The sequence below is a fragment of the Arvicanthis niloticus genome, chromosome 21 (assembly GCF_011762505.2).
Source record: "Arvicanthis niloticus isolate mArvNil1 chromosome 21, mArvNil1.pat.X, whole genome shotgun sequence".
Taxonomy (NCBI): Eukaryota; Metazoa; Chordata; class Mammalia; order Rodentia; family Muridae; genus Arvicanthis; species Arvicanthis niloticus.
In genome coordinates, this window is record NC_047678.1 from 258,845 (window position 1) to 402,136 (window position 143,292).

The window sequence follows — 143,292 nt, forward strand, 5'->3', positions numbered from 1 at the left end:
TATATCCTATAGTCTCATAAATTAGGTATCATACCTCTATATTTTGGGACTTTAAAATTACTTACTTTTTAAACTGAAAAAACATCATGTTTTGTCTTGTAAGTATTGTATAATATAATGCTTCAAGATGTATAAAATACTTATATTTCATAAATAGTGAGTGATGGAACCTTAGACAAAAGATGCATAATAACAGTAGAGAGAAGAAATAAATTTTAAGTGACACTTATAAAGTACATTGTCTACAGATAACAGCAAGGTAGGTTTTGTTCTTGGAAAATTCTTGGAATGAATAACTACATGAGCTACCCCACTTGTTTATTAGCCAGTTTAACCATTTCACAATGTATATGTCTGTATTTCTTGAGGACATTCTTAAATATACAAGGAGTTATTCTATTAAAATTTCCAAAATTTCCTCTAGATCACTACTTCACTACTTCACTACTTCACTACTGATAATACTTTACCTTTGTCCTGATCTTGGATGACCTTTCTATACCATGCTTCTCCAACTCCTGTGTCCACATATTCTTTGCTCTTTCCTCCCTAAGTTGGTGGCTTATAGAGGGTTGTAAGTAGTAATCTTCAGACTTTATTTAAATAGAGATAATTTTATGATTCCATTATCTTTAGCAGTTATACACACAATGAATGCTGCATAGTTTTTCCTCAACACTTGGAGATATTGATCCATGGTTTTCTAATCAACTGTGCATTCCCTTGGAATTTTCTGACTTTGTATTGGATGCACTGCTGTTCCACGCCACAACTAGGATGGATTTTTAAAGCTCCTGTTGTCTCCTCATGCTTTTATTTTCTGAGTGTTCTTGATTTTATTTAGTTCTGTAAGAGTTCTATGAATGTCTATAATTCATATTGCTTTTCTTTAACTCTTTAATATTTTTTCTTAAAATTAAATTATGCTTATGTATTTATTCATTTATTTATAGACAAACTACTATTACATAGCCCAACTTAGCCTTGGACTCAGAATCCTCCTGTCTCTGCCTTCAGAGTACTAAGATTTTAAGCATGTATCACTACACATGACTGTAAATTTTCTCATTCGTGTGTGTGTGTGTGTGTGTGTGTAACAAAACATAAATATTTGACCATAATTAACCTACCATATCTTCTCCCACCCTCCACCCCCTACAAACAGCCAAAAGACTTGTTGCCTAAGTAATTCCAGGTCCTGTCAAGCTGAGAGTAATCAAAACTAGGTGAATATGGGGCTGTTATGTAGCCAAGAGTAACCTTAAATTTTGATGTTTAAGCCTCCACCTCCCAAGTGCTCCGGTTAAAGGACTTCATACATGCTAGGCAAGCACTCCGGTAACTGGTCTGTAGCTTTCCGCTTCCCTCTTGCTTTGGCTAATATGCTATCTGATGCCCTCCCCACTCCAGTATCAGCATATGTCTATGTGCTTGTTTTGAAAGAAAATTTTGAAATAGGCCCAAACTAATAAAATAACAGGGCCCTGTGATTGTTTTTCCTAACCTAAATAATTAAAAATACCTGTCAGCAGGTTTGGGCCCAGTTAATTAGCCACAGAAAATGTGAAGTTACAAGACAAAGGCCTATTAAATCATCCAAAGAAACTGACTGACCTTAGAAGAACAGAGACATGTCCAAATACATAATGGGCCATCTGGTGTTCCTCCAAACCCTTTCCCCCTCCCCTTAAGGTTTTCTCAAGGCCCAAGAAACTGTAATTTAAGTTTAACTAGATACTATGCTAACGTAGACTGGTACAGTCTGCTGATGTAAAACAACCAATCATGTGTACCCACGTAAAAATCTCCCAATTCCCCCACCCCTTGGCTATAAAAGTCCTAATTCTTAGAGCCTCCAGGTCAGTCCCTCTATCCCCTATGTGAGATATGGAGTTATGGACTGGCCCAGAGCTCTGATATTACACTGCCTCATGTGTTTACAGCAAGCTGGTCTCTTCGTGAGTTTTTTGGGTGGGCACCATCCTGAGACTTGAGTGAGAATCACCCTCTGAGTTTTTTCAGTTTCAGTGAAGAAATAATCCACTTGACAGTTCTTTTTTTGTAAGTGTATACAAAACTAATGATTTGCAAGAATACCCATTTTTTTCTGCCATCATGGTTACTTCTGTACTGTTTACGGTGTAGCTTAAATACTGGCACAGTTTCATTGCCTCACATACGGGGGTGCTCAGGTCTGTATCTGTGTATTTTATTCAGTGGTTCTCTCTTAACTACAGTTTTATTCTATGGTGGGTGGAAGGTCAGAATTTTAAAGTCATCTTCAGCACCCTGTGCATGGGTGTATGTGAAATTCATTTTTCTTTTCTTCAAAGTGATAAATGCTATCATATATATACATACACACATACACACACACACATATATAGAATGTATATGTGTATGTATATATGTTCTTTTGACAAAGCTGTTACAAAAATGTTATGTAAAATTTCCACTCTGCTACCTAATATAAAATAGTCGGGAAATAAACTGTGGTGATCAAATTCTGATTCTGGGATCAAATTAGATTCAAAGTGAATCGCCCACAGTTTTCCTATATCTTGAAGCCCTCAAGGGCTCAGGTTCACTTATTTCTTTCCCCTTTGTCGGCATTAATGCACAGACCCCCTTCTTTTGTTATTACACATCAAACAATGGTACTCTTTCTCAACACATGAAGCAGGGGAAATGGGGAGGGGATAATGAATTTACCTACATTGAGAAGCCTACCAAGCATTTTATTATAGATAATCATCTTGATCTTGTTGTGTAATAAGTTATCAGGCATGCTTATAAATAAAGTACAAATTGTAAGAACTTATATTACTGTAAGCCAATCAAAAAAATGTTTGCTGGACAAGTTCTCAATCCAAATATGAGAATTGATAAGTAAGGAGTAATGATTTTTGTACAGCTGGAGCATATGTGTAATAAATTTTGATCTTATATTAATATTTACCTATAACATACAGCTTTAATTTTTTTCATCCATGGTTCAAGGAGATTTCTAAGCTTACCTTGATCATCCAAGCTACTAGGTAGGAATTTTTAATTAAGTTTTTCAGACACAGTATTTAATTAGTTTGTATGATCATATCTAATTACAAATCTGATTTTCTTTGCATTGTATGTTTCTTTTATATTGTTTTTATAGATAAAATTTTGAATGTTATATTTAAACATATTTTCTGTTTATTTGTAGTGAGAAGCTTATCCATATTAGTAAAAATTGGGCCAAATTGTAAAACTGAGCAATTTTTAACCACAACACTGGCTTGTGTTCAACAATTCCATACCAAGGACTAGTTCTACAGAAATAATTAAGTAGTAGTGGTGTCTCAAAAGGCAGAAAACACTTCTGTTTGAAAAATTGCTTGGTAAATGATAAATTCATATGAATTAAAAATACCCTGTTGTTGGGAGGCAGAGGCAGGCAGATTTCTGAGTTCGAGGCCAGCCTGGTCTACAGAGTGAGCTCCAGGACAGCCAGGGCTACACAGAGAAACCCTGTCTCGAAAAACAAAAACAAACAAACAAAAAAAAAGAACTAAATTTTCACAGCATATGATACTTCATACCATACTCCAGACAGGAGCCTAGTAATCCACAGTGTGTACAGACAAAGCTAATCATTAAGTAAATCATGAGAATGAGAAATGGCAATGAACAGTCTTTTGTCTTAAAAAGCCCAGTTCTTTATGCATTAGAACACAACATTATCATGTGACTTGATGTTCAAAGACTTCTTTCTTCAGCCAACTGCTAAAGCAGATGGAAGATAAGATCAGAAATCATCTTGGAAGATGTGCAATTGAAGAACCAATTTGCCTTTGATGATAGTTCTCCCTTTTGCTTTGTTTTTTGTTTACTTTGATTCTCCCAGGCAGACAGCGACCCAGCAGGTGGGCTTTTAAGCCAAAACAGTTAATTATCTCGTCTAACCCAGAGAAGCCCTGAAATATAAATGCAGAGAGAGGGGGAGGGCAGCTTGGCTCCAGCTGTACTCCATGCCAGTTGGGGAAGAGAGACACCTTCTCAGTCCTCTGGGGGCAGGGTGGAGCTCAGAGATTCATCTCATGGATGGAGCAACTCCTGCAGCCCTCTTTAAGACAAACAAACAATGAATAAATGTGTGTGTGTGTGTGTGTGTGTGTGTGTGTGTGTGTGTGTGTCCATGTGAGAAAATGCCACAGGGGTGCAGGTTCCCTTGAAGGACAAGAAAAGAGAACTGGAATGACAGATGCTTATCAGCTGGCTCTAGAAGGGCACCAAGAACACTGAACCCTGGAGCCATCACTCCAGCATTCCCATCCCACCCTCCCCTCTCCTTTGAGTAGTCCTTCTATGTAGATCAGAGTGCTCTTAAACTAAAAATCTTCTTGCATTGGCTACAGGAGTGATGGGGTTCCAGGTAGACACCACCATGCCAACCTAAGACATCTGCCTTTTTATTTATCTTAAGATACACCTCGAAAGGGGTTGTGGTGATGAACATCTTTAATCCTAGCACTCAGCACTAAGGAGGCCAGCCTGCTGTCTTCTGCAGGAGATGAGTAAGAGCAGAGACAGAGCACAGGCTGCAAGGGAAGCCCTGCAGCAGCAGAGCAGAGCCCACCTGGCCAAGATCAGATGAGCCACAGGGCAAAGGTCTACCTTGGACATGAATCTCCATGTGCATGGAATGGCTGCCTACTACAGGTGTTTCTGGGCAGCTCTCACCTGGGTATCTTGCTCTGGGTTTCTCCATGGTCTTGGATGGGCCTAGGAGGAGAGCCTTAGCTTACAGGTTAAGGACATGGGCTCAGCATAAAATGTTTCCTGTAGCCTCATAACGCCCAATTCACCATGCCAAAGTCTACCTTCATGGTAGTTGGCAAAGATCTGTAGGGAATTTGGTACTCTATTCTGGTGTCTATGGGTCATAAGTTCACCTGTGGTGCACACACATACATGAAGGCAAAACACTTGTACACAATGAAAAAGGTGGAGGATGGGAGCTGTGTGACATCAGTAGCAGAAGCAGCAGTGTAGGTAACTCGAGTGTGAGGTATGCTCCCCGATGTGCCTGCAGGCGTGTATGTAAAAAGGATGAAAGCTTAAGAAAACTCGGAGCACTATATACTTTTATTTTTTTGCTTTGGACAAGGCGTTGTGTCAAGTGGATAGAGGGGACAGAGACAACTTCTCTTTCTTTTCCTGGTTGTTATTCCCTCTCTCAGCTGTTCAGCTTCGTGTTTGCCTCTTGTGTGAGCAGAGTATTTCTGGAAGAGAAAGACAGCTGTAAGTGTGTCTCCTCACCTGCAGAGGGATGGGGGCCCGTCTTTTCAGCACCGTGGACAGGGCCTCCTCCCCTCCTGGTTGCCCAGGGTCAACTTGGGTGCCCCATTTGTAAGGAAAGAAGGTACCCCAGGGATGGATGGGGTCTGCATAACCACTCTGGGTTAAGACCCAAATGTCTAAATATTCAGTCCAAGGCCCTAGAACTGTTTTTCCTATACTGGATGTAACTGTATAGAACCATATAGAAAGCCTTAGGGCTTTCCTTCAACCTGACCACCTCTCTTCACATGCTGGGGAAGGGGAGGTGCAACACTTGACACCCACCCCCACCACACAAACACACACACACACACACACACACACACACACACACACTCTTCCGCATAGTCCTGCCCTTTGGTCCACGTCCTGGGCATGGCTGTTCTCCGCCCCACCCACCCACCCCTTTCCAGGCTGGGTTCTTCACCTTCAAGACACAGCCTTCAGGACTCACCCCTTCTCTTCTGCAGTTGACTTCATCTGTGGCTTTGATTCCTGTGGGTCCCAAGGGCTGCAGAAGACGTCTCATTTACAGCTGCAGCCTCTGTACACGTGAGGCCCTGGTGGGGGCTGGGTGTAACTGGAAGGACAAAGACATTAGTGTTGCTGGAAAAAAAAGGGCACAGAAAAGACGTGGGCATCCGGGTCTCTCTGCCTGCCTACTCGCAAGCCTGCGAATGCACTTTTAACCTACCTTTGTTTCCTGCAGGTCCGGGTAGCTTCTGGCCAGCACCCACCCTGGACCGCTGGAGCCTGAAGCAGTGCTGTCCTCAGGCTCAGATCAAGGTGGGCAGGCGGGCCCCCTGTCGGCCCTAAGGCTAACTGCAGCTTGTGCAACCTTCCAGATCTGCTGCCCCTGGAGCAAATGCAGACTCTCTGACTTGAACTTGGACCTGACCCTAGCTCTAGCTGGACTTCAGGGTTGGGACAGGACAGGGCGGAGGGGAGGGGGAATTGCTGGGTTTGTATTTTTCTTTAATCTCAGCCTTGGTACGTGCCGGGATCTTCCTCTTTCTTCAGCTCTACTCCTTACCTAGTATTTTGCCCTCAGTCCAAACAGCAAGACAGAGGAACTTACCCCATCTCAACTCCTGTTCACCTGCCCTGGGGAAAGATACTGTGAACTAGAAGCACAAGTACTGGGTTCCAGCTACAGCACCATAACTGACATCCTGTGTGACATCAGGCAGTCTTTGCTCTCTCCAGGTCTCAGTTTCCCCAACTCAAATAATTAAAATAATCCCTTAGTCAATGATGCTTCTAGCACTCTCGTTCAACTTTAAATTCCCTGGGCTATGCTGCAGATATGGAAACTAAGGCCCAGAGATGTAGGGTGTAAGATTTTAGCAGAGCCAGGCTTTGAATCCTGTGTACTCTAGTTTGAGACTGTGCAATCCAGTATCTGGCCTCTGGACTTGGTTTACAAGCCCTTATCTAACGGGTATTCCCACACACTCACATGTCACCACCACTACGCACCAGCTCCACTCTTCAAGCAATATACCAGTTCATTCTCTAGGGAACCAGACAGACGGAGCCTAAAGCCTTGAGTTTGGATTGACCCACAGGAAGCCTTTGTAGACTAAAGTCTGCTCATCTTTGGCAAACTTTTAAACCTCATCCTCCAGGAAAGTTGGACCACCACTCCTCCACCAGAACCCATAAGCCTAGGTCCCCATCCCATGATCCCATCCCCCCCAAGCAATCCCACTAACCCTCAGTTCTTCACTTATTTCACTATTGTGATCTCTGAGGGGAAGAAGATGGTGTTCAGAAGCAAGCCTGAGGATATGAAGGGGCAGAATAAGGGTGGGCAACTATGGTCAGGAGGACCAGAACACCACCTTTCCTGAGGACAAGCAGAGAGGAGGGCTCTTCTTCATCTTCTTCTTCCACAGATGCCCTGAGGACCCCTTGTTGTCCTCAGTAGTGCTCGGTGAGTTATGTACAGAGAGGACAGACATCAGTGCCTCCAATCTGTGAAGCTGAAGCATTAGGAAGGGCAGCTAAGAAGCAGAGGGACCTAGCAGGGAGCTTGTGCAGTGGAGACACTTCACACCACACTGTGGTGAGCACATCACCCTCCAGGTTTTCCTGAGCTAGAGTGGCAAGCTCATTCCACTATTCCAACCAGTATGCCACACAAGACAGCCAGGCCCAGGAGCTCCTCTGGCAATCACAGGTCCCTGGGTGTGAGCCAAATCAGACGAGAACAAGTTTCCTTTTTGCCAGGCTACCTCTTGCCACGGGGCCAGTAATTCTGGACACAGGCAGCATCAGAAGAGGATGGCATAAACAGATAAGTCCAGTATTTCTCCATGCCAATTTTATGGTGCAAAAGGATGTTCTACAAAAATTGACTTTATAGAAAACCTCCATGAACCTCAGGATCTTTTCAAATGCAGGGTCTATGGGTTAAATGCAGAAGGGCTAGGTAGTGTACCTCTCTAGGCCCATTTTACCTCCTCTGGTGAAGTGGAAGGCTGGCCATCATGAAGGAAAGTTAGTGTCTGGCTCCTTCTGACTTCCATAGTCCTACAAGAGTGCTCTGTATAGTTGGCCTGCCTCATGGCCTCATGCCTCAAGTCCTTAGTGCTCATAGTAGGGTGTGTTTATTGTCACTTGCATAGAACCCGTAGACTCTGGCTTTTACTCTGTGTGTGTGTGTGTGTGTGTGTGTGTGTGTGTGTGTGTGTGTCTGTGTAGGAGGGTCATTACATAAGAGAAGTTTCTTATAATCAGACAATAAATTTGAAAAGAGAGATGAGCCAGAATAGCAGACAGCACACGAGTTAGTGTCCGCCAGACAGAGCACTCTACATGTTGCTTTCTTCTTTCTTCAGGTACAGGAGCAGAGCAGATGGAGACACACTATGCCTCCAGGACCCCTACTTCTACACTCCTTCTGTCTCCAGACCCCAAGCCACCTGGTCACAGGGCCACTGCCACTCTTCTGTACAAATTCCACACCATGCAGAAGAATTGGGGGGGGGGGAGGGTGACCTGGTGGACCAGGCATACTGCGGGGCGCTGTGGGGCAGCTGGGCTGACAGCAAGGCACTGGCAGGAGCAGTGGAGGGAAGGCACAGAGCAAGGGGAGGGGGCAGAGCTGTCTTTTCCCATCAGCTGGCAACATGCGCAGGCCCTGCATCGTTTCTGTGTCACAGAGTTTTGCTGTCGCCATGACCCATGGGAGGAGGGGGTGTCTGGCTCTGCGCAGAGCTGCCAAGAGTGACCAGCATGACTGGCCACGTCATCACCACCTGGCCAGGTCACTGCTTTGCTGTCTTCTCCGAGGGCTCCCAGGGATGAGGGAGGACACTGGCTTCTTCCAGTGTCTCCTCTCCACACCCCTTGGGGAAGGTCGATGGGAAAGAAACATTTCCCATACCGAGGGAAGGAGCCAAAATCAGCACCCTGGCCTTCCTTAGTTTCTTCTGTTTGGAACTGGGGGAGGGGTCTTTCGTAGTCCTGGCTGAGGACATTCTAGTTCCTTGAAAAGTAGAGAAAGGTGTGGCTGGGGAATGAACTGTTCCAGGGTGACAGGTCCTCAAAAGAGACACAGAGGAACTTATCCAGTCCCAGCTTACCCCAAAGTCTGTTCAAATTGGACTGGAAGGCACCTGGAGGCCGAGGTGGTGTGTCTATGCAAATTAGACAGTAATGAAGTCGTGGGTGGCCAATTTCAGGAGCTGAGTTGAAGGGTGGAGGAGGGGCGGCAGAAAGGGTGGGGCGAGCTCCTGTCCTCTTTCCCCCAACCCAATGGTCCCATCTGAAGTCTACCAGCTCCATCTTCAGCACTTAATGATTTTGATGGGCCCTACCCGTGCACCATTGGGCTTTTGAGTCTGCCAGACCCACCCATCAGTAACCTGGAGTTCCAGTTGTTCCCAGACTACGGAGCAACCTCACCTGCCACCACTACAAACTCTTGGGAGCTGACTTTTAGCAGAAAGCGGCTAGATTATCTTTGCAGCCATCTGGAACCATATACCCTGATAAGAGATTTGGTTTTCAATAGCCTACAACAGCTGAAGCACACTCTGATATCCCACATATTTTGTTTTGCTGTTTATTGCCCCCAGCTGCAAGGCGCACGTGGCAGCCACGCCTGCAAGGCATGCAGTTCATGTGCTGTCCACGTGCTATCCAGGCCATACATGCCTGTAAGGTGCACGTGGTATCCAAGCCTGCACCACCACCGCCCGGCTTAGCCAACATTTTTATCTGTATCAGAAGCACATGATTGCAAATAAATCAGGCACATACATACAGATCTACCTGCCTCTGCCTCCTGGGTGCCGGCATTAAAGGTGAGTGCCACTAGGTCTTGCGTCAACTTATTAATAATTTTAAACAATATCACAGTTATAATTTTTCTGCTGAAATTTTCATATAGTCTTTGCTAAAAAATAAGATTTCCATATTATGTATATGCACATTTATTTTGCTATAACCATATTAGCTTTAGTCAAATCATTTTTCTGGCTAAACAAAACCATGTAAGCTTATATATGAGGAAGACCAAGAAAATATACTATTCATATGTGTGTGTACACGCATATATATATGTAGATATATATTATATGAACATATATATATGAATAAATATAGACACATTTAATAGATATGTATACATACACACACATATTCATACATACAAATATACACACATACTATTGATAATAGCCCTTGTAGAGATCTCACAAATTTGAATAATAATTTCTATTTTTCAAAATGTCACTGAGGGGACTGGAGAGATGTCTCAGTGGTTAAGAGCACTGACTGCTCTTACAGAGGTCCTGAGTTCAATTCCCAGCAACCTCATAGTGGCTCACAACCATTTTTTATAGAATCTGATACCCTCTTCTTGTGTGTCTGAAGAAAGTTACAGTGTACTCACACAAAAATAAAATAAATAAATCTTTAAAGAGTCACTGAAGAAAGATATTATGTACCAAAGTGATTAATGCTTCAGCTGCTCTTTTTAAAAAATTATTGATTTTGATTTTATGTATATTGGTGTTCTGCCTGCTTGTGTGTGTATATGACATTTTTATATGCCCTGGAATTGGAGATACAGACAGTTTTGAGTTGCCATGTGGGTGCTGATAATTGAACCTGGGTCCTTTGAGCCAGTGCTCTCTGAGCCAATTCTCCAGCACCCTCGGCTGTTAATTCTTAAGTCACCCTGCCCTTATTTGATTGTAGAGATTTCTAAAAATTGCCAATATAGTTTAATTTGAACAACTTCAAAGTAATCTTTTGCAAGAACACTTCTGTGTGTTGTCTTCTGGAGCTTAGGCCTGTACAAGCAGAAGATCTGTAGAACTATTAGAAAGATGGGAACCAGGATCTTCTGCTCATTAAGTTGGTTGGAACCAGAATGTTCAAACTTAAATTGGACAAATGTTCTTCACCTTGGAAATTTGCCCTCAAAGAGAGATGATGTTACAGAGTATACAGGTTAAATACAACATGACTTCACCAAACACCTCTGCAGAGTGAAATAATGCAGACATCAGTAGTGCACCTCAGCAATCCCAATGCTCAAGGCTGAGGTCAGATGACTGCAACCTGAAGGCTAGTGTGGAACACACAGAGAGATCCTGTGTTGGGGGTGGGGGGAGAAAAACCAAGGCAGGCATAATGGTGAATGCCTTTAATCCTAGTACTCGGGAGGCAAATGTGGTGGACAAGCAGATCTCTGTGTGTTCCAGGACAATCTGGTCTACACAGTGAGATCAGGACAGCCAGAGCTACATAGTGAGATCCTGTCTGCTAAACAAAAAACAAGAAAGCCAACAAAACAAACAAAGAAAACACATGGACATCTGTTGTCCTAGAAAGCATGTGCTTGGCCAAGTGTGGTAGCATATGTCTGTAATTGCATTATGCATGATGTGGAGGCGAGAAGATTAGGAGGTCAAAGATAGTCTTGGCTTCATCATAAGTACAAGGCCAGCCAGGACTGTATACACTTCTGTCTCAAAAACCCAAAAGTTTGTCTGGAGAGAGAGTGCAGCAGTTAAGAGCACTTACTGCTCCTCCTAAGGACCTGATTTCATATCAAGTAGCTTACAGCCGCATTTAACTCGAGTTCTAGGGTCTTGAGCTCTTTTCTGTCCTCTCTGGGCACACTAATATGTGATATATATACATATAGACACACAATTTCTAAAACATAATTGTAAACAAGTTAAAAACAAAATAATTTTATATACTAACTTAATTACTATATCAAATGATTAATTATATCCAAAGTCTAATTTGCCCATTTATTCATTATTTATTGCAGTACTTGTGATTGAACCCAAAATTGTATACATGCTAGACAAGCAGAATACACTGAGTTAGGTCTGTCAGTTACTTAAATATTATGACATATCATAGTATCCTAGATTTTCCATCATTTTGGTGACATAGTTTCTCAAACTCATGACTCTAAGTTTCTGTACTGCCAACAGGTGTCACCCAAGGAATCGCTAACTTTTCATTATACTGGCGAGTGTCTTTTGTTTGTTGGGTTGGATGTCTTGATCCATAAGTCTAATATATGCTTCTTTCTTATTTTCACACATCTTGATAACATACATCCTGTGTAGATTCATATGAAAAAGTTCATAAAGCATAGAAATTTTAAGAATTCCAAACCAGGATTGTGGAAACAGTCTTTAAAAAGTTTGCACTCATCTTCTCAGTTGCCTTACTTTCCTTCTAAATACCTTCTCTCTTTAAAAAAAAATATGTTATATGCATACTTTCTATGAGGGTAAGACTCTGCATATACGTGGAAGTTTGAAGACAACTTTTAGGAGTCAGTTCTCTCTTTCTGAGAACAAGTCAAGCCTTGGGTGGTACCACATATGGTTTTCTTTTTATGTATCTTGCCAGAAAGTTTCATCATTACATAGTACAGTGCATTTTCTGTAATAAAGGTACTTATTCACACATTCTTCACAAATCATTGAAATATAAATGCCCAAGTTTTACTGTGTTTATGCAAAAATCAAAACAACATATCATAACAGAAACATCACCTGCGAGATGCATTCAGTGTTTTCTTCTTTCTAATAGTTGTCTTTTAACAACTGAACAATGTATGGTTTTCTTTTTTAGTATCTTGCCAGAAAGTTTCATCATTACATAGTACAGTGCATTTCAGCTGTAATAAGAGTGTTACATGAACACCAAAAGAATGTTTCTTAAAAGTAATGGTCCCTCTTCTTCCTGTAACTGAGCCGGCTTGAGTGTACCTGCATTCTGAGTGACTCTGCTGGGTGCTCTGAGGGGCGCTCGGCAAGCTCAGAACTCCAGACATGGATGTAGTGACCTATGATGACGTGCATGTGAACTTCACTCCAGAAGAGTGGGCTTTGCTGGATCCTTCTCAGAAGAGGCTCTACAAAGATGTGATGTTGGAGACTTATAGGAATCTCACAGCTATAGGCTACATTTGGGAAGAGCATACTATTGGTGAACATTTTCCAAGTTCTAGAAGACATGGAAGGCATGAAAGTAGTTGTACTGGAGAGCAGCCCTCTGAGATTACTCAAAAAGCTTTTGCATATTAGAGTCATAATCAAAGGCATGAAACAACTCATAATGGAGAGAAACTCTATAAATGTAACCACTGTGGTAAAGCCTTTGCAGGAAGGAGTAAACTCCAAATACATAAGCGAACACATACAGGAGAGAAACCCTATGAATGTAACCAATGTGGTAAAGCCTTTATAGTAAGCAGTGGTCTCAAATATCATAAAAGAAAACATACTGGAGAGAAACTCTATGAGTGTAACCAATGTGGTAAAGCCTTTCCCCAAAGCAGTAGTCTCGAATATCATAAAAGAACACATACAGGAGAGAAACCCTATGAATATAACCAATGTGGTAAAGCCTTTGCACATAGCAGTGTTCTACAAGGTCATAAAAGAACACATATAGGGGAGAAACCATATTAATGTAACCAATCTGGTAGAACTTTTTCACAAATCAATATTCTTAATATATATAAAAAAACACTTATTTGAGTGAAACCCTTTGAGTGTCGCTAATGTGGTAAAGCTTTATCACAAAGCAGTTGTCAGCACAATCATAAAAGAACACAGACATGAGAGCAATTGAATGTGAGCAATGTGGTTTTAAACCCTTTCCACAAAGCAGTGTCCCCCAAATATATAAAGGACCATATACTGGAAAAAACCTATGAATATCATCAATGTTCTGAAGCTCTTTTATGTCCCAATTATCTTCAAATACATAGAAGGACATGTACTGGAGAGAAGTCCTCTGAATGTAACTAATGTGGTACAGCCTTTGCACTAAAGAGTCATCTCCTAGTACATCAAAGGATACACACTGAAGAGAAACACTATGAATATAAGCAATGTGGTAAACCTTTTGCAAGTCACAGTACTCTCCAAGTAAATAAAAGAAGACACACTCAAGAGAAACCCTGTGAATGTCATCAACAGGATAAAGCCTTTGTACACTGCAATCCTCTTCAAATACATAAAAGAAGACATACAGGTGAGAACCTCTATGAATGTAAGCAATGTGGTAAAGCCTTCATATGTCAGTCATATTCAAAGACACAAAAGAAACCATAATGTAGAGAAATCCTGTGAGTGTATTTAATATGATGAAGCCTTTGCACACTTCTATAGTCTTCATCAGCATGAAACAATCCATACTGCGTAGAAATTTATGAATACATTTAATATTGTGAAGCCTTTTCAAATTTCCCAAGTTTTCATCAGCATGAAAGAGAAACCCTATGAATGCATTCAATATGGGGAAGCCTTTGTACATTTTTACAGATTTCATCATCATAAAAGTACCCATAATGGAGAGAAAGTCTATGAGTGTAAACGATGTGGTAGAGCCTCTCAGATCCAACACCACTCAGTCTCAGGTGATGCAAGTGACAGGAGTTTATGATAACAAAGCTGCTGCTGGTTCATGACATACTCGGAACATAATGTGTGACTTGTAACACACACATTTCCCCAAGTGAGCCAGAGTGTTATAGAGCTGGCATCCTGCAGTCAAAAACGTCAACCCACAGTTATTAATGTCTGAAAGAACTGCAGTAACAAAACTGGAGAAAACCCTGAGCAAAAGGAGGTCCAGTGACATGCCCAAATTGAGATACATCTCAATGGGTGGCCCCAAGGTCTGACACTATTACTGATGCTATAGTATGCTTACAAACAGGCCTATCATGACTGACTTCCAAGAAGCCCCATAAACAGGTGAAAGAGTCAGATGCCCAATCAGTGGACAGAAACTGGTGACCCATGAGGTTGAATTACGGAAAAGCTGGAAGAAGTTGAGGAGGAGAGCAAGTATATAGGAAGTCAAGCAGTACGAACTAGAGCCTGTACCCCTGGGATCTCTCAGACACTGAGCCATCAACCAGGTAGTATAAACCACCTGATACACAATAGAGGACTACTGGGTCTGGACTCAGAGAAGATCCAAGTGAGCCTCCAGAAACTTGGGTCCCCAGGGAGTGGGGAGGTCTGGTGGGTAGAGGCTGTGCATGGGGACATCTTGGAGACGAGGGGAGGAGGATGAGGAAGAGTTGGAGGGTGGACCAGGAGGGGTATAAAATCTGGATTGTAAAAAAAAGGTAGAACAATAAACGAAAAGAATAAGAAAAAAAAAAGTAATGTTCCCTATAACACATTTGTCACCTATAACGCCTTCCGTGCCCTCTGCTTATTATAATTGCTTTCTTTTAATGTGGGTACATTGTCAGTGTGTCTTTTCTTATTTCTTCCTTACATTGTACAGTGCATTTCAGCTGAAGTAAACATAAATAGAGGCGTACCTCTACTCAAGTACGCCTCATACATGCCCAGGCGGTATTCATTCTGCTAATAACTAGAAAAGTGTTAGTTTTAAATAACTCAAGAAATCTTAGCTTTACATGTCTAAGGCAGTAAAAAAGTGTATGCCCGAACACCAAAAGAATGTTTCTTACAAGGTATATCACCTATAATGAATAAGTCACTCATAACGCATTCAGTACATTCTGCTTATTACAATTGCTTTCTTTTAATGCGGGTACCCTCTCAGGTAGTATTCATTTGCTAATAACTAGAAAATTTATGGTGCCTCACAACCATTTGTAATGGGAATTGATGCCCTCTTCAGATGTCCCTGAAAAGAGTGACAGTGTACTCACAAATATATAATAAATATGTTTTTTTAAAAAACAATAAAAACGAACAAACAAAACCAAAAAAGTAGAGCTATTTAAGCAGATATCTAACCCGTCCCGAGGGTTCTAGTTATCCGTGGGTCTCAAGGGGGATCTCATCTGAAAAGGAACATGGGCGAGAGAAAGGACGAGACCAAGGGAATACAAACTCGTCAAGGTCTCATTTAATGTGGGAGCAACTCTCAACTTATACAGGAAAATGGGGAGGGAGTTACAATACGAGGAAGAAGAGCAGTCCATATCGAAGTCAGCCATCTGGGGAGACATCCTGATGGGACATCCTTGTGGTCCTTCTCATATCGAAGTCAGTCACCGGAGGGACGTCCTGTGGTTTTATCTCGTTCCTGTACTCTGCTGTTCTGATATCAGGAGCAGACAAGCTGCACTTCCTCAAGCTTAGGCAAATCATGGGAAGAAGATTTCAACTGGTCTCCAGCAGATATCAGTGTTAACCTCTGGCCTCTCCTACAAGTCTCCATGCGTATGTGTCATGTGCACAGGACATATACTTATGCTCTCATGCATAAATTATGTTACATTATAAAGCTCACATAACCTGACATCCGCAAATGGATAATAAGGGAAGCTAGCAGAGACCTACTAAATGTCAAATGCGTTCATTTCTTTGGACTATCACAACAAAAAAAAAAAAAACCCACACAGCTTAAGCAGCAGAAATTAATCTCTAATTACAGAGTTACAAGTCCAAAACCAGAGTTGTCCGTGACTGTTCTGGTGTCTGGTACTACTTAGGTCATCTTCCCTGTGACCATGCGTTTGTTCACATTTTCTTTTCTTAGGAGTACTATGTGTTCATAGGTGTAGTGATATAATTTTATATTCATTGCATTACTTTTCCCCACTGAGAAGTGTGCTCGTATCTGCTGAGCCATACCACTCCAACCCCTTTTATCACATTTCGAAAGGCTCTGGGGCTGGAGCAATGGCTCAGTGTTTAAGAGCACTGACTGTTCTTCTAGAGATCCTGAGTTCAATTCCCAGCAACCACATCGTGGCTCACAATCATTTGTAATGGGAATTGATGCCTTCTTCTGGTGTCTCTGAAGAGAGTGACAGTTTTTTAATCACATATATATATAATAAATAAGACTTTTTAGAAAGAAAGAAAGAAAGAAAGAAAGAAAGAAAGAAAGAAAGAAAGAACGAGGCCTGTGTCTTAAAAAACAAAAGGTTCTGGAACCTTGGCTTGGTGATTAAGAGCACTCATTGCTCTTCCTAGGACTCAACTTTGATTCCTAACACCCACATAGAAGCTAACAATTGCCTGTGACACAAGTTGCAGAGGAATCTGATGTTCTCATCTGCCTTCTGCAGGCACCAAGAATGCATGCGGTACACAGACATACATAGATCCAGGCAAAATACCCACACACATTAAAATAAATAAAATAAAACAGAAAATTATCTGAAAATATACTACTCATAGTCTGTGGTCCTCAGTTTGAGGCCTTAAGTATAAGCTAATAAAGACAAATTCTGGTAGAAATACAGAACTTTGTTCAGAAGTTACTAAAAATTTTTAAGTTTTATGCACAAATCTATTCATAAGTCTGCTAATAATGCTTAATCAATCTGCTTAATAAGGTATTGACTTTTTTAGTAAAATTCACACCAGAAAAAAAAGTATAACAAATTTCTGTGAGAAAACAGGAGCTCAGGTGCCAGGAAAACAGAAAGCATAGTAACAGCTTAACAACATTCAATAGAAATGCACATAGGCTAAAACTGTGAGAAGAGCAGGAAGGCACTGCTAACGATGGGTTACTATTTGTTACATAAACCTGCACAGATTAATTAAATCTATCTTTATGTTTAGCAAGCTCAAATCCAAGTAGCATGGGCTTGAGAGTTTAAAGCCAGGACAGAAATGAATAAAGTTGAAAACAAGCTGATGTTCAATTAAAAAGACCTGTGTGTGTGTGTGTGTGTGTGTGTGTGTGTGTGTGTGTGTGTGTGTGTAAATCATCTGTAAAGAGTAAAGAATTAGGAATTAGAACACCTTATTTTTTTTTTGTCAAAGGATAAAACAAAACAAAAAACAGAGAAGGCCCACAACCAACCAACCAACCACAACTTTGTCTAACTCCACAGAGTTCATGCACTATATTTTATTTTACTTTAGAAATTTTTTTAGATATGTTATTTATTTACATTTCAAATGTTATCCTCTTTCCTGGTTTCCTGTCTGGAAATGCCCTATCTCAACCTACCTCCCCTGGTTCTATGAGGGTGCTCCCTCACTCACCCACCCACACACTTCTGCCTTCCCGCCCTGGCATTCCCCTTCACTGGGACATCAAGCCTTCACAGGACCAAGGGGCTCTCCTCCCATTGATATTTTGTAAAAACTTTTTTAGATATTATGAGTACACTATAGCTGTCTCCAGGCACCAGAAGAGGACATCAGATCTCCTTATAGATGGTGGTGAGCCACCATGTGTTGCTGGGAATTGAACTCAGGGCCTCTGGAAGAGCAGTCAGTGCTGTTAACCACTGAGCCATCTCTCTAGCTCCGATATTTTACTTTTTGAGACCAAATCTTACTATGTGTAGCTCTGGCTAGCCTGGAACTTGCTATATAGACCAGGCTGGGCTTGAACTCTCAGAGATCTGCCTTTGCCTCAAGAGAACTTGAGGGGTTATGGGCATACCTTATACACCTATATATGTGTGTATACCTTATACACCTTCTGAACCAAGAATTTCACTTCCAGAAAGTGATAGAGCAAGTAGGCATAGAGCTACACTCTGAACATCAGTGTCACAGGAAAGGAAGACAGCATGTGCCACAAAGAACACCTATGCTCAAACCCATAATGTGATCACAGAGAGCTACAACCTGGGGTTTATACTTCAACTTCTAGACACGGCCTGACAGGCCCAGGATCTGTTCTTGGCAGCTCAGCTGGCCATCTTTCTACCCCACCCCCCAGCCCCAGCAGGTGCTTACTGTTTCTGTAACCCTAGGGAAGGGGTTGTGGAGCCTTCCAAGGTTCCACTTTCCTAGACACTGGAAATTTGTGTCCCTCCAGAGTCTTACCACTCTCAAGAGAATGTGGCATTTTGGAAGAAAATGCTAGAAAACAAGGGGTGCTGGGGAGGGGGATCAAGGGTGGGGTGTCAGCCCACTAAAAGTACATAACCTGGGTTTTTTTTGTGTGATGTATGACATCAAAGAAGGTATACCTCATGATTGGGAAACGCCCTGAGCCACACACACCTGAAAGGGCCTACCAAGTTAAAGGGCAGCTGCAATTGATTCCCCAAATGGGTGTTATCCCGAGCATGTTAGAGACGCAAGTATATCCTCTCTGGGAGAATCACTGGAGAAGGGGACCAGGACGTTGTTCTGAGGCACTTCCAAAGTGAATTCTCCTCTCCAGCCCCCTTATTGAGACAGGGGTTCTCTGTAATTCCTGCTGGCCTTGAATTCAAGAGATCCACCTGCCTCTGCATCCCGTGCTGGGATTAAAGGCATGACACCCCTATTGCCCACTCCCAGGTGAATTCTTGCACACCTTAAATCAATGATTCCCAAACTCTCTAATACTTTGACCCTTTAATATGTCATGTTGTGTTGATTTCCAATCATAAATTTCTTTGCTACTTCATAAGTTGGCCACTGTTCTGAATTGTAATGTAAATATCTGATATACAGGCTGATATTCTGACCCCGGGGTTGGGACCATTGCCTTAAAGTAGGTTAAAAAGTACAAAAAGGTAGCCAGACATGGTAGAGCACACCTTTACCACAGAACTTGGGAGGCAGAAGCAGGTAGATCTGAGTTCAAGGCCAGCCTTGTCTAAATAGGAAGCTCCAGGATAGCCAGGGCTACATAGATATCCTGCTTCAATAAGGAAAGACAAAGGGATCAAGAGTTGGCATTTTAATGATGCCCTTTTCCCACTACTGGGTAACTTAAAGCAAAATAATTTGCTTGACACAGGAGTTAGTGCTCAGCCCAGCAAACATATTACCACCATCCTAAACATTTATAAGTCAACTGTGCCATTCTTGAGGCCCAGACTGAAGTGTCAAAAACTGTGGGAATACAACCTACACAGTCCCCCTACGACAACCGAATAGTCAATGTTTATAAATTTTACTGTCTATGAGGAAACCAACAGCATGCCAAAAAAAAAAAATGTTTTTATATTGAATAGTTCTACAAATTGCTATTCGCAAAGAAAAATAAACAGAAGGCGCTCAGGAAGGCAGGTTAGAAAACAAATGTAGTGATTTAAGAATCCATCCATGTTTCTCTTCACTCCAGCAGAAGCAGGCTGCCAGGCAGCTTGAGCTCAGTTTGCCCTTTGACACTTGAGTTGCTTATGATGGAGGAGGCAGGAGTTTTCAATAACTCTTCAACTTGTTTTATCTTCTTAGCTGGAAAAGAATCAACACCAACAGTCAAGTGGGAGGGGAGCACAGTTTTAAAGAAAAGGGCTCTGGACCTGGAATCTGGGCAGACTGGTGACGGCTGAGCTGAAGGGGTTAATGGGCCTTGGGTGTGTCTTTCTTTCCCTTTCTTTCTGTCATTTAAGAGCTCTGGAAAGGGGTACCTACGAACAATATAGTTTCCTGGTGTTTGGAAACTTCAAGAAATCATGAAAAGCTGAGACTCTCCCGTGGCTTCCTCCCCAGATGGGTCTTCAAAGTCCCTTACCTCTTCGGGCTTCCGTTTCTTTTTGCCAGGCCTCCATGTGCAAGAGAATATTTTTCATTCGAGTCTGTGCACTGGGTCGTCCACAGATGGTGATTTCAGCTAGGTTCCCAGAGTTGTCCGGGTCCACACTTATTAAGGCCTGGGTCATCCACTCTATTTCTGACATTTCGGCTTGATCTTGGCCTAAACAGGTGAGGAAGAGACTCTAAGTAGTAGAATGGCTTCAGATGTGAAGACGCGGGCTTTGAAGAGCAGGCTGAACCGAGGGATATGGGGAACGGACTTGCTGCCCCTAGCAGAGTACAGAGAACTAACCCAGACCTTTGCTGCCCCTAAAAGAATACAGAGAACTAACCCAGACCTTTGCTGCCCCTGAAAGAATACAGAGAACTGACCCAGACCCCTGTGGTGAGAAGCTCACCAATGATCCTTTCTGCCACCGAGGCTTCCATGTTGAACACCATAGGATTGCTGAGTTCCTCAATTGGGAACCACCAGGGCCGCGTGCGAAGTCGCGGGGACATAGGCAGGGCGCTGAGCAGCTTCTGTGAGTAAGGGTCTGGCTCGGTGTGAGCATCAGCTGTGTGGGATCCCATGCTGGAACCCTCAAGAGTACAATCACGAGGAGGTGCACTGCTTGGCAGCCTGTCTGCTTTTCAATGCGGCCCAGCCCGGCCCCGCCCCTTCTGTGCCGCCCTGCCACCTCCCCACCCCCACCACCACCACCCCCCCCCCCCCGCCGCCGCCTACGCTTTCCCCGCCCTACTCTCCCACCCACACCATCCCCCCCAACCCTCCTCCACCACCACCCTGCCAGAGTGCACAGCACAAGTGAGTGGGCTGGGTCCTTTGCCAGGTCTTCAGACTGTCACATTCTAGGCCCTGCCCAGGGTACTGCTGACACAAAGAATTTGATTTGGTAACTTAATTTGAATCGCCTCCTGTGCTTAATTCCCTGTTAGTTTCAAAGATATGGCCCAGGGTAGGCTAGTAGAGTCTGTAGAATGTGTCTCTTCTGCTGTCTGAATCGTTACCTTTAGAAATCCTTTATACCACCGGTTCATGTTTTAAACTAAAAGACAGAAGTCGTTTTTTGAAACACACATAACAAGTTTGACAAATTTTATTTCAAAGTTCTAATTCATGTGTGCTCGACTTTAAGTCATATTAATTCCTGATTAAGGTTTTTTAAAAAAAAATAATTTTTAACCTAATATAATAATGTTTGTCAAGGTTTGCATGTCTCGCTGATTCCTAGAGGACTCGCCCCTGTCCCGAGGACCACTCTATTTCTGTCAGCAGTGCTAACATGTCTGTCTGCCTACTGGAAACTCGAAACAGCTTTTCACAGGTCTCTACATTTGCTTGAGTTATTTCCTGGAGATGATCTCAGCTGAAGTTACTTTTACTTCACAATCACACACACCCCACCCTGTCTCTGCGGTTTCAGATTCCCTCAGGGAGCTGGAACTAGCCACAGCAGTTGTTTGTGGGCATCACTTTTTCAAAGATCTGTAAGGAAGACAACATCCCTGATCCCTCTCAGCTGGACCACAGTTTCTGATTTCCTTTTGTTTTGTAATCCTAGCTTCCAGGTATATATCACTGCACCTTACCTGTAAGCGCATGTCAGCCTCCAAAGAGTTAAAATGCTCTCACAGGCTCTGTGGGGGCAGGTGAGCCTGTTTTACCTCCAGGTGTCTTGGTTTGAGTTTGATTAAGAGGAAGGTGGAGGTTACATGACTACTGCTTCCTCATTTTGTCTGTAGCCTAACGTCTGTTCCTTAAACTCTTTGTACCAGACCCAAACCAAGCAACTACAACCAAGACTTTCAGAACTTTCATCTCCTCTGTTATCTCTGGAGGGACCAGTCAGAACAGGTTTCAGTTCAGGTCTATCATCATGTTCGAAGTTTTATTCTTCATTGCCTTGCTTCTCGGCCTAATCTTAACCCTTCGTTTTGAGGCAGGAGGCAGAGAGGATAGTTGTGCAACACCTGGGGGAGTGGACGTCAAGGGCGCAGTTCCACATCAGCATCTTTCTCAATCCAGCTTTTCCTTTTCTCTGTTTTCAGACATGCTCTCACTGAACCTGACACATCTCCCAGGCTGGACTGTCAGGTCAGGAAGATCCAAAAATGTTCAAGTATTATTCCAAACCAGACGCATTTTAGCCTGACCCTAGACCTCATGTACCCTCATACCCAAATCCCTCTGGGTTTCTATCTCTCTGGAAGAGCTCCTGTTAGGGTAAGGAAGTTTGTTGGAAATGTCTCCCACTGAACTTTCTGCTGCCTGGTAGCTAAGGCCTGGAAAGTTGTGAGGTCCTCTGCTAGAGAACTCTACTACTCAGCTATATCTCTGCCCCACGATACTGCAGAAAACAAAACTATGGTATAGCAATAATCTTAGGATCCACAGCTGAGTGAGGCCAGCAACCCTCTGGGAGGGAAGGAACTTCACAGGACTCAGAAACTGACAACATTCACAAGCTATCTTTTATGTTATATATACCATAAACATCTGGCAGATACAGGTGTCTTCCATGTTATATATGCCATAAATACATGGCAGGTACAGGTGTATTCTGTACCTTCCCCCCACCATGAGCAAGCCTGAAGAGACCTTGTTTACCACAACAAGGTCAAGTGACAGGATCTAGGTGGAGTTACCCACCTTGGCTGCCCGGAACACAGAAGCAGAACTGCCTCTGGGCTTGCCTTGAGACATCTCCGGCAGTGACCTGGAACGGACTATGGATTATCACACCCATCTGAAACCAGGAGGGGTGGTGGGTTGGGTCTTCACCTTTAAATTGAGAGCTGAACATTAAAGCTTGGGGCCTTGATCAGAGAACTTTGTCTTGGCCTCATCTCTTCTCGCCCTCGTTCCCCTTTCATTCCTAGCCCCCCTTTCAGGTGAACCCAGTTGACTTGTGGCCTCGGGTGGCTACAGTATTCCATGCTATATATACTATAAACAGCTGGCAGGTACAAGTGTTTTTCATGCTGTGTACACCATAAACAACTGGCAGGTGCAGAGGAAACTAGTGAAACTGAGTGCAAGTATGTGGGGAGCTGTTTAGGTATAGACTTTGTCTCTTCCATCCCCATGAGGATGAAGGGAGGATGAGGGAGGACTACAGCTCTTTCATAGATGGGGCACATCTACTATTTTCTGGCTTCCTAGTTCATACAGTAGTTCTATCTTATCTATTTATCTATCTATCATCTATCTAGCTATCTAAATTTTTCAAGACAGGACTTCTCTGTATAGCCCTGGCAATCTTGGAACTCACCCTCTAGACCAGGCTGGCCTCAAACTCAGAGCTCTGACTGTCTCTGCCTCCCAGGTGCTGGGATTAAAGGCCAGGCCTTGACTAAGTAATAGCTGGTCATATACAGGTTCATTTTAGAGGTATCCCATGGAACCTTTCTTCATCCATACCCCTACTGGCCTTCCCTGAGACCCCCCAGTGCTAAGAACACATTGTGATGGCCTTGCACCATCCTTGAGTACTCAAGACACAGAAAAGAGTTGGGAACATGTGAAGGTGGAGAAATGAATGAAAGATGATGATAGAGATGAATGGACAGAGCCTACTGTACCAAAGGGGGAAGATAACAGTGCAGAGACAAAGTGATGGGCAGGCAGTGGGCCTGGAAGAAGAAAACAGCCACGCCCAACTTTGTCCCAGTAGAGAAGTTTCAGGGCTCCCTCTGGAGGCATAGTCTTGAGTATCACTGGCAAGTTACAGGCCAGGTGAAGCCTCCCAGGCTGATTAATTACACTGGCTGGAGAAACAAAACCCAAAAGACTCTCCTTTTATCCCAGCACTGAGGAAGCAGTGGCGAGCAGATCTGAGTTAGAACTAGCCTGTTCTTCAGAGTGAGTTACAGGACACCCAGAGCTACTCAGAAGAACCCTGTTTCAAAATACCAAGGGAGGAAAAAAAAAAAAAAGGAAAAGGAAAGAGAAAAAAATAAACTCTGGTGAACATTAGCAGTCCTCTAGCGGAGCACAGGAGCCACTTCCTCCCTACTTCCCATCCCCTGCATCGTCCTCCTCCCTGGGGCACCCATGAGCAAGACCCAGGTAGAGAAAATGCACAGGGCAGGCAAGTATCTGGAAGCCGCTCCAAGTTCCGGTGTTGCGACCAAGCAGTACATTAGCGCCTGAGACTAAGGTGGAGGACCCAAGGAAGGAGCCACGTAATCTCAAGCCTAGTGTAGCTTTCTTAGTTCCTGCACCTCAGCACGTGTCCACCGAGGGAGACCTTCCCTGGGGGGAGGGGGGAGGGCTCAGAGGAGGCAGAGGCCATTAACTTTAAAAAAGAGGTATGAGCGCTTCCCTTTATGGGTTTCAGAGCCTCTCAGAAAAGTAGGCAAGAATCTAGGATTAAGGAAGAATGGAGAGACAAAGACACAGAAACTCGAGCTCAGCTCCATCCTTGCCTCTATGTTTCACCCAGAATGAAGCAGAAGCCAAGGACTTTACCTGGATGGTGTCTTCAGGCTTTGCATCCAAAATGAGCTTCGTTAACATTAGAGTTCAGCTCTCTGTGCTCTCTCGGGTATACTCGTGAAGTGTGGTGCTTATGCACCAAGAAACATATCCCATTTTGCCCCTTGAGGAGAAATGACCATTCAGAGGTTCCTCTGAGTCAGGTCATGGCAGGCTTGGTCCTCACAGGAGTTCTATAATCATTTCACTTTTATTTCAATTATTTTTTATCTCATGATGCTGTGGTCAAAGTCAGGTCCTTGTGGGTGCTAAAGTTCTATTGCTGAGCTACAAAACCTTGTGCTCCACCCTCTAGAAGTAGTACACTGAAAAGAACTCCTCCTGGTTTTCAATCTAGAAACAAGTCCTCCAGTGCCTTAGACACCACCCTCTCTGAAAGACTTTGAATCCAGAAGGCAGCTTCCTAAAGCAAGGTCTCCTCATATTGGATGTCTTAGTTTGAGTTTTACTACTGTGAAGAAACACCATGACCAAGGTAACTCTTATAAAGGACAGCATTTAATTGGGGTTGATTTACAAGTTCAATGGTTCAGTCCATTATCATCAAATCAGGAGCATGGCAGCATCTAGACAGGCACAGTGCAGGAAGAGCTGAGAGTTCAACATCTTGTTCTGAAGGCAAACAAGAGATGATTGGCTTCCAGGAAGCTAGGATGAGGGTCTTAAAGCCCACTCCCACAATGACACACTTCCTCCAAAAAAGCCATACCTACTCCAACAAGATCATGCCTCCTAATAGTGCCACTCCCTGGGACACACATATTCAAGCCATCACATTGGGCCCCGGGCTCTTTCATCCTTTAGATTTCATTTGCTTGACTCTTGAGCCATCCAGCTTCTGAAACAGTACATGTTCTTTTCTGTTCTTCAACCTGAAATTCCATAAAGAACACTTGTGACAAGCATTTCAGAGCTGGAAAACTCTGGCTGCCATTATTTGTTCTGTCTGCATTCCCAATGTTCTTGCCACATGGCTGTGCTGAATACATGCATCTCCAAGAGAGGCCCCAATGAGTGCTAATCCGTACATACTTCAGACCACACCATTTTTGACTCAAACAAGGTACCCAGTGATTTTTCACTTCTTTCATTTACTGAAAATCACTTACATTCTTTTCAGAACTCTTTTCATGAGCATATTGTTGGGAAAAAAAGGCTGGGGATCCCAGGGTTTTTCCCGCCATGCTGTGGGTAGTCTGCTGGGAACGCTCTGGGTTCCTCCAGCTGGAAGTTGGGCCCGGCTGCTCATTAACTAAAAGCCTCTCCCTGGCTCCTCACGGTTCCTCATTGCGGCCCAGCCCCAACACATGAGGAAGCCCTTGGGTTTCCAAAACTGGTTTATCCACATGGCGGATGTGGATGGATCTGGATGCATACCCCCTCAAACCCAGGATCGACCTGAGTTAAAAGGGGAGGGGAGAAGCGGGGAGGGGCTGGGGAGGAATGTTTAATGGCTCCACCTCTGGCCTTCAGGTACCTCATTAGTATGTACATCTCTCTAGGGCCTGTTCACGCCCTCCACCTGTGTATGTGACTGAAGGGTGAAGGTGGAATGGAGATTAGACCTTGTGTTAGGCCCAACAGCATATCATAAAATATTTGTAATATATACATATATGTGTGTACATATATATATACATGTATATTTTTTTCCTTTGGTCTAGATGGCTAGACTACATACCTCTACACATTGAAAGTTATTTGAAATTCTATATTGAGCAATGTAAAAATGATATGCTTATGGCCAGAAGAATATTCTTAGAAAAGTAATTTTTGTCTCATTTAAATACACAGTGAGTTAAAAGTTCCTCAATGAAAAGACATTTAGATAAGTAACTCCATAGTAATATGAACAGATTAAACAAAATTTGCATTTTTAAAGGGGTGGGGATCCCCTGCAGACATTGATTGTACCCACATAGTGCAAAGGCAACATACAAAATAAAAATAAATCAATCTTCTCCCACTCTCCATTTTAGTAGTTTAATATTCTTTTGGGGGGAGGGGGTGTTTTAAGACAGGGTTTCTCTGTAATAGCCCTGGCTGTCCTGAATTCACTTTGTAGACCAGGCTGGGCTCAAACTCATAGAGGCCTGCCTGCCTGCCTCTGCCTCCTGAGTATTGGGAGCCACCACCACCACCCCACTAGTTTAATATTCTTAGGGAGGAATATCATATATGTAATATCATGTACATAATATCATATAGTAATATGAACAGAAGTCACCTACTCTTACGTGTGGTACTGAACCTGAATAAGCGCACCTACCTACATAGCAGCAGTCAGATCTCTCCGTATGGATTATAACTTTACCATCTGTGACATACTTCTGCCATGGTTATATGATTCTCTATGTTCCTGCCACAGTGCTGACTGCCAGTGCACTTTAGAGACTGCTCAGAGTGAACATTGATTGTAGTAGTCAGACCTGTACGCTTGTTGGAAGAGGAGAGTCTGTACAAACCGAGGGATGACTATACTAGTCACCGAGTCTGGTCCCTTCTACTGTTTTGCTTAATCATTTTCGAAACATCTTGTTTAAATATTTGCTTTTAATATTATATATAGTATAATGTTGGTTTATGCTAGAACTTATATATTTGTTGCTCTTATAAAGCATTTTACTTTTGAAACATAATATATATTTATTAACCCTCTGACGCGCTGTCCGAAGACTGGATGTTCACAGGCGGACTCCAGCGGAGCAAGAACCTGTCCAGGTGGCCGCCCGGCAGCAAGCGCCGATTGGCCGGGCCAGCCAGGCCCCGCCCCCGAGGAGCGGCGGCCAATGAGCGCGCCTAGGACTGGCGGGCGAGCTCGCGGGCGGCAGTGGAGTTTTTCCGACGCCGCGGCCTGTGCAGCTGAGTCCGGAACGACGTGCGACGCGCGGGTCTCTTCAGAGCCATGTCTAGGCGGGAACCCGCAGCCAACGCTTCCTCCTCGGGCGTTGCTCCCCAGCGAAGCTTGACCGGGTCCCGGGGCGCCGAACGGACGGCGACGGACAAGGCGAACCGGAGAGGCCGGGTCGGTAGCAGGGGTGCCGGCGGCGGCTGGAGAGAGCCCGCGGGTGCCGCCGAGGCTACGGCTGCCGGCCGCCGCGAACCGCCGCTCTGCTTCGGGGTGAAGAACGACGTGGTGGGCGCAGTGATAGGTGAGCGCGGGCGGCGCCCAGGCTCGCTGCGTGACGGGGCAGCGGCGTCGGGGCTTCAGCGGCGCGGGGCGCAGTTCTGTGGCGGGCAGGGGCGTGTGCGGGAGAGAACCTCCTGAAAGACTGCATGCATTCTCCGTAAAGGTCTTTCCGGTTTCCCGCAGAGGGCAGCAGCTCGGTGCGGAGGTCGAGGTCGGGCCAACACCCTCTAGGTCGTTTTCACAGATCAAGTGTGCAGTAGTGTCAAATCAGAACCTCAGCTTTGTCTCTGCCTTAGGTGTAACTTGAGGTAAATTTAACTGCGGAAAGCAGTACGCAGGAGTCTTAGATGTACAATTCTCAACTTTTTTGAAATGCGTTTTACAATGATGGGGCTGTTTCCCTCAGTTGGTGTCAATTCTGAGTTTCAGTTATGGTTTCTTAAGGGTTAGGGTCTGTGAAGTTAATATATTTAGTTCTAAAAGCCTGCTTTGTGGCATAGTTAATCGTATGTTTTAAGGCTGGTTACTAGAATAGACAGATTCCATTTCCAAGATTCATGCCCCCCCAAAATCTGAACGAGATGCCCAGTATTTGAATGGGAAGCTCACCAGAGAACCAATAGATTTGTGACAGAAATTAAACCCGCTGCAAGAAGCAGTGGAGTCTAGGCATTGGAATACACATAGCTCCTTGGGTATGCATGCTACTGTTTTTGTTTGGATTTTTTTCTTATTCTGGGTATTGAACCCAGGACATCCCAAATAACTAGGTGCATCCTGAGCTACATCCCTAGCCTTGCAACCTAGATGGTTTATTCTAATGTGTGTTAAAATATGACAGTCTTTGTTTTCTCCCCTACTTTTCTTCTCCCACCCCTTTCCTTCCTTCTCCCCTCTCTCATTTCCTTTCTGTTGGTACTCAGGATTGAACCCAGAGCTTCATGAAAATTAAGCATATGCTCTACCCCTAATCTGCTACCCACCCGCACCTTACTTCTATTCTTAAAAAATAAGTGCATAGCATAGTGTTAGTGGTAAATGGAAGATTGTGTCCCAGCTCTTCTGTGATTAGAACTATACCATTTCTCAACTCCTCGTTTCTCCTTGGTCTTGTGCCTCCACTTCACCACTCTGTGCTGCTGGGTTTATTCACTTTAGATCCTCAAGTAGAATCAAGACATAGTGTTCTGTGATTGACTTACTGTGGTTAGCACAAATGTCCTCAAATTGTCATCTGACAGAATTTCCTTTTAAAGACTGAACGTTAGTTCTTTACTATTATATCTCTTTCTGTTTATCCATTATGCTCTCGATGCTGATTGAGTTGCTTCCAGGTTTTTACTTTGGTGCACAGTGATTCTGTATGCACAGCAGTGTAAGCCTTCACCATCGTGCTTCTGACTCCTTTTACTTGTGGACTCAGTCATGTCAATGCTGAATTAGTTCGTAGGGTTTTTAATTGTTATTTTTTTTTCCAATCACACCAGTAGTTCACAGGCTACCAATTAGACAACATTCTTACTAAAGCACTTGCATTTGTCTTAAATAACAGTCATTCTAAGGGTAGTGGTATGGTAGAGCACTTGCCTAGCATGCATGAAACCCTTGATTCATGTTTGTTTGTTTGTTTGTTTGTTTTTCAAGACAGGGTTTCTCTGTATAGCCCGGGCTGGATTCTTTCTAAGTACTGCAGATTATCTTTTGAAAAGATAACAGTAAACTTGGATGTGGTGATGTAGGTCTTTAATACCACTGCTCCCATCCCCAGAGGTAGAAGCAGGTTAAGTCTATAGAACATTCTGGGCAGGTTAGAACTATATACTGAGACCCTGTTTTAATATATATATTTATTTATTTATTTATTTATTTATTTTAAACTAAGAGGCAATCTTTTCATAGTTTCCAGTCTGGGTTAGCCTATTTAGAGATGTTGAGCACCTTATAGACTTAAGTGTTTCTGAAGAAATGCTTGCTCAGATCCCTCACCTTTTGAATTTTTAATCAGAGTTTTAATCAGAGTCAGGGAGCACAGTAGGGGGCTTAGGCATGCTACTGAGACAAGTGCTGTACCACTCAACTGTACTTCTTCCCTTGCCCACTTTTTAAAAAATGAATTATTTAGCTAGATGTGGTGGCCCGGTGCTTGAACTGCCACCACTTAGGAGGCAATGGCAGCAGAATTGCCTTTAGTTTAAGGGATGCATTCTGTATGGGATGCTGTTATATCCAGGCCTTGGGATTTCTAAAAGATCTCTAAGAATAGCCAACCCAGTGTAAAGTAACAAAAGAGCCTTTTATTTGAGCCAGACTTGGGTCGAAAACCCTTCCTACTAAGTAGGCTATCTAGGAGCTTGGGGTTTTTATACATACAAGCGTAAGCAGGGATTCTCAGGGTTAAGGGACAGAGGAGGTGACAAGGAAAGTCATCCTTTAAAACTGCTTTGTTCAGGCAGCCGGCAGAATCACACAACTGGGAAAGGGAGCTCTTCTGACCTTAATGGTGCTATCAGGAACTAATAGTGTTGTTACAAACTGGCCACAGCTGTCAGGGAACACTTAATTGCCCTCCTCTCATGGCCTAAAGTATGGCACTTATCTCTCTAAGGATGTTTGGTCTTTGCTTCTCCCAAGGACAGGAGCCATCTGCTCTGGGAAGTGCTGGTCATCTATCAGAGAGGATGCCAGCCTCTGCAATTTGGGATGGGGGTGTTTGGGGGGGGAGGGTGTGGGGAATGGAGGGTGTTGAGAGATGTTGTTATTTGTCTATTCCCAAGCCAGCATTTGTTGCTTTTGGGATGGGGGCCAGGGAGGGTGGGTGGGAGAGCTCGTTAGGGAGTGCCATAAAAAAGGGCCCAGGCCATGCCTTCTCTGAAAGGCTGGGGAGGGGAGCTCCTGGAGGGTGCTGAGAAAGACTGCCTCTGTCTCTTCCGTGCTTTGTATGGGATGCATTCTGAGTTCAAACCTAGGCTATCACTGTCTTAAACACACATATCTAAATTTTGTTATTGTTAAAAGTGGCTTTAAATTTCTTTTTTTTTTTTTAATTATTTATTTTATGTATATCAGTACACTGTAGCTGTCTTCAGACATACCAGAAGAGGGCATCGGATCCCATTACAGATGGTTGTGAGCCACCATGTGGTTGCTGGGAATTGAATTCAGAACCTCTAGAAGAACAGTCAGTGCTCTTAACCTCTGAGCCATCTCTCCAACCCTTTAAATTTCTTAATATTGTCTTCAGTACAATTTGGATCCAATTTTTATATGTGCTAGAATAGAATCTTTTAGTCTCCATCATGGTAAAAGAAGCCTCCTGCTACTCAGAAAGGTGTCAGATGACATACTCCATCCAAAACAGAAAGTGTTTACTTCACCCTAAAAATCTTCCCTTGAATGATTTGGGGAAGAACACACAATGTCCTTTGAAGGAAGTACATAGACCCCTTTTGTTGATTTTAGTTCATAATCAATTTTTTTTTATTTTTAAAAACAGGTCGTGGTGGGTCAAAAATTAGAGAAATCCAAAATACAACAAACACTAGAATACAGGTAAGTCATCTGTGTTCCTTCATAAGGAGCACCTACCTAGCATCTGCTTGGTGCTTAGCATGGTGATGTAGTAAGTGGCCTGAACTCTTCACCGATTCCTGTTCACCAGCATTTGCCTGAATTGTTCTTTTCTAGGTGTAGTGTTTGTGACTCTTAGAGGTAAAACCTAAATCTTTAAATACAGTCTCCATTTAAGAATGATAACTCAGGGCTGGACAGATGGGTCAGTGGTTAAGAGCACTTGTTGTTCTTGCAGAGGACCTAGGTTTGCTTCTCAGCACCCACATGGCATCTCACAATCAACCTCTAACTTCAGTTTCAGGGGCTCTGGTACCCTGTCGTGGCCTCCCTGGGCACCAGGCACAAACCTTTTAAAACTAAGCCTAAGAATACAAACAACAACAACAACAAAAAGCTTTGTAAGGGCAGTTGGAGGGAGGTAATGGTAGATGGATGTGATCAAAGTACATTGTAAAAGTACACTGTAAACATGGCCAGAGAGGGACAGAAAGACTGAAAGAGCCAGGCGACCAGGAAGTCTGCTGGGAGATTGTGTCTCCTAGACGTGACAGCTACACCCACCAAATCTCAACAGTATAGCTACGTAACAAACTCTGAACACTCACCAGTAGACATGCAAACATGGGAAGAGGAAACCTCAAGGGGTACGCTACCCTAGATGCAGAGCTACAGGCAAGTAATTTTCCCCAAGAGGAAATTACTTCGTCCCCAAAATTGGTTATCCAATATCAAATGGTCAGACTTGACAAATTCTTTTTTTAAAGATTTATTTATTTATTTTATGTATATGAGTACACTGTAGCTGACTTTAGACACACCAGAAGAGGGTGTCAGACCCCATTACAGATGGTTGTGAGCCACCATGTAGTTGCTGGGAATTGAACTCAGGACCTCTTGAAGAGCAGTCAGTGCTCTGAGCCATCTCTCCAGCCCCAGACTTGAATATATATATATATATATATATATTTTATAATATATATTTATTCTTTATAATATATATATAATATATATAAATATATAATATATATATAATATATATATATTATATATATATTATAAAGAATAAATAAATACATACTATTTTCAAGCCAGGTGTGGTGGCATACACCTTCAGTCAAAGCACTTAGGAGGCAGAGGTAGGCAGATCTGTATGACCTGTGAGTTCAAGGCCAGGCCAGGCGAGTCTACAGAGTGAGTTCCAGGACAGCCAGCCCTACACAGAGATACCCTATCTCAAAAACCCAAACCAAATTAAAAAAAAAAAAAAAAGAAAAAAGAAAAAAAAAAAACCCTAGATCCATCATTGTATACATGTATAGAGAATCCTCTTAACTTAAAATTTTACCAAATCTAACTAAAGTTCAGTAACCTATAGCCTATAGGTTACTCTACTCCAGTTACATCATTATATGAGATACAACCCTCAAAAATAGTATTTTTACAGGCTAGGGAACACCAACTCATGGTAATATCACATGTCAGATTAATATTTTACATTTATTATTTGGCTGTATGGAGTTGAGAGAACATCTTAGGGAGTTGGTTCTCTCCTATCTTCAGTGGGATCCAGAGATTCAACTCAAGTTTCCATGCTTTGGGGACAAGAACCTGACTACTGATCCATCTGAGCAGCCCCTGTATTAACGGTTTACGTTTCCCTCAACCACAGTGTCCTGAACTTAAATTTACAAATTGTCATGTATGTGTCTGTGTGTGTGTGTGTGTGTGTGTGTGTGATCCTACTCATACTAGACATGGAATAGTATAGCAAGGCCGAGTTTGCATTCTTTCTTACTATTTTAGTTGAGTAATTATTGGGGCTTGGTGAGGAGACTTTGGTTTCACCTGTGTTTCTCCCTTTGTATCTAGGTAATAAAAGGAAATTCTGAGGCAGAAATCAAAATTTTTGGTAATAAAGCCATGCAAACAAAAGCAAAAACAGTGATAGATAATGTTGTTAAAAAACAACAAAATTACATTCCAGGACACAGAGTTGGTAAGTAATTTTTGCACACTTAAGTGCTTTAGTTTATTGTTGTTAATTTTTGCACATTTAAGTGGTTTAGTTTGTTGTTAGCCTTGGCTGGTCTGCGACTTGCTACGTAGACCAAGCTGCCTTGAACTCATATGTATCTGCCTGCCTCTGCCTCCCAAGTGCTGGGATTAATGGCTTGTACTATCATTCCCAGCCTGCTTTAGAAATGTAAAAATAATTTTTGTCAGTGATTTTATTAGTTTTGTTTTGTTCTGTGATATGGAATCTCCAATGTAGGACAAGGGGCCTCAGACTCATAATCCTCTTGCCCCTCAGCCTGCTGAGAGCTGGGATACAAATCTGCTTCAGCACACCTAAGTTTTTTCAGTGTGACATAAATATCATACTTGATTCCTTCCCTCAGACAAAGCTTTAGATTTCCTAGATTTCCACATTTTTTCAGTAAGAGGCCAGATTATTTTCATTTTTCAAAATTACATGTCAGTAAAGGTGCTTACCATGAAGCATAACAAACTAACATGACTTCTGTTCCCAGAATGCATACAGTGGAAAGAGAAAACTACATTCTACATGTGGTCCTCTGACATATATGCCCCATGGCATATTCAGAGACATGTGTATGAGTGTACACACACTACATATACTGAGTAAATAAGCAGATAAAAAAAGCATTCATAATATCTGTGGCTATTTAACTATTATGGTTAACTCTAGTTTCTCTTTTAGCCACAGGTAAGTTAAAATGGAAGAACTCTTCAACACACACCTTAGCATTAAAGATAAAGATCGGTCTGTTTATGCCTGTGTGTGTGCTCTAGCTTGTGTTCAGAGGCCAGCAGCAGATCTGAGTGCTCTCCACCTCTGCCTTAAGTAGCATCTTGAATCCAGACTTCACTGGGGGCTATCCTAGCTACCCAGCTTACTCTGGAGATATCCTGTGTCCACCTCTCAGTTCTGTGATTACAGGCAGACCACCCACCCTGTTCACTTCGAATTGATATGGAGGCTGGGTATCTACATCTGGTCCTGATGCTTGCACTGTGTTTTACATATAGAACCATCTCCCTAGATCTTAAACATATGATTTTTATATTTCAAGTATTAATATCCTGTTAGGAATAACTGTACACAAAACTGCATTTAGGATTTTACGCTCTCAGGACTTAGTTCAAAGCTAATTTGGTCAAAATCTTTTAACAGATATTATCGCATTTCAACCTACTGTTGGAGCAGATACCAGTACCAGTGAGAGTGTAACAGACGATCAGCCACTGATAGATTGGGATCAAATTCGAGAAGATGCTTTGAAATGGGAAAAGAAAAAGTGGGCAGGTCAGTCCTGTATCCTAACACTTACCTATGGTGATGCTGTTTCTTTACTACAGTTAATATACTCTGTAACCCAGCTTTTTAACCTGTGGGTCAAGACCCACATAAGATCATGTAACTAAATTCAAGGGTCATGAAAATGTGGCAAGAATGCAAGGTTTCTGAACACTAAGTGACCGGACATTAATTCAGAATCAAAAGCATACTAGATCTGAGGTATTCTGGGTAGTGCTCACTTGTGTTGCGACTAGGCCTTCACCATAGCCTGGGTTTGGACACAGTGAGCTTTGCATTATCCACTCTGTCATACTACACACACCTCACCACAGGACACCAGAAATACCTCTATTCAGGTCTGAGGCCATTATATACTATGATTGCAGTGGATTTTTTGTTTTTTGGTTATTGTTTTTTTTTTTTTGGTTTTTGTTTTTGTTTTTTTTTTAACCATACATGCAGTTTTTTGATCTTCCAGAAACATAATGCTTTAACTATACAAAAAAAGAGTTAGGTTTTTTTTTTTTCACGTTCCTTACCATTTAACTATCAAATTAGTATATCTTTGAATTATATTGTGCTAGAATGTTCGATTCTGAAAGTCACTGATCAGGCATGATAGCACACACCTTTAATCCCAGAACTCTGAAGACAGGGGCAAGGACATCTTAAGGTCAGCCTGCTCTACAGAACAAGTTCCAGGCCAGCCAGGATGACATAGTGAGACTCTGTCTTAAAAAATAAATAAATTAAATTTTCTATTTGTGTTGCAGAGGAATTTCAGAAAAGAAAATCATTTAAAGAATTTACCTTGAGATTAGGACAGAATTTTCAGCAATTTATGAAGTGATCATTTTATACTATGCATTTTTGTGAAGTGGTATTCTTAAGTATCGATGATTAGAATATAAAAATATAACTCTGAAAATGGTGCTCTATACCCTGTGGTGTTATTGAACTAAATTTAATTCTCTATGTAAAAATAATCTGGGCAGTGGTGGTGCATGCCTTTAATCCCAGCACTCAGGAGGCAAAGGCAGTTGGATCTCTGAGTTCAAGGTCAGCCTGGTCTGTAGAGCAAGTTCCAGGAGAGCCAGGACTGACTACACAGAGAAACTTTGTCTCAAAAAAACCAAAAAAATTTAAAGAAATAAAAAATAGGCATATCTATCTCATTACAATACAATTTTACTTTAATCTTTAATAAATTATAAAATTCTGTGTATACCAATTTTTGAAGTAAATCTCTGATTTATTATTAGTGAATATTTGATATGTATAGTGGTTTTATATAATATCCTCTGTCAGTTAAAAATATCACTAGTGAAAAGTAATTCTGAGAGAAAAAGTTTAAGAAGCAGGGTCTCTATAAAGTATGTACTTTTAGATTCATATTGAACAAACTTAGCTATTAAATGAGGCAGCAATATAGCATCATTATTTAATTTTTGTTTGTATAGGCTGGAGAGATGGCTCACTGCTTAAGAGTACTTACTGTGTAACTATAAGGACCTGGGTTTAGCTCTTAGTACCTCACCCACATAAAAAGCTAGTTGTGGTCCTGTACATGCCTATAACTCTATCTAGCATGTGGGTAGGGAGACAGAGCCAGAAGGACTGACTGCCAGCTTCAACAAGACATCCTGCCTCAAAAAAATATATACCGAAAGGGATAGAGGGAGATACCTGATTGCCCTCTAGCCTCTACTGGCTAGAGCATATTCTCATACACAGATGTGTGTATACATACATACACATACTTCACATATACACAAAAGATAATATGCTAATGATAAAATAATCAAAATGTTGGTAACTATAATCATTATGTGGGCCAGAACCTCTGCATGTTAAGTTTTTAGACAGTTGATGTGTTATGGGGACACTGTGGAAGGAATTAAGCTTAGAAGAGGTATAATGAACTTTTACAACCTCAGGGGTTACAGAAGGTCATAACTCTAGTGCTTGCCACATTAAGCATGAGGACCAAGTTCAGATCTCCAGCACCCACTTATAAAGCAAGGTGGATGCTGAATGTCTATAATGCCATAGCTTGGGGAGCAGAGACAAGTAGATCCTAAGAGCTCATTGACCAGCCCAGTCTAGCCAGTTGGTGAGCTTCAAATTCAGTGAAAGGCAACAAGGACCACCATTCTCTGGCTTGCACATGCATATACATACATACATACATACATACATACATACAAACATACATACGCACATAAACTACACTCACATGCACACACAAGATCGAGACAACCTCATAAACCTCATAAAGTTGAATGAGGATCTATATTTAATGCCTAAAAGTAGTAGTATGGGGGCTCGAGTTTATGGCTCAGTGGTAGAGTACTTTTCCTGAAGATGAAGGTCTGAGTTTGATTATCAGTATTACAAAAATAAATACTAATGTTATGGGACTGAAGAGGTAGCTTTGTGACTAAGAGTGAAGTGAATAGTAATAGTACTGCTCTTGCAGAAACAGCAGTTTGTTCCTAAGGCACATGGCTGTTGTCTCAGAACCACTTGTTCCAGCTCCAGGGGATTCAGTGTCTGTGGCCCCTGCAGGCACCTGCACTAACATACACTCACACACATAATAAAAATAGTCTGGTATGGTAGCAGACACCTTTAATCCCAGCACACAGGAGGCAGAGGCAGGCAAATCTCTGTAAGTTTAAAGCCGGCCAGAGCTACGTAATGAGATTTTAATCTAAAAAACTAAATAAATAAAAATAAATCTAAAAGTAAGTGTTTTAAAATAAATTCATTTGTTGCAATTATTTGGCCTTCTTTAAAAATCATGTTTTCCAGCCAGCCATAGTGGCACACACCTTTAATCTCAGCACTCAGGAAGCAGAAGCAAGCAGATATGTTAGTTTAAGGCCAGCCTGTTCTACACAGTGAGTTCCAGGACAACCAGAGTTACACAGTGAGTCCCTGCATAAGAAAGAAATCATTCTCTCCTGTTTGCTGTTAAAGACTCCTTCCTGGGGGCTGAATGGTTAAGAATACCTGTGACTCTGACAGAGAAGTTGAGTTTGGTTCCCAACACCCTTGTTGGCTGGCTCACAAGTGCCTGAGACTCCAGCTCCAGAGGATCTGACTACCTTTTCTGGCCACTACAGACACCTACACATATGGCATACACTCACACAGATGTGCACAGACATATATAATAAGTAACAAAATACATATATTTTTTAAAAATATTCTTTCATGGGTAAAAAATATAGTTGAAAGAAAAACCAAAAAGAAATCTTTTAGACTGGCATAAGCCTGGGTGGCAACATGCAGAACTTTCTAACACTGTGCGCATAGAGAACTAAGTGTTATTCTAGTTTGATACCTGTAGTTTTGAATAAGTGTTAGTAAATGTACAGTATTCTTATTTATCAAAGTTTGGATTGTCGTCTTTGTCCCAGATTTACCTCCAATTAAGAAAAACTTTTACATAGAGTCAGCAACGACAAGCTCAATGTCACAAGTGCAAATAGACAACTGGAGGTGGGTAGTTGTTTCGTTACCTCAGTGTGTTCTTAGGTTTTGACTGTTGACTCATTAGGCAAGGATTTTGAATGATTGTATTGGACCACTACACCCAACTTCCATGTTTGCTCAGCTGAAGATTTGGCTGCGTCTTACACGAATTTTAGAGAGCTTTTGTTGAATACTCCAGTGGAGCATGGTGGCACATGCCTGTAATCCCAGCACTCAGGAGCAGAGGCAGGAGCATCATGAGTTCAAGGTCAGCAAGACTCACAAAGAACAAATGTCCGGTTGTGATGATGGAAGCTGGTCTGTGTGTGTCTCAGTATTATACATATCAACTGAACACTAACTGTGGCTCTTATAGCTGGGGAACAGTACATGCTGGGGATGAGAAGTCAGCCTCAACCTCTATGACAGTGACCCCACAGGGTTATATACTGGATCTGAAGAGTTACTATTTTGAAGTGACTGTAGCTGCCATAACACAATGCAATGCATTAGCCACATGTGTGTGGTAACATGGTACAACTAGAGCTGTGCTGGTCAGGGTATAATGTGTAATGGACAGCTTGTAAAATATAATGAGAACAAATGACAGCTCCTGAGCATGATTTTAAAGTATATTTGTTCTAACCAAAGTTAACTAGGGCCAGGGGGTATCTCAGTGCTTACCTGGCATGTACAAGACTCTGGTTTTGGTCCTCCCAATTTTAAAAATTACTGTAGGACCGAGAATATAGTTCAGTTGGTACAGTGCTTGCCTAGCATGCACAACCCTGAGTTTGGTCCCTAGCACCTCATAGCCAGGCACAATATCAGGATGGCACATGCCTGTAATCCCAGCCCTCTAGATGAAGGCAAGGATAAGAATTTCATGGGCATCCTTGTCTACATAGTGAGCTCCAGAACAGTCTTGAGTACTGGTCCCTGTGTCAAAAAGGGAAAGAAAAAAAAAAGAAGGGAATTATTATGTGTCACATTATACTACCAGCAAACTCATATCTTTTTCTATAGAAAAAATATTTATTTTTATTTTATATATATGCATGAGTGCCTGCATATATGTATGTATGTATGTATACTACATGAGTGCCTGTAGGGTTATTTGCTGCCCCTTAGGTGCTTGGATCCAAACCCAGGTCTTCACAAGTTTAAGTGCTCTTAACCCCTGAGCTGTCTGCCCATTTCCAAACTCATATATCTTGCCTTTATCACAGACTGTTGGCAGCATTAAGAAGCAGGTTTTCAGGGGCGGACTTTGCAGGAAAAGATGAATAAGACCAAAGTAAAATTATATGTATGAAAATATCGTGGTGACACCCACTGCTTTGTAGGCTAGCTTAAATCTTTGTTTTTATTGTATTTGTGTTTGAGGGTGGAAGGGAGTGGTGTTCCTGTCAAGTCATGTGTGGAAGTCAGAAAACTTGACAGGTCAGTTCTCTTTCCACTGTGTAGGTCCAGGAGTCAAATTCAGGTCACCCAGCTTGCCACCAAATGTCATTACCCACTTGAGACACAATTCAGTTAGTAAAGTGCTTACCACAGAAGTAGAACCTAACAAGCTGGTTTAGTGAGCATTAGGGGAAGGGAAGATAGGAGGTCACTAGAATTTGATGGCATGCAAGCCTACCTACCCTCAGTTAGCTCCAGGGCAGTGAGAAACCCTGTCTCAAAAAACAAGGTAGACTTCTCCAGAGGAACAATATCTGTAGTTGATCTCTGTCCTTTACACTCACACATACACATGTGTATGTATGTACACGCACACACACACACATACATACACACATACACACACTCACACTAAAAGTCTAGGTTAAGGGACTGAGAGATGGTTCAGTTAAAAGCATTAGCTGCTCTTACAGAGGACCCAGGTTCAGTCCCAGCACCACACAGCAGCTTACAACTGTTTATAACTACAGTTCTAGAGGGTCTGATGCTCTTGTCTTGCCTCCTTAGAGATCTCAGGCACAAGGTGCACTTAGATACATACAAGTGAAATACTCAGAAGCATACAAATAAATAAATATTTTTAAAGGCCAAGTTGGGCTGGAGAGTTTAATTTTTAAGAGTTTTAAAGGACCCAGGTTTGATTCCCAATACCTGAATGTCAGCTCACAACCATCTATAACTCAGTTCCAGGGATCTGACTCCCTCTTTTGACCTCTGGGTATTAGACATGCAGACAAAACATTTATACACATAAAATAATAAGATAGAAAATTTAAAGTACATAAAATTATAAAGGCCAGGTTGTATTTGACAGTTATATATAGTTTTGTGCAAATACACTGTCGTGTTTATGAAACCGAGAAATTGCCAATCACTAATCTCTCAGAATACATCCCCCATCATTAATTTTCATGACTGTCTTTTAATTTCAAATTTAAATTGTCACATGTTAGGGGTGCCTATTGTATTAGATAGTAGTTTAGAGAATGATGTCTCTAACACTGGAAAATTAAGGATTTTTTGAGGTTGGTTGGGTTTTTTTTGTTGTTGTTGTTGTTGTTGTTGTTGGTTTTTTGTTTTTTAGGGTTGGCAAGGTTGGTCAGCAGTTAAAAGCACTTGCCATAAAACCTGAAAACCTGAGTTTGACAGCCTGTGATCCACAAGGTTGACTCTGACCTCCACATGGGCACTGTGCTCCACCGCTGACATACATATACACACATGTTAAGTAAATAAATATAAATTGTTAATTTTTTTTCTGAGACTGCCTTCCCAGGCTGGCCTCATTTTCTGTGCAACCAAAAGTGACCTTGAATTTTTTATCCTCCTGCCTCTACCTTCCTTATGCTGAGATTATAGGTGTGTGTCACCATGCCCAGTGTATGTGAGCATAGGAGTAAACTCAGGGCTTCATGCATTCTAGGCCAGTATTCTGCAACCTAGCTAACCAGCTAACAGTGAAAAGTTGAAAATGTAAAAAACTTGTTTTTTAAATACAATAATTTCTTTTTTTCCAATGAAACCCATTACCTTTTAATTACACTTATTTATATATGTGTACGTGCACACATACATGCATGGCATGGCACACACGTGGAGGCCAAAGGATCCCTTACAGGAACTGCTTCTCTCCTACCCTGTGGTCTCCGGGTAGAACAGTAGACTTGCTGTCGTACACTTTCACTCAGTTAACCATCTGGCCAGCACTGTAATTGCTTTTCCTCTTTTTTTTTTTTTTTTTTTTTTTTTTAAATTTTCACTATGTGTACTATATTTACATCATTTTCACTTTTTGTCTCCTCCATCCAACTTATCATGTGTCCCTTTCTTTAAAATTCATGGTATTTTTCTTACTGTTACATATCATTGTTACATGAATTATGTATCCTGCTCCACTATTTGTTGTTACATAATGTATGTTTGTAGGGCTGACTATTGGTGTTCGATAACCAGTTAGAGGCTTTGTCCTTGGGGAGGAATGATTCTTTCTCCCTCAATACACACTAATTGCCTGTAGCTCTTCATTTGGGGGCGGGACCTTGTGAGATTTTGCCCCCTCAGCCGTAGCTTGTCAATTGGTGTAACTATTCAGGTCTTGTTTAGGCAGCCATATATCTGAGATTTCATGGGTGCAGCTCCCTTCTCATATCTAGAAGACACAGCTTCAATCAGTTGTTCTCTGAATTTTGGCCATGTACGCCTTTCTGTATTCTGTCTGTTACAAAGCAAAAAATAATTTCTTAACCTATGAGTTTGTGAGTGTTTAGCCTGTATGGGTATGTGTACACTACCTGTATTCAGTGCCCAAGGAAGCCAGAAGAGGACATTGAATCCTCTGGAAGAAGAGTTACAAAGTGTTATGAGCCACTATGTGTGGGGTACTGGGAACTGAACCCCAGTGTGTGAGCAGCCAGTATGCCTAATTGCTGAACCATCTCTCCAGCCTCTTAATAACAGCCTTAAAACTTAAAAACTGATACAAATCTTAAAAATAATAAGTCTGTTGTAAAAATAATGGCTCTGCATAATAGTGCATGTCTGTAATCTTAGCACTGTGGAAGTTGAGGTAGGATGACCAGGAAATTCAAGGTCATTGTATAGCCAAGGCCACATGAGACTTGTAGATGGATGGATGGATGGACGGACGGACGGACGGATGGACGGACAGGAAAGATGAGTGAGATAATGCTAAACCTTGGTCACATGACTAGTCTTGGGACTATGCTTGTCTAGTTTTGTGGTATGTCTCACATATGTGGGCTCCACTTTCCATACTCATTCCTTCATTCATCCATAGAATTGAAGGAGATTTGCCTTTCCCTCTGCACCTCACATAAGAGAAAAACAGGCTCCTATTTCTCTTTCTCTTTGTTCATTTGCTTGCTTGTTTTGAAATAGTCTGTATATCCCAGACTGGCCTCAAATCCTCCTGTCTTCACCTCCCAAGTGCTGCATTCCAAGTGTGTGCCACCATGTCCAGCCCTCCATTTCTTAGTCTTTTCTACCTTAAAATTCTACAAGTCTGGTTTTAATCAGTTGCAGATGAATTTCTAGCTGTTACCCAAACTGATTGTAAGAAATATTTTTTTCTTTCTTATGGAAATTGAAGAAAACCACTAATGCTTGTATTTTCTATAAAGGAAAGAAAATTTTAATATAACATGTGATGACTTGAAAGATGGTGAGAAACGTCCTATCCCCAACCCTATATGTAAATTTGAAGATGCCTTTCAAAGTTACCCAGAAGTTATGGAAAATATTAAAAGAGCAGGCTTTCAAAAACCTACACCAATTCAGGTATGCCTTTTTAAATTTTTCATTTAACACTTTCCCCCAGTTAATGTGTGTTAGAAGTTAAACCACCAGGGAATAGCCATGTCTTAAAAGCATGTGCCCACTGCCTCCTGCAGCACTGCAAATGCCTAACAACCATGTGTATTAAGACATAGAGCTGAAGGACAAGAACAGATGTCAAACACAGTTATGCTTCTTGTTTCAGTATGTCACTCTTTTTCAGTCACAGGCGTGGCCAATAGTTCTGCAAGGAATAGATCTGATTGGAGTAGCACAAACTGGAACAGGGAAGACACTGTCCTATTTAATGCCTGGATTTATTCATCTAGACTCTCAACCACTGTAAGAATTCCTTTGGCTTCACTCTCTTACTATGGATTTAATAGATATAGAGCCATACTCTAACTAAGTTCTTGTCATTTCTTGCATTGTTGAGACTGATGCCTCTTCTTGGCCAGGATGCATGTGGCTACGCTGATGAAGTGTACATCCATAAAACCATTTTAGGAAGCAATAGGCAGCAGTCGCCACCAGAGTCATAATAGACACTGCAATCAAATTGTTTAAATTGTCCTAAGTCATGATGTTTAATTAAAATTGTATGAATAAATTGTCCAGTATAGTTCTATTCAATGAGAAAATGTCATTTCAAATGAACTGTTAATTAAAAAGTCATGTTAAATGAAGAAATAAGAATTTGAGACTGTGGATTCGTGGTGTATGTGGCTTATTTTCTTGCTTTTGTCATTTTGATGGCAACTATGCCTTTGTAGTAAAAATTTATAGAAACTTATACCGGCAGCTTATATATTTAGGTATGTTAATTGTGATTAATAAACCAAAGTCTACATGAGAAACTTTTAATCATACACTTTACCAAAAAGTACAAATATGCCTTGTCTGTCTTTGACATTCATTATTGAAAATCTTATTCTTCAAGAACTTTTGATGCATCTAAGACAAACAACTTAGTATTATTGTTTTCCTTTTAAAGAGCTAGAGAACAAAGAAATGGACCAGGCATGTTAGTCCTTACGCCCACCAGGGAATTAGCCCTTCAAGTAGAAGCTGAATGTTCTAAATATTCATATGGTGATCTTAAAAGGTAAGTCACTTCTATACAAGTGTTATCTTTACCTTCACGTTTGTAGTAACTTTATTTAAATTTAAAATGTTTGTGTGTGTGGTTCTTGGGTCCAAATTCACAGCCTTGTGCATATTAGCCAAGAGTTCAACCACTGAGCTATCACCCCAACTCTACATATTAATTTTCAACTGGTATACAACAACGTCATACATATTAATGAGCTACCATGTGATGCACTTGGGAGGCAGACAGTAGGTGATCTCTGAGCTCAAGGCCAGCCTGGTCTACAGATTGAGCTCCAGGACAATCAGGGCTACACGGAGAAGCCCTGTCTCAAAAAAACAAAACACATGTGTAAAATCACTTGTGTGCTTTACTAGCAGGATACGGTCTTGCTGAGTTTTCTTTGGTCAGCATAGCTTCTCTCATCTTCATTAGTTTCACCCCTTCAGAATCTGATCTGAGTACAGTAGTCACGTCATAGAGGCAAACAGTGCAGAAGCAGTTCTTCAGGAGACACTGTGGCCCAGGGGTGTGGATAGTTTCCGCAAAGGGACAGATGCTCCTGAAAACATCAGATTCTCTTTTATTTCATCTTATTCTATAACTAAAATGCTTAGGCTAGTTGCAGTTTTAAATTATGGCATGTTCTTTGCTTAAATGTGAACTTCTTGGTTTTTTTTAAGTGTTTGTGTGTATGGTGGTGGCGATAGAGACGGACAAATACAAGATGTTTCAAAAGGTGTAGACATCATTATTGCAACTCCTGGAAGATTGAATGACCTACAAATGAATAACTTTGTCAACCTGAAAAGTGTAACCTATTTGGTAATCATGAAACAAAGGTTTGGAATACTGGGAGGCAAAAGAACTGAATCCGTAGAAAAAATTGGGTGGTGAGGTAGCTATTTTATAGTGCTTTGTATTCTGGGAATATTTCCCATTCTGTTTAACATAGTAAAGAGTAGGAAATTTTTTTCTCACTCAATGACTAAAGAAGCAACTGGGAATCAAGTGAAACAAATTAGTCTGTATTTTATGCCCACAGAAAGTTTATTTTGGGTCTCTCAGAAGTTGAAGTGGTTATAGGCTTAGTGGGAGAAATAAGTGTGTAGATATGAAATTAACTACATTTTTTGCTTCGAGTGCAGGTTCTAGATGAAGCAGACAAGATGCTGGACATGGGATTTGAACCCCAGATAATGAAGATTTTGTTAGATGTACGCCCAGACCGGCAGACTATTATGACAAGGTAGGTATGCCTAGTTATGTATTCAGAATAGAAGTAAGTTAAAAACCCATTCTATTAGGTTGATTTCGCAACAATATTTTAGAGCATTACTAAAAAGTATTTTGAGATTCTTAAATATAACTATAATAATGGCTACTTTATCATTGAGTGTTACAGCTTTCCTACATTATGGATGTATTTGTTATTTTTGTTATTTTACTTTTTTTTTTGGAGACACTTTAAAGTTCTGCCTAGCCTAGAACTTTCCATGTGGACCAGGCTGGCCTCAAACTCAGAGGTCTGCCTCCCAAGGGCTGGAATTAAAGGCATGCACTATCATGCCCTGCTATATTTATTTGTGTGTGTGTGTGTGTGTGTGTGTGTGCGCGCGCATGTGTGCATGTACTGTGGCATATGTGGAAAAGTCAAAGGACAACTCACAAGATTAGTTCCCCCCACCCCCACCATAGAAGTTCTGGAAGTAGAATCAGGTTCTCGGCCTTGGCAGTGAGTACTTTTTCCTGCCTGAGCCACTTGTGATGGGTTTTCCATGAAATTTACATTTCATGGAAAATCTATGTTGAATAAATGATCACTTATCTTTAGAGGTCAACATTTGACATCTGATTATTTTTCCTGATAAAAAACTGAGAAAGCAATGATTGATGTATAAGGAATAATTCTTCCTAGGCCAGATTGTCTAATAAGGATAAGGTATGGAGGCTGGAGAGATGGCTCAGTGATTTGAGTGCTTGTTGCTCATGCAGAGGATCCAGATTCAGTTCCCAGAATCCACATCAGATGACTCACACCTGTAACTCCATTTCCAGGAAATCTGATGGCTCTGGCCTGTAGGGCCACCTGCAGACACATGCATATACCTATACACACATATACATGTAATTAAAGTAAAAAACTAAATCTTTTCTTTAAAGAATAGTATATGATTCTCACCCCCAGGTCTATGAAATGTCACAGAAGAGGGGGCAAAAAGAATGAAAGAACCAGAAGTCAGGGAGGACTGTAAAACAGTGTCTTCTAGACATGACAAACTACACAAGACCTACATATAATCGATTTAGTCAGAATTCTAGCTTGGATTGAACAGTTGCCTGTGGAAAGTAAGTTTTCTTCAGGGATGGATCCATGGTAGGTTGCTTATGCCTCAGTGTGTAGCCCTACACCTACATGCATGTGGCAACACATTGAACTCAGGAGGTTGGGTGTGTGTGTGTGTGTCTGTGAAAGAGAGAGCCAGAAAAAGAGGATAGCCATGAGGTTGGAAGGTGGGAGAGAGGGTCCTAGTAGGAGTTAGGAGGGCAGTGAAGGGTGGATTTGATAAAATAAAATGCATTTTTGTGTGAATGAAAATTTTTTTAAATTACAAAAAGGATATTCAGATGACAGGAAAACTACTAAATCACTTTATTTTTTGTTTTCTGACATTTCAAAAATTTAAGTTATGTTTCCTTGTATATGAAGGTACAAAAGGTGACCAATTCACCTTTTATGTATGTTGAAGAAATATATAAATCTATATAGCTTTTGACCAGTATACTTACAGTGCTTTGTATTGAGCCTAAGTACTTGCTTTTCCTTGCTGACATTATGTGATAATTATAGATTATTTGATTTTGGTGGTTTATTCGTTTTGTCTTTTATAAAGGATAAGATATAACTAACCTTCTATTACCTTTTTATATATGAAACTGTATTTGAAATTATATAGGTATTTTAATCTTTAGGTAATATAAATAAAAAATAAGTGAACGAAAAACTATCTTTTATTAAACCTAGTTAAAGATTGCATCCAATAGCTTAACTGTAGCCAGGCAACTCTTAGTAGAATTTAATTGTAAATTTATTTCACTCATTTAACAGATTGGAAATATAAAGATGTCTTTCATGAGTAACATGATTCACAGAATGCTTAAAGAAATTTGGTAACATATTATAATAAAGTTTTGATGATGATGTATCTTGTTTTGTTTTCAGTGCTACTTGGCCATATGCTGTCCGCCGTCTTGCACAATCTTACTTGAAAGAACCAATGATTGTCTATGTTGGTACTTTGGATCTAGTTGTAAGCTTGTTTTTATTGCTATTGAAACTTTTTAAATTGTGCTTAAAGAATATAGTGAGGTATACTTTAGTGATAGATAGTGATATTTAGCATTCATGAAACTGGCTTCAACAAAAGGAGGGAAAATAATAGAAAATAGAAGGGTTGGAGAGGCGTTTTATTGGATACTCACCACTGAAACATGTGGAATTCAGATCATCAGAACCCAAGTGGAAACCAGGCAGATGTGGTGATCATAAAGACAGGATGCCAGGACAAGCCAGCTACTGAGACTAGGCAAAGTCATAGAAATCTAAGTTCAGTGAGAGATCCTGCCTTAATGAAGTGGGGAGCACAGGAAGATTCTGTCAACCTTAAGCCTGCACTCTTATGTTTCTGCATACATATACATAAAAATTAAGAGTAATAGGAAATAATACTTGGTAAAGTGGTAAACATTCTGGAGAAACAATGGGAGTACTTCATCTAAAATACTTCAATCTAAAGAGATTTGTTTTGTTTTGTTTTGTTTTGTTTTTCGGTTTTTCGAGACAGGGTTTCTCTGTGTAGCCCTGGCTGTCCTGGAACTCACTCTGTAGACCAGGCTAGCCTCAAACTCAGAAATCTGCCTTCCTCTGCCTCCCAAGTGCTGGGATTAAAGGCGTGCGCCACTACCGCCCGGCAAGAGATTTTTTTATTATGGTTAAAAAATGACACCAGTGATTTTGTATTAAATTGCTTAAGTACTCACTGAATTGAGACTCATATTTCATCCTCTCATTCATCCATGAAGTCCGACATCCAAGGTTCAGGAAGCTAATTCTTGCAAACATGGTATTGGATGATGGTTGTTCTTACAGCAGTAGCCAGTAGCTCACAGCATGCCTGCCAGTCATTCAGGTGTTCCCAGACTCAGTGTGGGTAAACAAATGATAAAATCAGACTGAGCTGACATGCTGGGTAGAAATAGGTAATTTGCTATGCTCACTACTTTTGTGTTTTCAAAGTATGAACTGATTGTTAATGCATTGTTTGAGCCACAGGGGCTTCTCCCTGGTGCTAATATACTATGATCTCTGAATTATTTAGGCTGTGAGTACAGTGAAACAAAATATAATCATTACCACAGAAGAGGAGAAACGAACTCATATCCAGACCTTCCTTGAGAATATGTCACCTAAAGACAAAGTCATTGTCTTTGTCAGCAGAAAAGCTGTGTAGGTATTTCCCTCTGCTCTCCTCATCCTCAGCAGTCCACTTGATTTACTCATGGCTTTCTGTTTGTAGCTAATTTCAAATGAGGACAAGTTGACAATGTGTCTGCTACTTGAGAATGGTATTAGAATAAGCCCTTAAGATCATTCACTTTATTCTCTGCCTCAGCGCTGACCACTTATCCAGTGATCTCATTCTCCGACACATATCAGTGGAGTCTCTGCATGGCAACAGAGAACAGAGTGACCGAGAGAAAGCATTAGAGAACTTCAAGACGGGTGAGTTATAATTGCTGTCTGTTGTAGTTTCGGGTAAGTCTAGAACCTGGGCTTGACTGGGTGGGTGATGATATCTGTTCATATTCCCATTTTTTAGTCTGTTTTTGACTTATAAACCCCAAAATAGAATTGCTAGAGCTCTATTTATCTGTTTCTGAGATAACTAGCCAACTCCACAAAGACTAATGCATGAACAAGTGTCAGAATATTATCTTATAATGGAGACTGTATCTTAGTTTAACTGAATGACATATATTTTAGTAACTTCTCTATTGCTGTGATAAAACACCATGACCAAGGCAACTTATAAAAGGAAGGGCTTATTTGGGGCCCATCACCATCACACAGAGCTTGACAGCAGGCAGGCAGGCACTGGAGCAACAGCTGAGAGCTCATGAAGCAGAGAGCTGGACTAGGAATGGTGGGGGGCTTTTGAAACTTCAAGCCATCCTCCAGTGACACACCTTCTTCAACAAGGCCACACCTCTTAATCCTTCCCTGACAATTCCAGCAACAAGGGACCAAGCATTTAAACATAGGAGTGTATGGGGCTATTGTCATTCAGACCACATTGAAACATTCTGTTTCCCATATCGTTCAGATAGGTCAGGACAGAACCATTTGTTGAACTGTTGTATGTTGTGTTGTGATTTGCCAGTACTTTAAAAATCTTTCTTTTCCATTTTCATGTAAGCAATAATCATCTGATTAAATAATAAAAGTAATTAATTTTCACATGTCTTGGACTCACTATTACCAGACAGGTTTAGTGTTTGTCTTTACTCTTCAGGTAAAGTGAGAATACTTATTGCTACTGACTTGGCATCTCGAGGTCTTGATGTCCATGATATCACTCACGTCTACAATTATGACTTTCCACGGAACATTGAAGAATATGTACACAGAGTAGGGCGCACTGGGAGAGCAGGGTAAGCCAGCTGGGTCTACCCTGGAGAGAAGCAAGTTCTGGTTCTGGATTCCTGTTACCCCCTCAGAGACTATTCCTACCCAGAAACCATTTTATTCTCTTCTAAATGTTTCTCTCTTGACCCTTATTGATTCTTTTATCCCTTTTCATCTGAATGAACTAGATTCTGCTGTGATTGGCTTCTTGGTTTTTTTAATTGTTTATTGTTGTCTATAGGTTTTCTTTCTTTCTTTTGACATTTTGTTCTTTTTCATTTGTTTGTATATTTTATGTACATGAACACTTTGTCTACATGTGTATCTGCACACCAGAAGAGGGCATAGGATCCCATTATAAATGGTTGTAAGCCATGTGGTTGCTGGGAATTGAACTCAGGACCTCTGGATGAATAGCCATCTCTCCAGCCCCCCATGTGTGTTTGGGGAGGGGGGTGTAATACTGGGGATTACAAAATATATAAGGCTTCATACATACTAGGAAGTGCCCTACTACTAAGCCATATCCCTGGGCCTCTTTGTATTCCCATCCCCCATCCCACAGACAAGCCTTGAACCATGTGCTTTTCCTGCCTTAGCTTTCCAAGGATGTCATTGTTTATGCAGTGTTCCAACAGTGAACTGTGCTCAGTTGATTGTTTTTATTATTATTGACAAAGTATTCAGATTTGTATTAGCATGAGAAGAGAACCTTTACCCCTACTGTTGAACTCTTGGGCTGTTTTTAAAGTAGCTGAACATTATACCAGCCTTCTGAACCCAGAATTTCTATGTCTTCAAACTTGACCAGCCATAAATCAAAAATGTTTTTTTTAAACTGCTTGTGCTGAACACGCAGAATTTTTTCTTGTCTTTGTTCCCAAGATAGATTATAACATGTATTTTTGTAAAGCGTGTATGTGTGTGCATGCGTGTGTACAAGTACGATAAGTAGTCTAGGCAATGATTTATATCATACAGGATAATACATCAATGTGACGCCATTTTATGTAAGAGACTTGGTTATGATTTGATGTCCTCATGAAGTCGTAGAGCCAACGCCATTGAATGCTAAGCGATGACTATTTAGATTCTTAATTGCTGTGGTGTGATACTAGCTCTATATCATATATTCGTAAAGGTTGAGGTTTTTTTTGGTTTTGTTCTGTTTTCTATATTAACTGAATTATGAGAATATAGTATAAGATAGATGACATGAAATTTTTTCCTCCCTCTTAAAGGCGCACTGGAATGTCAATTACCCTTATCACAAGAAATGATTGGAGGGTTGCCACTGAACTTATTAATATTCTGGAAAGAGCAAATCAGGTGAAAATAAGCAACTTATTAGAATATACACGTTCATGTTTATTCATATGTTATGACAGGTACTGAGGGCCCTTGCCAAGTAAGATGTATAACCATAAACTAATATAAGGGTGATCAAATGGCCAAGAGTGTGAGGTATGGGAGTGTAAGAGTGGAGAAGCTAACATGATAGGAGTAAGCAATAGATAGCAGTCAAAGCACTGTAGTCCAACGGTGAGACAGAATCCATAAGAAATGGTTCCATTAAAGACGGGTGTTGGAAGTCTGAGGGAGAGGGAGAGGACTGGCCAAAACGAAGGATGTATGAAAAAAACATAGAGTGGAAACCTACTGTTTTATAATTTAGTTAAAATATATATAAGGGCCACTGAGACAGCTAAACAGGTGAGACAAGTACACATGGGCCTGGCAGCCTGAAATTGATCCTCAGATTTCTCAGTGTGGCAGGGGAGAACTGACTCCCAAGAGTTGTCCTCTACCCAGGAGCCTGAGCACACACAAACACAACATAAAATATATGAATTTTTTAAAGATGTGTTGGGGCTGGAGAGATGGCTCAGCAATTAAGAGCACATTCCTGAGTACCCAGAACCAATTTCCCATGAGCACGTGGCTCACAATCATCTCTAGTTCTAGGAATCCTGACACCCTCTTATGGCTTCTGCAAACACCAGGTCAGAGGAGGTACCTAGACATACATGCAGGCAAAATAGTCATACACATAAAAGAAAACAAACAAAAAATCAAAAGTGAAAGCATGTTTGGCAGCTAGGAAACAACAGAAACAGAGCAGCAGAATGATGACTACAATTCAGGTTATTCTTAGCTTCTTGTAGCTCAGAAATAAATGGCAGAGAAAGACCTTTCTCCCCTACCCTCCTCCTTTGGGGGGGGGTGGTGTCTTATAATTGAGGGATTCTGAAGTCATTTGAAGGTCATTCAGCATGTGATAGAAAGGAACAGAAAATCCTAATAACACATTTAATAATTGCAGAATATCCCAGAGGAACTTATTTTAATGGCTGAGAGATATAAAGCAAATAAACTAAAAAGAGAGATGGAAAAAAAAATGGGAAGACCTCAAGGAAAGCCCCAGAAGTTTTACTAATGTCCTGTGTAGCACAGGTGCCACAGGTAAAGTTTTATGATGTAGACATTCAAATCTCTGTCTTTTTTGTTTATTTTGTTGTTTGTTCTTTTGAGACAGTCTCTTTAGGTATTACTGTGTCCTGGAACTCGCTATGTAAACAACAATCTGGCTGCTTCTGTCTCCCAAATTCTGAGAGTAAAGACATGTACCATCACACCCAGGAAGTCTGTCTTTCAAAACTAGGCTCAGATGGTGTATGTTTTACAATCAATATAATCCTAAAAGCCACAGACATACTAAGTGAGGAAGTCTTGATCTTTCACCTATTACCAAAGTCTAGTTACTGTATATTGTTTTAGACATATGCCACCCTTCTGCCTTAACCTCCTGAGTGCTAGGTCACAGGTGCTAGGTATAGATGTTAGCACAGCAACATTATAGGTGATGATGGTCTTTCTCTTAAATTGTCTTTTTTATTTTAAAAAATATTTGTATTTATACAATGGTAGGTATAAAAGAATGTGCAATCCAGAGGTAATTTACATATTTGATCAACTGACTACCAAAAATAGCTGGCAAGCATTTTGTGGAAAAATTAGACTCTTGTTCATTGTTGGTAGAGGTATAAATTGGTTTATCTGTTATGAAAACAGTATAGTGTTCTCTTAGCAACCATATGATGTCAAAAATCTACTTCTGGGTATACATACCACAGAATAGGAAGCAAGATCTCAAAAATGTGTACCCTCATATTCATGGCATCCTATTAAAAAACAGCAGTACTCTCTTGGAAGCAAACTAAAAGCGCAAAAATATGGTAATACCGTGCATCACATAATAACAGAGGGACTGTCAGTTTTAAAAGGGGGGTGTCACCTGTTGCAACCAGAGCAAATCTTGAGGACATTATGCTTCAAATGAAAAAGTTACAAAAGAACAAGTATTGTATATGAGACATCTAAACTATCAAATTCCTGTGGAGGCAGCAGGACCCCGGGTCCTAGGGCAGCCTGGGCTTGTGTGAGACCCTGTTTCAAAGAACAGTCACAGGAACAGAATAGTGCTTCCAAGGATGATGGGGGTAAGCAGAGAAGGCCTCATTGTTTAATGGATATAGATTTTGAATTTTGCAAATTGAAAGCTATAGACATTGAACAACAGTGAATATAGTTATCAGCACCAAACTGCACACTTAAATGTTTGAGATAGTGTATTTTATATTATGTAATTGCACCAACCTACTTTGTTTAAAGATTTATTTATTTATTTTATGTATGTGAGTACACGCTCACTGTCTTCAGACAAACCAGAAGAGGGCATCAGATCCCCGTTACAGATGATTGTGAGCCACCATGTGGTTGCTGGGAATTGAACTCAGGACCTCTGGAAGAGCTTAACCTCTGAGCCATCTCTCCAGACCTGCACCAACCTTTAAAAACAAGAATTTTGAGCTGGGTGATGGTGGCGAATGCCTTTAAGCACTTGGGAGGCAGAGGCAGGTGAATCTCTTAGATTCAAGGCCAGTCTGATCTACAGAGCAAATTCCAGGATATCCAGGGCCACACAGAGAAATTCTGTCTTAAAAAACCAAAAATAGAAGAATTTTGTAAATAGTAACTTTTCTTCCCACTTATTTTTCAGGGTTCAGGATTTTATTCAAAGTGGAATTGTTGAAACATACATCAATATGAAGAGACTTGGCTGATTCTTAAAATAATAGTGTGTTAAAATGTAGAATTCAATGTTTTATACTTTCTTTAATAAAACAGTAGTTTTTAACCTTGTTGAAATTTTTTATGGATATTAGTTAAGACTGTAGTACTAAGGGGTTTTATCTATAATTCTTTTTATTTTTAAAAGAGAAGTTTTGGGGCTGAGCATGTAGCTGAGTGGTAGGGTTTTGCTTAGCATATGCAAGACCATGGGTTCAAAACCCAGCACTGCAAAAGGAAAAAAAGACAATTATCACCTGTAATGTTGCTGTACCAACATCTGTGAAGTGGTTGATGCTTGTTCACATGTTGTCATGGCAGTGAAAAGATACCGGGAACAAAATTTTGTTTTTGCAGTAAAAAGAAAAATTAAATTTTTGTCCGCATTATTCATCCAGAGTGTTTGCTGGGAGTAGTGGCAGAATTAATAAGAGAGCCTGATAGAAGAAAGGATACAGTCGGAAATCAGCAGCTGAGTCCATCAGGAAAAACAAGCATCAGGTACATTGGAGGTTTTCAAGACACAGCATCACATCCCTGCCTTTCCCTCCTGAGTGCTAAGATTACAGGCATGCACCACCACTCACATTCCTATCATTTCAATCGTCTTTCCCTTTTGGTACCCTTGAACTATGTAAGGGGAATGTATTCAAAGACCCCCATTAGATGCTTAAAACTGGGTAGTACTGAACCAAATGTGTGCTGGTCCTGTATATACACATCTGTGATAAAGTTACAGGAGTGTAGTGGTTAGCATTGTCCACTTGAAAGAATCTGGAATCACTAGGAGGCAAGCCTCCAGTTAACAACTGTGCCAGATTATTTAGATTGGTTAGTCTCTGACCAGGTCTGTGAGGTTTATTGAGGTGGGAAAACAGCCTTACAGGAGGGCAGCAGTGTCCTATAGGCTTGGGTCCTGGATTGCATGAAGAGGAATCTAGCTGAACATAAACATTGATTGTTCTGTCTCTTAACTGCAAATGCAGTGTGACCAGCTGCTTCATATACCTGCAAGGAAGTCCTGCCATGATAGGCCATACCCTTGGAACTATGAGGTAAAATAAACCCCAGGTATTTTACCACAGCAATAGAATAGAGAGGCACAGTCAAGACTTTTCAATATGTATGCGGTATTTGTGCGCGTGTACATTTGGGTGCATGTGCCTGTGGAGGCCAAAGGAGAGCATTGGGAATGAATCATCCTCTATGATTCTGTTTTATTTATTTATTTATTTATTTATTTATTTATTTATTTATTTGGTGTGCATTGGTGTTTTTATGTGTGTGTGAGGATGTCAGGTCCCTTAGAACTGGAGTTACAGACAGTTGTGAGCTGCCAATTGAACCCCCGCTCCTCTGGAAGAGCAGTGAGTGCGACTAAGCATAGATAGGAGTTCCTCTTGACTGCACTTACTACTCTCTGAACTTGGCTACACAGACTGCTCTCATGGCAGTACTTTGGCTCTCCACAATCCCCAACATGTTATAGGCATGTGTTGTCAAGGCTAGCTTCTATGTGAATAGTGAGTGAACTCAGGTCCTCTTCTTTCACAGCCAGAAGTCTTACCCCTGAGCCACCTCCCTCACCCCTGGTTTGGTTTGGTTTGGTTTGGTTTGGTTTGGTTTGGTTTGGTTTGGTTTGGTTTGGTTTGGTTTGGTTTTTTTCAAGGTTTCTTAAATGTATTATTGTCTGCATGGGTATATTATGCATGTATACCACTCCAAACATGGTAGAGGGTTAAAGAACAACTTGATGCAGTCAGTTCTCTCCTTCCATATTTGTGTGGGTTCTAGGGATTGAACTTGGGTCACACGGCTGGCACAGCAAGCACCTTTATCTGCTGAGCCATCACACCAGCCCCTCCTGGGTTTGTCGTTTGGTTTGGGTGGTCGGTTGTTGAGCTGTTTGGGTTTTTGAGAAAGGGCCTAGTTGTGCCTTCTCTGTCCCCAAGGCTGACCTTGACCTCTTGATCATCCTACACAGCCTCACAATTGCTGGAAGCACCATGTTTATTGGGAAGGAGGGTGGCAGTGGTGCAAGGGATCAAAGCTAGGGCATCCCATGTGCTAGACCAGTGCTCAGTCATGGGCTGCATCTCCAGCCTCTGTCATTTTATATTCTGCTGGAAACATGACTGCAGATTCTCCGATTGTAGGCATAACTGCTCCAGGAATCTGTTTCCTGACCAAACCTGTTTAAGCTATAGTCATCCCTGCACTAAGTGGCTCAGAAGGAGTTGTTTCAGGCCACTTTGCTAGAGTGTTCATAGGGCCTGAATACTTAATGGGACACACATTTCCAATGAAACATGCTTTCTGTTGATGTTTCCCACCAACAAATTGAATACCTTTTCCATCTTAACCGAGCACTTTGCTTGTTGTAGCAAAACTAGCACATGTTTTCCTTCATAATTTCGCAGATAGATCCATTATTACTGTAAATGTTAGAAATGTTTGAATATTAGTTTTCCTTATTTAGACCATTTCTCTTAAATTATTTTATGTGAATGAATGTTTATCCTGCATATATATTTATATATCCCATGTGTGCAGGACACATAGAGGCCAAAAGAGAGAGTCAGATCTCTTGGGACTGGATTTATATACCTAGGGCTGCAGTTACAGACCATTGTGGGTGCAAAGAATTGAACCAGAGTCCTCTGGAAGAGCAGCCAGTACTTTAGCCAACAAGCCACCTCTCCAGCCCCATTTCACTTTTTAAAAAGCATTGCTACCTTTCTCTTTGGCATACACAGGTCAGTAATGTTGGTACTATTGCATTTCGAGCCATTACTAAGTAACATGGGGCCTTAACAAACACAAGGACTGCAATGACACAACAACTTGATGACTAACTGTACAATGTGGGAACTAGAGAGCTGGCTCAGGGCTTTAGAGCACTGGTTGCTCTCGCAGAGAACTCAGGTTCAATTCCCAGCACTGACATGGCAGCTCAGCGACCTGTAATCCCAGTCCCAGGGAAATTGACACCCTCACATGGCCTCAACAGGCACTGAGGCAAACCACTAGTACACAAGGAATCTAAGATTTTTTTTAAGGGTGACATTCTGTAAGTTTAAGGTAGCATATTCAGCATGGATATGACAGACAAAGGAATGATGTGAGCAGGACACTGTGGGTAGAGTAAGATGGTATAAGATTCTAGCAAGCCACTCAGAATAACGTGCAACTTGAAACATACTTTTTTGGTTTTTTTTTTTTCACTTCATGTTTTTGGACCATAATTGACTACATCAAAAATCATGGCAAGGCCAGGCAATGGTGGCGCACGCCTTTAATCCCAGCACTTGGGAGGCAGAGGCAGGAGGATTTCTGAGTTTGAGGCCAGCCTGGTCTACAGAGTGAGTTCCAGGACAGCCAGGGCTACACAGAGAAACCTTGTCTCAAAAGCAAAATTGCAGTTAAGTGGTCTTATTTTATATAATCAGTAAAAGCTGAGTGTAGGGACAGTGACAACTGTACATTCCAGACACTGGGTAGCTTCTATCATTTTTGTCTTATAGAATGTGTACCCAAGTACTGAGATGGTATGAGAACAATTGGAGCTCCAATAACCTTCCTTTAAAAACAAAATGCTTTTTAAAGTGGTAAAGTGCTTGGCCAGCATCTGTGGGGTTCCAGGTTTTAGGCAGAAAAAAAGAAAAAACAAAAAACCCGCAACCATCAGGTTGAACATGAATTGGCAATACTTTGGAGCTGGGAAGTTGGCTTCATAGGCAGGAGTACACTTGCTGGGAACTGGAAAAATGGCTCATTGATTAATAACACTGGCTGGGTGGAGTCTCCTCCTGTGTCAGGACTCTCCTGCTGAGCTCCTGAGGGTCGTGTGGCGGGGAGCCCCAGTTTCTGGCTGCGTTGCCCTCCCACTCAATGGTGGCCCAATACTCGATGTATCCCCCAACCCAGGCGTTTCTCCGAAGTTACCATCTGTACCTGGGGGAGATAGTCCGCAGGATGTTGCGATGCCGGGACGACTCAGCCCTGACATTCCGAGGGGCCTGGGTTGAGCTGGCGGCCGCCCTGGCCTCGGTCAGTGCCAGAGGAGGGCCACCAAGGAGCCACTGACCAGGATGCTGAGCCCCTGGGCTGTGGGGGCAGCGAGGGAGGGTCAGGAGGCGGGGGTTTGTTTCGAGGCTGCAGTAGTCCCCTTCTCACCCAAGGCCCTGGGCCCTGCTACCTTTTGAGGAGCGACCATGCTTGCTGCCTGTGGAAGAACTGACTGTGTCCACAGATGAGGTATCTTCCCACTCACCGGTTCACTGGGTAGACTGCCCCCAGAGAATCCCAAAGAGACTGCAGTGACCAGTGACCGTTTAGAAGCAGGAGGTGGAGGCACCAGAAGTCAGAGATCTAGGCTACCTGTGCTTGCTACAGACTCCTTCTCCTGGGAATACCTTCCATAGAGGATAAAGTGCCTTCTGGGCCCAAGTGAGCACCCTACTGACGTTGCTGCCCCCTCCCGTTCTGAAATGCCAGCAGTTCACTGTGACTGAAAAACACAAGGTGCTGAATAACTCTTCCCAGGAAGAGATCTCCATATGGGATATCTGAATCCTCCCCAACTTCAACTCCAGTTATTACCTGTCATGCCTGATGGCTCTGTGCTGTGGTGGGCAGTGTCTGTCAGCAGTCTGGGGAAGTCTCCATGACTCCTGTCAGCTTCCTGGTACCTCTGGCTACTTCGTACCCTGTCTATTTAGTGCCCTGGAGGAGCACAACTTCCTGAGAGGGGGTGTGCAGCCTCCTCCTGAGGCCAAGTAGGGTCTTAAAGTCCCCTTGATTGCCGTGGTTCAGTGATCCATCCCAAAGCTGCCCTTCACCCAGAGCATCTACACTACTTCCGCCTGCCCAGTGTCTGCCTAGACCGCACCTGCTTTGTGGTAACTGCTTCTTGTGAGTCCCCTAAGAGCATTTCACTGTCACCTACACACTGCTCAACAACCTCCAAGACTTCCTTGTTGTGAGGCTTGTGTGGACCCCGGAACACATACAAGCTGGAAAGCAGCTGTGTGAGGAGGAACATCGGGCCACGCAGATAGCCCTAGTCTCCACACTCCTCAATAATCTTGGCTTCTCCCAAAAGGACGGCACACTTACCTTCAGTGTGGCCTTCCAGGCCCTAAGGACAGGACTAGTCAGGCCTCTTAGCTTTAGAGAGGAAATGTAGCACTAGAAGGCTGGGATACAGGGAAGATGGAAACCCAGTCCAACCTCAGTCTGAGAAGGTCTGCATCTTCCTATCCAGCTGAGCCAGCACATGAAACTGAAACTCCAGTTCACTGCCAGTGTGCCCCACCCTCCGCCTGAGGCCTGGCCCCTGTCCCAAAAGAGCAGCTCCAGTCTCCTGATGTCCAGGACCTAGTGGAGAGGCACCAGGCCAACCTAGGCCATTCTCAGTCTTTCTCCAACCAACAGCCTTCCTGTACCTATCTCATGAGGTAAAGGACCTGGACTGATGTCATTCTGACCAAGAAGGGAGTTGGGGTCAGGAGCAGTCCACTGAGTGAGATACTATACCCTCACAGAGCCCACAGCCTCTGTCTTCTTCCTGGTCAGGCAGTGTGATACAGGACCATCACACCCCTGTGGCCTCCCCTGTTGGTCCTCCCTCTACATACCCCAGGTCAAGGCTGTGCTTTCTCTAGACAAAACTGCCAAGTGAGAGTGTAAAGTCTTAGAAGTCTTAGTGGTGAAGCCTATCAAGGTACACCAGTCTGCTGGCTCAGCTCCTGACACTCCAAAGACCTTAAGACCCTAGAGGGTTTCCTGTTCCTAGGCTGCTCCTCCCACTGTGGGCAGAGAAGCCCTGCCCTGGTGAAGGATGAGGGCAGAGGCTGCAAAATGGACAGTATGGCTGCAGGTCAGCCAACAATATTTCCTAAGTTCTTGGGGGGGGGGGGGGGGCTGGCCTCACCCCAGCAGAGCAAGGACTGAAGGAGCTCCCTTGCCCCAATCCTTCAGTTTGTCCCAAGTTTACAGAGTATTCTCATTCCCTCTATCCTGTCTCTGAAATTCCTTTGCACCCACCTGCAGGGCTGAGATTAGAGGGTGATAGTGGTAAAGGGACCCACAACAATGATAATGACTCTCCTCCTCAGGGGTTGGGGACATAGCTAGGTGGCCTCTTTCTGCCTGGCATGTTTATGTTGGCAGCCTGAAGCTCTTTAAGTTCTGTTTTCTTGTTTTATTTTTGTCTGGTCCTATAACTTATTCTCTGACTACATCTTTTGGCTGAAGTAAAGCTATTAAAAGCTGTTTGAGAGAAGAAAAAAAGGAGAAGAGAAAGAGGAGGAGGAAGAACACTGGCTGCTCTTGCAGAGGACCCAAGTTGAACATTTCAAATGGATAAACTATGGTGGGTACATTATATCTCAATAAAGTTGTTCCTTAAAGTCTGCTTTTAAAAGCCATCAGAACAGTAAGGAAATAGTTGTCCAAAATCTAAGCATGAGTTGAACTCAAAAGATCATTGCAAGCCCAGTATGGCAGCATATGGATATAATCCCAAATATTGATGAGGCTGGGCCAAGAGGATCTGAAATTCAAGGCCTGTGATTTCCGTTTTACTTTATTTAGATGCTGGGAACTGGATTCAGGGCTTTCTGTACCATTTGGGGGAGGAAGACACACTTGAAAATATTAGCTTGTTATAGAGCTTGTATTTTGGGCGGGGGAAGTCTGGCATTCTATTTGTTAACTGACCTCAGAACTCTCCTCATGTTGACACTTTTTCTCTGATGTTTAAACCCAGTGAATGTTAAGTACAAGGTACAAACTCTAAGATTGATACATTCAACCATATTAAAACATTTAAATCTTATTTATTGAAAGATACTAAAAAGGGGAAGACAACACATATGGTAGACATGTTGTTACACAGGGAACAGCTACAGAACATTGAAAAGGGCTCCTGCAACAACACATGCAACAAACTACGGGAAAAACAGTTACTGAGCATCAGCTGTCCCTGGGGAACACTGCTTGGATGCAGAGGAGAGTCATCCTCCGTCTCTCACCCATCTCTCTGCATTAGGTACCACTGCTTTTGTAAAAACACATATAGAATGAAAATAAATAGAAACAAATTACATGCTTAAGCACACATGATAAAGTACCCAAAGCAGAGCTGATGGAGAACCACGTAATCGTCCTTTGTACCCTAGGACAGAGGAGCAGGTAGTGCTTCACTGTGCATTTCTTCTGTTTGAACCAAGTCTGAGTCAACCATTTCTAATGCGATGTCTCACAACCTTCTACAGATTCTACTAGGTGAGAAGGGAAACTCATTAAGTTCTTAATGTATTTAATTGGGGACAGATTATATTTGTTTTCCCTTTCTAATATGGCGAAGTCTTCATTTTTATTTTTAGTATTTCATTTTTGTTATACCCTTTATATGTGAGTGAATTATGAGAAACTGAGTACTAAATAATTATACTCATTTTATACTTATAAATAATTATACTCAGTGGTGTGAACATCTGAATTATTATCACATTTTTGAAGTTCTTATTTTTTATTCAAAGAGAACATCAGCATTTGATAGACAAACAGCCATATGGTGTGTGTGTCAGGAGGTCGGGGGAATGTCATGAGAAAGAGAAAGAAAGCACAACATACCAAAAAAAGCCACCTTAGGTTCCAACCATCCTAAAGAGGAAAAAAATTTAAAAAGAAAAAGAAAATTACCCTTTTGAGTCAGGACAAGTAAGCAAACCCAGGTTAAACTCAAAGGAACTCATGGGGACTCATAGGGGGACTGCTGCTGGCCTTGGGTGGTTTTGTTGTTGTGTTGTTTGTGGGTTTTGTGGGGGTTTTTTGTTTTGTTTTGTTTTTTGAGATGAGATCTTATTCTGTAGCCCAGGCTGGTCTTACATTCATGGCAACCCTCATACCTCAACTTTTCAAGTCCCAGCATTATAAGTAAGTGCCAGCACACTTATCATACTATGGGATCAGACTATAGTTTCATTTTTTTTTGTGCTCTTAAAAAAAATAGTGAATGAGAGAGAGAGAGAAAGAGAGAGAGAGAGAGAGAGAGAGAGAGAGAGAGAGAGAGAGAGAGAGAACGGACGCTGGGAACCAACCCAGGTACTCTGAAAGGAATAAGTGCTGTTAAACACTGAACCACTTCTCTAGCCCCTTTTTACTTTGTTTTAAGCAGGTTTTGTGTACCCCAGGCTATCCTTGAACTAAAAATATAGCCAAGGATAACACTGGATGGTTTTTCTGCCTCCATTTGAATATACTTGGCCTAGGGTGTAGCACTATCAGGAGTGTGGCTTTGTTAGAGTAGGTGTGGCCATGTTGAAGGAAGTGTGTCACTGTGGAGGTGGGCTTCTGAGACCTTCCTCCTAGCTGTGTGAGTGACAGTCTGCTTCTGGCTTCAGATATAGAACTTGAGGGCTGGAGAGATGCCTCAGTAGTTAAGAGCACTGAGTGCTCTTCCAGAGGTCCTGAGTTCAATTCCCAGCAACCACATGGTGGCTCACAACCATTTGTAATAGGATTTGATGCCCTCTTCTGGTGTGTCTAAAGACAGCTACAGTGTACTCATAAACATAAAATAAATAAATCTTAAAAGAGAGAGAGAGAGAGAGATGTAGAACCCTCAGTTACTTCTCCAGTGTCATGCCTTCCTGGACACTGCCATGCTTCCTGCTATGATGATATAGGCCAGCCCCAATTAAAGGTTGTCCTTATAAGAGTTGCCCTGGTCATGGTGTCTGTTCACAGCAGTAAAACCCAAACTGCGAAAACTTCTCAAGTGCTGAAACTACAGGCATATATCATCACAATGGACTTAAGTCACTTTAACCCAATTTCATTTCAAAAGAAAATTTCAGGCTGGGAAGATGGCTCAGTCACTTGAGTACTTGCTTTGCAAGTATAAGGACTTGAGTTCAGATCTCTAGCAACATGTAAAAGCTGTATAGGTGATGTTCATCTATTATCCAGGGTTGGAGAAGCAGAGACAGGTGGATTCCAGAAGCTCACAGGCTAATCAGCCTGGGCATCTCCATGAGCTCCGGGTTCAGAGGCAGACTCTCTCTCAAAAAAGTGAAGTGTGCCAGCTGGTGGTGGCACAGGCCTTTAATTTCAGCATTCCAGTGGCAGAGGCAGGCAGATCTCTTTGTTCAAGACCAGCCTAGTCTACAGAGGGAGTTACAAGACAGGACTACACAGAGAACCATGTCTTGAAATCACCACTCTCCCACCCCTCCCCCACAAGTGGAGTATGATTGAAAAAGACATCAACCTCTGACCTAAACACCCACAGGAACACATTATAACTTATAACACAGATACATAGTTTCAAACCTTGTCAAAAATTGGAAATTCATTGTTTCTTTCATATTCGATTTTCTCTGACAGAAATTCTTTACTCTTTTGGTCAATTAGTTCTTGAGAGAATAGATTGAATTTTGGAATAAAATAATGAACCAGTTCCTCTGTCCTGAGGCACTCAAGAAAGAATGTCAAAAACTCATCAAAGCAGGAGTTTAGGTTCTTGAGGTCCCACTGACAGTCCTGTGGGTTCTGCGTCCACATGTGAAGGATGGCAGTTTTCACATGGTAAGAACAGAATGCATCCAGCTCTTGAAACTCTTTTTTCAACTGTTCCAAAAGGTATTTCATTAATTTTAAACATTCTTTCCTGTTAAATAAAAAGACGATACTAATTTTTACTTACTTACAACCTGTCTCTTTTGAGACAGTCTCTCGGTGTAACCTTGGCTTTCCTGGGACACAAGAGATCCACCTGTCCCTGTTTCCCAAGTACAAGTATTGGAATTAAAGATGTGCACTACCTTGTCTGGTTTTTTTTTTTTTTTTAAACATATTTTCTTATTTCCAATTTTTTTAAAAACAGGGTTCCATTATTAGGTTGGCCATAAACTGGTCATGTAGAAGACGCTGGCCTTCGGCTCCTAACTCTACTCCACCTCTCAAGTGCTGGGAATACAGTGTGTACTACCATGCCTGGGTCAGTCTTGCTTCTTCTTCTTCTTTTTTTTTTTTTTTTTTTTTTTTGTTGTTGTTGTTGTTGTTGTTGTTTGTTTATTTTTGAGACAGGGTTTCTCTGTGTAGCCCTGGCTGTCCTGGAACTCACTCTGTAGACCAGGCTGGCCTCGAACTCAGAAATCTGCCTGTCTTTTGTGACTTGACTATTTCTGATTTCTTGGCCGTGTGGGGAGGGCAGGTGGGAGTGGGTATAGCTTCTTTCTCCAACAATGTGGAAGCTACAAGAAATCCTGTCATCTTTTTAAAAGAATGAGGCAGGCAGGGTCTTTCTATGTAGCTCTGGCTGTCCTGGAACTCACAGAGATCTGCCTCTTCCTCCTGAATGCTCGTGTTAAAGATGTCACCATACCTAGCATCTTTTTTTGTTTGATTGTTTTTGTTTTCTTTTTGTTTTTTGAGACAGGGTTTCTCTGTATGGCCCTGGCTGTCCTGGAACTCACTCTGTAGACCAGGCTGGCCTCGAACTCAGAAATCCGCCTGCCTCTGCCTCCTAAGTGCTGGGATTAAAGGCGTCCGCCACCACTGCCCGGCTCAGTCTTGCTTCTTGATGGTATATATTTTAATGAGAAAAATGACCCACTTATTTCAAGTGTATTTCAAGTTTGGCTGGTCAGTTCCTAATAGCAACAGTGCTATCCCATCCCATAGCAGTCACCACTATCCAATAAGAGTCATTCTTTGGCCTCTTCACCTTTTATGATAATATATGTGCAGTGTGCATGCCTATAATCTCAGCACTTGGGAGGCTGAGGAAGGCATGGAAGATCACATGAGTTCAAGGTCAGCCTGAGCTATACAGGGAGATCCCAGGAATAAATATTCCTCCTCTGCCTTCTTCTTCCCTTCCTCCCTGTCCCCTTCCCTTTTGCTCCCTACCCCAAATCATCCCAATACAACCCTTCTCCCAGTCCTCAACAGTAATAATCATCCCCACACCCGATCTATAGTGCCAAGGAAGCATTAAATGTTATATAGGTAGTTTTCCATTTAAAAAAATAAGGACATTACCTGCAACATTTTGCTCCGGAAGATTCACAACATGTTTTTCCTATCCCGTGATTATTCAAAATGAATTTTTCAGTGTGAGAGAAAGAGAGGCGCCATGTCTCTCCTTAATTTCAGAAAGAAAAACAGAAAGCATGTTACTAAAAGCAGCCGCATATAAACAACACAATATCTAAGTCTAGATCCTATATTAAAATATCATCCTGAAGAAGTTTACGAAAGAGATGGACCAAAAGAAGTGAATGGATAGACAAAGTCATTACTAAAGTAAATATCAGACAGCAAAAGCAGGCTTAAATGGGGAAATACAGAGATCAGAACTTAATGTACTTAGCGAAGATCAGACATTATTTTGTGTAGATATAATATCAATCATATTATATTTGCCAGATTAATTTTGTTATACTTTGCTTCTCTTATGGTTTAACTTCTCCACCATCTTTCAAGGAGCTTTGATGTGCACAATGAGCAACTACCCAAGAGGCTTCAAAACCAGCACAAGATCACACAGATGGTCCAGGGCAAGCCCTGAGATGCAGAACCACAGTGGACTGGGTCCAAGGCAGCATGTACTGTCTTCACTTACAAAGAAACAAATGTTAGATGTAGTGACTTGTAGACATTTGAAAGTGGAGTCATTATTGCTGCTGTGGCTTGGGAGTTATTTTGAGACAGGGTCTCATGTCACCCAATTTGACCTGAAACTCACTATGGAGCAGAGATGACCTGAAACCCCTGTTCCTCATACCTCTGCCTGCACCCTTCTCAAGGAAGACAGCCACACGTTTCTCAGTCTGAGCTGGCCAACTCGTGTTGTGGTCTGTTTAGCCTGGTGGCTCTCGAATGCCAGCACATCAGTGGACTGTTCATCTTTTACTGTCTTTGCATATGACACTCCTGAGCCTTTTATATCCTTCCTAGTAATCTTTACATTTAACAAACCTTGAAAAACATTTCCATCTTTTGCGTTCTTGGGTACAAGATAAAATGGCTCTCTTCTTAGCTTGGTCCTCACTTTCCTTCCGAGCCAGCCTTGAATAGGTAATCCTTCTTTGGTACTAATAGGCCAGCTGCCTTTTGATTCCAAAGCCAGAATTATATCCACAGATATCTCTTCAGGGTTCCTGATGAGAAGGGTTACAGCAGGACTTCCTGGTTTCTCCTCCTCCACGCTGACATCTATATCTGTTTACACATATTGAAGCAAAGAAAGGGTTGATCCATTTTCTCTGGAAATACGAGAAAGTAACAGAACCATAATTCAAAATCTATACTAAAGCCCTAGTTAATATTAACTGCAATACAGAACTACACCCCAGGAAGCAGTGTTTTCTCATGTAACCAAGTTACTCTCTGGAGATGCTGTCAGGAGTCTATCTCGAACTGATGAAACCATTCCTAAAGACTTTGGGTTTAGGAATGTGTAGCTGGTCTTGGCTACTTTGTGGGTCCTTCTTTTTTCCACCCTTTATCCCCCCCCCCCCATTTTACCCCTCATCACTAGATAGGTGAGAAAGAAGAGAGAGAGAGAGAGAGAGAGAGAGAGAGAGAGAGAGAGAGAGAGAGATCCCTGACTCTAATTTCCTTTTGTTTCTTCTTTGAGCACAACTACTAACAAAGCACAACCAACCCCTTGAACAACCAACAACCACTCCTATGGGGCTCTAGCATTTATATGCCCTCTGAAAAGCTCCCAGAATTCCAAATGTCACACAATCTCAGAAACTATCTGCAGCTGACAAAACCATGCCTCAGCTAGGGTATGAGGCAGATCAGAGTCAGCTGCTTTGGACAGTCCTAAGCAGCCCTGTATCCCCACACCTGGTACTAAAACAAAAACACATTCTTATTTCTGTGTTTTTTTAAAGAACCCAAAATTCAAAAACTGTCACTACAGGAGTGCTGTAATTACATTTTCATTTAGAATTTTAAATGGTGCTTTGGAGAAAAGTCAGCAAAAGTTGCCACGTAGCAGCACGGATGAGAGTAGCTATGATCCAGCATATAGGCAGTGAGTATCAAGAAACAGTGGAAGAGCAATTACTGCAGTTCAAATAGGGTCTCAGAGGTAGTGCTTGCCCAATACTGCACAAGATCCTGACTTCAACCCCTAGTGTCACCCCAAAAATGTTTTCAGGGCCAGTGTGAGCAATGGAATGATATTCCATCTCTAAGTAAACAGCCACACAAATAGTCTCAAATTAACAGAACTGGGAAAGACACTAAGCCTGTGAACTAAGAAAGTAGATGCTTTAGATATGATTCTACCAGGTCTATCCTATAAAACAGTTGATGTTGAAGAAAGACTGAACCAAAATGAAATTTAGGATGAGCTTGTTCGGGGTGCTGGTGTGCTGTTTAATGTCAGCATTCAGGAGGCAGAGATAGGCAGATTTCTGTTAAGTTCAAGGCCAGCCTGGTCTACATAGTAACCAATACATAGATCAGCCAGTAAGATCCTGTTTCAAAAGATAGTTGGATGGATGGACAGACAGATAGCAGGAGCTGTAGATGTCCATGTCCATAGCCCCAGGACAAGTATCGTGGTCAGTTCAGGAAGCTCTGGGAGGTGGCAGGAGACTGCTCCAAGGAAAGACTTCTGGGAGCACTCAGAGAAGAGAGAGAGAGAAGCTGGTGGGGAGGAGGGGCAGAGGAATCAACAGAGAAGTGTATCTGAGCAGTAAGGCAGCATCAGATCTGCAAGATTCAAACTTCCAAATCTCACCTTTGATTTCGTTAACTTCCTCTTTAATGATTTCCCTAAACTTTGACAGCATCTTGGTAGCTGATAATACTTCCCCTTCTAAAAAATGACTCAGCGGATTTCCTCGTGGAATTCTTTTGAACTTCACAAGATAGAAAGCACCCGTTTCATGATATTCTTGTAGCTCAATTCTGGGAACTTCCAGTTTAAACATAACATCAAATTCATTAGGAGCAGAAATCTAAAGAATAGTAAAAATAACATTGAAATAGTTCTAAACAATCGCCTTTATCCCCCTTGAAATTTTCACTTGACACTCCATCGAAAAGCAAGATGTATTCCCTTTCGGAACAGGACCACAACACCTGAGAACAGGAAGTTCCTGTTATTAAGTACCACTATATTGGCTTTGGCTTGTAGAGCCACTCAATTTTTTTTTCTTTTATTAAGCCAAGCAATCACATATGTTTTAAAACAGGTTCTTACTCTGTAGCCCAGGCTGGCCTCGAATGTACAACATAGCCCAGGCTAGGCTAAAACTCAAATTTGGTTCCTAGCACCCTATCAGGGAGCTCACAGCCACCTGTAACTAAAGTGCCAAGTGACATGACATCTTTTCTGGCCTGCATAGGTTCCTGTACATAGGGTGCCTATAAGCTCACACATATACATAAATAACATATAAGTAAATAATTTTTAACTAAAGTAAAATCTTTCCACAAAAAGTACTCTAGTCCTGGACCACTCCTCTGGCATACTGTTCCAACACAAGGGGGAAAATATATATATCTCAATCAAAATCCCAGGAATAGGGGTTAATTCCAGCATTTTGGAGGTTCACCCATGGCTTCATATATCAAAAAACAAAACATTCACCTATCTCAAAAAAACAAAGACATTCACCAAAAACATTTTTTAATAAATTAAAAGCCTTGTGATGTTACCTTTCATATCACAAAATACACTTTCCTGCCACAGTCGTCACAGAAATGTGTTTTGAGGCTGGCATGGTAACACTCACCTGTAATTCCAGCCCTTGGAAGACTGAGGTAAGAGAATCACAAGTTTGAGGAGCCAGCCTGGGCTATACAGTAAAATCCTATCTAAAAACATAACAACTATGAAACTCCTGTTACACATTTTCAACCATTATCACAGCAATCACAATAAATACTTTTCCTATATTAAATAACACAGAGAGCTCAGTTGGTAGACTATTTTGCTTAACATGAATGAAGCCCTGGGTTCAATGCCCAGAACTGTATAAACTAGTTAGGATGATGACATGATACCACCTCTGTAGAGGTAAAGCCAGGAGGATTATCCTTGGCTACACAGTGAGTTAGAGGCCAGCCTGGGATACTTGAGACATTGTCATAAGATAGTATAGCAAAGTAGAATAAAGTAAATAAAATTACCACACAGCACTCATTAGTTTGAGCTTTGCTTTTTACACGTTACTTATTTATCTTATTTATATGAGTGTTTTGCCTACATGTCTGTCTTTGCACCATGTATGTTCCTAGTACCTGTACAAACCAGAAAAAACCTGTCGGATCCCCGGGAATGGGAGTTACAGATGGTTTTGAACTCCCATGTGGTTGCTGGGATGCAAACCCTGATCCTCTGGAAGAGCAGCCAGTGTCCTTAACCTTAGAGCTCTCTCTCCTCCCTCTACTTGGTTTTCAGTCCATCTCTGCCTCATTTGCATTCTCTTGCATATTTAAATAGTTGGTTTTAGTTTATGGTTTTGTGTCTAGTAGTCTTGCTAGCTCACTGGACATTTTAATAGCTTATACATAATTATGTCATCTGTGCATAATAGTTGTTTGCCCCTTTGCCAATTTTACTCATTTCATTTCTTCTTCTTGACCTCTTGCAGTGGCTATTTGCACTAGTTTGTTTTTATAATCCATTCATGTTTCAAGTTGCTGTGGTTCATTCTTTTATTTATTTGTTTTGGTTTGAAACAGAAGAAACTGAAGAGCCCTAGCTGTCCTGGGACTCTATGTAGACCAAGCTAGACTTAAACTCTCAAAGACTCACCTACCTCTGTCTCCCTGCTAGGATGAGTTACCACTTCATTTGAATGAAACCACTACATTTTCATTTATTTTTTTTAATTTTCACTCGTGTGGTACAGGATTAGCCTCTGATCTGATCTGCCACCTTTTGAGATTCAAACCCAGGACAATCAGCTGAGATGCATATTTAACACACCAAAGTGGCCCTGGCCACCAGGTTCTCCCAGCATCCCTCAGTCCCTACCTGACAGCCAAACCTTATAACATAATAGTAACCCACTTGGTATTAATTTTTGAGACTAAATTGTTTACACTTGTTAGAACTTAGTTTTTGTCTTTTTAAAGTTATGGTTATGCTCTATATCTTCACTCTTAAGAAGGTATTTTATTTTAATACTACAGGTACAGTTTAGAGCAGATAACTAAAAACAGACAGTGACTGTTTAAGTCAGATATACTTGGTCAGTGCTAGCACTCAAGCCTTTTTTTTTTTTTTTTTTTTTTTTGGTTTTTCGAGACAGGGTTTCTCTGTGTAGTCCTGGCTGTCCTGGAACTCACTTTGTAGACCAGGCTGGCCTCGAACTCAGAAATCCGCCTGCCTCTGCCTCCCAAGTGCTGGGATTAAAGGCGTGCGCCACCACCGCCCGGCTACACTCAAGCCTTATTTACCCATCTGTACATGTTTGTAAGGTTAAACCTAGGACGAGTAACTAGAAACAAGCAAAGTTTCTCTATTCATATATGCTTTAGATAGACAGATGGTTTTCAGACACTTCAGAGATCTGCTGAATATGGCATTTAAGATGCTTAAACTTACCATGACAGAGACTCCCAAATCCTAGCAGTGACCACCCCCAAGGTCTCCAAGAAGATAGTGGTATAACAGTAAAGGACTCCACCTGAATTGTAGTACACTAATCACTGGGAAAGACTGCCACATTGTCTTGTCCAGGCTAGGGCCCAGCCTGAACTGTGGACAAGCAGGACACCAGAGAGTTAATTGTCCAATGTTGCCTAAGACAAGGTAAGGTCAGTCTCTCCCATGTTCCTCTTCCACAGAAAATCCCTCTCATATTCTTGGCCAAATGGCCAAAGACTGCCTCTGCACAGGTGCCATGGAGACCACAGGAGTCTGGGACAATTGTTTAGGTAGTAGACTTTAGACTAGTCTCTGTCATTTTAATTGATCCATAAGCCAGTAGGATTATACTTCCTGCTTCCTCAGGTAAAATCTCTGCTTCTCAGGTCTCTGAGGGCTTTGAAGACTAGACCAGTGAAAGAAATAACTTTTTCCTATTTCTTTAGCTAAAGGAACTCACTTTACAGTGACTGTTCCCACCAGTGTCTCATGGTGACTTTGAACAGGAAAACAGTTTATAGTGTGTATGTAAGGTCTGAGGATAGGAAAGCTTCTAAGAAAGTGCCTGAGGTTCTAGGACAGTGTTTTGAGCTTCGTAAATGTAAGTTTTGAAGGTTGGAGGTCGTGAAAACCTTGAATGGTGACAGCAAGGTGAGGTAAGGGACATGGGAGGACGGGAAACGCTTCAGATCTCTTTCCCCTCACTGTGCTGCCATTGTGGTGAGACTCAAAGTTCAGCACGTTAACAGGAAACAGTAGTAATATTAACACATAGAAAATTGATCTTTTGTGAAGTTAAAAATATACTTACAAGCTTCATAGCATCCACTGGAATCTACTTCTCACAGGTCAAATTCACTCCAGATAAGTACTCTCAATCGATAGCCTGTTTCCCTCTCCACCTGTCTATTCCTAAGGCGAGGTGGAATCTATTCCCTTTTCCCTCATCATGGGAGCCCCGCCCCCAACTACCAAGACCATGGGCCTAAAAGTTTCAAATGTACACCCAAGAAAAGAATGTTTTCTCCCCTAAACTCCTTAACTTTATCTTCTGCCCCTAACACATCTGTTACAGATTCCTGAATCCAGGACAGCTCCAAAAGTGGCCAGCCCCAGATAGTCCCACAACCTGGACAACAAGTAAAACAGCCTGCTCTTCCCAGACTTGGCCAGCATTCCAGTTTTGGACCCCTTCCCCAATAATGGCATCCCAATGTCAGCAGGACGGCTGAGGTGTTGGCATTCAGATCCAGGTGCATATTTAACCAACACTGGCCAGTTCTCCCAGCATCCCCCAGTCCCTACCTGTTACAGGATGTGGCTAGCATACCCTACCCTCTGCCCTAAACTTTCCAGCCAAGGAGCTGGGTTTCCCCTCCCCAGAAGCTCTTCCCTATATAATGTGGACACTTTATGCCCTCTCTCTTCCCCTCCCTCCCTCTCTTCCTGTCTCCCTTCCTCCTTCTCTCCCCCTCTCTGCCTCCTTACATGTTCTCTCTCCCTGAATGGGCACGCTCTTTCTCTCTTTTTCTTCCCCCTCCCCTCTGTCTCCCTCCCCATGGTGACTTCCCTGGCCTCTGTTCCTTAGGACCAGTGAACCTGCACAAGAGCAGCTTTCCAATAAATCTGCCTTAATATACTTTAATTTGGCTTGAATTGGCTCATTTCACCAGCAGAGAATAGCTATCACCACCACCTTCAGGAATTCAGCTGAGCCTGCTCTCCAAAGAGCACTAGAACTAGGCTTGTTGACTGACATTCATTCATAGGAGGTGTGAGAATGTCATGGGACCCTCTCTTGAGTACCCAGCCTCTCCCAACTAGTTGTATACAATTCTTCCCTATGTGCAAGCGGTCCCAGGGTCTCTGGGATGCGCTATATTCAATCTAGAGGATACAGTTGGGGAAGGTTAAGAAAGGCGACTCCATCCATTCAGCCATAACAGTCATCATCCACACTGGGTGTGGAGCACTTCTTTAAGGTCACCTATCTATCCACTCTTCCATAACTCCTTGGGAGGAAATCCAGAATTCCTCCAAAGCAAAGTGAAAAAAAAAAAAAAAAAAAAAAAAAAAAAAAAAAAAAAAAAAAACCACCTAGCTATACCGGGTGGTAGTGGCGCACGCCTTTAATCCCAGCATTTGGTAAGCAGAGGCAGGAGGATTTCTGAGTTCCAGGCCAGCCTGGTCTACAGAGTGAGTTCCAGGATAGCCAGGGCTACACAGAGAAACCTTGTCTCGAAAAACTCCCCCCCCCCCGAAAAAAAAAAAAGGAAAAAGAAAAACTAGCTATCAATATTGGTTGCTGTGAGAGAAGAAGAGGAGGAAGAAGAGGAAGAAGAAGTAGTAGTGGAGGAGGAGGAGGAGGAGGAGGAGGAGGAGCAGGAGCAGGAGCAGGAGCAGGAGCAGGAGCAGGAGCAGGAGCAGGAGCAGGAGCAGGAGCAGGAGCAGGAGCAGGAGCAGGAGCAGGAGCAGGAGCAGGAGCAGGAGCAGAAGAAGAGAGGAGGAGGAGAAGAAGTAGTAGTGGAAGAGGAAGAGGAGGAGGGGAAGAGAAGGGGAGAAGGAGAGGAGGAGGAGGGGAAGGAGGAGGAGGAGGAGACGACGACGACTGAGTTGTTTCAAGGGAGGTGGGTGGGGGCGGACGCCCAAGAGTGTGGAGAACCCCAAACAGGTGAGGAGGCAAGCGGTGAGGCGGTGAGAAGTGGGGCCGGATCCCCTTCAGCAAGCAGGTCTTGGCCGCTCACCTTCACATGCTCATAGTAGCTGCCAGTGTTCAGCTGCTCCACGCCTTTGAACTCCGACTCCCGGTTCTTCATTCGGCGTAGTAGGCGATCCACAACCTTATTCACCGTCTCGGCGGCCTCTGAGATGTCTTTGCGTTTCAATTTCAATTTGTCCAGCACTTTATTTAGCCGTCGAGGCGCTATGGGCTGCCCGGTGGAACGCGCGCCCCTTCTGTGGCTAAGTCCTCTTGCGACGTTCGGCGCCTCGGGGTCCTCGGGCGGCTGGGGCTCCGGGACGGCGGGCGGCTCGGAAGCTCCGGCCGCGTCCGTGGCTGAGGGCTGTGCATTTTTGGTGCGCACAGTGGCACTTCCGGGACGCGATCGGGGCACTGGGGCCCGTGGCTTCTCCGTGGTGTCCCCGTCACGCTCCGCCCGCCGCGATCGCGCCCCCCTTTGCGGGCCGCAGCTTCCCGCGTGGGACAGGGTGGCCCCGGTCCCGCTGAGCTGCGTCGGGGCGCGCTTCGTCGATGGCTTCTTAGCGCGCGGCGCCGTCGTCCGTCTACGCTGATCTTCCATCTTTGTCACTGTTCGCTCTCGGAAAGAATAAATCGACTTCGGAGAAAGGCCGCGGGAACCGAAACTTAAATATCTGGCGGGAACGTAGCATGTCTGTACCCGCCGGGAGCAGGCGCAGGAGCACTCGTGAAGTCCCCGCCAGGAAGAGGCGGTCCTAGAGATGCGAACTTTTTCACCGGTGGGAAGCAGCTGAGCCACTGGCTGGGAAACACCCACCCCTCCTTTACAGCAAAGACAAGGAAAGCACTGACAGTAACTTACATGGCCAGATTTGCCGACCTACCACCAAGATGTTTTTCAGGACACTTCTGTCTCTCGTACATTTGTAGTTGATAAAAAAAAACTTTTTAAATGTAAACTTTAAATAAGAATTTGCTGTTCTTGTTAATGAAAAATAGAAATTCACTGAACCTTTACAAGTTAGATTAACTGCTTGGAGTTAGTATTTCAATTTATCTTTCTAAAAAGCACACAGAATCTTAAAGAACGTGTTTCAAGTGCCTATGTGAGCAGCACCATCCTACTTTAGCTGCTGAGATTCCGCGGCACTTCAGTGCAGACTTTCAGAAACCAATGTCTAAAGTTGATCTTGTCAACAGTGGTTGCTTCTTTGAGTTGTTCCCGGTGGAACTCATTTTGCCTTCCACTGAATTCCGCTGACAAAACCAAACACCTGCCTTCTGAAGATTTACACGGTTCAGAACACCACTTAGTCTTCAGCTAACATCAGAATGTGTGTTTCCACTCTTTATTACATAATCCTGTGTGTCCACTAAAATAAAGCTCACAAATTGCTGCTATATTTAACTTTTGGGAAAGTGTGTGTGTGTGTGTGTGTGTGTGTGTGTGTGTGTGTGTGTCTGTGTGTGTCTGTGTGTGTGTGTGTGTGTCTGTGTGTGTGTGTGTTGGTGCATGCTCACACACATGCTCATGTGCCATATATTATGGGATACATGTAGCCTGGATAAAAAGACACTAATCAGTGTTGCCATTCTATCGCCCCTGCAACTCTCTTCCCTCCTTCCCATCAGTGCCTGTACATGAGTTCCCAGAATGGGAACTTGTCTTCTGAGCACTGACTTTTGAATGGCAAGTAGACGTGTCTGGGGATGGAGACACTTCCTCCTTTGCAGAAATATACTTTAAACAGGAAACCTCTCTGTTTTCGACGCCAGTATGATGGCATTCACCATTAGTCCCAGCACTCGGGAGACAAAGGTAAGTCAGAGGTCTACAGACAGCCAAGTTCTATGCAGTTCTAGGACAGCCAAGGCTATGCAGAGAAACCCTATCTGGAGAAAAGGAAGAGGAAGAAGAGGAGGAGGGGGGAGAGGAGAAGGGGGAAGGGGAGGAGAAGGAGGGGAGAAGGGAGGAGGGGAGGAAGAGGAAGAAAGAAGAAAACAGTGCAAGAGGGTAAGGAATAGGCATGAGCATCCGGAGAGAATGAAATTTGAACAGTGATTTTGAAAGGAGCAAAATTCACTGCAACATCACATACTGTAATTATAACTGTAATTGTAATTCTTTTCATTGTGAATCTTTCTAGTTAATCAACTCTTAGCACCGCCTGTGGTAGCATAGGCCCATAGTTCCAGCTGCTCTGGAGACTTGGGCAGAGCATCTTTGAACCTAGAAGTACAAGCCTGGGTAAGAGAGTGAGATCTTGTCTCAAACAAACAGCAATAAGCCTGAGGTCCATCCTGGGGACCCTGATAAAAGAGTAACAGACTGCCTTCCACATAAGACTCCACACACTGTAGACTTCCATAATAGAAATTCAATGCCTATAGTCTTTATTATCTGTCCTTAAGCTACAACTGAACATTTTGGTTCTGGGTCTATGAGTAATGTCTTCCTTGGAAAGGGATGATTCTACACTGAATATATATCATGTGAACAGATTAATGCCTAGTCTTCAAATGTAGGTGGGAGGGATTCTCACAGGTGAGTTTCCGTTAGGTTTATGATTCTTTGGGGGAGGGGGACAGGTTGTGATACAGGGTTTCTTTGTGTGGCCCTGATTGTCTTGGAACTCACTCTGTAGATCAGGCCTTGAACTCAGAGATCCTCCTGCCTCTGCACCTCTGCACCTCTGCCTCTCCGCCTCTCTGCCTCTCCCCTGCCTCCCTGCCTCCCTGCCTCCCTGCCTCCCTGCCTCCCTGCCTCCCTGCCTCCCTGCCTCCCTGCCTCCCTGCCTCCCTGCCTCCCTGCCTCCCTGCCTCCCTGCCTCCCTGCCTCCCTGCCTCTGCCTGTCTGGCTCTGGCCCTGGCCCTGGCCCTGGCCCTGGCCCTGGCCCTGGCCCTGGCCCTGCCCCTGCCCCTGCCCCTGCCCCTGCCCCTGCCCCTGCCCCTGCCCCTGCCCCTGCCCCTGCCCCTGCCCCTGCCCCTGCCCCTGCCCCTGCCCCTGCCCCTGCCCCTGCCTCTGCTTCCTGTGTACTAGGATTACAGGCATGAGACGCCACCACCTGGCTAAGTCTATGATTCTTTGATCAATGGTTTAAGCTATTGGCTTAAAATATTAAAAAGTAGTATACTTTAGTTAGGGTAGGCCATAACTCTAATATAAATACTTTGAGGGCTGATATGGGAGGATCAGTTCAAAGCCAGACTTGGCTACATAGTAAAACCTGTTAGAGGAAAAGAAAAAGGCAAACTACCTTGGTTCTTACACTGAGGAGGCAGATCTTTATGAGTTCAAGACCAGCCTGGTCTATATATCAATTCCAGGCTGAGAGGGCAAGAACAGAGCAAGGAGGGGTTGGGAGAGAACTGCTAGTAAATATTTGATGATACTTGAAAAATGTCCAGTGTTTGTGAAACATCACATCTCATCTAAACCAATTTCATTATTCATGGTTAGAGCGTAAGTATTCACTTCTGTGCTGGACATAATCTGCATACCTGCAATCCCCACATACAGGTAACTGAGGCAGGAGGATGGAGAATTCGAGTCTAGTTTGATGTACATAGAAAGAATACATCTCAAAGGGAAAAGAATCCAAGTCAAACATGGTGGCATAAATCTGAAATGCCAGCACTCAGCAGGCTGAGGCAGGATTGCTGTGAGTTCCAGTTCACTCTGGGCAGCAAATTAAGATATCTCAAAAGCACAATAGAAGCTGGGAAAATGGCTCACTGAGATGGCTGTGCACCCCTGACACCTGTTTTTGATCCTTAGAACCCACAAAAAAAAGACTGGCTTTCATCTTAGCCCTCTTACTGCAAGATGGGAGGCAGAGACTGAAGAATTGGCCTTAAGTTCTCTCGTCCGCTGTCCTGGAGTACACAGAACATCTAGAGAAATAATAGGAGAGGCCCTGCTTCAAAACAAGGTAGAAGGAGATCACTGGCTCTCCAGAAGTTGTCATTTGTCTCCCATCTATTCACCAAGGCTGCTTACCTCTCTCTCTCTCTCTCTCTCTCTCTCTCTCTCTCTCTCTCTCTCTCTCCTCTCTTTTTTATCTCTCTCCTCTCTCTTCTCTCTTTTTTCTCTCTCCTCCTCTCTCTCTCTTTTATCTCTCTTTCATTCTCTCTCTCCACCTACCCCTCTGTGTGTGTGTGTCTGTCTGTCTGTCTTTCGTCTAAATCAAAACACCTACAACAACAAACAAACCAATATACAGTATGGAGGACTTTTTTTAAAAAATAAAGAAAATGTAAGAAATTTTAAAAATTTTTTTCTTTTTTGCTTATTTTCACTTTTTCTCTGAGATATGATCTCTCTACATAACCTTGATTATCCAGGAACTCATTATGTAGTCCATGCTGACATCAAACTCAGAGCTTCACCATCGCTCCCAGCTAAACAAATTTTGTTTAATATTGTTAAGGGGATTGGCCAGATGGTTGGCAGGTAAAAATATCTGCTGCCATATCTGGCGGCATGAATTCAATTCCCAGAACCCACAGGATAAAGAGCACTGACTCTCTCAAGTTGTGTGTGATCTCCATATGTATGCTGTAGTATGAATAAGTCCATACACATACACACATGCAAATGAATACATGCAATTAAAAAACGTAAATACATATAGTTAAGTGGAGAGGCATAAGGTGAAAAATAGTATAATCGGGGCTGGAGAAGTGGCTCAGTGGTTAAGAGCACTGACTGCTCTTCTAAAGGTCCTGAGTTCAATTCCCAGCAACCACATGGTGGCTCACAGCCATCTGCAATGTGATCCGATGCCCTCTTCTGGTGTGTCTGAAGAAAACTACAGTGTACTCATATACATAAAATAAATAAATCTTTAAAAAAAAAAGAAAAATAGTATAATCACACTACCTATATACAGAATAATAGCATTCCAGTGCTGTATGATTTTTCCCCCTCCTGTGGAAATGTGAACAAATGTATATTTAACCTGAGGGCACCAAGAACAAGCCAAAGAAAATGATTCCACTCTAGTCTAATTTAGTGAAATAGTGAATTTATTGGGAGTAATTGACAGGAGTGTGGATGACACAAAGACAGCTGCATCACAGAAAAGCCCAGGCCAGTATGGATGACAACCCACAAAAGTTGTATCCCTGGAGTCCCAGAAGGACTTGCACACTGATGGTCCTGGAGTCTTCCCCCTAGCAATGGTTCCTGCTTGTATAGCCTGGGGGTAGGAGTGGGCCTGCCAACTTATAAAACTTCCTTGGACTGAACCTGTAAACTTGTTCATGTGTGGACTCTTATGAGACTCCCTCCTCTAGGAATATTTCAATTCAGAGGAAACTGTACGTGCATGTAAAAATAGTTACTTGCAACAAAAGGCTGGCATTCTAGTAAAGTAGGGATAGAGCACTTGGTAGAGAAAGACCTAAGACTCCTCAGAAGGGGATCCCGGGGGACCCCACTCGAGTCTCAGGACGGCACGCACCCAAAGGACACACGAGAGACCGTCTTGTTGCAAGCACGTGAGGCGGTTTAATGACGGAACATTCCAGGCCGCCCAACACGTCTTGTGCAAGAGACAGTGGGAACGACCCTGAGGTTCCACGTTTTAGAGTTTTTATAAGGATGGAGTGGGGAGAAAGGGGGAACCTTCGCATGGGTACACACAATTGGCTGCTCCACATCAGCAGCTGTGCAAGTCGAGGGGGCAGAAGGCAGTTCCTGCAGGTGGAAGCTTATCTATAGTGTCTAGTCTAGTTAAACTTAAATTGCAGTTTCTTGGACCTTGAGAAGACCTTAAGCGGGGGAAGGGGTTTGGAGGAACACCAGATGGCCCATTATTCATTTAGACATACTCCAGGGCATATCCCTATTCTCTATTTAAAAGTGTCCTTGCATACCATTTTTATCTATATGTCCGGCCAAGTCCTTGGGAGGCTCAACAGGCCTTCGTCCTTGGTCTTATAACTCTATATTTTCTGTGAGTAATTAACTGAGCCCAAACATGCTGACAGGCATTTTTAACTATTTAGGTTAGGGAAAAAGGAATCACAGGGCCCTGCTAAGTTTATTAGTTTGGGCCTATTTCAAAATTTTCTTTCAATAGGAGTTCTCTAATTCTCCATGTCTTGTGTGTATATATGTTTAAATTGTGTATAAATAAGAACCGGAGAGATGGCTCAGTGACCAAGAGCTCTTGCTCTTTGCAGAGAACCTGCCTATGTTTGATTCTCAACAACCACAATAGTGGCTCACAACTATTTATTGATCCAGATAATCTGATGCCCTCTTCTGACTTTTGTGGGAATAGGCTAGGTTATGGCGCGCGCGCGCACGCGCCCACACACACACATAGGCAAAACAATCATACACATAAAATAAATGTCTAAAAAAAGGTTTAACCTGCATAAAGTTGTTTTAATTTGGAGACATGATATTCACATGTAAACCCAGAGGGGCTTCAACATGAGGATCAGAACTCGAATTGCCTTAGTCATGAACCTCTCAGAAGATTTTAAGGCGAACTGATCAAATTTATTGTTCATAGGTGGCATCCTGGCGATAAAGACTAGTCCACCTGAAAAGCCTAGCCTCGACCTCCAAGACAGAATTCCCAGCCAAGCCGAAGAAGAAGGTGCAAGAACGCAGCCGGGCCCGCACGCACCACCCCGCAGCCCTAGCAACGCCTAACTCCAAAACGCCAATCAAATGCGTCGCTGGACGCAGGCGCGCTACGCTCTGACGCACCGAAGATGGCGGCGCCCGGCCGGCTCCTCCCCGCGTGACTGCGCCGGGGGTCTCTAGGTTCCTTCGGCATGTTCCTTCTCCGAGACCGTGGCCGCTGGGCCACAGCGTCCGTCGTCAGACGGCTGCCTCTGCGCCGCCTCTGCAGCGACAGTGCGGCAGCCTGCAGCCCGCACTTCGACGTGGTGGTTATCGGAGGAGGGCACGCGGGGACGGAGGCGGCCGCCGCAGCTGCCCGCTGTGGCTCGCGGACTCTGCTCCTCACACACCGCGTGGACACGATCGGTGAGGATGAGCGGGCAGGGTTGCGGTGGCCGAGAGTGGTGGGGGCCTGGGGAGAGACTGAGAGCGCCGCTGGGCTGACCTTCCCCGTATGCTCACCCCAGAGAAAGCCTGGATTAAGGTTTTCACACCGTCTGCCCAAGCGACCGACCTGGTGTGTTCCCCGAGAGCTTGTTAAAGCCCGTGAGCAAGGGCGCTGCTTCCCGACTTCTGCATTTCCGTTGGGTGTTTTGTGCTAAGACCTGCAGATGCTTACGCACCTGGTTTTCTTTATCTATTCGTCACTTAGTCAACATTAGCTTGATCACCTTTCTCGGCTCTGGCGAGTAGTATTTCATTAAACATAGGAGTACACTTGTTACTTCACGCAGGAAAAGATACGTATACACAGTAGTGCAAAACCTATGTTCCATCAACGCTGCGGGTTATGTTTGAAAGCATTTCAGAGGCCTGCTAATGATTTTCATGAATGAGTTTAATGAGAACAGTCCTGATTTGAAACGAAATGATTAGGACAGTTATCGCTGTTTGGTTTTTTGAGATTTGGGGGGCGGTGGGGTGGGTGGGATGTCCCAGTTCTTGGCTGGTCTGGAAATTTCTGTGTAGACCAAGTCGGCCTGGAAGTCACAGTGATCCTGTGTGCCGCCTGAGTACTGGGATTAGAGGTGTACCTCATCCTGCCTGACCAAACTGAGTAAGGAATTTGGTACAGTATCAAGTATGCCTTGGCTTCAAGGAAGAAAGGTAACTTTGACTTAGAAGGTTGAGTCCATAGGAATGCAGAGAACAGGAAGAAGGAGTCAACATTTTCTGCTAATTCCTTCTCTCTTTGAAGTTAGAGGAGAGTGTTTGGGGGTTTTGTTTGTTTGTTTTGGTTTTTGGGTTTGTGTGTGTGTGTGTGTCTGATTAGTCTGATTACCTTTACGAACACTCTTAAATAATATGTACACGGTGCTCGTTAATTTACGACGACGGTGTCCATTCTCGTTAGGTCAGATGTCCTGTAATCCTTCCTTTGGTGGCATCGGAAAGGGGCATTTGATGCGAGAAGTGGATGCCTTGGATGGCCTGTGTTCTCGGATCTGTGACCAGTCTGGTATACATTACAAAGTACTAAACCGGCGTAAGGGCCCTGCTGTGTGGGGACTGAGAGCGCAAATCGATCGGAAACTTTATAAACAGAACATGCAGGTGAGCACAAGTGAGGCTAGGGTGAGCACCGGTGAGACCAGGAGGGACTGTAGGCTTCTCCAACTGCTCTTTCAACTGGCATTCTCTCTGGACAGAAAGAAATCCTGAGTACACCCCTGCTCACTGTTCAGGAGGGAGCTGTGGAAGATCTAGTTCTTGCAGAACCAGAGCCTGGATACGCTGGGAAGTCCAGGGTCAGAGGTGTTGTTTTGGGTATGTACTGGCTAGTAATGCTAATACCAGCATATCAAACTCTGTAAGAAACTTACTTTAGAGAAGAGCATGCACATGCTTTTGCTATTCCAGGAAAGACTGGTTTTTAATGCTGAATAAGAAAGTTATGTAAATAATCCTATATCTTCATTTTGGCCATCATGAATCTCAGTCAGATTCTAGGTTCATTAATTCTATTTTAGTGTAAAACTCAAGAGCATATTTGTATCTTTTATCAAGCTTCTTCTGTCCTAAATTTGTTTCTATATTTGTTCATTTTCTGTGTGTAGCACACTCCTCTAACATGGAGATTAGAGGGTGACTTTCAAGAGACGGTTCCCTGCTCTCAACACATAGGTAGGACAGATGTGATTCAGGCCATGAGGTTTGGCAGGAAGCACCTTTATCCACTGAGCCATCTCAACCGTGCTCCCCACACCAATGCACGCTTTAAATATATCCTCCCCTAACCCCCCCATGTATCCTGGGCTGGCCTCAAACTCACAGTATACCCAAGAGTGACTTTCAGCTTCAGATGCACCTGCCTCTACCTCCTAAGTGCTGGGATTATAGACAAGTGCCATGATGTCTAATTTATATAGTACTAGGGATCAAACCCAGGGCTTACATGTTAGGCAAACTAAACTACATCACCCACCCCTACTTTCCTGTCTTATTTAAGGTTACTGTTGCTGTGATGAAGCACCATGACACAGGCAGGCTGGGGAGGAAAGGGTTGACTTGCCATAGCATCCTGAATCACAGTCCACTGGGGGAAGCCAAAACAGGAATTCAAACTGTGCAAGAACCTAAAAGCAGGAGCTGATGCAGAGACCACAAAGGAGTGCTGCTTACTGTCTTGTTCAGCTTACTTTCTTATAGAACCCAGGACCACCAGCTCAGGCATGGCCCCAACTACAATAGGCTGGGCCCTCCCACATTAATAACTAATTAAGAAATTGTTCTATAGGGTTGCCTACAGCTTAATCATATGGAGGCAGTTTCCGAATTGTGATTTTTGTCTCTCAGAATACTCTAGCCAGTGTTAGGTTGATATAAAATTAGCCAGCACAGTTTCTCAGCCTCAGTCTTTCTGGTTCTCTAATTTCTGACCCTTTGCATGAAGGAACTAGTTCAATCTTACTAGTTTCTTCTCTTCTCTCTATCAGTTAACCATTCTTCCAGCTACTATTAAAATTCCTTTAAGTTTCTGACAATTTCAAAAGAGAAGAACTCATGTCAGGTTTAGCTGAAATTCTAAAGTCAGTTAATTTTTGAATGAACGCTGACCAAGTGCAGCATGCCTGTGTGATTTTTAGGACCATCATGTTTTCCCTGCTGCACTTCTTAGATTCTTGGGATTCATAACACAGAGTCCTCTGGAGTGTTTTTGCGTATTTAGGTATGTGCACATGTGTGTAGTGGCTATAGGTCAGCATTAGGTGTCTTCCACACTTGTTTATTTTTTTGCTTATTTATTTATTTGTTTGTTTGTTTGTTTTGGTTTTTCGAGACAGGGTTTCTCTGTGTAGCCCTGGCTGTCCTGGAGCTCACTCTTGTAGACCAGGCTAGCCTCGAACTCAGAAATCTGCCTGCCTCTGCCTCCCAAGTTCTGGGATTAAAGGCGTGCGCCACCACCGCCCGGCCTGCTTATTTATTTTTACACTACTGGGTGACATGTCTGGCGCACTCAAGGAAGTCAGAGAACAGCGTGTAGGAGACATTTCTCTCCTTCCACCTTGTGAGTTCTAGGGACCAAGCTCAGGTCACCAGACTTCATAGCAAGTTTCTTTTTGTCTGATGAGCCATCTCACCAAGCTCCAGAGTTGCTTAGTTTTGGAACCAGTGTCTCTCACTGATCCTGGAGCTCACTGATTCAGCCAGCTAGTCTGCTTCATCTTTCCAATGAGCACTAAGACCTACATGTAGGTTTTTTGTTCATTTGAAATTTTTTGTCTTGAGTGCTAAATAAAGAGAAGTTAAGCTACAGGTACAAGCTTTTATTCATACATTGGATGCTTTTAGAGATGTAATGGTATCAACTATAGTTGATAATATAATGTTGTACCCTGAGATTTTTCTAAGGATTATGGGACTCATTATACAAGGTGGACCTGTAACACCATGATATACATCATAAATACATAGTTTTTTGTTTGTTAATACTTTAATAAATAATTTATATTGAAAATTATATTTTATTGCTGAGCAGTGGTGGTGCAAACCTTTAATCTCAGTGTTCAGGAGGCAGAGGCAGGTGGATCTTTGTGAGTTCCAGAATAGCCAGACCTACATAGAGAGGTCCTATTTCAAAAAAAAAAAAGTGGGGGCTGGAAAGATGGCTGAGAGTTTAAGAGCACTGACTGCTCTTCCAGAGGTCCTGAGTTCAATTCCCAGCAACCACATGGTGGTTTATAACAATCTTTAATGAGATCTGGTACCCTTCTCTGGCCTTCAGGCATACATTCAGGAGACGATGTATACATAATAAATAAATAAAATATTAAAAAAAAATACACATGCATACATACATACAAACACACATATTGATGAAAAATAAATTTGTTCATACTTTAATAAAGTTTTTAAAAATAACTACAAAACGTTTTCAAATTTCTAGAGACAGGAAGGTTTTTTTTGCAGGTGTGGAGAGTTTTGGATGTTCCGTTTCATTTAGACAGGATTTCTCTGTATAGCCCTGGCTGTTCTAGAACTCACTCTGTAGACCAGGCTGGCCTCAAACTCTCAGATATTCACCTGCCTCTGCCTCCTGGGACTGAAGAACTGGGACTAAAGGTGTGCACCACCACTGCCTGGCTCTGGGATTCTGATATAAAGTACTTACGTTATATTTTGTTTTGTAGTAACAATGAGAAAAATATTTTACTGGTTTTTTGTTTCTTAATCATTTAGCAGATGGAAGTACAATTTATGCAGAGAGTGTAATTCTGACTACTGGGACATTTCTGAGAGGCATGATCATAATTGGATTGGAGATGCATCCTGCAGGACGTTTGGGGGATCAGCCCTCCATAGGGTTGGCTCAGACTCTGGAGAAGTTGGGGTTTATGGTAGGAAGACTGAAGACTGGAACTCCACCCCGACTTGCCAAAGAGTCTGTTAATTTTGACATTCTAAACAAGCACACACCAGATAATCCATCCATACCATTCAGCTTTCTCAGTGACAGTGTGTGGATCAAGGTAAGACAGTTACAAAAATCTAGTTTGATGGCTGACGCTAGCTTTTCTCGGCAAGACGTATTCTAACTGTCTGTCTTTCTTTCTCCTTTTGCTCTCCTTTTAAACTTTTGCTTTATTTTTTTTTTTTATGTATATGTTAGTTAATTTGGCAATTGGGTCTTCTCCTATACATTCTTAATTTCATTGCTTCTATATAACTTACTTTGTCTACTGCCTTAGTTACTTTTCTATTGCTAAGATAAGACACTGTGACCAAGGCAACTTACAGAAGAAAGAATTTGTTGGGAGCTTACAGGTCCAAAGGGTGAGTCCCTGACTGCCATGGTAGAGGGCATGGCAGCAGGCATGGCACTGGAGTGATATGTTAGAGCTTAAATCATGATCCAGCAAACCTGAGGAGGAAGGGAGAGGGGGAGAGAGAGAGAGAGAGAGAGCGAGCGCGCGCTAATTGGGAATGTCTGTAGTCCTTTGAAACCTCAAAGCCTATCCTCAGTGACACACCCCTCCAACAAGGCTGTATCCTCCTATCCTACTAGGGACCAAGTGCTCAAATACAAGAGCCTAGAGCAGCTGTTACTCATTTAAACTACCACATACAAAGCCTTTCTGAAACAATTTCAGATTTACAAAGTAGAAAAACAGACTGGGAGTGGGGTGATATGTAGCTCAGCAGGTAGCACTTGCTGCCAAACCTGAAGACTTGGATTCAGTCCCTGGGACCCACATGGTCGAACTCCCAAGAGTTGTTCTCTCCCTCCACATACATGCTGTGGCATGCATGTGTGCACACATATACACATATAAGCCCTTGTACAAAAACATAATAAATAAAAACCTGCAAGGTTATTATAACAAAATTCTTTTTAATTGAAAAAAAAATTAAGATACTATTTTTATTTTATGTGTACCAGTTTTTTCTGAATATATGTTTGAAAGTCATATATTGTGAGTATTTACTACCTCCTTATAAAGTGTGTATATAAGTGGATATTTATTGCCTAGTACAGTAAAATGCCCATTTCTCTTTATGGAACATTTGATAGTAAGTTGCAGAGATTGTGAGCCTTCTCTAAATAATTCAGTCTGAACCTTAACACAGAAGTCCTGTAATATAAATGCAATGCGTTGTTGAAATTTGAGGACTGTCATACTGATCCAGTGTTGATATCTAATAGGTAGTCCCTAGCCAGAGTCTACTGATTTCCCAGTGTCATACAAAGTCGTCATCACCACACACACACACACACACACACACACACACACGTCTACTTCTGTATTTGCATTGTTATCAAATTTATTTATTTCTGTGTTTGTTTGCATGTGATGCACACTTATGAAAGTCAAACAACAACTTTCAGGAATCAGTTCTGTCCTACCACGTGGGTCCTAGAGACTGTAGTCAGGTTTTCAGGCTTGGCAGCAGCTGCTCTCACCTGCTGATTTTTCTAGATGGCTCATACTTTTTGAATTATATTTTTGGTTTTTGGGTTTAGGAGGAGGGTTATATTGGTTATTGAACTTTTCACATATGAGAGGAGTACTCTGTCACTGAGATGCACTCCCTGTCCCCATCTGTCCTTTAAATGGAAAAAGTAGGTACAGTGTATGGTTAGAATTAAGGATTAAGGGCCTGGAGATATGTTTCAATAGTTAAGAGCACTGTCGGCTCTTCATCAGACCCTAGTTCAATTCCCAGCACCCACATGATGGCCTACAACTGTCTGTCACTCCAGTCCCAGGGGATCCTACTCCCTCTACAGGCACTGCATGCATGTTGCACACAGATATACATTCAGGCAAAACCTAATACACTCAAAAAATCTGAATTAAGTATTAGTAATTGAAGTCCCAAATTTTCCTGATGTGAGTAGTTCTAAATATTTTATTAATTTGAACAAGTCATTTTTATCAGTGTGTGTGTGTGTGTGTGTGTGTGTGTTTGCGTGTGCACATGCGCATGTGTGTACACAAGCACTGTGGTGTGTAGTAGAAATGAGAACAGCCTGTGAGACTCCATTCTCCTACGTGTGGGTCCCTGGAGTTGAAGTCGGGCATCAGGCTCGGCTGTGAGTCTTTTCCAGGTGAGCCATCCTGCCTGCTGTCTCAATCTAGGATCCTTGCTTTCTTAGCCTGTGTACTTTTAACTTTTTTGATGACAGGGTCTTGTTGTATATGCCATCCAGTCTTCCTGCCTGTTTCCCATGTGCTTTAAGGTTTTTATTTTAATTTGTTAGTTTTGGTGTTTAGGAATATAGCTTACTTGGGAGAGTGCTAAGCCCTGGTGTGTTCCCAGTACCACATGAACCTGGCATGACGTCATATATCTATCTATAACCCTAACCCTTGAAAGGCGGAAAACAGGATCAGAGGTTACCCTCAGCTACATAGTAAGTTTGAGATCAGTCTGGGCTACATGAGACCCTGTAATTTTTTAAATTTAAAGCAGGCACACACTTAAACCTAGCACTCAGGAAGCTAAGACGGGAAGATTTGTGAGTTTGAGGGCAGCCTCTGCTACTTTGTGAGATCCTGTCTCAAACATTTTATTTCACAAATTTGGGAGCTAGAATGAGTTAACTTTTAGATACAATTGTGTCATTCTTTCTCCCTCTCCTTAATTAAAGGGTTTGTTAGTTTGTTTAATTTTTTTGTATATGCATGGGAGCAAAGGTGCCTGTGCATACTAAAGGCATCAGATAGTCCTGGAGTGAGAGTTATATGTGATTGTAAGTCAGCTAATGTCTGTGCTGAGAACTGAGCCCTCTGCAAAAGCAGGACTACATGCTTTTTACTGCTGAGCCATCTCTTTTCTCTCTCTCTCTCTCTCTCTCCCTCTCCCTCTCCCTCCCTCCCTCCCTCCCTCCCTCTCTCTCTCTCTCTTTCTCTCTCTCTTTCTTTCTTTCTTTCTCTCTGTGTCTGTCTGTCTCTCTCTAAAGATAGGATCTCAACAGTGTAGCTGAACCAAGACTTTCTGGAACTCATGGTTGACCCTTCCTAGTGCGGGGCTTAGGGTGTGAGCCACCATGTCTGCCTTGTTTCATTCCTCTTAGATCTATAGTTTTGGTTTTTAGGTAGATTGTCACTATATAGCCCTGACTGGCCTCAAACTGTAGACCAGGGTGGCCTTGAGTTCTTAAAGATCCTCCTGTGTCTGCTCTAGTACAGGATTGAACCTGTGTCTGCTCTAGTACAGGATTGAAGGTACGGCCACTATACCTGGCTGCTTTACACTCTTAAAAACTTGTGTTTACTTGTGTGGGTGTCGTGTGCTGTGACACTCAGGTGCAAGTCAGAGGACAACTTGAGGGAGGCAAGGTGGTTCTGTCAGGCAGGTTTCAGGGGTCAAACCCAGGTGATGAGGCTAAGTGACAAGTATCTTTATCCCCTGAGCCATTGATTGGTTTATTGATTGATTGATTGATTGAGGTGGAGTCTATGTAGCCCTGACCTAGAACTTATTCTGTAGACAAGTTGGCTTCAAGATCTGATTGCCTCTGTCCCCCAAGTGCTGGGATTAAAGGCATGCATCACCATCTCCTGGCTACTGAGTCATTTTGCTGCCTCCGTTTTATTCCTTTTTGGTGATTTTTGAGACATTTATAGATATCAGATCATTTCATTTATATTTTTTACATGTCTTTAACAAAAAAAAAAGCTCACAGTATTATCACAACCAAACTTTGTTTAGTATTGGGTTTTCTTGAGATAGGGCCTTCCTGTGTGACTTTAGTGAGGCCTCCTGCCTCCCCTTCCCAAGTGCTGGGATTCGCGACGTGAAGCCCTCCTAAAACATCAAGAAAATTGTGTGTGTGTGTGTGTGTGTGTGTGTGTGTGTGTGTGTGTGTGTTTCAAGAGAAGGTTGGTTTTTTGTTTTTGTTTTTTTTTTTTCTTTTTCTTTTTTTCTTTCTTTTTTTTTCTTTTTGGTCTTTCGAGACAAGATTTCTCTGTGTATCCCTGGCTGTCCTGGAACTCACTCTGTAGACCAGGCTGGCCTCGAACTAAGAAATCTGCCTGCCTCTGCCTCCCAAGTGCTGGGATTAAAGGCGTGCGCCACCACCATAAAGCTGGATTTATGATTCTTTAATGGATGGTTCAATCTTTTGGCTTAAAAATGTTAAGAAGTAGTATATTTCAATTAAGGTAGGCCACCACCACCTGCCTACAACATAATTTCATGTCATCTGATGCTCAGTTTTTCCCTAATTTCCTCAAACATAATTTTGTATGTATGTGTGTTTTCTCACCCCTTGATTTCTCTCTCTCCCACTCCCTCACCTCTGTGGCCTGTGACTTCCTGTAAAGACCACACGCTCATGGTGGACAACTGGTGGGAGTTGTCTTTTTCACTGTGGAAACTCAGGTTGACCCACACCGTCATCCCTTGGGTGTATTTCTTGCAGTTATACACATTCTACTAGAGGCTGGTTTATATCTGTTGTCCCTGTCCCCAGTATTTGTGTACAAAAGAAGTTAAGTCATCCCCCTTTCCCCCGCCCCCCGCCCCCAGAACTTTCCATATCCTAGATTTGTCAGATGAGTGCCTGTACCTTTTTTTTTTCCAGAAACTGATTAGATTTAGAAACTTCTTATGTTTAGGTTCACCTGTTGGGATATATGTTTATTCTTGGCAAGAACATTTAATTATGTACAGGCTTGATGTGTGTTAAAGGAAGTCAGCATTGTACAGGGTTTATTTGACTAGGAGGCACAACAGTAGGTAAAGGAGCAGTGGCTCACACGCAGTCACAGCAGTCAGGAGCTAGTGCAAGAGAACCAGAGCTTAAGGATAGCTTCTCTCCAAAGAGTTCGGGGCTAGTGAGGCTACTCCGGACCCTGTCTCAGACAGACATTCAGGTGAAGTCTGCAATGGCTCTGCTTGCTGTCTTCTAGCCGGAAGATCAAGTGCCATGCTACTTGACTCACACCAACCCCAGAGTGGATGACATTGTCCTTGAGAACCTTCACCTGAACAGCCATGTTAAGGAAACCACTAGAGGGCCCCGGTAAGCACAGAAGTGAGTGCTTGATTACGGAGGGAGGGAAACTTTTCTGTCATCAAATTCACTTTAAATCTCAATGTCTTGTTCTAGATACTGTCCCTCTATTGAGTCAAAGGTTTTACGTTTTCCAAACCGTGTGCATCAGGTTTGGTTGGAGCCTGAAGGACTGGACTCTGATCTCATCTACCCACAAGGGCTGTCTGTTACACTACCGGCTGAGTTACAGGAGAAAATGATAACGTGCATCAGAGGCTTGGAGAAAGCCAGAATGGTTCATCCAGGTAAAGAGGGTCCCAGGTGCTCCTCAGTGTAAGCAGTGAGGTGGTCTTGGCTACTCCCGCTGTTGCTTAACACTCCATAAAGTAGCCCAGCTGGACATGGGGGGAACATACATCTATAATCCTAGTACTTGGGAAGCTAAAACAGGAAGCTGTCTGCAAGTTTGAGGCAGTGTGTGGCTACATAGCAAGACCCTGTGTCAAAATATATAAGTTAGATGGAGCCCAGCATCTACACTTGTGATGTGGTCTGCTGTGCTTTGAATTCCCTCCTTGAGCCACATGCAGCTATTTTGACTTACTTTGTGCTTTTGTTCTTTGGTCAGGCTATGGTGTTCAGTATGATTATTTAGATCCCCGACAGATTGGTCCTTCTCTCGAGACACATTCAGTTCAGCGGCTTTTCTTTGCTGGACAGATAAATGGAACCACTGGCTATGAGGAAGCTGCTGCTCAGGTGAGATTTGGTTTGGTTTTGCTTAAGACTGTGTCTCTCTATGTAGTCTTGGCTATAACATTCACTATTCTATGTAAAATAGGCCCACTTGAAACTCAGAGATCTACCTGCCTCTGCCTCCCAGGTGCGAGGATTAATGGCATAAGCCACCATGCTCACCCAGTTCCAGGTAAGAGTTTATTCAGATGGTACTATAAACAAAAAGGCCATTTTATTAGTGTGCATTTCGTATTATCTGTTGTTTTAATTATACAGATCTTGGATACAACAGTATTTCAGGCTAAGTGGAAATAGTTGTTGCATATAGTATACTTGTTTGGTTTTGAAATAGGATCTTGCTATGTAGCCCAGACTCATCTTTTATTTTGTTTTTCAGAGAGGGACTCATGTAGCCCAGACTCAAACTTGCTATATAGCCAAGGCTGCCCTTGAAAATTCAGTCCCACCTTTACCTTCCTACTGCTGAGATCAAAAGCATGCACCACCACTCCCAACTGCTGATCTCTCTGCTTCACTTCCCTAGCTTGTGGGAGATGATTTTGAAAGAACTTTCAGCTAGTTTCTGAATTCCTAGATATGCTAGCATGTTGTGAAAATATGGAATTGCTTCTAAAGTGTAAAAAGGAACATTTAATTCTTTGACAATATCTGTAAATGATCATATTGTTATTACTATTCTGGCTTTCTGTGGTGTGTGTGTGTGTTTGTGCATGTTGAGGTCAGAGAGGTTAGATGCTTTTCTCAAATGTTTCTCATATTATTTTATGTGTATGGGTGTTATGTCCACGTGTTTGTCTGTGTACCACGTGTATGCCTGGTGCCTGTGGAGGCCAGAACATGGCCTTAGATCCCATGAAATTAGAGATACAGATGATTATGAGCCACCGTGTGAATCCTAGGGATCAAATCCAAGACCTCTGGAAGAGCAGCCAGTGCTCTTTCCTGCTTAGAGCTCTAGCTGCCACCTTCTTTTCTTTCTTTCTTTCTTTCTTTCTTTCTTTCTTTCTTTCTTTCTTTCTTTTTTTTTTTTTTTTTTTAATTTTAGTTATGTATGGAGTGGTGGTGTGAGCACATGACCAGAGGTGCCAGAAGAAGGGTGCCCTAAAATTGGGGTTATAGATGACTGAGCTGCCTAGCATGGGTGCAGCAAACCAAACCTGGGTCCTTGGCAAGAGCAGTATGCATGCTTAATCTCTTGAACTTTGAACTACCTTTCCAACCCATGTACCTTGTATTTGAAGACAGAATCTCTCACTGGAGCTCACCAGTTAAGCTACACTGACTAACCACTGAGTTTTCATCTGTCTCCACCTCCTCAGTGTGAGATTATAGGCTTGTACCTCTATGCTCAACTTCTCATGAGGGGATTTACGATCGAATTTAGGTCCTCATGCTTTTGAGGCAGCATCTTATGAAATCATTCTAACCTCCCATAATCTTTACCACTGTCTTTGTAGGTCACTGTTCCATTGCAATGAAGAGACACCATATATATATATAATTGGAGCTTGCTTACAGTTTCAGGGGCTTAGTCCATTGACATGGTTCTGGAGAAGGAGCTGAGATTTTTTTTCGGGGGGGGGGGGGGGTTTCGTGACAGGGTTTCTCTGTGTGTAGCCCTGGCTGTCCAGGCTGGCCTCGAACTCAGAAATCCACCTGCCTCTGCCTCCCAAGTGCTAGGATTAAAGGCGTGTGCCACCACTGTCCATTGGAGCTGAGATTTCTACATCTGTATTTATAGGCAGAAGGAAGAAGTAGAGACTGGGGTCTGTCTTGGGCTTTTGAAACTTCAAAGCCCCCAGTGATACAACTGCTCCAACAAGGCCACCCCTCTTAATCCTTCTCAAGGAGTTCCACTTTCAGATGACTAATCATTCAAATGTATGAGCCTCTGGGGATCCCACTACACAATGATAAATTATATCATTTGTTTGTACATGTAAAAAAGCGAGAGAGAGACTTCTCACAAGTGAGTTTGCAAAACGTAACACCTGTCCACCCCAGTCCACGAGGAAATGACTCATAGCATGCTAACATGTTTCAGTTTTGAGTGTAGGTCACATTTACCTCTCTTACATTTCTTACAAACCTGCTTTATTCCTACTCTATGTGTTTTGTTTTGTTTTGTTTCTTGCTTTTCGAGACAGGGTTTCTCTGTGTAGCCCTGGCTGTCCTGGAACTCACTCTGTAGACCAGGCTGGCCTTGAACTCAGAAATCCGCCTGGCTGCCTCCCAAGTGCTGGATTAAAGGCGTGCGCCACCACCGCCCAGCTTGTTATTGGTTTTTAAGACAGGATTTTCCTGTGTAGCCCTGGCTGTCCTAGAACTTGCTTTGTAGACCAGACTGGCTTAGAATTCAGAGATCCACTTGCGTCTGCCTCCTGAGCGCTGAGACTGAAGGCACGCACCACCACTGCCCAGCTCTTTCCCTGTGTGGGTTTTTCCTAGATAGCGTGCTGAGTAGAGTAGCTATTTCCAGTTCATAATGGCCTCTTAAACATTTCAGTCCTCTTCTAGGGAGTGATAGCTGGAATCAACGCCAGTCTAAGAGTCAGTCGAAAACCACCCTTTGTTGTGAGTCGCACAGAAGGCTATATAGGAGTCTTGATTGATGACCTCACCACCCTTGGCACCAGTGAACCATACCGAATGTTCACTAGCAGAGTAGAGTTCCGTTTGTCACTGCGCCCAGATAATGCTGACACCCGGCTCACATTCCGAGGTAACTTTTAATGAGTCTTGTATTTCACTGCTGGTGTTTATTGGTTTGTGTAGCTGTTTTGAGGCAGGATCTCTTACAGTGTAGCCTAAGATGACTTTGAATTCCTGTTCTTCTTGACCACACCTATCAAGTAGTAGGTGACTACTACATCCAGCCTTGGGAAGTGGGTGTTGGTGGGGAGCTATTGAGACAAGGTCTCCATGTGTAGCCTGGCCAGCCTTGAATTTGATGTGTGCAGTCTTCCCTGCCTTTCTCTAAGCACTACATAATAGGTATGTGCTGCCATGCCCTGTGCTCTGCTGTTCTTTAAAACCTCTTTCTCCCTCTTCTTTCCTAGCCCATAAGGAAGCTGGCTGTGTGTCCCCACAGCGATATGAAAGAGCTTTGTGGATGAAGTCATCTTTAGAAGAAGGTATTTCTGTGTTGAAATCCATTAAGTTTTCAAGCTCCAAGTGGAAACAGTTAATTCCACAAACTCCTATAAGTATCAATAGAAGCCTTCCTGTCAGGTACGATTTTCAATGTAGACTTTTCTTAGTCTTTACAGAAAAATGAGATATAGAGACAGCATGTATAAACCCCCATCTACACATTTTAAATGAATACAGCTTGCTCTTAGCTTTTCATCAACCTTTATATAATTCATCTACTATGTATATATATATATGTATGTGTGTGTGTGTGTGTGTGTGTGTGTGTGTGTGTGTGTATGTATGTGAGCCATGTATGACATTAATCTTGGCAGTTAGGAGGTGGGAATAGGGACCAGAAGTTTCAGGTCTGTCTCTGCTATAGCTGTATAACAAAGTGGGGTCTAAACTGAGCTCATAAGACCCTGTCTTGAAAAATATTAATAAATATATTTATGTTTGATTATAAAGAGTGTGTGAGAGTGTGTGTGTGCAGGCATTGCCTACATGTATATACATGTATCATATGCCTGCCTGGTGCCCAGGGAACCAGAAGAGGGTGTCAGATCCCATGGAACTAGAGTTACAGATGGTTTTGAGCTGTCCTGTGGGTACTGGGAAGCAAACCTAGATCCTCAGAAATAGCAGCCAGTGCCCTCAACCCCTGAGCCATCTCTCTAGGTCAATTCTTAATTTTTTTTGTATATATGTATAATTTCTTTGTGGTTCCCATTGAATTCTTTTGGTTTTCCTAAGATTTAGAGGCTTCAAGCCAAAAGAAATACAAGGACCTATTTTCTTTGCTAGGCTCGAAAATTAGAGTGGTCCCAGCTAATAATACATGCTCTACAGCAAGGAAAATTGTTTAATTTAAAAAACATGGTATTTTTTGTTTTGTCAGTGTTATATTTTATATAATTTTTTTTTTGAAGGATCATGTCACATTTGAGATTTTGTTTCCCTTGGTTTAGTTTTGTGGCCTCTGAGCCTAAAGGATACACTTAAAAAACACTTTTGTTCCAGGAACAAGGGAGAGGTGTGTGTGTGTGTGTGTGTGTGTGTGTGTGTCTGTCTGTCTGTCTGTCTGTCTGTCTGTCTGTCTGTCTGTCTATGTATGTATGTTTGCATGCATGCACACGAACACATGTGCCCACACCTTTTATAGTCTAAGCCAGCCTTATGTTTCCTCAATAGCTGAAGTAGCTTAGGATGAGCTTGTACCCCTGATCATCCTGCCCCAACTCCAGGTATTGGGACATAAAGTTCTGAGGACCTTGAGTAATATAAAATGTGTGTGTTTCACCATTAATTTTTTTTATCCCCATTTGGAAAGCAAACAGACAATGTGATGTAGATAGGAGAGGGAGCCAGCAGGGCACAGATCAGTAATCCTCTGGACGCTAGAGGGACACTGTGCATATCGTGATGGCGCTGATACTTCTCCCTCTTGTGAGTCCTGCTTTCTGGGATTGCTCTTATGATGTTATGTTGTTTTCAGTTTTTTTGTTGTGTCCTAATTAGTTTCATTTTGGGGGTGGGATGGCCCAGACTTGCTCCATGGCCAACAATTACTTTATGCTCTTGATCCTCTACCTACATCCTTTCATGGCAGAAGGGGCAAACAAGGCTCCTTTAAGGGCACCCATCTTTATGGCTGGCCTTGCCTCTTAATAATAGTACTCGGGTTATTAGTACCCAACATATAAATTTGGGGACACCAACATTCTTACTATTGCAGTCAGTGTTTTTGTTTACTGGCTCTATTAATCAGTTTTATGTTATAATGAAATACTCAAAGCTGCATATTTTATTTTTTAAAAAGAATGTTTATCTGGCTACCAGTTTAGAGAGTGAAACTTCCAAAGTTATGCAGCTTCCTCTCTTTGACTTCCGCTGAGGGTGTCATAGCCAGTCGCTTCGCAGCAGCAGGAGTACGTTTAAGTTTTTTTAAAAAACCCATATGGGACTAGAGAGCTATCTCTTCAGTTAAGAGCATGCGCTGCTCTTTAGAAACCATATAGAAAAATAGGACGCCAGAAATCTAGGTGTCAAGCTAGTTCTTCTCACAAGAGCTCACTAACGTGAGCACTGACTTCGTAAAGTAGCATAACCTCTTCTGAAGAACAGAGACAAGTGTGGGCCTCAGCAGTGGGATATTAGAGACCATACTTCCAGAGCATACATCTTTGAGGGACACAAAGTATATCTGAACCCTAGCACACAAAAGGATGTCTCCTTCATCGGACTCTAAAGAGGACAGTGGAAGGCAGCAGCTTCATAACACCATAATTATTACACATCAACAACACCACAGTTACGGTGATAAGGAGTCAGAATAAGTACGCTGCTGTTAGGAAGTTAAGTGCTCACGCTAGTGTTCTTGTGGATGGCTTTGCACTCCCAGTGCTCCTGCCTCTTCATCTCAACTGCTACGTCATAGGCATGCATTAGCAGGCACAGAGATTCAATTATTTATTCTTGGATGATCTTTGCAAATGATTTATTTATTATTTATTTTATTATTTTATTTTGAGACGTGTTCTCTCTATATAGCCCTGGCTGGGTATACAGACCAGGGTGGTCTTGAACTCACAGAGATCCTTCTACTTCTGCCTCTTAAGCTCTAGGACTAAAGGTATGTGCCACCACACCTGGCCAGGTGCTACTACATTTGCTCACTATACTTAGAAAAAACCTGAAAGTCCCTTTTAATCTAATGTTTAGTATATTCTAAGGAATTTTGTCCTGAGTTTGGTTTATAAGACATGGATCCTTTTGTTGATAAAACTGTTTACACTGGCAGTGCTCTGGATATTCTTAAGTATGAAGAAGTGGATATGGAGTTACTAGCCAGTGTGGTTCCCGAACCCTTGAAGAAGTATACTGCATGTAGAGAGCTCGCCAGAAGACTGAAAATAGAAGGTAAGTAGAGTGTCCTCCTTAGGTAGTGCTGTCCATTTTCATATGTGCAGATTATGAATGAGCAGGAGACCCATCCAGAGCAGTGTTTGCTGAGCAAGGTAACAGTGCCTGCGGATGATAGAGGCTTTGCATTTTCATAGGTTTGTCCTCCAATAGAAAGCTAAACAGTAAGGAGTGCAGAACAGGGTGATTATGGGAATGGTGGGAAAAGCTGTGTGCTGTTTATACAGAAAAAGCCTCCTCCTTGGGGAGCAGCCAGGGTGATGAGAATGCTGCATTCCATCCATCGCTGGACAGCAGCTAACTGGGCGTGCCTGTGTAGAGTGATGTGTGTTGCCTGCCATTCCTCGTGTCATTTTATAAAAGGGTAACAACAAAGAAAAACCTACCAGAAATTCTAGAAACATTTTCCTAAATGACCCAGTACAATTAAATTACATTTAGCTGGGCAGTGGTGGCGCACGCCTTTAATCCCAGCACTTGGGAGGCAGAGGCAGGCGGATTTCTGAGTTCGAGGCCAGTCTGGTCTACAGAGTGAGTTCCAGGACAGCCAGGGCTACACAGAAAAACCCTGTCTTGAAACCCCCCCCCCCCCCAAAAAAAAAAAATTACATTTAACTTAAATAATGCAGATGGAACTGGAAAGATGGTTCAGTGGTTAAAGCGTATGCTGCTTTTCCAGAGGATCAGGGTTCAGTTTCCAACAACCACATCAGGTGCTTCACAACCACCTGCAACTGCAGCTCTAGGGGATCCAAGCCCCCTGGCCTACACACACACACACACACACAGGATTCAAAATAGCTTGTGAAATCTTAAAACTCAAGTTACCCAGTACTACAAATGACAACATATAGGAAGGACTCAGATTTAACTTCACCATTATGATTTCTCTACTGAATACTTATATATTCGGGTGTAGCACTGGGAACATCTGCTAAGATGACAGATTTTAAACTTAGCGTGCAGCTTTACTTTTTGTTCAGTAAATATATTAGATTCCAGTTAGCATAGTCCAAAAGTGTTTATCATTAACCTGTTCATAGGAAGTAATTCAGCCATGGAGTCTGTTCCTTGCTCTTTAAAGGCTAGTGCTTGGGGTAATGGGGTGGGGGTGGGGGACAGCAATTGGGATTAAAAGTAAATAAATTAATGGGAAGAGGGGAAGAGGCTAGTGCTGGGCTGGAGAAATGGCTCAGTGGTTAAGAGCACCGACTGCTCTTCCAAAGGTCCTGCATTCAATTCCCAGCAACCACATGGTGACTCACAACCACCTATAATGGGATCTGACGCTCTCTTCTGGTGTATGAAAACAGCTACGCCGGGCAGTGGTGGAGCACGCCTTTAATCCAGCACTTGGGAGGCAGAGGCAGGTGGATTTCTGAGTTTGAGGCCAGCCTGGTCTACAGAGTGAGTTCCAGGACAGCCAGGGCTACAAAGAGAAACCCTGTCTCGAGAAAAAAAAAAAAAAAAAAAAAAAAAAAAAAAAAAAGCTACAGTATACTCATAAATAAATAAATCTTTTTTAAAAAAAAAGGTTCTAGCAACCACTTGAGATTTAGAAGAAACCACATGGGGTTAAAGTAGAATATATATATGGGTGATTTTCAAGTTGCTACTTGAATCTCCCCAACCTGACAAATTTCTTTAAATATTTTTTTTTTAATTTTATTTTTATGTACATTTATGTGATTGTGTCGGCCTGTGAGCGCACATGTATTCAGGTGCTCGTGGAGTGCAGAAAAGGGTATCTGACCCTCTAGAGTTAGAGGTACAGACTTCTGTTGTAAGCTGCCTGACATGGATGAAACACAAGAACAGCAAATGCTCGCTTTTTTTTCCTTTGTGTTTTTGAGACAGGGTTTCTCTGTGTAGCCCTGGCTGGCCTGGAACTTGCTCTGTAGACCAGGCTGGCCTCAAAGTTCAGCAAGAGTTCTTAACTACTCTCCAGTGGTTTTTGTGTTTGTATTTTGATGGTGGTAGTAGTGGTATATTTGTTTGTTTAAAAAAACAAAAAGCATGACCTTTAACTTTTAAACCCTTTTGCCTTCTACCTTCTAAGTGCTGGGATTGCAGGTGTATGTCACCATACCTGGTTTTGGGCAGTGATGGAATGTGATGATTAATATCAATTATCAACTTGACAGGATTTAGAGTACAAGGATTCAGGGCTGAAAACATGCCAGACAAGTCCTCTGCCAACTGAGCTACATGCCAGCCGGCCCCTAGACAGGGTTCCTGAGGGCAGAGCTCAGTGTTACATTTTATTATCTTTTCTATTTTGCAATTTCTATTTGAGAGATGAAATAAATATGCCCATGGCCAATGCAAGGTCTCAGCTACCCTATTAGTAACATAGTTACTCTCTCGTTGCTGTGACATGGTGCCAGAGAATCACCTGGAGCATTGGTCATTGGGATGAGTGGGTTTTAGCTCATGGCTTGAAGAGACAAAGTCCATCCTGGTGGGAAGGCATGGTGGTGAGAGCATTTTACTGTGGCCTGCTGAAAATGAGGCAGTTAGTCCTAGTTCATCCACAGGCAAGAGACAGAGATGCCAGTGCTCAGCTCCCTCTCTCCTTTTGTGAAGTCTGAGCCTGACGTGGGGGTGGTGCTACCTCTTCATTCCTTACTTAAACCATCTTGGAAACATCCTGACAGACAGACTCAAATTTCCACAATGCCTTTAAATCTTGTCAAATCAATAGTCAGTATTAACCATCAATTCCCATTATACCCTGAGGCCTATTTATGAATCATAAAATTGTGCCAGGTATGGTGAAGCATTCCCATGTAGTCCTACCACTTGGGAGGCTGGACTGTATGAAACTCAGTTTTAAAGAAAACAAAACTTTGCAGGGACATGCCGTTAATCCCAATACTTGGGAGACACAGGCAGGTGAGTTTGAGGGCAGCCTGGTCTATATACTGAGTTCAAGGACAGCCAGGGTTACTTAGACCCTGTCTTAAAAAACCTTAGCATTATAATTTGTTGTATTGATGCACTGCCTTATGCCTACTTAGAATGCCTTGTTCCGGGCAGATGTTAGCACTGTGGCCAGTCTTACCTACTGTTCTACTGTCAGGGCTTGTTTACAGCTTTAGAGACCCATGATGATCATGGCAGGAAGCAGACAGGAATGGCTCAGGAGCAGTAGCTGGAAGCTTTACATCCTGATCCCCAGGCAGCAGTCACAGAGAGAATCACTGGACCCGGCATGGGCTCAGGCAACATACTTTCTCCAACAAGGCCACACCTCCTAATCTTTTCCAAAGAGTTTTACTCACTGGGGACCAGCTATTCCAATATATGAGCCTGTGGAAGCCATTGTTGTTCAAGCCACCACATGGTCTAAAGTGTATGTCAGAGTATGTATGGGCTTGTGCTCATTCCATGGTACTTGTTTGGAAGTCAAAAGACCCGACTTACAGGAGTCAGTTCTCTCCTTCTACTGGAGATTCTGAGGAGTGAACTCAGGTCTTCGGGTGTGTGGCAGCAGTTCTGTACACTGAGTAGTTGTGCATACCCTACCCCCCCCCCCCCCCGAGATGGGTCTGATACAGTCCAGGCTGATCTGGAACTTGTTGTTTATAGGATTCTCCTGCACTTTCAGTTGCCACACTCAGCAAGAACCTATAGTGTGGTGCATGCTGGGTAATAGGTGTGTCATGACCCACACCTTTAATCCTAGCTCTTGGGAGGCCGGTGTGGGGGATCTCTCTGAGACCAACCTGGTTTACAGAGGGTTCCAGGATAGCTGGGGCTACATAGAAATTCTTTCTCAAAGAAAAGGGAGGAAAGGAGGAAGGGAAGAAAGGAGAAAAAAGAAGTTATCTTTTCTTGAACAAGATGGAAGAACTGCCTCAATTTAGATTTTTTTAAGGTTTTTTATTTTGTTTTGTTTTGTTTTTTACTTTTTGATTGTGTTGGAGGCGGTGGCACAGGGTCTGCCTAAGGGACTGAGATGAAGGGATTGGATCCCATGGAACTGGAGTTAATGGTGGCTGTGAGCCATCTGACATCTGGACTCAGTTCCTCTGAAAGAGTAGAGTGGACTCTTAAACCCTGAGTCTTCTCTCCAGCCCCTCAACTCTTATTTTAAGGTAGATTTTGCTGGGCCTGTTCTCATAGGCCTGTTGTCCCAGCTTGGGAAATTGAGGCAGGGGTGTAAAAGGTCTTCCTGTTCAACTCAGCCAGACAGTGCCTAAAAAAACATAAAAAGGGCTAGGACATAACTCAGTAGTAATGGTAGAGTGTCTTCCTGCCTAGCACTCACAAGGCCCTGAGTGTCCTGGGCTGCTTTATTACTAGTACCACCAAACAAGTTTGGTTTTTTTTTTTTTTTTTTTTTTTTTTAAAGTTTGGCTTTAATTTTAATTTTTTTTTTTTTTTTTTTTTTTTTTTTGGTTTTTTTTTTTTTTTTTTTTTTTTGGTTTTTCGAGACAGGGTTTCTCTGTGTAGCCCTGGCTGTCCTGGAACTCACTCTGTAGACCAGGCTGGCCTGGAACTCAGAAATCCGCCTGCCTCTGCCTCCCAAGTGCTGGGATTAAAGGCGTGCGCCACCACTGCCCAGCCATAACATTACTTCTTAATAAAAAACCTTATCTAAATTGCAAAAATTAGGTTTACCAACTGAGAAAGCCCATTTCTAAAAATTACTGCTTGGGGGCCGTGGTGACATAGCCTCTGGGGGCCTAGCTGAGTAGTAGAGCTACTTGTCTGTCATGTATAGGCCATGGGATCAATCCCTGGGGCCATCCTAAACTATACACGTGCACATACAGCTTCACATAAAAATAACTTGGAGAAACAGGACTTAATATTTAATGTTACAAATAAGATTTGCACGGACAAGAAAGTCAGAGTCAGCTGGGCATGGTGGCAGACTCATATAGTGAGTGTTACTGCTTTGCAGTGCAGTCTGGATAACAACCAGTAGTTTAAGGTCATCCTTGGTTGTATTTATCTGCATAACCTTCGGTTACCTTTTCCTCAAGAAGGAAAGGTCATCCTTGGGATGTTCAGGGTCATCCTCACTATGTGGCAAGTTTGAGGCTAGCCTGGGCTACATGAGATTCTGTTTCAAAACAAAACAGACCATCTGATACCTCACCTGCCTCAAAGTGTCCTGTTAAATGAGATGATGCATGCAGAAGCTATTTGTAAATAGTAAAGGGTTATACAAGTATAGGTTATTATGTGTATCAAAATATAATTCTAATTTTATTCACCAGCCACTTATGAGTCAGCATTGTTGTATCAACTACAAGAAATAAAGGAAGTTCAGCAAGATGAAGCTTTGCAGCTTCCACAAGATCTAGACTATCTAACAATCAGGGATGTGTCACTGTCCCAGGAAGTTCGAGAGAAGCTCCACTTGAGTCGCCCACAGACGGTAAGCAAACAAGCAATGGGAAGAAGCAAGTTGTAAGCCAAGCCAACAAGGGCTGGTACTGTACTTATAAAAAAAAGCTGATGTTGCCGGGCGGTGGTGGCACACGCCTTTAATCCCAGCACTTGGGAGGCAGAGGCAGGCGGATTTCTGAGTTCGAGGCCAGCCTGGTCTACAGAGTGAGTTCCAGGACAGCCAGAGCTACACAGAGAAACCCTGTCTCGAAAAACCAAAAAAAAAAAAAAAGCTGATGTTGCAGTTAAGAGCACTTGCAAAGGGCCTTGGGTTTGGTTCCCAACCACCCACATGGTGGTTCACAACCATTCATGGCTCTACTTCCAGGGAATTTGATCTCCCCTTCTGACCTCTGAGGCTATTGCATGTGCATGATGCAGGTACATACACGTGGGCAAAGCCTCATGCATAAAATAAAATAGTCCTAAAAAGGAAAAGAAATTTAGCCTCTTGTTTTCTTTCTGTAGGACAGATATTGATCTGTCTCTGTGAGAGATGAGAAAGCTGAGCTTAGTTGAAGTAACTGGACATGTGTATATATGTCATATTTTATGTGTGTGTGTGTGTGTAATATGACATAATCATTGTATATATATGACATAACCATTTTAGGTTAAACTAGAATACATTTCAGTGGTTTCAAATCATTCCCTGGATCCCTCTCAGGATTCCATATTTGTTTTGTAAGCATCTGGGAGAGCTAAAATTCTCCCGCCCCATGATTTAGTCTTAACTCTGTGTGTACTTCAAAGTGTTCTTTTCATTATTACCTAGTCGTTGGTATTGTGCAACCACTGAGGCAAAGCAGTTTAATGTAAGCATTCAATTTTGTTTTTTATATTTTAAAAAGGATATTCTTCTCTCCCCACACCCATAATTATTAAATTACAAGCTAGAGGTGGGACTTTGTGTTCCCCTCACCCACTCCTGGATGGGATCTTGTCTGGCTTGAGTTTGAGCAGGTCTTGTCTGTTGTTTTCTTTAAGTCGCCCTCTCTTAGCATCATCCATCCTCTCTTCCTCAAAGATCCCTGTGCTTTGAAGGGAAGAGTGTTGATACAGATGTCTCATTTATGGCTGAGCATTCCACAGTCACATAGTTTCCATTTGTTGGCAGTTGTGAATCTGTGTTAATTGCCATCTATACCATCTATACCACATATTTTCAAGAAAGGAGGGAGTGAGGGAGGAAGGGAAAGATTTTTTGTTTTATATGTATGAGTGTTATGCCTGCTCCACATGTGTGCCTGGTGCCTGTGGAGGTCAGAAGAGGGTATCAGGTTCAGATCCCCTGAAACTGGAGTTACGGTTGTGAGCCAGCCACCCCATGGATACTGGGAGTTGAACTCTGATCCTCTGAAACAGCAACAAGTGCTCCTAATCACTGAGCCATCTCTTCAGCTAAAAGATATTGTAACAGTATGGGAAGGGGGAGGAAGGGGATAAGAGTTTGTAGCCCAGACTGGCCTTAAGATCTTTCTGCCTCACCTTCAAAATACTAGGATTGCAGGTGTGTACCAAGACCTGGAAGTAGCTTGCTTTGTTGGGTATGGTTTCCCTTTATGACCAAGCTAGCTTCAAACTTGTAGTCCTTCTGACATGATGCCTCCTAAGTGCTGTGATTACATGCATGTCCAATTTTCTTACGATCTAGCCAGCAGTAGGAACACATGCCTTTAATCCCAGTACCTACATATAGTTAAGGAGACAGGTGGACTGGTTTGAGTTTTACCCTCATGTATGTAGAGGCAACATGCGCATGCCCAGTGCTTATAGAAAACAGAAAAAGAAGGCACACTGTAAATCCCCTGGAACTGGAGTTAACAGATGCTTGTGGGCTGCCATGTGGGTGCTAGGAACTGAACCTGCATCTTCTGCAAGAGAAGCAAGTGCTTTTAAGTACCAAGCTATCTCTCCAGCCCTTAGATAATTTTTAGGAGCTGGCTGTGATGGCATCTGCCTGTAGTCCTAACTTCTTACTTGGGAGACTGAAATGAAGGAGGATCTCTTTAGCCCAAGAGTTCAAAAGTTGCCTCGTCAGTGTAGTCTGACCCCCACTGAGAATCTAACTGATTTACAGCCTGTCCTATAAAGAGGTTGTGGGGAGAGGACATCTGATTTGACATCACTCATTTTGGTTCATTTGTCATCTTAATTCCTAGATTGGGGCTGCTAGTCGTATTCCTGGAGTGACACCAGCTGCCATCATCAATCTGCTCAGATTTGTGAGGAACACTCAGCAAAGACGGACAGCAGTGATGGAACACCAGACCAATCAGTACTTGTGATGCAAACAAACTGGAAGACAGAATTCTAACTTGCATTTCATAGAGGACTTAGAATGAGGGCTTAGGGCAATGGTTCTCAACCTTCCTAATACAGTACCTCATGTTGTGGTGAGCCCCAAACACAAAATTATTTCATTGCTACTTCATACTTTGGTACTGTTATGAATCATAATGTAAATATCTGATGTTCTATCTCTGTGGGGTTTCAACCCATGGGTTGGGAACCCCTGGCTTAGAGAGTATGAATGGGAATAAAAATGACACTGAAAACACTGTTGTTAGGTGACTTTACGTTTGTCCTTGGAGGACAGACAAAGTCAGTTGTGCTTTTTTATGTATCTGGGCAAAATAGTGAAAAGCAATGTATAATTCTCTCTGGGGCTCCTATTTTTATAGATCATATAGCATTCATCATAGTTAAGCAAAACTAAACCTGAAACAGTGTGGTGGATCAGACTTAGAATTCCCCATCACTTAAGAGGCTGAAGTGGGAGGACCAGGAGTCCAGTATTGACCTTACAGAGCCTGCGCTCCTCATCCTGCCTGCTTTTGTCAGGGACTCAGAAGAGCTCTCCCTTCTGTCTTTCTGGATACTGGTAAAAACATGGGCATGCTTTCCCTGACACTCAGGGCCTTTCCACTCGTTCTCTGAAGCCCCATTCCTGCCTACTTACTTTTAGCTAAATGGTATTCTTTCTGTCTTTTTCTTCTTTAGCTCCCTCTCCGTGGCAGCTGCAGAGATTGACAGTATGCCTGCCCTGTTGTTCTCTCAAACTCTAGTAAAATTGGACTTGAGCTTTAGAAACAAAGTACTCAGAAAGATGGCCAAGGGTTGGTTTGCTACATTTGCAGAGGACCTGAGTTCTCCCAGCTGATGTCTGTAACTTCAACTCAAAGGGTCTGATGCTCTCTTCTGGCCTCCAGTAGTAACAAGACCTCCTTTGTGCCCTCCCTCAAGTAAAATCTTTGAGGAGCTTGTTCTTTTCCAGTCCCAGGCTCTTCAGGAACTACCAGTTACTGTGTAGATGTTGTCAAGTTAAGAACACCACATACAACCAGTCCAGAAATGGCATCAAGAAACCCAGTTAGAACCCAGGCAGTGATGGTGTACACCTTTAATCCTGGTACTCAGGAGGCTGAGGCAGGTGGCTCTCCAAGGTGGAAGCAAAAGGAAAGAAGGAAGGCAGAAAAAAAGAGAAAGAGAGACAGTTTTAAAGATAAAAATCCCAGGGAAGCTGACTCCAAATGCCTGATGAGTGTGTTATTTTGTCAAGTACAAGGGTGCTGAGCCCATCAAGTCCTTTTTAAAACACTAAGGAGACTAACTCAGACGCCTAAAGAAAGCACTGCAGTCCAGGAGTATATATGATGAGGGTCTCAAGCCCCAGTGAAAGCCTATCTCCAAGTATGAAGACAAATGGATTCATGGGACAACACGTCGCTCATGCTGTGTGGAGGTCACTAGTGTCCTATGGTGGTTCTACAGGTAGACTTAAAAGTGGGGAAATTTTTGAAAAATGAATTTGTAGATTTGCTATTCGTATATGAGGTTAATTTAATGTGCTATATTCAAGGTACACTGAACCACAGGCTTATTAACCTAGCCGTCTGTCTTGTTACGGTAGCTTAGGAAGCAGTGAGACAGCCTTAAGTTTGGATGAAAAGTGAAGACTGTACAAAACCACCCAGATTCACTCAGCTAATTTTTTTTTTTAATCTTGAGAACAGTCTTCTGCCAGTGTTCTATTTTACATCATGTACATGTAATCAGGGGAGGAGGTAAAGAAATGGCTCAGCAATTAAGAGCAGCAGCTGCTTTTTCAGAGGATGGGATGAGTTTCAGCACTACGATACAGTCTGTGACTCCAGTTCCAGGGACATCCAATGCACAGACAGACATGCAGGCAGGCAAAACATGCGTACACATAATTTTTTTTATTATTCTTTAATCTTTTATTACAGCCAGACTTTATACTCCTCCTGGTCCATCTTCCAACTCTTCCGCATCCCACGCCCCCAGCACCCTGTCTCCCAAGAGGATGTCCCCACCACGTGACCGCACCCCACCAGGCCTCCCCACTCCCTGGAGCCCCAAGTCTCTTGTTTAATGCTAGTACTTGAAAGGGGAGGCAGGAAGATCAGTTCAGTCACCTTAAGTTTGAGGCTAGCTGGGACTCCATGAGCCTGCCTCAAGTAGGTGGTTGGCTGTTATCTGTAGCCCCCGCAGTTTCTAATTTTGGAATTAATTTGTTGGTTAAACACTAACTTAGAGCCGGGCAGTGGTGGCACATGCCTTTAATCCCAGCACTTGGGAGGCAGAGGCAGGTGGATTTCTGAGTTCCAGGCCAGCCTGGTCTACAGAGAAACACTGTCTCGAAAAACCAGAAAAAAAAAAAAAAACTGACTTAGAACATTTAAATCTTAGATTTTAGTGCTTTTGAAATTTTCAGTAGTCAGTTTTAAGCATTAATGAAAGTACTATATAAAGCAAACAAATTTATTTTGTAAAGTTGTTAAGGGATAGATGTTAAAAATGGTCATACAATAAAAATGTTTGTGGATGCAACTGACCTGGCCATGATTTAACATTAAAGCAATCCATCCATAGTAATTGATGAATTGTGTTTGGTAATGCTGTATCCTCCTTCCTTTTCTGGTACATGGGCAGTATGTAGTCCGAGGCCTGCATTGGGGTAACCAGTGTGGCTAGCCTTTATGGGTAGACTAGGGGATGAATATAGCCAAGTGGGCCAGATGATCCTGCTTTTCTTTTTAATGTCTGCCAGCCCATTAGCCTGCCTAGGGAGAGGCCCCCATGTCTGCTTAGGGTTCAACTAGAGTGTTTTCAAGGATTTCAGTCACTTTGGCCTTAGACCATAAGGTCTGGTTATGGGGGAGGCAACCAAATATTTTGATATGTATAGTTTCAGATTGTCATTTGGACATAGTTCAATTTTAATAGGTGTGTTCCATCTAATTTTAGTCTTTACAGATCAGGTCTGAATTATGGATTATGTCTTTTTTTTTTGCAGTTGCTGAGGATCTTTTAATACTCTTTTAAAGATCTATTTTTATGTACATTGGTGTACCTGTATGCATGTCCGTATGAGGGTGCCATATCCTTGAAACAGGAGTTAACAGTTGTAAGCTGCCATGTGGATGGGGAATTGAGCCTGGGTCTTTGGAAGAGCAGCCAGTGCTCTTAATTGCTGAACTCTCTCTCCGGCCTCCTTGATGCTTAATTTCAAAAGGTAGCCTTTATTTTTTAGTCAGTACCATATGTGCATGTGTACAAATACATAGGCTACCTAGCAAACTTTAGCCTGGCATGTAGGTGACAGTGTTGCACATTTGAGAAGTGTAGTGCACACCTGTAATCCCAAAATTTGAGAGGCAGAGGCAGGACTGCCTCAGATTGGAGCAAAACACAAAAGGCTGTAATCCCAGCACTGGGGAAGACTGAAGGAAAGCCACAATTCAAGGTCAACTTGGTTTACCTAGTACCTAGAAGTTCCAAACAAGCTGGAGCCACACACAGCAAGGTGTGTTCAAAAGTAGGGGTTTAAGGAGTGGGTGGCTGGAGAGATGGCTTGATAGTTAAGATCATTTGCTCCTCTCCCAGAGGACTTGGGTTCAGTTTCTACATGGTTGCAAACACCCAGCTGTAATGAAAGTCCAGGGGATCTGATGCCCTCTTTTGCCCTCCATAGGTACCAGGCATGCATGTGGTACACAGACATACCTGCAGGCAAAACATACAATATAAAAACACTATGCAAAAAAGGATGAACCTTAAGACACATACTAAATCAAGGGGTTGGGAGGACAGATTCAGACAGATACACCATGAACTCCAAGCTAGCTGGGCTACAAGAGTTGGGCTCGTCTCAAGAAGGGAAAAGAAAAAAAAATTATTTTTAGTGTATTTTAATAACATAGAGCTACTATAACATAGGATTTTTAAATTTTAACTTATGTCTCTTGTAGGGATCACAAACTGAACTCTCCAATATATTTAATTATTCATAGGCCTTTCGGAGATTTCCATTGCATGACGTCAACACTAGTACCATGCAATTGTTTCCTAAAAATAATTTTTCTTCAAAATTAGTACTGAGAAAAAAAAAAAAAAAAAAAAAACCAATGTATTTGAGTTGGTACTCTAACTTGTTATGGAAGTTCCAAGAGACTTGCAAATGATAGAAGTGACATTGGTGCCACATAAACAGTAATGGGTGAGAGAGTGCTTAGGGTTAAATAACAAGTAACGTCCTTCCGGAAAACAAGATGGAATGCCTCTTTTCCTTTCATACAAGACCTAGAACCCACTGTTCAATCCTCTACAGTTCAGGTCCTACATGGGTTAAAACACATGTAAGGCCATTTTTGACATTAGTTTCAACCCTAGTTCTCATAAAATGCATTTCAGGCACAGGCTAGATTAATTTGCTCTGTATCAGTTTAGTTCTCAATGCAGAAGAGTAATTTAAGAAAACAAAAACAAGACTCTCATTTTTTCCAAGATGTCCTCAAATCCCTATGCTCAAATGATCTTCCTGCCTCAACTTTTGAAAAAGCCAATAAAGCACCCCAGCAAATTTTAGTTAAAACCCAGCTAGCTGTACATGGTACCAGTCTTGCCTACATAGCAAATTCAAAGCCAGTGCAAGATGCTATCACAAGAAAAAAAAATGTTTTTAGATTAACAAAATTGACTTTGTAGTTGGGTTATGGTGGCACATGCTTTTAATCCCAGGTAGATCTCAAAGAGCAGGCAGGTAGATCTCAAATTTCCAGGCCAACCTAGTCTACAGAGCAAGTTTCAAGACATCAAGGAATATATAGACAAACTGTCTCAGAAAAATGCCTGATAGAAAAGTATTCCAAAACTCACAAATTGAGCCAAACCTGCTAGTAAGCTTGTAATTCTGTTCTCGGGGTAGAAAAATCACAAGTTCAAGGCCTGCCTGAGCCTGAGTTATTTTTTTAAAGAAAAGGAATGAGGATCATTGCTCAGTTGGAGTATAGCTTCCAACCATATAAATGCAAAGGCCTTAGGTTCACCCAGTACCTTCCCAAGGAAAACTGCCACTAGGAGGTTCATTTAGACCCAGTCTAGCTTGGCTGTAAGGCAGCAGTGTAGGGACAGCATTCTCAACAGTCTCAAGGGTATTAAAGACTCATCCTTTTAATAGACCATGTGCCTGTGGACAAAGAACAACTTGATGTTCTGCCATGTTCATCTAGGGATCGGGCTTAACAGCAGGCCTTAACTGCCTTTCTCAAGACTAGCATGGCTTGACTTTATTTCTAGACTCCCTAGTCCTTATGCCACCCAGACCGAGAAGAAACCCTAATCATTAGGAGCAACAGGCCTTATTCATGTGGAACCTTTACCTTCCAACTATCTTAAGAAACTAGAATGCCTTCATCTAAATTCCTAAAGATTTTGCCTACATGGGTACTGTATACGGGCCTGATACAGACAGGCCAATCTCCCAGAAGTGTTGTGAATCATGTGGGTGCCAGAATCTTCAGGGAAATTTAAGTTCACACTAAAGTCATAACCAAACAGCCAGCCTACTTAGAGCAAACATGGAGTTTCAGGTAAGTAGCTCACTTGGAGGGCTTGCCTACCACCAAGCTTTTGGCCCAGCTCCAAAAACATGCTTTTATCCAGTTGTCTTCCAGGTGCCAGTAGGTGGTGCTATTCCACTTAATTGCACTTATGCGTGCACACTAGTTTTGACAAACTCAGACCTTATGTCCCTCCTGATCAACTTCCCAGGTAGGTCTTGATTCTTTGGGGGTTTAACAGCTTAAAGTCAAGCTACATTTCTCTGGGGGCAATCCATTTTTAACCAGTCATATTTACAGTAACCTGAAGAAATTGACCTTTAGCGAAGGGTTTGCAATAGCAGCCCTTAATCCTACAAGCAATGGTCCTGAAGGGTAAAGATTACCTAATTGGATGCTTGCATCCCAAGGGGTTATTACACATGACTCTTAAATTTTGTCTAAAAACTAAGGCCACCTGTTGCAATCACATGGGCTGTATTAACATAAGCTACGCACGCAGCCTTGCCAATCTGCTTCCAGGGACTAGAGCCCATGCTCTTCCCAACATCCTTCAGGTTAACATGACTTGTTAGGAACTTTAAAATTACATGTTCTGACAACAAGCTGTCATTGTAACATGCAAACTGTTACACCAAAATTCAGTTTAATATTAGTTTCCCAAACCTCAACAGTTTTTATATTCGCAGCTGAGGTGTCCCATTAAAATACCACCCTACCAGCACCCAGTTTTACATCCCAGCATAAGCTTAGAAAAAACTATTAGGCAAGCTCATTTTAGAAAACCTTTTTGCTTACTTCTCTTTGCACTTAACCTATTCATTCAGTATTGGTCCTTGTAAGTTGTCATGTGTAGTCATGGAAGGAAATGCTACACCACTTTCCAACCTTGCTTAATTTCCCATGTTCAGACTCAGGTAATCCTACTGTGGTAGCAATCTAGCAATGGTGCCTAAAGCAAATTTAGCTGTATCCTTAACAGTCTGACCAGATCCAGACAGGTTTAAGTACCCATATGTCTGACCCAACTATATACCACCTAGTTGATACATCTAAATTAGTTTGTCCTAACCAATAAGATATTGGAGCTAATCAAACTCAAGGGCGTTTATAGTTTAGAAATGGCTCAGTCCTGGGGAGACACCCGTCAGATGACCAGAACTCAAATCACTAGGTAGGAGCCCAACCCCATGCACCTTGGTTGTATGCCTCAGTTAATGTTCAGCATTGACCAACACAGATTTCTCATTAAACTTGTTTTAATGGGTCTCAAAATTCTGTGACAGATTTTTGGTCAAGTTGTTTCCATTAAAAAGTACTGATTTTGAAAACTAATAACTTAAAACTGCCACACACAAAAAAAATGGTCCACAAAACATTCTTTCCTTCTGAAGGTTTTACGATGCATTGTTATCATTAACCAGTCTTTTACTATTAAACTTAAATGGCCAATTGAGACAAACAGTTCTGAGACCGTTCTTCCACCACTGAGTAAGACTGGGGTGGCAGGTGGCAGGGATAATATTCATTTAGCCTTCTGAGCTTTCTGGGCAGACTTGGTGACTTTGCCGGCTCCCGCAGCCTTCTTGTCCACAGCTTTGATGACACCCACAGCAACCGTCTGCCTCATGTCTCGGACAGCAAAACGACCTATGTAGAATGTACAATTTGTCAGTACCTTGGTTACAGTTAACTGCTAAGTTTCATATTACAAGCTTGATGTTCAGCATAACAAATTTAGATCATGCTTACCAAGTGGAGGATAGTCAGAGAAGCTCTCAACACACATGGGCTTGCCAGGAACCATATCAACAATGGCTGCATCACCAGACTTCAAGAATTTGGGGCCATCTTCCAGCTTCTTACCAGAACGACGATCGATCTTTTCTTTAAGCTCAGCAAACTTGCATGCTATGTGGGCTGTGTGACAGTCCAGAACAGGAGCATACCCAGCACTAATTTGGCCTGGATGGTTCAGGATAATCACCTAAAATAACAGCATTTATTTAAGTCTTGCCTTGCTTGTGATTCAGCACACAACCAGCCTTGCCACCTATTTTGAAAATTTGTTACCTGAGCAGTGAAGCCAGCTGCTTCCATTGGTGGGTCATTTTTGCTGTCACCAGCAACATTGCCACGTCTAACATCTTTGACAGACACATTCTTTACATTGAAGCCCACATTGTCCCCAGGAAGAGCTTCACTCAAAGCTTCATGGTGCATTTCAACGGACTTGACTTCAGTTGTTACATTGACTGGAGCAAAGGTAACCACCATACCAGGTTTGAGAACACCAGTCTCCACTCGGCCCACGGGGACAGTGCCAATACCTAAAATATATTTTATACAGATATCAGTTGACTTACACACCTCAAAGGAACTCACTTCAACATCCTACTTATTATTCTACTTACCCCCAATTTTATAGACATCCTGGAGGGGCAGTCGAAGAGGCTTGTCAGTTGGACGAGTTGGTGGCAGGATGCAATCCAAGGCTTCCAGCAGTGTGGTGCCACTGGCACTGCCATCTTTTCGGGTGACTTTCCATCCCTTGAACCAAGGCATCTAAAAAACACACACAGGCAGTCAGATATTATAACCTCCTTACTTGCAGCCTTCTCCATTCAACTACCTTAAAAGTCACTTACATTAGCACTTGGCTCCAGCATGTTGTCACCATTCCAACCAGAAATTGGCACAAATGCTACTGTGTCAGGATTATAGCCAATTTTCTTAATGTAGGTGCTGACTTCCTTAACGATTTCCTCGTATCTCTTCTGACTGTATGGTGGCTCGGTGGAATCCATTTTGTTAACACCGACAATTAGCTGTTTCACACCCAGGGTGTAAGCCAGAAGAGCATGCTCACGGGTCTGCCCGTTCTTGGAGATACCAGCTTCAAATTCACCAACACCAGCAGCAACAATCAGGACAGCACAATCAGCCTGAAAGAAATAAAGCAATCATACCATAAAGATACAACATCCCCACTAAAATATCCCGGGTCAGGAGTGGGTAAATTTTACACACCTGAGATGTGCCTGTAATCATGTTTTTGATGAAGTCTCTGTGCCCTGGGGCATCAATGATAGTCACGTAGTATTTGCTGGTCTCAAATTTCCACAGGGAGATGTCAATAGTGATACCACGCTCACGCTCAGCTTTCAGTTTGTCCAAGACCCAAGCATACTTGAAGGAGCCTTTTCCCATCTGCAAATGACTTGTAGTTAGTACACCCAAGACCTTGGTTCTACTCCCTGCTTACAATTTTATCCTTCCATTTGCCTTATACTTGCCTCGGCAGCCTCCTTCTCAAACTTTTCGATGGTTCGTTTGTCGATTCCACCGCATTTATAAATCAGGTGGCCGGTTGTGGTGGACTTGCCAGAATCTACGTGTCCAATTACGACGATGTTGATGTGAGTCTTTTCCTTTCCCATTTTTACTTTGAGTTAGCGGTGGCTTTCACAACACCTAAAAACGGGTTTAAAAAAGAAATACCTTTGAACTGCTAAGCTGGAGAATGAGCTTCGCTCCAACTCAAAGAAAGGGGCAAGTTCCAAGAATTACTTCCAGCACCGGGCTGGCCCGATCAGTCTCCACCCACCAAGTATGAACAAACTCCAACGCCATTAGATACCCCTCCCCCTCGCTGCGACAAGCGGTGCCCGAGAGAAGCCCGAGGTGACGATTGTGGCCTGTAGACCACGGGGTCACAGGAAGCGGCGGCCGGCGAGGGGCAAGCCCTCTTCCTTTGTGTGGGTGACTCACCCGCCTGCTCCAGCGGGCTGCCGCGTCCTCCATTTTGAGCTCCTTGCAACAGGGCCCGGGAGCGGCCATCTTTCCGCGCACGCAACTGGTGCCGGGCGGGACCGCCTCACCCTTGTCGGCGGCAAGGGAGAGCCGCGGCCCCGCCAGGGCGGACCGTGCCGGGTGCTGGGGCCGCACGGCCCCGGCCACGCTAAACTTACGCCCGGTTGCTTCGGAGAGTCACAGGCCTCGCCCCATCCAGGTGGCGTCGGACATGTGCTCCGAAGGCGGGCGGGCCCTAAGCCGCCGCTCCCGTCCTTCCATTCCTCCCCATCGTGAGCCGTGCGGCCTCCGTCCGAGCAGGCTCCACACCCTCCTTTTGTTAGCCCGTGCTGCCGGAAGGCAACCGGGGGCAACAAGGCAAAAAAAAAAAAAAACCCGAGCGCCGGCGGAGAGGCACGCGGCGGCGCGGACACCACGCTAGGCCTCAAGCCGGACACGAGGCGAGGCTACGGGGCGGCCGCTAGGCCTCGCACTCTCCCTCCCGCACGGCCCGACACTCGGAGCGGGAATGCTCACGGCTAAGCGCTGCCGACGACACCGCGTGTTACCCCGGCCCGCTCAGAGCAGGGCTCCAGCCCCGGGGCCGGCGGAAGCCACACCCGCAACCTACCTGCGTTCTGACGGCAAACCCGTTGCGAAAAAGAACGTCCAAGGCGACTACCGCACTTATATACCGTTCTCCCCCACCCTCGGGAAGAGGGCGGAGCCAGCACACGACACCACTTTCCCAGTTTGCCCCGCGCCAGCTCCCTGGCCCCCGCTCAGCGCGCCCCTCCCCCCACCGCCGGGGACTGTGAGCGTGTGTGCTCGGATCCACCCCGAGCTCAGCCCTGGGCGCATGCTCCTCGCGCTGTCGCGGGCCGGGTACCGGGATTCGTGGCTGCGAGAATTTAGCGACGGTCCCTGGGATTTCCCCAGGCGAAGGCAAATTCGTCCTTTTGTATGAATTACTCTCTGACCCAGCCGAGGGTGGGGCGGCGAGGAGCTGGCCGAGAGTGCGTCCAGAATCTATCCCTACTCTTTCTGACTCCGCTGCCAAGGCTGAGTCAAGATCCGGGTGTCCCTTCCCACGGAGGCCACCTCCCGACGTCAGCTCCGCTAGCCTCCTGTTCGCCTCCCGCATCCCTTGCCCCTCTGGCCGGGAGAGGAACACAATGTTGGGGACCCTTCCCGGCTCCAGAACTCAAGGGCTCTCAGCTCAGCAGCGGAGAGCTCGACGGATCTGCCCCTGTGCTGGCCCCTTGGTTCATTCCATCCAGTGCCAGCTGCTTCTCTGGAAGCCTGAAGAAGCCTTCACCCCCTAGAGGTTCCGCTCAGAATATGCTTCAATCCTACAGTTAGCTGTACTTCTGATTCTAGGCTTGTTAACGCTATAAAGATTGTGTGTGCGCGCGCGTGCATTGTGTGTGTGTGTGTGTGTACACACAGTCATTTAATTGAACATGAGGACCCAGAAAATTATCTAATCCACTCCACGTGGTCTCATTTAAATACCAGCATCAGCAATCTCTCCCAATGCCCATCCCTAACACTTGTGAAATCACAGCTTCTCAAAAATGGCTTGTCTTATTATTTAAATCCCTTTCTTTGCTGCAGTTCTAGTGATCACACCTGCATTGTTTTGTTTTTGAGACAAGGTCTCTCTTAGCCCTGGCTGCCTTGGAATATGTAGACCAGGCTAACTTCAAATTCACAGAAATCCGACCTGCTGAGATTAAAGGCCTGGCCATTTTTAAATGCCTCTCAGGGCAGACACTGAGAAGTGTTTCTCAGGGGAAAGAAAAACTCCTTTGTTTTGATTTTTTTAATGCTAGAGATGTAACCCCAGGGTGTCAACACACTAGGGAAGCATTCTCTCACTAAGGGACATTTCTAGCTCAAAGAACGCTTCTTTTTAATAATCTGATTATCCATCATTAGATCTCCTCTCCCAGGTGTACAACATCACTACCTAGTAACAAACATTTGATGTTCTTGCACCAATCTCACAAGGAGTATTTGAGGGCCTCTGTCTAGTGTTCACAGAAACACACAGGATTTGCAGAGAAACAGTTCGTTTCTGCGGAAGAGTTCCACAGCCAAGGAAAAACTTAAATATAAAACCATTTGGAAACAATTCAAAGCAAATTTACATGATCTTTGCTTCTTATCTCTTGTCTAGTTCTAGTTTTCAATTACTTTTCACAACCCAAGCTGTTGGTTTTTTTTAACTTTCTTAGAGTGCCATTTATTTTGTGTGTGAAGGCATGTGCCTTAGCACCTTGTGCGGAAGTCAAAGGACTCCTTTCAAGGGTCAGTATTGCCCCTCAGCCATGTGGGTCTAGGGGATCTAACTCAAGCAGTCAGGCTTTGCAGCAAACGCCTGTACCTACAAAACCATTTAACCACCTCCTTTTGTTTTAGTTGAAACAGAACCTAATGTAGCCAAGGCTGGCCTCAAACTCACTATGTTGCTGAGGCAGGCCCTCAACTTCTAATCTTCCTAGCTTCACTTCTCAAGTGCTGGGATTTCAGGTGTGGCCCACACACATAAGTGTCTTTTCTTGCCTAATGAAAAACAAAGCCCCCGTAATAGCCTTCCTAATTCTTATTTTACAGATCCTAAAGGCAAGTTTTCTCATTCAAGTGGTTTCTAGCTGCATTTTCATTTAACACTGGTAATTGTAATCAAAGAATCCAGGACAAAGTTTCCCTCAAAGTATATGTATAACTAATCATGTTCTATCCACAGAAGCCTTTTCTTTTTCTGACCAATGAGGTTGTTAAAGGATCAAAGGCAGGATCTATTCTGTGTGTGCACAAAAGCCTTTTCTGTAATATCCACATTAGCCTCTCTCATTTCACAAATTCTTTTTTCCAAACAGAATTTTTCTAGGGTTCCTAGCCTATCATATACATATGGGATAAAATTATCTAGCCGGGTAGTGGTGGCGCACACCTTTAATCCCAGCACTTGGGAGGCAGAGGCAGGCAGATTTCTGAGTTCAAGGCCAACCTGGTCTACAGAGTGAGTTCCCGGACAGCCAGGGCTACACAGAGAAACCCTGTCTTGAAAAAACAACAACAAAAAATTATCTTGATACCCTACTGCCTATTTGTAACAAGAGAAATTGCAAGAAATACTCAAAAACCAATCAGTAGCAAGAGTAGCACTCTCTCTGCTCTCATTTATTTCCTTGGAAACACTGGTTAGTGATTCCTCTCTACAGCTTGGTTCCCACAGTGGGCTATATTAGTGTATTACAGTAGTGGTAACTGTACCACACTAGGTGTTATTTCCCATGCTTGCTGTAGCAGGGTATGCTTCCAATGGTTTAGGCTTATATATTAGGTAATACAACAGTACTCATTTTTTATTTTGTTTTATTTCATTTTCCAGACAAGGTTTCTTCTCTGTGTAACATTCCTAGCTATCCTGGAACTCACTTTATAGACCAGGCTAGCCTCAAATTCACAGAGATCTGCCTGCCTCTGCCATCCCTGTTGCTGGGATTAAAGACCTACACAACCAAGCCCAGCAACCCTACATATTTTAACAGGAGTGGCAAATTTTTGACAGAGTAAAGAAATTATTATTTCATGACCTGAGGGTTTGAAACAAAGATTAACAACTGAAAGTTTAGAAGATTTGTTTGTTTTAATGTTTTATTTTATATATGTGGATGTTTTGCCTGCATGTGTGTCTGTGTGCTGTGTGTGTGCCAGGTGCCCTCAGGTCAGAGTGTCAGGTCTCTGGAACTAGGATGGTTGTAAGCTGCCTGAGATGTGAGCTGGGAACGGAACCCCTTCTGTAAGAACAGCAGGTGTTCTTAACTGTTGAGGCATCACTCTGACCCTAGATGCTGTGTGTTGGTTGTTTGTTTTTTTGTTTTCTGAGTTGAGGTCTTACTGTGTAGCCCTGGCTAGCCTGGAACTTACTATGTAGACTAGGCTGGCCTCAGAGATCTTCCTGACTCTGCCTCATAAGGGGGGGGGGGGACGTTTCTGGTCTTCTGTTCTGTTTTGTTCTGTTTTCTGATATTTTAGAGACAGAGCCTCATGTAGCCTAGGCTGGCCTCAAACTCATTCTGTAACTAAAGATAACCTTGAACTTTCTGATTCCCCTGCCTCCAACAGCATCACGTGGTTTTATGCAGCACTGAGGAATCCATCCCATGGCTTTACAAACACTAGGCAAGCAAGCACTCTAGCAACTTCGGTCTGGTCTTCAGCCTTAACAACTGAAAGTCGAGCTTTTGTAAGTCTTATATTAAGTCCAGAATCATGGCTAAAATCTGATCCTTAAAGAGAGTTATGATATTTAATCCCTAGTACTGAACGAAATAGAAAAATGAAAGTAGACATTGGTGAGAGAAAAGCATCAAGAACATTGGCTCTTCTTCCAGAAAAGCCAAGTTCAGTTCCCAGCACCCACATGGCAGCTTCCATAAGGCTTGCCTTAGACTTGAAACAATTCCTCCTCCTCCTCTGAAACTCCAGTTCCAAGAGATCTGAAACCCTTACACAGACACAAGACAGGAAGAACACCAATTCACATAAAATAAACAAATCATTAAAAATGATTTTAAAAAAAAGTGATTCCCAAAAGTTGCACAATTTATTGAAATGACATTGCAAACACATAATTCTGTACAATCCTGATACTAATAATCCAGAGAAGTGCTTTCAGTTAAATTAGTCTATCTGAGGCCAGCCTGGTCTACAGTGAGCTCCAGGACAGCCAAGGATATACAGAGAAACCGTGTCTCAAAAAACAAAACAAACCAGGTATGGTGGCACTCAGGACAGAGGGAGGCTGAACTCTCTGAGTTCAAGGCCAACTTGGTCTACAGAGCTCCAGGGCAAACAGCACTACATAAAGAAATCTATTCTTGAAAAACAACAAAAACCACATATACACACAAAACAAAAACATTCTATTTGAAAAAGGGACCGGGGCCTGGCAGTGGTGGCTCACGCCTTTAATCCCAGCACTTAGGAGGCAGAGGCAGGCGGATTTCTGAGTTCGAGGCCAGCCTGGTCTACAGCCAGAGAAACCCTGTCTCGAAAAAACCAAAAAAGAAAAAAAAAGAAAAAGTGACCGGGCTGGAGAAATGGCTCAGTGATGAAGAGACACTGCTGTTCTTCCAGGACAGAAGTTCAGTTCCCTACTCAAGGGGTTCCAACACCTCTGGCCACAATGCAGACATATAACACTCTTACATGTAATCAAAAATAATAAAATAAGGGCTGGAGAGATGGCTCAGCACTTACTTAACTGGTCTTCCTGAATATTCAAGTTCAGTTCCCAGCTTCTAGGGAACATGATGCCTCTGGCCTCCAAGGGTAACCCACTCAAAGATGCGTGCACACACACACACACACACACACACACACACACAATTTAAAATAATTAAAGAAAATCTTCAGCCAGACATTGTAGTGTACTACTTTAGTGCCAGAACTCAGGAGGATTTCTATGAGGTCAAGGGCAGTCTGGTCTACACAGAGAGTTCCAGGACTACATAGAGAGACCCTTTCTAAAAAATTAAAAATAGGAACTGGAGAGATGGCTCACTGTTTAAGAGCAGCTCTTGCAGAAAACCCAGGTTCCATTCATTCCCAGAACCCAGGTTGGTGTCTCACAACTACCCAACCCTCTGTAACTCAGTTCTGGTGGATCTACTGGCTTCTTCTGACTTCCTGGGCATCAAGCACAGATGTGGTGCACAAACATACATGGAAGCAAAATACTTATAAAATTAAATGAATGAATCTAATGTTGATAATATATGAACCTATTGCAAACTGTCTTCCAGGTGTGTTTGTGTATACCCAGCCTCATGTTGCATTTCTTTAGGAAACTACAAATATTTCCACAGCTTATAAAAAGTGAATTTCCTGATTGAAATATGTCTTAAACTTTTGCCTATGGTTTTAAAAAAATGTAATATTCTAATCAAATATTCTAAATATAATTAAAAGGACAGGATGGACCAAAAATTACTCCCATAACAAAAATGTTTAGCTACATATTCACCATCACCCTTGTTATTTCTCCACTGGTGAAATGAGCCAATTCAAGCCAGATTAGAATATATTAAAGGCAGGTTTATTGGGAAGCTGCTCTAGAGAAGCAGGCGAGTTCACTGGCCCCAAGGAAGGAGGCCAGGGAAGTCACCATAGGGAGGGGAAGGAGAGAGAAAGGGTGAGCACTCAGAGAAAGAGGAGAAGAGGAGGAGGAGACAGAGGGAGGAGAGAAGAGAGAGAGAGAGAGAGAGAGAGAGAGAGAGAGAGAGAGAGAGAGAGAGAGAGAGAGAGAGAAAGAGAATATGTCTGGATATATAAGAGGAGCCTCTGAGGGAAGGGCGGCTCAGTTCCCGGGCTTTAAACTTCAGGGATGGGGGCAGGTTATGATTGATATCCCAGTTAGGGTCTGAGGCATGCTGAGAAGACCTGGAGGCCTGGTCTGCTCTGAGGTCTAAAATATGCACCTCAGTCCCTCTTTCTTGGGTCTGAAATGGAACAGTTATTGTTATTGATATTGTTGTTATTTGCAAGGGCCAAGTCAGCATTTTATCTGTATTTCTAACACGGTTTTTTAAAAAAAAAAAAAAAAAAAATAGTTTATTTCCTTGAATTTTAAGGAAGTTTCACATAGCCTAGACTGGCCTTGTTTTCCAAAATGTTGGAATTACAGACATAGGTTTCAATGCCTGCTTTGCTTTTTTTGAGACAGGGTTTTGCTAAATAGCCCAAGCTGGCATTGAACTGAGATAGTCAACATCCTGGGTAGCAGGGATTGCAAGCCTGTGCCGCCAAGCACAGCTCACATGATTACTCCAAGAAAAAAAGGAAGAGATGTTCAGATACTCAACTTCTCTTCCCAAAGCTATCCTAGAATGTAGGTCCGCTCTGTAGCTATTACAGGATGAGAGCACACACTTTATAAATGCCATATGGAGGATGCTTTCTAAGATTATCAGCCGAGGGAAGGGGGGTGGGGAGTCACAGCAGACTCTTCTGTTTGTAAGTAGCCTACAGGGTGCTCTTGAAGTTAAATAATGGCTGAGACTTTTCACAGAGGAAGGGGAATCTCGAGTCTTACGTTTAAGTGTAGATACCTTTTAGCAGACGGCAGTCAAATTTTTATGTATTTCTGGTAGACACTGGCTGTGATCCAGGCAGGACGCCACTTCCGCTTCGGGGGTGGGGAGACAGCGTTCCTCCTCCTCCCCTCCCCTCCCTCCGCTGGCGTCTCCAAGTCGCCGCCAGTGCACCTGCTTGCTGCCTACCCCACCGAGGAGAGCCACGTCTGTTCTCCCAAGGATGAGGTGGCCCAGGACACCCCTCCAACCGCCTTAACGCTGAGGTTACTTTCCTGTGTTCTTAGTCTGTAGAAGAGACTGGAGGATGAAAAGGTTCAAGTGCTTCACTTCTAAAAGACTGAAATTAATAGCAAGATTTATTAAAAGTATCTTTTGCTCAATCCTCCGTTTTGAGTGCAACCCTAACTCATTTTGGCTCCTCCTACCCTGCGTCATGTTACAACAAATACAGTGTGCTTTTTGATAACATCAGTGTTAATAACAGTGACCTTGTAGTGACCTTATAGTCTCAGTGACCTTGAGACTAAATATATTTTCGACTAATAATCAGAATTCATATTTTGCCTGATACTTTCCTTAATTTGTTTGTATGTTCTCAGAAGGAAGATAAGGATGCCAGGTATTAACAGAACAAAGAGGCAAACCAACATTCCTCTCCTATATGAATACAACTGAAGTTCTCCAAGCATCTTTTGGAACGGGCTCATCATTATACTGTTGGTCCTGTCTAAGGCCCTGTTAGACACTGGCATATTGCTGCTACGCTTCCCTTCTGCTGTATAGATTGAAAACAATGTTTTCACTACATAGCCCAGGCTGGCCTCGAGCAGGGGATCCTCCTACCTCCATTTTCTGAGAACTGGGGTTATAGGCCTGCACCACCATGCTCACTCAGACTGAAAAGGACATTTTTGAGCTGGGAATGAAGCTCGGTAGTGAGTGCGGTTCTAGCTGCGCAGGCCTTGAGTTCCAGATTCACCGTATTCATAGCCTCATCCTCTCCCTCTCTCCCTCCCCCTCCTTCCCTCTCTCTTCTCTAGGAGCCTGAGCTGATCTTGAACTCCTTAAGAAAATAAATTGGCCTTAAATTCCTGGAACCCTTGGCCTCCGGCTCCTGGGTGCTGGGATTACAGGAGTGCAGGCATCAAAGTGACAAAAGGGTATTTAAGAGTAGGGTTGGCCAAACTTGGTATTGTGTGCCTTTAATCCCAACACTAGGGAGGCAGAGGCAGGTAGAACTCAGTGAGTTTAAGGCCAACTTGTCTATATAGGAGGCTGCGTAATGTGATCCTAAATCCTAAATAAAAACAAAACAAACCACACACACACACACACACACACACACACACACACACACACTGTGCATATGAGAGAAAGGAGACAAATAATGAAATAATGTTTTGGGCTGATAATCCAAGTAAAATGGCCCATCTATGTTGAAGGCGTCTTCTTAAGATTTGCAGTGTAGTCCCACGCCCAACATGTTATAGGTGTAGTAAGTTACAAGCAACAATGTGGGCAGCAGAGGTAGTTCTGAGTGAGGTCCTTAGTCACTGGGAATTGATGATGTCAGTGGGGCCATAAGAACCCATAGCCTCAAGCTCACAGGGATCACAAAGCCTTTCTGGAGGACAAGCAAGAGTTGACAGTGTTTTAAAACAAACAAACAAACAAAAAACTTCCAACATAGCTTTCTTCCCACCCACATATTTACACGTGCAGACTGCTCTCCTGCAGGGACCGCTCCGACTCAGACTCAGATTAGCGAAACCTGTCTCCTTGGTCAGCTGTATACCATAAACTCTACCCTTTTGTTTATCTATATGTAATAATCTGCCTCCTGGTTCAGTTGTATGCAATAACTCCAACTCCCTGTTGAACTCTATAATAAACACACGGAGTGTCCTGGTTACGGCAGCTTCTCCACTGGAGAGCCAGACCACCCAATCTCCTGCTTTCTGTCTCTGTTTATCTTTTCTTCGGGTCCTTCCCTGGTGCTGTGGGTGCACCACAACAGATCATACATAAGCAAATAGATCTTTCCTGAGTTCTACCTTTCATTGTTGTTGCTACACAAAATAGTAAAATACAATATATCACCTTGCTGTTTTCACTTAATGCTTTTTGCCAATCTTTCGAGGGGAATATATTAGGGTATTCAGCAAAGAAGAATTAACATTCAACTACCAACATTCTGGAGGCTGAGACTCAAGGATCGAGTCTCTTTCACAAACCTTGCGCTAACAGGCAGCTGTAGATCTTTGGAGCACAACTACCAAACAGAAGGCTCCTTACGCATCTGTAGCATCCACCTCAGAGTTCTAATATGTCATAACAGAACATGAAATTTGGCACTTGCTTAGCTAGTGAAGACATGTGCCCGCTTCTCAACTTATATGTTTTATGGTATCAATTTGAGTCAGTCCAGAAAAATCCATCCGTATCTTATAAACACTTAAAAATAATTGGTAATACAAAAACATTGTCAGAGGTTGTACAGTGAACTATCACTTTCGTTTTTAAAGTCAAGGACAGCTTCTTTTGAGCCTGGGCTGGCCTCAGACTCGGAGATCTGTCTGCCTCTGCTTCCTAAACACTTGAATTGAAAGTGTGCGTCACCATGACTGGATTCTTACATTCTTTTTTTGTAGTTGAAGGAAAGTTTGGCAGAATAACAAGGTGGTCCAGCAGGTAAGGGCTCTGCTATCAAGCCTGACAACCTGAGTTCCATCCTTTCCACATAGTGGAAGGAGAGAACTGATTCCTACAAGTTTCTTCTGACTTCCATATGTAAGCTGTGGCACTTTCATGCTACACAAAATAAATAGATTTAAAAAAAATATCTTAAAAAAAAAAAAAAGTCAGAGGCTGGGGATATGTCTCAGGTGCTTGCCGATGTATGTTAAGCCCTGGGTCTGACCCTCAGCTCCGTGTAAACCAGGCAAGGAGCTCTTTCAGAACAAAAAGAAAAAAACAAAAAAAAACAAAAAAGCCAGGCAGTGGCCTTTAATGCCAGCATTCAAGAGGCAGAGGCAGGCAGATCTCTGGATTTTGGCCAGCTTATCTACAGAATTCCAGGATAGCCAGGGCTTCACAGGGAAACAGAGAAACCTTGTCTTGAAAAACCAAGAGAGAGAGAGAGAGAGAGAGAGAGAGAGAGAGAGAGAGAGAGAGAGAGAGAGAGAGAGAGACTGTGTGTGATGGTAAGCACCTGTATCTCAGCACTCCCAGTGTTAGGAGGTAGAAGTAGACAGAACACTTTTGAGAAAAAGTAGACTACATAGCGAGACTCTGTGTGTGAGGGGGAGGAAGGAAATAAGATTTCCCTTATCAGCTTATCGTGTGGGTGAAAGGAGACAATCAATAGAAAATTCCTACCTTAGGCTGGAGAAATGATCAGCGACTAAGAGCGATGGCTGCTCTTCCAGAGAACCCAAGTCCGATTCCCAGCTCCCACATGGAACCTTACAACCATCTGAAACTCCAGTTTTTGGGGTTCTAACAGCCTCTTCTACCCTCTATGGGCGCTTTACACACACACATGATGCACAAAAATACAGGTGGGCAGAATACCCATACACGTTAAGTAAAAATAGTATTTGGGGGGAAAAAGGACAACTCTTATCTCAGCACCTGACTTGTAGCAAGTGCTTAACAACTAATTTGTTTCTTTTAGGACTAGACATTGAACCCAAGGCCTTCCACATTCAAAGCACATCCTATACCCAATAGTAATGCTGAGCCTCCAGCCCTGGTAAAACATATTGGCATGCTGTCTCTATGTTCCCACCCCCTCATATGGAGCCTCACTATGAAGCACTGGCAAGGAACTTGCTATGTTGCTCAGGCAGGCCTTGAACCTTGAACCTAAATGCTGAGATTAGATACCCATCAGCATGCCCACAGGGCCTCAAGCATGCAAGGCAAGTAGTCTACCATGAAGCCACACCTCACCCTGAACAGTTTAATTTTCAGTCCGCTCAGGCTATAATAAATAAATACTTTTATTTTTATTTATTTATTTTTTTATTTTTATTTTTTTATCCATCATTCAAATATAAATACTATAATAAAAATACCTTGGGCTCAGTAATTTATAAATAGTCCTCTTTTCTCTTGAAATGGATATATATATATATGTAATTCTTTGGCATTTTGTCCAAATGGCTATAGAAAGCTGATTAACAGACACAACCCTACTTTATCAGGGTAGACTCTTTAAGACTTAATCACTTCCCAAATGCTGCCACCTTTTCATAGTATCATATGGTTATTAGACTCTAATATCTGATACTAGCCTCACCTGGGGGTGAGTATTAACAACATTAAACCATAACATATGTCATATTCTAAAAATTGCAGAGTTTAGCTGGGCCAGGTGGTATGGTGGTGCATGCCTTTAATCGCAGCATTCAGGAGGCAGAGTCAGGTGAATCTCTGAGTTCAAGGTCAGCCTGGTCTATAGATGGAGTTCAGGACAGATTTCCAAAGTTAGATATTAAGTAAAACTTTTTTGTCGTTGTTTTGAGGCACGGTCCATGTAGCCCTAGGCTGTACTGGAACTCTCTTTATAGACCAAGCTAGCTTCTAACTGAGATTCACCAGCCTCTGTTGGGACTATAGGTATGTGCAACCATGCCCAGCAATTACATGGGATTTTGTTGTTTGTTTTTTGAGACAGAGTTTCTCTGTGTAGCCTTGGTTGTCCTGAAACTCACTCTGTAGACCAGGCTGGCTTCAGATCTGCCTACCTCTGCCTCCCAAGTGCTGGAATCAAAAGTATGTGCTGCTACCCCACCCAGCAATTACTTTTTTAAAAAACAACAGTTGTTTTTAAGAACCCTTAATCCTAAAATCTTGTCTTGTGGTTGTGCTCTCTGCGATTAAATGTCCTTTATCTTTTTGTTTTTAAGAATGGTATCTTTTTAATTGTTGATTTTTTTCAAGAACCATCTGTTTCCTTCTATCAATCAGCAAGCTTTTTCTGCTGCCAAAGGAACTATCCAGACATGGATTTAAAAAATATCCAAACCTTGCATATATCACACAATCATCCATGTAAAGGGAAAATCAGGTCTCAGCTGGTTAAGTTCTTAAAACTTCTTTTTCTAATAACAGACTCTGAAGAACCAGAAAGCCTGCCTGGTGTGGTGGCACACACCTTTAACCCCCAGCAATAGGAAGGCAGAAGGAGATGGATCCCTGTGAGTTCCATGAGTATCAGAAAAGCCAGGGCAGCACAGAGCCCCTGTCGCAAATGCCAACAAAGAATCAGGAGGCCAGCACACGCATAAAGATCGCTGACAAGGGGTTTTATATGAGGTCCAAAATCAAAGCTAAAATCTAGTCCTTAAAGAGAGTCTTGATATTTAAGTCCCAGTACTGAAAATATAGAGAAGTCAAAGTGGATATTGGTGAGAAGAAAAGCATCAAAGATAATTTTAGTTTAGTTAAAAAGTGATTTCCAAAAAATATGCAAAATTTATTAAAATGACATTGCACCAACAAATGAGTCTGTATATTCCTGAAACTAATTATTGGAGAGCTGCTTTCAGTAAATTATTTGAAAGTCTGAACAGGGTTAGAGAGATGGGTTGGTGTTAGCATTTTGGCTAAGCTCTGCCCCACAGTTACCTGACAACAGCCAGGTGTGCCTGACTCACTATAAAGGGGCTGCTCGCCCCTCAGCGCTCTTGCTCTCCTGCCTTCCTGCTTCCACTCTGTTCCCTCACCCTTCCCCCTCTCTCCACATTCCCTTCCCCCTTCTTTCTCCATGAGCTTATGGCCTATTTCTCTACTCCTCTTCTCTGCTCTTTCTCTCTGCCTTTCTCTGTCTCTACTACCCTCTCAATACCCCTCACCAAGCCCTGAATAAACTCTATACTATACCATCATGTGGCTGGTCCCTCAGGGGGAAGGGATGCCTCTGCATGGGCCGGTGGAGGCACCCCCTTCCCCCACAACTGATCACGCATCCACCAAATATATTCCTTCTCTCCTTATATTTTTATAAACACAACACTTGACACTTAAGAGGCCTGCCTGCTCTTCTAGAGGACCTAGGTTCAATTCTCAGCACCCGTAGGCAGTTCACAACTTGCTGTAATTCCAATTCCAGGGTTCTCTTCTGGCCTGCACAGTCACCAGACATGCATGTTGTGCACAGACACACACTTAAAATAATAAACAAACAAGTAAATAAGCAAATGTTTTTTTAAAGACTACTGCTAAGCTGGGTATGGTGGTACACACCTACTATAACAGGAGAACTCGGGATCCTAATGCAGAAGGTTGACATTGCATTTTAAGCAAATGTGGGGTACAACAACAAAATCTGGTTGGGAATGATGGTACACCCATTTAATCCCAGTACTCAAAAAGCAGGAGCAAGCAGATCTCTGTGAATCTGAGGCCAGCCTGGTCTATGTAGTGAGCTCCAAGGCAGCCAGGACTACATAGTGAGACTCTGTCTAAAACACAACATATGAAAATACAAAGTCATCTTTCTTTCGGGCCCGTGGCACCGACAAGATGGGCAAGTGTCGTGGTCTCCCTCCGTACTGCCCGGAAGCTCCGCAGTCACCGACGGGACCAGAAGTGGCATGATAAACAGTACAAGAAAGCCCACTTGGGCACAGCCCTCAAGGCCAATCCGTTTGGGGGTGCCTCTCATGCAAAGGGAATTGTGCTAGAAAAAGTGGGGGTTGAAGCCAAACAGCCAAATTCTGCCATCAGGAAGTGCTTCAGGGTGCAGCTCATTAAGAACGTCAAGAAGAGCCGGGCAGTGGTGGCGCACGCCTTTAATCCCAGCACTTGGGAGGCAGAGGCAGGCGGATTTCTGAGTTCAAGGCCAGCCTGGTCTACAGACTGAGTTCCAGGACAGCCAGGGCTACACAGAGAAGCTCTGTCTCAAAAAAACAAAAAACAAAAAAAAAAAACAAAAACAACAAAAAAAAAAAAAACAAGAACAGCAAGAAGATCACAGCATCCGTGCCCAATGATGGCTGCTTGAACTTCATTGAGGAAAATGATGAAGTTCTGGTTGCTGGATTTGGTCGCAAAGGTCATGCTGTAGGTGATATTCCTGGAGTCCGATTTAAGGTGGTCAAAGTAGCCAATGTGTCTCTTTTGGCTCTAAACAAAGGCAAGAAGGAAAGACCAAGATCATAAAATTTGACAATGGAAACACAGTAATAAATTTTCATATTCCGAAAAAATAAATAAATAAATAAATAAATAAATAAATAAATAAATAAAAAGTCAGCCGGGCAGTGGTGGCGCACGCCTTTAATCCCAGCACTTGGGAGGCAGAGGCAGGCGGATTTCTGAGTTCGAGGCCAGCCTGGTTTACAGAGTGAGTTCCAGGACAGCCAGGGCCACACAGAGAAACCCTGTCTCAAAAAACAAAAAGAAAACAAAAACAATCAAACAAAAAAAAGATGCTAGGTATGGTGACATACATCTTTAACACGAGCATTCAGGAGGAAGAGGCAGATCTCTGTGAGTTCCAGGACAGCCAGAGCTACATAGAAAGACCCTGCCTGCCTCATTCTTTTAAAAAGATGACAGGATTTCTTGTAGCTTCCACATTGTTGGAGAAAGAAGCTATACCCACTCCCACCTGCCCTCCCCACACGGCCAAGAAATCAGAAATAGTCAAGTCACAAAAGATATTTTTCAACTTTGTAATAATTTTAGATTTACAGAAAATTTGCAGAAATAGTAAAGTTCTTATTATATATTCACTTAACAGATTTTTAAAAAACAGTCTCAAAGGACTGGTAGAATACTTGTCTAGCTTGAGGTCCTGGGTTCAAGCCCCAGGATCCAAACCCCAATTTATTTCCTCCACAACAACAACAACAATGAAGACAGGCATAGTGGCACAGGTCTGTTATCCCAAGACTGAGGATCAGAAGCTGGACCAGTCTGAGCTTCACAGCAAGATCCTGTCTGATAAAACAGTAACAATGAATAGGGAATGACAGGAATGACACCTGCAAACCGCAAGTGTGGGTGGCATTTGTGTTTACATTTTCTGGCAGCTATATTCTAAAGCCAAATTTAAATGTAAATCCAAATTTTAAAATGTAAGTTTATTTGGGTGGTGTCACACAGCAAAAGCCTGCAATCCTAGCATTCTGGGAGGTGGAGGCTGGAGGATCATGAATTCAAAGTCAGCCTTGGTTTTCACAGGAAGTTCAAAATGAGCCTGAGACCACATCTTAAATAGGCAAACACAGTCCGAGGAAATGGCTCAGGTGGGTAAAAGTACTTGCTCTAAAAGTCTGACAACCTTAATTTGATCCCTAGAACACTGTAAAGATGGAAGGAAGAACTCTACAAGGGGTCCTCAGATCTTAGTATATGTCCTAGTTTGTTTTCTGTTGCCATGACGAAGGTCAGGACCAAAAGCAACTTGGTTAGGAAAAGGTTTAGCTGACTTACATAGCCTGGAACTGAGTCCCAAGCCGGAACTCAAGGCAGGAACTGAAAGAGAAGGCTCTCAAAGGTTCAAGGCCAGCTTGGTCTACAGAGTGAGTTCCAGGACAGCCAGGGCTATGCAGAGAAACCCTGTCTCAAAAAAAAAACTAAAAAAAAAAAACAACAACAACAAAAACAAAACAAACAAACAAACAAAAAAAACCCAAGAATTATTTATTTATTTTATGCATATGAGTACACTGTTGCTGTCTTCAGACACACCAGAAGAGGACTTTAGATTCCAGTACAGATGGTTGTGAGCCACCATGTGGTTGTGGGGAATTGAACTTAGGATCTCCGGAAGAGCAGTCAGTGTTCTTAATCGCCAAGCCATCTCTTGAGCCCAATTTGCTTGTTTTTGAAACAGGTTCTCATGGAATTCTTAAAGCTGTAGAGCTTCTGCCACCACCTCCTGAGCCCTGGAATTTCAGGCATGTACGCTAAGTCCTGCCAAGATGAACCCACTGGTAGAAATGTGGTCCACGTACAAGAATCACACAGCTGTAAAAATGTTGACATCTCATTTCTTCACAGCATGCATGGAACTGAAGTCAGTGTGGTTTTAGATGAGCTCGAACCTGCTGGCCTTGATGGCCTCTCACCAGGACTCTCAGCCGCCTCTTTGACTTTTCATTTGACATGGGATCTTAGTACATTACCCAAATTGGCCTTGTTCTTACTCTGAAGCCCAAGCCAGCCCACTTTTTTGAGACTCTTCTGCCTGAGCCATCTGAGTAGCTGTGGTTACAGACCTGGGGCCATTAGGTTTGTCAAATGAAGTATTTTGAGTTTCTTTCTTTCTTTTCTTTTTCTTTTTTTTTTTTTGTTTTGTTTTTTGTTGTTTTGTTTTTTGTTTTTTCGAGACAGGGTTTCTCTGTGTAGCCTTGGCTGACCTGGAACTCACTCTGTAGCCCAGACTGGCCTTGAACTCAGAAATCCACCTGCCTCTGCCTCCCAAGAGCTGGGATTAAAGGCGTGCACCACCACTGCCCGGCTGTATTTTGAGTTTCAATTTAAATACTTTTTCTTTAAATCTTTTTTCTTTTTCTTTTTTTTGTTTTTTTTTTTTTTTTGTTTTTTTTTTTTGTTTGTTTTTTTTTTTTTTTTTTTTTTTGTTTTTTTGTTTTTCGAGACAGGGTTTCTCTGTGTAGCCCTGGCTGTCCTGGAACTCACTCTGTAGACCAGGCTGGCCTGAAACTCAGAAATCCGCCTGCCTCTGCCTCCCAAGTGCTGGGATTAAAGGCGTGCGCCACCACTGCCCGGCTTCTTTAAATCTTTAGACCTGCAAAATTATGTTACATTTTTTGGGATACACTTCTTTAGTAAGCATGTTCTTTCTGCCTAGGAGTGTTAGTCTTGTTGTACTGGGTCTAACAATAGTCATTACTGTAAATCCCTGAATAACAAAGTATATTATGTTTCCTTGCTAAACCGTTCTTTTTCAAATTATATATATAAATATGTATGTATGTATGTATGTATATATGGATGTATGTATTTTCAAGACAGGGTTTCTCTGTGTAGCTGTGTTGTCCTGAAACTAGCTCTGTAAACCAGGCTGGCTTTGAACTCACAAAGATCGACCTTCACCTCTCAAGTGCTGGGATCAAAGGCATGAGCCACCAACTGCCTGGCAATTTATTTTATTTTGTGTATGAATGTTTTGCCTGCATGTATGTTTCTGCACCATTTGTGTGACTTGTGTGACCTCTACCTCAGAGGTCAGAAGAGGGCATTGGATGCTCCGGCACTGGAGGAAGCCCTGTCAGTTGGCTTGTGGGACCTCATGCTGAATGAAGTCAGCATTGTTCCTTGGTTCTCACACAGTATCCCCGAATTATCACCATTCTCCAAGTCAGCAACTGCCTTGAATTTTAATGAAGTCATTCATGGGGCCTTGTGGTTTAGTGTGCTTGCTGCCCAGTGATGAGGGCCTGATTCCCAGCATCCGTTTGACAAGTCAGGATGCTCTGGCATACTCCAGTAGGCCTGGCTCTGTTGGAGGCAAAGACAGGAAAATTCTGTGGACTTGCTGCCCACCACTAGTTGAAAAAAACACACCATCTCAAGGTTCAGGGAGAGATGTGTCTTATAGGACTTTGTTGGAGATTGATAGCTGAGGACATCTAATACCTCTTGACACCTACACTTATACACACACACACACACATGCACACAGGCAGGCACACACAAACATACACACACAACACAGACACACACACACAGCAGAATGAGAAAAGTAGTTTCCTTTTCTTTCTTTCTCTCCTTCCCTCCTTCCCTCCTTTCTTTCTTTCTTTCTTTCTTTCTTTCTTTCAGCTATTTGAACCTTTCTCATATGGACTGACAGAGCTCCTTCCAAGAGCCCCAGACTATCTAACAAAAACTTCAACACCAGTCATAAGAAGGTCCCTTTTGAACTGTTGATGAGGGTCATCCACCAGACTCCCAAGACCTTATGGGCTATTGCTGCTACCCTTGGCTGCTTCCCAGAGGTGAAAGGTAAGTCCCTATTTCTGGACACAGGATCCAGAAGACCTGAGTTAGCTCTGGCCTAGAAGTATCTGTTCTGAGGACTTTCGTAGTACCAGAAGGCATTATGCATGCTTCCAAGGAAGGAAAGAACCACAACTCCTACCCAGCTATGGAACCACCACAGTGACCAGCATGGCACAATAACTCTAAGGGTGCAAGAGGGGCACACACACCTTGGTGGTGACCAATAGTGCTCTAATTGGACTTAAAGCCCACTCAACAGGGAGAAAACTAGTAATGTAAACCTAGCCAATCACCCAGGGCTACTGAAATCATAAACCTTGAAGGAGAATCTGCAACTGACACTGTATTAAACCACCGTAATTCCTAACTATGTTCTAAATATTTATCTTTATACTCACCTCTCATCGAAGCAACTTCTCTTTGCAAACAGATGAAAACCATTACAGAAAACCACAACTTAACACCTTTAATCCCAGCACTTGGGAGGCAGAGGCAGGTGGATTTCTGAGTTTCAGGCCAGCCTGGTCTACAGAGTGAGTTCCAGGACAGCCAGGGATACACAGAGAAACCCTGTCTCGAAAAACAAAAACAAAACAAAACAAAAAACAAAAAAACAAAAAAAACAAAAAAACAAAAAAAAAAAGAAAGAAAGAAAGAAAAAGAAAAAAGAAAACCACAACTTATCATAATGCAGAGAACAGGAGACCATGTGGTGCCCAGTTCTCATTGATATATCTGTAGCATAATTCTTGGACCTAAGGCTCAGGGATCATTGCAGAAGAGGGGCAGAAAGATTGTAAGAGCCACAGAAACAGGAAATTTATTGTGAGATGGCATCTCCTAGAAATTCCAGGGAAGCTACACCCATGATGTCTCCTCAACATGGCTACCTATACAAGACCTGAACAGTGATGAGGGCAGGGAACACGCTAATATTGAAAGGGAAGCTTGACGGACCACAACTGAAGACAAAGGACCACAGGCAGCTCAGGATGACTCAGAGTGGGAGAAAGATTTTTTTTTTCAAGGGAAAGAACTCACTAATTGGTTGTATAATCCTTAGTGGGCAGCCCTGATCTTTTTAAAGAAAAAGAAGTTGTTAATTTGAGAGAGCAAGGGAATGTCCAGGGGAATGGGTTGAAGGGAGAGAAGGAGAAAGTTATGATTAAAAATTACAGGGCTTGGGCGGGAGAGATGGTTCAGCAGTTAAGAGCACTGACTGTTCTTCCCAAGGTCCTGAGTTCAATTCCCAGCAACCACATGGTGGCTCACAACCATCTGTAATGGGATCAGGTGCCCTCTTCTGGTGTCTGAAGACAGAGACAATGTAGTCATATACATAAAATAAATAAATCTAATAAACAATTGTAATACAGTAAATCTGAATGATCTGGTACATGAAGAAAAGGTTTTAAAGTGTGGCAACTCACCTTTAATCCCAGCACTTGGGAGGCAGAGACAGGCGGATTTCTGAGTTCGAGGCCAGCCTGGTTTACAGAGTGAGTTCCAGGATAGCCAGAGCTACACAGAGAAACCCTGTCTCGAAAAACCAAAAAAAAAAAAAAAAAAAAAAAAGCGTGGCAACATCTTTAAAAATATTTAATGGGTTTGACTTTTGAGGGGAAAAGTAATAAAACTTTTTTTTTGTTTGTTTTGTTTTTATCCTGGAACTCACTCTGTAGACCAGGCTGGCCTCGAACTCAGAAATCTGCCTGCCTCTGCCTCCCAAGTGCTGGGATTAAAGGCATGCGCCACCACCGCCCGGCGTAATAAGACTTTTATGAGTAAAAAAGCTATTAGCTGCTTTGACTCACCAAACTCTTACAGTTGCAAAATAAAGCACACAAAGTGAGTAACATTTCAGCTTGAGAGAAAAAAAGGCGGTGGTGGTGTGCACCTCTAATTCTAGCACTTCGGAGGCAAACACAAGTTGATCTCTAAGTTCGAGGCCAGCCTGGCCTGGACAGTGAGTTCCAGGACAGCTAGGGCTACACAGAGAAACCCTGTCTCAAAAAAACAAAAAACAAACCAAAACAAAAAAAACCACCCCCCCCCAACCCCCCCCCAACCAAAACCAAAAAACCCCTTAAATTTCTCCTTTGGGAATTCCATACATGTATACAATGTACTATAACTGTATCATCTACCCAGCCTGCCCTTCCGACTCCTTAGGGACTCCCCACGATGTGTCCTTCCCAATCTCATGCCCAGTATGATCATTTATTTCCTATGTCCGATGGCTCACAGCTGTCTGTCACTCCAGCTCTAGGGGATCCAATGCTTCTGGGTTCCGAGGGCACTTTTTTTTTTTTTTTTTAAATTTCAATCAGTCAATAAACCCAGTAGAATCCATAATGTAAATACAGCTTCACTCCACATCCCTGGGAAAAACACGAAGAACGAGAGAGTAATTTCCCCTTCCTGCTATGTCCTTTGCATATATGTCTATCAGACACACCGGTTACTAAATCATGGAAACCTGATCTCACCTCTAACAGCTTCAGGCCTCGGCTGGGATTATTTTGAAGCACATACTGGAGCTGGAGATTCATATCTCGGTGAGTCCAAAATCAAAAGCAACACAAAGGCTTCCATGAGGGCAGGAAGACTTACTGCCACGGGTGAGGGTCTCACAGGAATTATTTCCAAAGCAATGTCCTCCCCTAACAGAGAACTGCAGAGATTTTGTTCCTATTCAGGGAGAAAAGCCCTCCCTCTGGATTGGGGACAGTCCTGAGCATGCCCAGTTGAAGATCCTAATCTAAGAAGAAAAGACGACAAACACATTTTTGGGAACGCTTAGCTTGCAGTCATGGACCACATGTCTGAAAGGTTAAACTGTAGGGCAGGAACACCTCAACTTGTCTGGGCATGCTCAGCTTGCATCATCCAAGTTTAGCTGAAAATAAAGGAAAGGACACATTGAAGAGGCATTCTTACGTGTTTGTCCCTAAAGTGGCTGCCTTGCTTACTGGCTCACAATGGCAGGAATAATATCCTGGGGACTGCAGTCATCAGCCAGGCTTGATCAAAGGATGCATAGGCACACTGTGACAGAGAGCCTGGCAAGGAGACTCTGAGGGACTGGTTTGAATTCCCGCAGGACAGCAGGTCCGGAGTGTTTGACTGCAGGAATTTTGTAGGTATTTGTGAGAAATAACATTGGAATTTGAGTTAAGCTGAAATTAGTCTGCCCCTTTTCTCTTCTTCCCCACTGTCCTCCTTCTCCCTTCCCCCTCGGTTTTTTTCCCATCCTCTTCCCTTCCCCTCTTCCTTTATCTTCATACAGGAGGTTAAACAGAGGGCTTCATTCATTCTAGAATCTCATTAATTCATGTTGGCCTTGGATTTGAGAACTTCTTTCCGATTCCTAAGTAGCTGAGATTACAGACCTGTACATTAGGCCTGGCTCATGCTTATTTTTATTGTGAGTTTTTTGTTTGTCTGTTTTGTTGTTTTTGTTTGTTTGTTTGTTTGTTTGTTTTGAGACAAGATATCCTTGTGTGTATACATGGCTGGCCTGGAACTCCCTATTTAGAGTAGACCGGTCTTGAACTCACAGAGATTCATTTGCCTCTGCCTTCTGAGTGCTGTCACTACAAGATGTGAGGCCCTAAGCCTGGCCTTCTAGCTCATACTCGACTACTTGGTTTTTGTCCATCATGAATTCCTGTGGTACTTGAGGGAGAACAGTGCTGTTAAATAGATACTACAGGGGCTGCTGATTTGCTCCGAGTGACTCCACAGAATGGACTAAACGTTGAGATGAAGTCACCTGAAGACAAGCTTCCAGGTTACACAACCAAAACTGAGCTGTTTATATGATTTTTGTAAAACCAGGATGAACCGCATAATAGTCTGGCCTGCCATGGTGGTGCATGCCTGTAAAACCAGCACTCAGAAGGTGGAGGCAGGAGGATCAGAACTTTGAGCCCAGCCTGGGCTATGTAAAACCCTAACCTATACATACGCATATAGCCCACTGCTCATCTCCTCAAACTGGACATTTTCATGTCCTTTGTGCTTTTAGCCACACACAAAGGGTATCCTAATGCTAGTTTGTCTTTTAACTATTCACTCCCTAGTCACAGTGAAGTAGTTTTAGGGGCTGGAGATGCAGGCCAGCAGTGAAGGAGCACTTGGCTGCTCCTGCACAGACTCAGGTTTGGTTCCCAGGTCCACATCAGGACCACTGCAGTCTGTGACTCCAGCTCCAGGTTATCTGCAGCCCTCTCTGGCCTCCTAAAACACCTGTACTCCTGTGGCACACATACATACATGCAAACACTCTCATATACTCATAAAGCAAAAATAAATGGGGTGTGGTAATTCACACTAATCCTGGCACTTGGGGGAGGCCATGGTCAGTGGATCTCTGTCAGTTCCAGTCCAGCTAGGTTGGAATAATAAATCTTTTGTTGTTGTGTTTTGTTTGTTTGTTTGTTTTTTTGTGGTTTTTCGAGACAGGGTTTCTCTGTGTAGCCCAGGCTGTCCTGGAACTCACTCTGTAGACCAGGCTGGCCTCGAACTCAGAAATCTGCCTGCCTCTGCCTCCCAAGTGCTGGGATTAAAGGCGTGCACCACCACTGCCTGGCAAGAGAATAAATCTTAAGAAATGAAAAGAAACTTAAAGTTTTTCTCTATGTGGAACAATACCCCCCACCCCTTCCCCTATCTTTCTAAGCTAAAAATCTGGCTGGCCTGGAACTTGCTCTGTAGACCCAGCTGGCCTGAAACTCACAGAGATCCACCTGCCTCTGTCACCTCCAAGTATTGGGATTAAAGATGTCTGCCATCATTTTTATTTATTTTATTTTATTTTATATGTATGAGTGTTTTGCTTGTGTGATGTTTGCATCACATGCATGCCTGGTGTTGGCAGAGTCCGGAAGATAGCATCAGACACTTCATTTTGCTTTTTTCAGCCCTTCTTAGTCTATAAAAACAACCTTCTCTGCTTCACACATTTTTTTCTTGCCCTATGGAATGATGTATTGCCTGTTCTGGAATTGAACACAAGGACCTTATTGCTCGGTACTAGAGCACTTACCTGGAGTCAGGCCTGGGCTTAATCTTTGGCTTTGGGTAAAGTAGAAACAGTGAGAGCCAGAGAGATGGCTCAGTGTTAGGACATTTAAAAGCGTGCGCATGCGCACACACACACACTCATATGGACTCACAATATGGTGAAGCACCATGGTACACACCTGCAATCCCAGTACTTGGAAGGTAGATCGAGGCAGATGATAGAGTTCAAGATAGTCCTCAACTACAAACTTGAGTTCAAGACCGGCCTAGACTGCAAAGTGAGACTCTATGGCATAATCCTACCTCAACCCCCAAATATTTACATTGCTGTACTTTGTTCCCCAATAGCTCAAGAATAAGAATAAATCAACAAGAATAAGTCAACAGGAGGTAGAGAAACTGTAAGGGACACAGGGTAGGGAAGACGCAGTGACACAGGATCTTCTGGGCATGATGAGACCACGGGACCCATCTGCTCACAGAAGCTGTGATGTCTGCACACAACACAAGACCAAGCTAGCCAACATCCAGCATGGAAAAGAGGCGGCTCATGAGGGCCACCCCTAACTGAGCAGCTGGCCATAATTTATGAACTCTGAAGGAAGAAGAGCCTTTTCTTTAAGTATGTTGTCCCTGTAAGGTGAGGAGAGTCCTATACTCATCAGTATATGGGCAGCATAAATTGAACTCATTAGGTTATTTAAAAACAAACAAACAAAAACTGGCTCAGCAGTTAAGAACACTGGCTGCTCTTCAGAGGACACGGTTTTATTTCTAGTACCTATGTGACAGCTAACAATCTTTTAGAATCCCTGTTCCAGGGAATCCGAAGCTTTCTTCTGGCTTCTGAAGCCACCGAGCACAGAAGGGATGCACAAACATACATGCAGGCAAAATACCTACACACATAAAAATAAATAAATCTGAAAGAAAGGAAGGAAGGAAGGGAGAGAGAGAGAGAGAAGAAAGAAAGAAAGAAAGAAAGAAAGAAAGAAAGAAAGAAAGAAAGAAAGAAAAGGAGTGGGGAGGTGGGGTGGATCTGGGAGGAGTTAGGTGGAGGAGTGGGGAGATGGGGGTGGGTCTGGGAGGAGTTAGGTGGAGGAGTAGGGAGGTGGGAGTAGATCTGGGAGGAGTTGGGTGGAGAAGTAGGGAGGTGGGGGTGGATCTGGGAGGATTTATGTGGAGGAGTAGGGAGGTGGGAGTGGACCTGGGAGGACTTTTGTGGAGGAGTAGGGAGGTGGGGGTGGATCTGGGAGGACTTATGTGGAGGAGTAGGGAGGTTAATATGATCAAGACACATTGTATGAAACTTTCAAATAACTAATAAAATATATTTAAAAAAGAAGTCAGCAGAAGTTGGGGACAGACTGAACATAGTTCAGAGGCCATGGGATGAGTAGTTAATTGGGAAAGTGACTATAATATGGTTAAATGGGTTTGTAGAAGATGAATTCACAATTCGTATAGAGATATAATGTATCATTAATATGCCAAGTATAGTATGAGAGTAAACAGTAAACAGTTCCCAGAGGGATAGCCTAGACTTAGCAGCCCCAGTAAGCTAGCTTCAGTCACCTGTCCTGAGGTGCCAGCTAAAGAGGTAACTGAATGGCAGAGAAAGAGATTTATTCAACATGGCCACTTAGAGAAGGTGCAGGGTGTTAGTGGGCTCACGTCTTGGCTTCATGGTGTTGATATGAACTTTAGACTTAACTAGAAGAGAAATCGGAGGAAAAGGTGTGTGGTGTGCATAACCAAAGCAGTCCGGGTTTAGCTGTATCCTCTGGCTATTGTCTTGAGCTCTGGACCTGCAAGCTGGTCTGAAGCAGTCCTTGCTGCCTGGAGGAACAAGCTGGTTTTCCGGAAATGAGCACTTCTGCTCCTGGGTGTGGTCTCACCCTCCTAGACAGTTGCCTTCATCTGGAGTGGGAGCAATGGGTGCTCTGCCAGGCCCTGGTGTCCCTGAAACCCACCGTGGTTCCAGAGCCAGAGAAGAGGATTCCCATCTCAGTGTCTACACAGATGACAGAATGAAGGCAGACATGTCACACTTTCTCTGACTTTCAGTAACATCCTGGCAGAAGTGAAGATGACAAGGGTCAGGGGAGCATAGAGCACTTTTTGCATTCCGTGGTGAAGGGAGGGTGTGCACACATTGCTATAATGATTTGCTTACTCTGGGTTAATCCCTAACCCAGGTGATGCCAGAAGGAACACAGGCCTGAGACCAGCAGATACTAACCAGACCCAGTTACTCAGAGGACAATGAGGGGGAGATAAAGCAGGGATCAGGCAGAATATGATAAGCAGAGCTGCAGGTACGATGTGGCTCTCAGGGACAAGGCGTTGACCATCCAGCCAGAGGGCAAGGCTGACTTCTCCAGTGCTTGGCTGCCTACCTTTGTCCAGTGTTCTGTCCTGTCTATATTCACCCTCCCATAGTAAGTGGTCCATTTTTTAGAGTGTGAAATTACTGAGTTCTTAGATTGCTTGCTGTCTGTCTGAATCAGTCAGTTATCACTTGGAGATTCAGTGCCTGTCTCTGCTCTGGTGTTTGTGCTGACAGGCAGCATCCACTTCAGTGTTACAGTTACAAGAGGCCAGTGTGTTTCAGTAGAAGCTGCTTCTAACTAAGCATTTGTCTTAGGAGGATTGGCAGGGCCTCCGCAGAAATGTCCAGATCTAGTTTAGTTCACTGTCCTTAGAGATCAGGAATTTCTACCTCCGACTCCTCCTGGGCCACTCAACATGTCTTCCTCTAATTTTTTTTTTTTTTTTTTTGTATAACCCACTGAGACCAAGTAGTATGGCCTGCATGCACATAAACACAGGAAGATGAATCAGAGCATAAGCAATCTATCAGCAGCTGTCAATTGCCAATAGCCCTTCAGCTAGGGGTGGAGCCTCCTGAGCTCCTTCCTCATCCATGCTAGAATGTTGACTAGTCTTGTGTCATGAGTTCATGAGTGCCATAGCCATCATGTTCTGCAGACATTATTCTGGATTACCAACAGTCTTGCTAAGATATATCTGCTTGTGCAATAATGACATAATGGTTATGGGTACAGCCACACACTTTCTGACTGTATTTAAAGTTCACACTACAAGAAGGAACCCATATTTGGTACTATAAGCCAACAACTCTGTGGCTAGAAAAGTCATAGACCTGGTAAGGAAGTTTGTTGTTCTGCTAGGTGGCTATGATGTGCCTGTCAGATTGCCTTCTAAATATTTGTTTATAATCATTGATTATTGTTACTGTTAGCCTTGGTCAGAGGTTACTGCAGAGACTCATAACTAGTCAAAGATGTGCAAAAAAGTGATGATTAAAAATGGAATAGCAACCAATGCTCCTCACTACATGGGGAAAAAAAATTCATCTGTATCACTACCCCCAACCCCACCAAAAAGCTTAAGGAATGTTGAGGTAGAGAGAACTAAAAGAATGTAAAGCCAGAGGAAGAGGTAGCATGTTGTGGAACTCTCTTCTTAGCATGGTATAGAGATCTTGAAATCAGAGCATTTGTAATTAACCTCATGAGACAATCAATATCAATATTCCTTCGTGAAAGTGGGGGAGGGCTCATGAGGCAGAACCCAAGGACCCACGGCGCATGAAGTGTCTGGGGGGATGTGTCTTTCTCAAGGGAAAGCTGTTAATTAGAGGTGGAGGTGGAGGTGGAGGTGGAGGTGGAGGTGGAGAAGGTAGTGGTGTGTTATTATTGGTGGTATAGCTGGCTATAAAGTTGCTCATGCTCCTGTAAATAACTCTCACTATTCGCTCTATAAATAACCTCAATTAAATGAACTGTTTTGACAAGCTGTAGACAAGTGTAATTCTTTGATCTGTCATTGGTGACCTAGCTGGGGTAAAAAGACATTTATTCCCATCACCCTAGGGAACGTCACACAACAGTAATACTCTCTGGATACTAAAAACCTATCGATAAGTTAGATGTGGTGTTGCCTGTCTTGCATTCCAGATCTCAGGAGGCTGAAATAAAGAATTTCCAGAGCTCAAAAGATAGCCAGTTTAGACAGTACAGTGATTTGAATATGTTTGGCCCAAGGAGTGGCACTGTTTGGAGGTTAGGCCCTGTTGGTGTAGGTGTGGCCTTGTTGGAGTAGGTGTGTCATTGTGGGTATGGGCCTCATCCTAGCTGCCTGGAAGTCAGTATTCTGCTAGCAGCTTTTAGATAAAGATGTAGAACTCTCAGCTCCTCCTGCACCATGCCTGCCTGGATATTTGCCATGCTCCCACCTTGAGGATAATGGACTGAACCTTTGAACCTGTAAGCCAGCCCCAATTAAATATTTACCTAATAAGAGTTGTCTTGGTCATGGTGTCTGTTCACTGCAGTAAAACCCTAACTAAGACAGACAGTGTAGCAGGACCCCATTTCAAACAAACATGAGTATGAGAGAAAAAGAAGAGTGTCCATCAGAGGTAGCTTTTCATATTATTTATTTATTTATTTATTTATATTTATTTATTTATTGTATATGAGTACACCATAGCTGTCTTCAGACACACCAGAAGAGAGCACTGGATCCAATCACAGACGGTTGTGAGCCACTACACAGGTTGCTGGGAATTGAACTCAGGACCTCTGGAAGAGCAAGCAGGCAGTGCTCTTAACCGCTGAGTCATCTCTCCAGCACCATATCATTTTTTTCTTTTATAAAGGAGTCATAATGTACTAAGCATTTATAGCACCCAGCAACTCACAAAGGGTCACTTATTGTAAACAAATATCCCAGAGCTGCGAGAGAGAGAGAGAGAGAGAGAGAGAGAGAGAGAGAGAGAGAGAGAGAGAGAGAGAGAGAGAGAGAGACTCTAGAAAACAGCCTAGGAGCCCAGGGAGGCTGGTGACTTTCCCACACTGTCCTGGCACCAGGGAAATGTATGGCTCTCAAATGCACATCTTCTATCCATACCACTTTTCCCCAACAGAAGAATAATTCATGTTCTCCAAGACACATGGGGAAGCATCTTCTTCACTGAATGCTCTGTCTTCTCCATTGTGGTAGCTATAGTACCTGTGCACTGTTTAAACTATCAGCTGTTGGCTTCAGAGTAAGTTTGCCCACATGGTGCTAATCAGTACAGTGTAATGAACTGAATACACGAGCAATTGTCTCTCAGCTCTCTTTTCCCCAGTTGCTCTTCCTTTCAGCCTAAGGCCTTGTAGTTGCCAATGCTCTTGTCAATCTTTCTGACCCTTTCCCCACATTCCTCATGCCATTGGTTAGCTGAGGATACGCTGCTCCTGTTTTCAGGGTCTGCCAGAGAAGGCTGCTGTAGCACACTGGAATGACTTTCTGGGCAACCTTCTGGTAGAGGACATTTGCTTATCCAGATTTTGGACAGCCCTAAGGTCTACTGGATTCAGAAGAGGTGTTGAAAGACTGTGACAAATGCCTGAGCTGGCCGACTCTACCGACAGTGGCTAGCTTGCTCAAGAAGGGACTTCCCACCCTCCCAAGTTCTAAGTTGACATCTGCTGCTATGCTGACTCACTTGAGGGGTGGCTGGTGGATCTTTACCTCAAATTTACTGTCAGTTAACCACCATTGTGCCACAGAAAAACTCTAAAAGGGATTCAAAGAGTTACCTAAGTATCTGCCTTTTGAGACGCCATGGCAGAGAAGCTTGGAGAACTGGATTCAAAGGTTAGCCTTGCCTGTCATATACATATGGGATAAAATTATCTAGCCAGGCAGTGGTGGCACATGCCTTTAATCCCAGCACTTGGGAGGCAGAGGCAGGTGGATTTCCCAGTTCAAGGCCAGTCTGGTCTACAGAGTGAGTTCCAGGACAGCCAGGGCTACACAGAGAAATCCTGTCTGGAAAAAACCAATCATCATCATCATCATCATCGTCATCATCATCATCATCATCAAGCTGGGCATAGTGGCACATACCTTTAATCCCAGCATTTGAGATACAGAGACAGGTAGATCTTTGTGAGTTCGAGGCTAGGTTACTCTACATAGATAGTTCCAGGACAGCCAAGACTACATAAAGAGACCCTGTCTCAATAAACAAACAAACAAACATCACAATGCATCATACTTATTAATAGCTGTTTAGCAGAGAGAGTGAGTGGAAGATAGACAATATGGGGCTGTCCATTTGTGAGCTATTTAAGCGGAAGTGTGCTGTGCTAAGTGCTGTGTGTCAAAGCGACTGCTGGCTGTGGAAGGGAGATAAGGCTTGCAGGCCTGTGACTGGTGCAGATAAAAAGGATTGCAGATACTGGAGAGATTCTGTTTTCTCTGGCAATGTGAGGCCTGCATAAGCTGAGTGAGCCTTGATGGTAGATGAGGTTTCCACAAAAGGAGCTGGGAAAGCCAGTCATGGTGGTATCACCTGGCGATCCCAGAACCTGAGAGGTGAAGGCCAGAGTACGGATTCAAGGTCATCCTCAGCTACATAGCCAGTTT

General features: G+C 43.0%; 5 protein-coding genes and 2 pseudogenes across 5 annotated transcripts; 4 read left to right on the forward strand and 3 right to left on the reverse strand.

Moving 5' to 3' along the window:
- Positions 1-19,125: 19,125 nt before the first annotated feature.
- On the reverse strand, positions 19,126-20,889 carry Ooep (oocyte expressed protein). The gene is made up of 3 exons (XM_034484352.2): positions 20,657-20,889; positions 20,236-20,418; positions 19,126-19,955 (listed from the first exon to the last, which is right to left on the reverse strand). Exons 1-3 carry the CDS (start codon positions 20,829-20,831, stop codon positions 19,834-19,836), a joined length of 480 nt encoding a protein of 159 aa, XP_034340243.1. The 5' UTR covers positions 20,832-20,889; the 3' UTR covers positions 19,126-19,833.
- A 6,671-nt stretch (positions 20,890-27,560) lies between these two features.
- Positions 27,561-54,001, forward strand: Ddx43 (DEAD-box helicase 43). The gene is made up of 17 exons (XM_034484305.2): positions 27,561-27,911; positions 31,383-31,438; positions 33,329-33,455; positions 34,656-34,787; positions 38,207-38,288; positions 42,866-43,022; positions 43,243-43,361; positions 44,014-44,124; positions 44,793-44,934; positions 45,258-45,358; positions 47,333-47,420; positions 48,489-48,616; positions 48,783-48,892; positions 49,683-49,821; positions 51,037-51,124; positions 52,119-52,258; positions 53,856-54,001. Exons 1-16 carry the CDS (start codon positions 27,665-27,667, stop codon positions 52,230-52,232), a joined length of 1,941 nt encoding a protein of 646 aa, XP_034340196.1. The 5' UTR covers positions 27,561-27,664; the 3' UTR covers positions 52,233-52,258; positions 53,856-54,001.
- Positions 54,002-57,835: 3,834 nt separating this feature from the next.
- LOC117693615 (trafficking protein particle complex subunit 14 pseudogene) lies at positions 57,836-59,705 on the forward strand (annotated as a pseudogene).
- A 1,047-nt stretch (positions 59,706-60,752) lies between these two features.
- Positions 60,753-74,092, reverse strand: Cgas (cyclic GMP-AMP synthase). The gene is made up of 5 exons (XM_034484360.2): positions 73,310-74,092; positions 67,704-67,923; positions 65,921-66,163; positions 64,982-65,084; positions 60,753-63,605 (listed from the first exon to the last, which is right to left on the reverse strand). Exons 1-5 carry the CDS (start codon positions 73,862-73,864, stop codon positions 63,263-63,265), a joined length of 1,464 nt encoding a protein of 487 aa, XP_034340251.1. The 5' UTR covers positions 73,865-74,092; the 3' UTR covers positions 60,753-63,262.
- A 5,873-nt stretch (positions 74,093-79,965) lies between these two features.
- On the forward strand, positions 79,966-106,970 carry Mto1 (mitochondrial tRNA translation optimization 1). Its single transcript, XM_034483822.2, has 12 exons — positions 79,966-80,272; positions 81,261-81,460; positions 81,556-81,673; positions 84,587-84,876; positions 89,767-89,879; positions 89,967-90,157; positions 90,481-90,611; positions 93,129-93,333; positions 93,671-93,842; positions 96,547-96,665; positions 101,900-102,060; positions 104,234-106,970. The coding sequence occupies exons 1-12, from the start codon at positions 80,059-80,061 to the stop codon at positions 104,357-104,359; spliced, it is 2,040 nt and encodes a 679-aa protein (XP_034339713.1). The 5' UTR covers positions 79,966-80,058; the 3' UTR covers positions 104,360-106,970.
- Positions 106,971-111,177: 4,207 nt separating this feature from the next.
- On the reverse strand, positions 111,178-114,587 carry Eef1a1 (eukaryotic translation elongation factor 1 alpha 1). The gene is made up of 8 exons (XM_034483823.1): positions 114,360-114,587; positions 113,233-113,410; positions 112,967-113,146; positions 112,585-112,881; positions 112,351-112,501; positions 112,010-112,266; positions 111,689-111,923; positions 111,178-111,586 (listed from the first exon to the last, which is right to left on the reverse strand). Exons 2-8 carry the CDS (start codon positions 113,374-113,376, stop codon positions 111,462-111,464), a joined length of 1,389 nt encoding a protein of 462 aa, XP_034339714.1. The 5' UTR covers positions 113,377-113,410; positions 114,360-114,587; the 3' UTR covers positions 111,178-111,461.
- Positions 114,588-127,368: 12,781 nt separating this feature from the next.
- On the forward strand, positions 127,369-128,048 carry LOC117693307 (small ribosomal subunit protein uS12-like; annotated as a pseudogene).
- The last annotated feature ends 15,244 nt before the right edge of the window (positions 128,049-143,292 follow it).

Coding starts and splice junctions, on each gene's coding strand:
- Ooep (XM_034484352.2), bottom strand. CDS start 20,831: ATGGGATCCCACACAGCTGATGCTCACACCGAGCCAGACCCTTACTCA. Junction 20,419..20,656: donor GGTGGCAGAAAGGATCATTG/GTGAGCTTCTCA, acceptor TCACCTGTTTAG/GCCAAGATCAAGCCGAAATG. Junction 19,956..20,235: donor AGAAACGGAAGCCCGAAGAG/GTAAGGGACTTT, acceptor ATTCTTTTCCAG/CTAAGAAGATAAAACAAGTT.
- Ddx43 (XM_034484305.2), top strand. CDS start 27,665: ATGTCTAGGCGGGAACCCGCAGCCAACGCTTCCTCCTCGGGCGTTGCT. Junction 44,935..45,257: donor TGAAAAGTGTAACCTATTTG/GTAATCATGAAA, acceptor CTTCGAGTGCAG/GTTCTAGATGAAGCAGACAA. Junction 48,617..48,782: donor TTTGTCAGCAGAAAAGCTGT/GTAGGTATTTCC, acceptor TCTCTGCCTCAG/CGCTGACCACTTATCCAGTG.
- Cgas (XM_034484360.2), bottom strand. CDS start 73,864: ATGGAAGATCAGCGTAGACGGACGACGGCGCCGCGCGCTAAGAAGCCA. Junction 67,924..73,309: donor GCTACTATGAGCATGTGAAG/GTGAGCGGCCAA, acceptor ACTATTCTTTAG/ATTTCTGCTCCTAATGAATT. Junction 66,164..67,703: donor GGAAGTTAACGAAATCAAAG/GTGAGATTTGGA, acceptor ATGTGTAAACAG/ATATAGATGTCAGCGTGGAG.
- Mto1 (XM_034483822.2), top strand. CDS start 80,059: ATGTTCCTTCTCCGAGACCGTGGCCGCTGGGCCACAGCGTCCGTCGTC. Junction 80,273..81,260: donor ACACCGCGTGGACACGATCG/GTGAGGATGAGC, acceptor CATTCTCGTTAG/GTCAGATGTCCTGTAATCCT. Junction 93,334..93,670: donor CACCCGGCTCACATTCCGAG/GTAACTTTTAAT, acceptor CTTCTTTCCTAG/CCCATAAGGAAGCTGGCTGT.
- Eef1a1 (XM_034483823.1), bottom strand. CDS start 113,376: ATGGGAAAGGAAAAGACTCACATCAACATCGTCGTAATTGGACACGTA. Junction 112,882..112,966: donor TGATTACAGGCACATCTCAG/GTGTGTAAAATT, acceptor TATTTCTTTCAG/GCTGATTGTGCTGTCCTGAT. Junction 112,502..112,584: donor TGCTGGAGCCAAGTGCTAAT/GTAAGTGACTTT, acceptor TGTGTTTTTTAG/ATGCCTTGGTTCAAGGGATG.